The sequence below is a fragment of the Chionomys nivalis genome, chromosome 12 (assembly GCF_950005125.1).
Source record: "Chionomys nivalis chromosome 12, mChiNiv1.1, whole genome shotgun sequence".
In the NCBI taxonomy this organism is placed as follows: domain Eukaryota; kingdom Metazoa; phylum Chordata; class Mammalia; order Rodentia; family Cricetidae; genus Chionomys; species Chionomys nivalis.
This window is the reverse complement of record NC_080097.1, coordinates 15,700,658-15,844,836: the sequence shown is the minus strand read 5'-3', so window position 1 is coordinate 15,844,836 and position 144,179 is coordinate 15,700,658. Positions and strand designations below refer to the sequence as shown.

The following is a 144,179-nucleotide window of genomic DNA, read 5'->3' as shown; positions in this document are numbered from 1 at the left end:
GAGAGATACTATAAGACAGCCATCCTTGTTCCCATTTTGCAGATGTTGAACTTAAGGACTATGGAGGTAATAACTGCCCAAAGTAGCAATATTGTAAAGGATGGTGTCAAGAGGACTAAACTCCGGCCTAGTAGACTCTTAACCCCCTAAGTGTGTGCTGTCTGTGCAAACATCAGAGGTGAAACAAATAATTGCCTTCTACTTTTAAACTCTGTTGTTCAAATTTATATGCACTCCCAAGTACAGAGGATTCCCCCGCTCTTCTTCTTGAAATCTATCTTAATTTAAATTTGCTTATTTTGAGGAAGAGGTTTTGTTTTCTAAATGCTCTATTCACAAGGCTCCTACGAAACTCGCTGAAATGAGGAAATGACCCCATGACTGACTCATTGCCCTCCCCTCAAGAATCTTGACAGATCAAGAGAGAAGGTAAGGGCAGCTGTTGATCAAAATTGATGCTACCACAGATAGAACATCTCCCCTCATAAAACACCTAGTTAAGCACTTGCAAGGTTGTGACAAGGGGCGGCAGCATCTGGTAAAGGCATGCCTGTAGGATATGCTTCGTTTCTCCCGATGTTCTCAGTTCAAGCTCTCTAACTAGTAACCACATCACTGTCGGGGGAAAATCATTGTGGTGCCTATATAAAGTGCTCCTCTGTTCAAAGAAGTGTCACAGCTTCAAGGAGTCAATAGAGAGCTCAAGAGACACTCATCTTGGGTGCGATTTGGGGCGGGGGTGTACGTGTCGGTTCAGGACAAACCCTTTCTGCCAGGTCCATGTTCTATGTAGTCCTGGACAATATATCCAACTTCTTTGAGTTTTTATTTCTTCAACTGGAAAGAAAAGTCAAATGGATTCTTGTAGATAGATAGATAGATAGATAGATAGATAGATAGATAGATAGATAGATAGATAGATAGATGGGTAGTCATGAAGAATTAGCAAAACCGTGAGCATTCAGCACTAGTCACAAGGAATACGATCAGAAAGTATCAGTCTTCATGCTTGGAATTCCATGACCAAGAGATGTCTGTCTGAATATTACCTAGAAATTTACTACAAAGTTGGACAGTCCTTATAAGGAGGAAGCTAGTACCTAAGATTATGAATAAGGATATGACAAAAAGGGAAAAAAACAAAATGAATATCATTTCAGAAAACTTAATTTCCTAGCTGTTTGGCCCAGCCAATCCTGAAACTTCGAACTCATTCTAAACTGCAGTCCCTGGAGGACCCGGTGCCATGGTCACACGCCTACCTACCCTCGAGGATCCTCACATACCTAAAGAGCACATGTGTATCTTCATATTTCATCTTAAAGTCATTTAGTAACAGGAAAATATGTTGAAGCATTGTGGATAAGAGTCAGCAACGTAAATGACAGATTTTTATATGTGTATTCAAGAAAGAAAAACATGTCTCTTATGCAGGCCATAATTGTAGAACTATGCTAATGGAAATCACTCTAACACTTTATTTATAAGGGTCATTTATAAATGATATATGAATGTCCATAAATGTCTCTCTTATTTGCTATTGATAGTTAGCAATGCTATTATTTTTACATAAGCCCGTGTTCCTCCCTTTGAATGGAAGCAACAATAGGTATAATGTGCTGAAATGAGTCTACAGATAAAATAAGCGTATTTTTGCTTGGTTATTAACTACAATAAAGTATTTCCACTTGGGTTATTTAAGGTTGTATTTAGATTTCATCTTTAATTTGGAAAAACCTCAGGGTGCTGTTTTCAATGAAATGTATCAATCATAACTCTTGGAGCCCAATTATTACACTTCAGCTAAATTACTTACAGTGATCTCCCCATTTAAAGCTCACTTCAAAACCTCAAGTGAGTTGTCATGAAAACATTTTCTTTTCTGGGTGTTTAAAAAATATTCTAATAATATTTTCAATCAGATTTGTCTGAACAGAAGTTTCCATCACACACCAGCAAGGCCAGACACAGTGAGGGGAAGATAAAAACTCAGTCATTTGTCCTTTCTTTTGCCATTTCTAGCAGAAGGAAAGGGTCAGTTACCACCTTGCACTTCTTCCCAATAGGGGACACATGCTTCAAGAGTGGAGATATAAGTTCTGAATGATCTCTTGGGATTTGGAAAATCTTATTAAATGCTCACTTTATGAAACAGTTTCTAAATGTGGAAGAAAAGGTCATTTCCCTAAATATTATTCCATCCGCACTTTACATGGAAGAGTCATTCAGGATCATTCTGAGCAGTATTTAATCTTATTTCTCTCATCCAGTACTACTTCTATCCAAAAAGGTGGAAGTAGGCTTCGGAGAGCCAGAGACTGCAGAGACCACTTCTCGAAGTTGGTGGATAAGTTCCTAGAGGAGGGAATGGCCATCTAAATCCTAACATAAACTCTTTGTGCTACAACAGACAGAGCAGAGGAAAGAAAAAGGAGAAGATGCCTCCTTCCATTCTTCACTTTCCCCAGCTTTTTTTGACCTTTTATCCTTTCCTACTTTGCCAAACAAAAAATAAAACAAAACAAAAAAAACCAAAACAAACAAACAAACAAAAAAAACGGATGCTAGGAGCTAAAGAAGAGAGCAAATTAAATAGGAAAAATGCACACAATAAAACTATCCTGTATTGTTCAGTGTGCCATTATGCATTTATCCAAGCCCACTGTTGGGAGCAGTGAGACCCCAGATTCTGAATTTCTTGTAATCCCCTGATCTGAGTGCCTACAGCTGCTCTGAGCACGAGACCTTCAGGAGTTCCTGATGGTAGGAGAGTGGTTTCTGGTGGGTTTGGCTGGGGCGTGGCTATCTCTATATAATCTGCCCCTGAACACAATAAAGGGGACATTCTTGGGGAAATCAAGGATGACCCGTGTCGCTGTCTCTCTGTCTGTGTGTGTCTGTGTATTTTAACCTCCAGGCCCCTGGCCCGAAGCTCGCGAACTGGGTGCCAGCGCACAGAGCGCCGACCCGGGGGCGCCGGACGCGGCAGCCCACAGAAGTACAATGTGAAGAATGTACATTAATGCGAACTATGTCCCTCAAGTGTAGAATCATCTGTTGAAACAAGTGTGCCACTTTGGTGAGGAACACTGATAGGGAGACTATGAATATGGAGAAGGCTTCCTTGGAGATCTCTGTTCTTTCCTTTTAACTGCTGTGGTCCTAAAGTTGCTTTGAAAAAGTAGCGTTGTTTTCAATAAGAGCATGCTGCTGTGAAGAAAAGCACTTTTAGTCTCTTCTTGGTACCCCAAAGGATGCTGAGCAACATGCTGTGATAGCTGGGGAAGGGCAGAAAATAGGAGAAAAAACTCCAGGCTCCCCACCCAGTGGGTAGAAGACAATCTCAGTCAGATTCACATGTTCAGTCATGTCACATTACTTAAGTAAATACAAAAATGAATTTTGCTAAAATGAAGCTTCAGTAGGCTGAAGAGATGGCTCAGCTGTTAAAGGCTCACAACCAAAAATAGAAAGCCTCAGAGAGGTTAATTAACCTAAACTTCCACTGTATTTGGCAAGACCGTAATTTCAAAGAGACTATGTGTAGCTTGGGGTACAGTTGACAGTAAAGTACTGGGTTAATGTGTGCAGCAGCACCTTAAACTCCATGCCCATCACCCCAAAAACATTAAAAACAAAAGAGGGCACTGTGAGTCCAATCTCTAACCTTGATTTCTTGAAGCTAAGTCTGAAGGAGAAACAACGAGTTCATCAGCACAGTTTGCTCCCGTCTGCACACATAAGAGAACCAGCAGTGTTTCAAGCAAACAGCACATATCGTGTGTGTCCTCGGAGCAGCACAGAGCTCTGTAGTATTGCTTCCCTTTTTCATTACTTCAGTTGGTGCGTCACTGCATAGGAATTTAAGAATTTATGTTTTGCCTGAACAAATATCCCAAACGGACGTTTACTATATTTATGGTTTAATATATTTATATTACTATAAACATGTAATGTTTATGGACTTCACCGACCTACAATAATTTATTATATTAGCCACAACTGGGAAAGTTATGCAAGATGTTAGAGTTATACAAGCATATATCCTTTTTCAAAGGCAAAAGTTTCTACTTCTTCTCTAGTTTAAATAAGTTAACCGCCCCCTGATCGTTACAACTTATTGAGGCTGTACTGTACTCTTTTATGCATCCTTAGATGAGTCGCTGGTAACAAGTAGGAAAATATCCAGCTAATTACCAAGGAAGCTCAGCTATCTCTAAGGCCCTAGTTATTAAAATCTAGTGAGACACAAATCAATATCAAGACGGAGAGAAAGAGAGAGCAGAGAGGAAGATCCAGGGTGCCCAGAGAAGACAGCTTCTCTGAGAATGATGGACTACTCCTTCCTCCTTATTTTCTAGCTAATTGAGAGTAGAAAGATGTTAAGGAGATAGACCTGGCTGCTAGCCAGGCATATCACTTCCCAAAAGGGCTTAGCCATCAAGCTGAAATAATCAAGCCCTTCTTGAGGAGCCCAGGGAAGAATTCCTGGAAATACCATAGCATATTTGATTTCACATTATCCAACAGCATAAGATGATATATTAACATTCTCTTGAATTCAAAATGTTTATTGATTTTTTTTTTTTTTTTTTTTTTTTTTTTGGTTTTTCGAGACAGGGTTTCTCTGTGGTTTTGGAGCCTGTCCTGGAACTAGCTCTTGTAGACCAGGCTGGTCTCAAACTCACAGAGATCCGCCTGCCTCTGCCTCCCGAGTGCTGGGATTAAAGGCGTGCACCGCCACCGCCTGGCTGCTATAATCTTTTAAGTATCTCAATTCCTTTTATATCAGCACTTACGCCTTTTCATCCTCAGACCTTTGTAAGGTGCATTTACACACCTTAGCCACTTTCCTAGACCCTGAAGCATTCTTAGACCCTAACAGAAACTTCACACCTTAAAGCCCCATCTTTCTAATTGCCCAGGAGATGCAGGGGGCTGACCACTGCAGTTTTAGATATGAGCAGAAATAATTTTAAATGTTTATTTTGTACCACATAATGCAAATGTAACCTAGTTAAATTATCTAAAGTTTAAAAATAGATAGTCATTGAAACTATAGGATCGTGATTTTCTAGTGTTGGACGATCTTCTACATTCATTAGTTGCTATTTTTCCCTGGAAATTTTTCCTTTAGTTTGTTTTTACTCTTTCCTCATTGTGCAGTAATTTTGTGTTTCATTTCAGTCCTTATATTTCCTCCTTTTATATAAGCTCACTCTGTCTATAATGAAGACCCTAAAGCACAATATTAAGTAAGTGATGAGTACAGACATGGAATTCAGGATTCTTCAGCTACCCCCGGCCCTGTGAAGCGTCTGATCAGTCAGTTGTAAGTTAAAGGATTTTTCCTGAGGTCCTCAGCTCTAGTACCATGGCAAGGAGTACCCTGAGAAAAGGTCAAAGATGGCTATCCAAATGTTTTGGTATGCACTGTAGGTTGGAGCTACTGTAAATGAAAATGCTACCCTGGAGTTAGGAAGGTATCCCTCACCACACCCTTTATAGCTAAAAGTCAGACTGTTCTTAAAGGGAGAAACAGGAGATTCATTCATCCAGTTTCTGGACCAACACTTGAAAGCAGAGCATACATGATTTTCAGGTAATTCCCTCATTAAATTTTTCACTGTTTTGCTAGGGGACAGATGACTGAGTGTTTTCAGCACCAAGCTAATTTTGCCCTATTATATATAATTAAACCTACAACTGTTGAATATATTTTCTCCTGAGTAATTAGTACATTCTCCCTGTATCCATTTCTTTCTCCCTTTTCTCTACCTCTTGTTATCTCTTCATCTATAAAAGAGTTATTATTTAAGACATACAAGGTTAAATGAAATTGTGGTATTGTAGTCTCCAGATAGCATGCTGTCATTTTCTTCTTAACTCCAATTTCTTTTGCTCTGTCTCAGCCCACTTCTGTTGCTTTCTTCTAGAAGTAATGAAATGATTGACCATTTACAAAAGACAAAAATGACATAGATTTATTATTTTATTAAGAAACATGTAATATTGGGTTCATGATTATACAGATATAGAGCAGGATCTTAGAGACACAAAGTATCAGGGTTTGTCCTACATGATACCCATCATAATGCTGTAAATATAAACACAAAAATATACCTAGTAGGCTCGGGAGTTCAAACAAGAAATATCTTCTGCAAAGTGGAGAAAAATTGTCCTGGATACTCTGATGATAACATATCACAAGCTAAAGTCATCTGAGAGGAAGGAACCTCAACTGGAAAAAAAAAATGCCTCCACAAGATCAGGCTGTAATTAAGTCTATGATGCTGTTTTCTTAATTAATGATTGATGAGGCCTTCAGTCTATTGTCTGTGCAGACACTCCTGGACTGGTAGCCTGGGTTCTATAAGAAAACAGGGAAGGAAGCCAATAAGAAGCACCCCTCCATGGCCTCTGCTTCACCTCCTATCTCCAGGTTGCCTGGTGACCTTGCAACAAGAAGACAAAAAGGCTATTGTGCTCTGTTTATATGAACTAATAAGATCTAAAGAGATTAACTGTTCTCGTTGTCTGTCTGTGTGTGAGTGTGTACATATGAATGAAGTTTTGTTCATGTGTGTAGTCAAGAAATGAACGTGAGATGTCTTCCTCTTTCACCCTCCAGTTTACTTTTTCAAGGCAGAGACTCACTGAACCTTGAGCTCTCCAGTTCGCTAGAATGGCTAGCCAGAAAACTCTAGGTGTCCTGTTGTCTCTACCCTTTCTGCTCTGAGATACTGGTAAATCCTCCCTAGCTCATTTTTTTCACGTGGGTTCTTGGACTCTAAACTCAAGTTCTCGTGCTTCAGTTCAGTAAGCACTTTCCTGACATAACTATCTCTGCAGACCCCTAAATGGAGATTATAATAATCATGATCTAACCTCAAAGAATAAGCCTTGGGGTGGAGCTTCTATGGAGAGCTGGCCAAGAGTAGCCGCCAAGACCTTGGGACCCTGGAAATAACCTTTCCAAGAATAATTTGAAAGATTACAGATCAACAAAGACCAGAATTCTCCAAGCCAATAGTGGCCCATTTACCTAACATTTTTAGGAAATAGGAATATTTAGGTTTATATCAATACATACATAGAAAACTCCAGTTGAGCAACTCCCAGAACTCTGAGGCCAGCTGGATAAAGAAGATGGTTTTCAAGAGTTCAGTCAAAGCTCCTGAACCTGTCATTTTCTTCGCCCAGTCTCAGTTTCCTCATTTGTACACTGGGAATACGATGCAGACCTAGTTCCTGGGCCCATTAAAAGGAAGCTCACTGGAAATGATGAGTACTTCGAGATATGTGTGCTAAGGTTTCATTTTCACTGACAAAGCTATCTGGGTGATGCTCACTCTCTCCCTCCCTCGCAGGAGTGAGCAGAACCATTGCTGGCTTGAACACTCTGAACTAAGATCTCATCCCATTCACACTGTGGGCAAGGGCCCTCCAGGAACACTTTCGCACTGTCTGCAGTTGCCTCTTAACCAAACCAGAAAGCAGGAGCCCTGAGAAGGACATTTAAGCCCATGCTTAACAAAGCCTAAGGAAATCTCTAGAATAGGATCTTCCTCAGCTGTCTGAGAACCTTGTTTTCGCCCTGCTTGTGAACCCTTGGCTCAGAAAGTGTGCATTTAGCAAATTTTCCTGCAAATATTTGCTGTAAATTGAAAATGTTCACATGAGGATGAAATTCTTCTAGCTCAGAACCCTGAGGAAGTAGCACCATTATACTGAAGTGCAGGAACTCTTGTTACAGGATGGAACCACAGGCTCAAAGCCAGCCCAGACGTGTTACAGACACAGCTAACTCTGACCAGAGACCAGGTGACACCACAGTAGGGGCCCCACAAACACATGAGCATCTTTTAGTGAGTACCTGGCTTTGCCTGCTCTTTGATCGCTCAGAAAAATAAGCACTAAAGATGTTTTCACAGAAACAATGCTTCAGCACAGATGAAATTGTCAATTGGAATTTGGACTGGATTTTCACTAGGCATAATTTAGAATATTAAATATGCCCATTCTTGTAGTATTAAATACTCTTCGAGCTGAAACAAGAGGTGATTCTCTTATTATTATTTCAGAAAAGTAGGCCATAAGCCTAGGTAGGAATATGTGCCAGGAAAAACCCTAATGGAACTTGGGTTTTATTGTTTAATAGTACCCCATATAAAACATGGACACTTATGATGGTTGTGCTTTCTTTCACACTTGATTTGAATTCATCAAAGGGCACCTAAATATGCGTAGTAAGAGGGGCTAGTAAATTCAGTCAAAATCTTGTGTATATATATGTAAAAATGTCACGATGGAACCTACAATTGGTATGCACTAATTAACAAAAGTTAGTCCAATTTTTATTCGTGTTTACATTAGCATACAAAGTAATAGGTTTCATTATGGTATGTTTGTATATACTTAGTTTTTGTTGATTTCCTTCTCCAGTGTGCTCCCGCCCTCCACACACACCTTCTACCCATTAGTATCTCCTGCTTCTGCATTAATTGCAAGTGTATTCTACTATCCTCTTTTTATCCTCCTTTAAGACCTTATTTTCTCCTTTCTTGGTCCCTTTTCTAGTTTTATGACCCACACTTACAAACCTATACACATTAAATTAAAATATGGGGCCCGTATACACTGCAAAGTTTTTTAATCAATTTAACACAAGCTAGAGTTATCTGGGGAGAGGAACCACAGTGGAGAAAACGTCTCCATCAGATGGCCTGTAGGCAAGTCTGTGGGGGCTTCATGATGACTAATGGGAGAAGGCCAAGTCACCTGCTGCGGTGCCACCCCTGGGCAGGATGTCCTAAGTGGTGTAAGAAAGAGCAAGCCACAGGGAGTAATCCAGTAAACAGCACTCCTCCATGGCCTCTGCTTCAACTCCTGACTCAAGTTTTTGCACTGGTTTTCATTCATGGCGAACAGTAATAAGAACATGCAAGATAAGTAAACCCATTTCCTCCCCACGCTGGTTGTGGCCATGGTGTTCTATAAAAGCAACAGAAACTAACCAAGAAGGCCATGTATGAGAAAAAATGTGCTATTTGCCTTTCTGATTATATGTCACTCTGTTTAACATAATAATATCCAGTTCCATCCAATTACCTACAAATGCCATGATTTCATTTTTCTTTTTAAAAGGGGTTTGTAGATGTATGTTTATGATTGTAATTCTGCATACCATATTTATACAAGTACCGAAGGAGACTGTAGGGCATCAGATCGCCTGAAACAGAAGTTGCAGGTAATTGTGGGTCATCTGATGTGGTGACTGGAAACTGAACTCAGGTCCTCTGCCGAAAGCTAGAAGTCAGTGAGTGCTCTTTTCACTGCTGAGCCGTCTCTCCAACCCTATCTCATCTTTCTCTATAGTAGAATAAAATTCCATGGTATGTCTGTATGACATTTACCTTGCCCTTTGTCTGTTGACAAATATCTAGGCTGGTTCCAAATCTCAGCTACGGTAAAGAGAGGTGTAGTGATCACGACATGCCAGTATACTATAGTAAATCTACTTATCTGAGTCATTCAACATTTAAACAGCTATTATTAATAGAAAAAGTGGCACAACTGTACCTATTAACAATTTTCCAAGTAAGAGCTATAGATGGACAGGAATTGGACTATGTGTGAGTAAGTGGATCCAGGACTCAGGCATACCACACAATATCCCTCTATTTTCAGAGTCACTTTAATTAAATTCTTTGCTTGAATTTCTTCCTCTATGAATGAGAATAATACTATTTATCATTCCTGCTTTAAGGGTTACTTGGGGGGGGGGGGATAGAATGGCATGGAAGAAAACATCTTATAAAGTAAGTAATACTCTCTAAGCTTAAGGGATGATGGCAAAGATGAGGGTGTGGTGCCAGTGGTGGCTCTAAGATAAAATAACTCGGAAGAAGTGAATCTGGAGAAAACCCATTGAATGAATGCAGATATTAATACTGTGCTCTGGGAAGAAATAAATATGCATGACTTATCATAAGGGGGAAGAAAATGCAAAAATATTTTCTTGGATTCTATCTTCAATTAAAAAGATGTATCTGGCTTCTGCATGCTTTTCCACAGCTAGCACACTTACGGTCTCTGCAATTAACTTCTCAAATATTCATATTTCAATGGCATGCTATAAAAATAATGAATTCAGAAAATTACTACGAGTGACAAGACTAAAGAAAAGCAAAACGTTTTCCTTTATCTTGAGAATTTTCAAAAGGTTGAGAGTCATAGATAATAAATGTTATGTGCTCCCAGACATAATACTCTCAACTAATAAAATAATCATTTTATGGAGTCCTACTGAGTATATAAACCGCACTTACAGGGAAGCTCCATGCCCAGCAGTAGATGGCCAACACAAAATGAACTCAATGGTATTTTTGTAGATTCTTTTGTCTCATATTGCTTCGTTTGGACATTTTATCTTACTGGCTTTCTGCTTGTATATTATGATTTTAGATTTAATGTAGGTTTGTGTGTGTTTCTTGTGCTTTTTGATCTTTTTTAAAATACAATATTTTTGCTATTTTTATTAGCCTGATTATTTTCTAAAGAGAGAGAGAAGGAAGACAGAGTTTGATGATGGAGAAACAGGGAGGAAAAGCCATGATCAGAATCCATTGTATTAGTAAAATATTTCCATTAAAAACATGGGGAAAAGGTTATCATTTAAAGGATAATTGAACCTGTTGGTTAAACCAAGCCAAAACAAACAGCATGATGATCTTTATTGAGATTGGATACACAAAATATATAGTATCCAAAAGGACATGAAAGTGAAATGTAATGTTTATTTCCAAAAATCATGGGATAAGTATGTATGCTAACAAATACTTACAAATTATCAATATAAATAACTTAATATAAGTATATTAAGTAGCATGATGAAAAATCTATGGCAATTTTAATTTAGACTATCCTTTTAAAAATATTTTTCACATTTCTCTCAGTACTTTTGAAGCATATAATAGTACCATCTAACACTTATTAGAATACCACAATTTTTCTTTTATGAGCTTATATTCTTCTATTTTGTACACAGAATAGATATATGCTTTTTTCCAAATAGCCAGGTTTCATATACTTGTAAAACACATTTTTAGTGAAAACATTTTCTTCTCTCATACAATACATTCTGACCATATTTCCTCTCCCTCCGCTCCTCTCAGCCCACTTCTTTCCCTTTCCCCAGATTCACTCCCCATCCATTTCCCTTCAGAAAAAGAGCAGTTCTCCAAGAGACAACAACCAAACAGGACAAAAAGAAAATACAGTAAGACAAGGCAGAAGCCTTCACTCCAACGCTGGACAAGGCAACCCAAAAGGAGAAAAAGAGTCCCAGAGCAGGCAAGTGTCAAAGACACATCCACTCCCACTATTAGAGTTCCCACAAAAACACCAAGCTACCAACCACATATGCAGAGGACCTTTTGCCGTACCTGTGCTTTCTGCTTCTGTCTGGAAAATACACTTTAAAGAGAATACACACTGAACTCACTTCTCCACGGCTGCACTGCTGCAAGGGGCAGGGAAAATAAAAGGCTAGTCATTGATGTCGAGGGAGAAAAGATGGAGTCAGTTCCTCTGATCCACCTCTCCTCTCCTCTCTTCTCCCTCCTTTCTGTCATGAGAATCCTCACCAACCGTACTTCTAGCAGCAAAGACAGTTAGAAAAGCAGAACTCTATTTTACCAACATTTTGCCTGTTTATTTTTCTTTATATTTGAGTGTGTCCGTTATCTATTGCTGTAAAGAAGATCAGAACACAACTCAGTAAAGAGAACAATGGGATGATTTGCCATCCCATTGTTTCTGTGATTCAGGAGTTTGCTGTGTTTTTTTCTGACTCCCTCCACTCAAGGTCTTTCATGACATTGCCTTGAAGCTGTTGGCTACAGTCTTGACCACGTTAAGACAAATGGGGCCAAAGATTGGGGTTTTTCCATTTTTATGTTTTTGAGATTATATTTGATTACATCTCTCCCTTCCCTTTCCTCTCTCCCATATACCCAACTCTTCTCCCCTGCACATGCATGGCCTCTTTTATTTCTTTAAACTACTTGCTATTGTGTGTGTATGTGTATATATACATATATATATATTCATATATATATATATTCATATATATATATATAAAACTTGTTCCTATCCCACTCCAAGCCTTCCTCAGTGGCCTATAGTTTTGGAGGTAGAGTTTGAGGCCTTGTGGTCTTCTCTCTGTCACATGCTTGCTGATGTCCATCAGGCTTTCTGCTTTGATAGCATCATTGTTAAGATAATCATGGGCTATCAGACAAAAGAACTCAGTTTCTCACTGTGTCACAGAGGTTGTATAGAGCTTACAACACAACAACTTATTCTTCCTGGGCCACATAACATGCAAATGAATGTCGCTAAGGCAGTACCTGTTTTCTATAAGCTAGTCTTAGACATGACATGCCATAACTCGATGTATTCTATGCATTAGAAACAGGTCAGTAGGTCCAATGCCTCTTATCTTCTGGCAGGGCTTGAATACCCGTGTCAATCATTTGGGATCCTTTGCCTGCCATAGACAATATTTCATGTCAAACATAGCACTTGTGTAATGTAAAATACTTACCTATGGGCATAAAAACAAATAGATAGCAATGACCAGTGTGTTTATTTATGATTTAGAAAAAGGAAATATTCACATGACCAACATAAAATAACTTTTTCATAAAATAATATGAAAATAATTTTTCATAAAATAAATCCACTTCTCCCAAATAATCTAATTTAGTTATATTCCAACTCATCTTACATCAACTATATCTAAAGACTAGCAAGTTCCTACGATGTGCCTGGCACTGTTCTCAATGCTAAAGGCCCAGAAGCAAAGGAGCTGGAAGCAATTTCTAATGTTAAACTGGAAAAATTCTTTTTAATGGTTTATTTACTTGAGTATTTGGCTGAAATAAGGAAGATTTTCTAAGTGAAAGTGTACTCAAATGTGACCTTCCAAAGGTCAAAAAGCACTCCATCACAGATACCTTGCCTGCCTTAGACTTCATGAGTACAATGGGTTTGAAGAAAAGCGGACTAGCCTCTAAAATATTAGATTGCTGGGCTTTTAACACAAAGAAAGAGAATGGAATTTACTAATACATTTTGAGACTGGAATGATGGCTCAGTGGTTAAGAGCACTGGTTGTTCTTCCAAGCAACTTTAATCCACAGCACCCATGCGGTGCTCACAACCATATCTAACACCAGTCTCCAGGGATCTGATGCCCTCTTCTGGCCTCCTTGGACACTTCATGCACATGGTGTGTAGACGTACAGATAAAATACCCAAATGTATAAAATAAATAACTAAATAAAAGCTTAAATCTTCTCTAAGTGTCTGTCCAGTTTCCCACTCACTCCATGTTATCTCTGGACTCAAAACTCCAGTCCATGCAGAATAATCATCAGATTCACAAACCTGCTTCTGTATAAATCACAATAATGTTGTTATCTCTTTGTCCCTCGACCTCACTAAAATCACAAAAGACCTTGTATCCAGCCACTCTGGGTGTGACCTTAACACACCCTGCTTTTCACTGCTTTTGTCCTTGTCTTAAAGCAACCAAGTCACCAAATAGTCAGTCTACCCTTCCACTTCCTGCTTCACACAGACTGTGCTCTGCCACCCAGGCTGAGCCTACCTTCAAATGCCCCATCAGATGAGCCTTCACTCCCTGCAACTCCTGTACTCATTTCGACTTTGATTAAGTCTCCCTTAGTCGACCACATCCTACAGGGTTGTATTTCAATTATAAAGGACCATGACCTTCATTTCCACATGGCACTTGAAACAGTATCTGTTCCAATGGTTCACGTTAGAAATCCCAGCATCTCCACAGATTGTTTCTTTTCTAAAACCAGATACAGGGACATACTTTTGAAAAAAGGTGACTGTCACCGATATGAAATAGCTGGTTTTTAATCAGAGTTGGCTCTTAATCTAAAGCTATTTAAGAATGGTGATAATGTGATAGCTAAACAATCTTTTCTCATAAAGGTGAATTCTACTTTGTTTCTCATGGTCAGTATGTAAAAATGAAGATTATGGCAGATAGTTAGAGAATTCAATCTGTTCACACTGTTTTCAGTTCAGATTTCCATGGTCTATATAAAGTGCCATGCAAGGTGCATTGACACCTCACCTATCTGCCTGCGGCACTATTAGTTTAAATCATACAAATAAGCAGGCCCAATGAACAATAGGACTTACAGGGATCTGGACCTCTGAAAAAATCCAAAGAAAGAAAACAGAAAACATTTCTCTAAAAATTATAAAACAGACATAATGGAATTACACTGGATCCATCAGTAATGCCACAGGATTCGTGTAAATGTATAGAAGAACGAGCAGTCACAAGAGCATAAATTGCTGTCGCTGGCAATTAAAGCAACCTTGTACCCTGGGGAAACTAAATGTGCTCATGGCTTCTACTGTGGTTAGTACCATACAATAAAGAGCAACACTAGGCCTCCGGAGGGATTCTGCACAAGGTTGTAGACAGATGTTCTGAATCTTAGAGTCCAACTGGAATGTATTTAGGTCAAGGAAGAGGGCTGAACAGGAAGAAAAAAAAGCAGAACATAAATGTGTTATGTTGGTTCCAGTAGAAGTCTCAATCGCAATTCTTCTTGATGTGTGCTTTTTGGAAAGAAATGGGATTCACACAGAACTATGGCTATTTTAAATTAGAAACTGGGGTCTAATTGGAACTACTTGAAAATATAACATTAGAGAATTTCAATGGTTCATTTGAAAATTCGCTTTAAACACCAAGAGCACAAATAAGCAATGTGGGTGTTCTAAGTGAAAATTACTTTATATTCATCGTTCAGGTAAATTAAACTTTCTTAGAAAAGTGATTTTATTTAACTTTTTGAGAAACAGAGGAAGAGATGGGGGGGGTAACACAGAGCTCACATTTAGTATTTTCCCCAAGTGCTTCTCTGCCTTATTGCTTGAGGCAGAGTGTCTCTCCCCAAGCCCGGGCCTTGTCGTCTGCCTAGACTGGCGGGTGGGTGAGCCCCAGGGATTCTCCTGTCGTAGCCTCCTGAGTTCTGGATATACACACCTCACCATATTATGTGGGTGCTCAGGAACTGAACTCAGGCCCTCATGCATGGGCAACAAGCAATTTACTGACTAAGCCTTCCCTCACCTCCTACAAGTGATTTTAATTTTCCACATAGTCTTCCTCTCGCCAAGCTCTGTTTAAGCTGATGTTTTCAACCAAAGTGAACCATGTCACCTTACTTTTCCAAATGATATGTGACTCTTGAGTGAGAGCAGAGATGCAGGAGCAGACTCTTTGTCAACACATTTTATAACCCGGATATAATTTTAATACTTACACAGAAAGAAACAATGTAACATTACAATGTGCTCAGATAACAAAACTACTTAAGCAGTGATGCTAGTATCTATCCTAACAAACTTCCAGCCTTCCACCTTCCTCCGTCCTGTCATAGCTGATCGCTGCTTTGTCTCTATAACCTGCTCTGCCAGCCACAGCTTACACACATACACACTGTTCATTCCAGTCTAAATCACCATCTTGCATTACACACAACATCTCACAGTCCTTCAATAACTGGAATATGATTGTAATTCTAGTCCTCTTGACCTTCACTCTCTAAACCTCTCTACTCTTGCTACAAAGAGAATGAGAACGTGGCATCAGTTGTACCCACGTAAGAAGGATCTATAGAGCTTCTTAGCGATGTATAAGATACATAAAGGAGACAAATGAATACATTCATCCTTTTTGATTCCTTCGTTGGACTGGTTTTCCTGAATTATTTTTCCCTAGCGGAATATCACGGGACTACAAAGATGGCCAAAGTGGTCTGTTAGGAGACTAGTAAAGATGAGTGTGAATATAAACTTAGGAATATGATTAACATAATTTGATATGTGATATAGTAGAAGATGTGAACGTGCCTATATGACCTGCTCATATTCTGTTGTCTGAAGATCTCAACTTGGTTTCCCTTTGGAATTTTTTAAGTTAGTGGGCACAAAAGATACATCCTACATCCAGCAGGCTTAACATATAAGGTTTGAAATTACTGAGTTAAAGACTAGAAAGTTCTCAAATATTTTTTAAAAAATGAAAGCATAATTAAGAGGGAAAAAACCTACCAATCACCAAAGTTATGGGGATTTTCTATTTTTGTAATCCTCCCTTTATGCAGCCCACCTAGTTTACTAATCTCTTTTTCTGTGATAGAAAAACTAAGGCAAATAAGGAAAACTAGAGACCGTGCACACTGTACCAACCCTCTGGTGCCTGGCGTGTGGCTGTAGACAAAGACTCCCTGTCTCTGAAGGGAAGATTCAAGCAACTGCTCATTTTCCTGTTAATTTCTGTGTGACGGGAACGCTCGTCAAATTGAAGCTCTCCTAATGGGGTTCATGCTCTTGTTTTCTGTGGCCTGGCAAATTTCTCTAGCCACTTAAAACATATAAGAGATATTTTAATTGACACCATCAATCCTTGAGAAAATGTTTAAATGTCTCTTCATGGACAGTCGTCTCTCAACACTGCTGGAGATAAAGATAATAAGTATAGCCTCCACTTTCCAATATTTAGCAGACCACTGGAGGAAAACTACAAAATCATAAATTATGGCAAACCCCCAGTGTTTATTCTAGTCGGGCATTATGACCTAGAACTGCATTAAATGTTTTGACATTAATCTATTAAATTCTCACTCAGCCAATGACGTGGGATGCATTCTTGTCTCCACTTCACTGGTGGAGAATGCAAAACATGGAGAATTTATGTAATATTTCACTCCAGTTACAGAGCTAATAAAAGTAGAATCAGAATGAGAGCCCAGGCATTCTGAGTCCCTAATTAACAACAAGGTTTAATAGTAATGTTGAAAAATAGTTGAGTTGTATGAATTTATACTTATTAGGGCAGAAGAATGGGATTTGTAGTGAAAGATAAATGAAATTGGGACATGACTGTCCCCAGGCTGAGGACACCAAATCTGAAGAGGTTTTTTTTCTAGCTTTTTCTTTAATCCTTCCTTTATGTGACCACCTAGCTTACTAATTTCTTCCTTTTACTGTGATAGCCTGAACTAAGCCAAAAGATACAAACAAAAGAGAGTATACACTGTACCAACTCTCGGGTGCTCAGCACGTGGCTGTAGACAAAAGCTCTCCATCTCTGAAGGGAGACTCATGAAACTGCTGGTTTTCCTAGAGTTTATGTGGGGACAAGAATGTTTGTCGAACTGCAGTGCACCTACAGAGTGACTTCGGCCATGAAGAACACACAGGCAGAGAGCTGCACTCCTGTCATCCCAACACGTGGGAGGCACGGGAAGGAGCAAGAGGTCTAGACCAGCTTGCTCTTCACAGTGAAACTCATCTCAGAAAAAGAAAAAACAAAGACTGGGTTGAGGGGGTAGCTCATGAGGTAAGAGTATTTGGCCTGCAAGCCTGGGAACCTAAGTTCAAATTCCCAGTACTCATGTAGAAAGCCCAACATGGGTGTGAAGAGGAATAGAAACAGGCAGGTCCTGAGAGCTCACTAGCCAGGCATCCTAGCCCCAACACTGGGCTTTCTGGCACAGCGAGACTCCCGACCTCAAGGCAATTATGCAGTAAGTGATAGGTGAAGACTCCTAAAATACTGTTGGGACTTCCATATATAAACAAAGTCAGTGCACCCGTGTACATGCATGTGCATGATCTATACACGTACAGTATTCATGGTACACACAGGTGTATGCACACTAAAAGGGGGAAGGGGAGCAAGAGAAGGAAAATACCATGTGTCATGTCCACAACAGAGTGAAGAAGATGGGTATATGTAGAAATTAACTGGGCAATCAGAAAATCAGAAATACTGTGCTGAAAACTGAATTCCTAAGAGAGTGAATGTATAAAAGTGAATGTAAAAATGTGTTTTTCTACATTCCAAAAACACAAAGCTTCTCTCGAGTTTCAGGGATCATTAGATGACTTTTCACTGTTGGCAAAACAAGAGAAAATACTGCAGCAATCAATGCATGTTTATTTTTAGTGAATCCCAGAGAATGGCATCCAGCAGTCGCAGTTCCAGGGCCACTGTCATTCCACTTTGATGTCCCGTCTGCCTTTGTGATTTCTGTCCACAAGAAACAGACCAAATATGCACACTGTCTGAAAGGTGCTTTGAGGTGTATGGGCTACTGGAGAAAAAAATGGGCTGAGAGATTTCCCCAGTGTCAGCTTTTCTTTACAAATTCCTTACTAAAGAAAACTCGGCTATGAGACATAAGACATGTGTTTTAGGCACACACACACACACATACACACAAATAAAAGAAAGAAGAAAGGAAAATGAATGAGGACAAATAAATACACATCCAAGGTTATGTTTTTTTTAAAAAAACTTTATTATTTTATGTGTATGAATATTTTGCCTATGTGTATATCTGTACATCACATGTACGCAGTGCCAATAGAGTCCAGAAGAGGACACTGGATCTCCTGAGTAGGAGTAACGGACAATTGGGTGGTGAGAATTGAACATGGGTCCTCTGGAAGAGCAACATGGGTTCTGAACCACTGAATCATTCCTCCAACCCCCACTAGCACGTTTCTTTTTTTTTAATTAATTTATTTATTTCTTTATTAAAGTTTTCTGCCTCCTCCCCATTAAAAAAAGTTGTACCGAGTATGAACTGTTCAAAACTAATCATCCTGAGCTTCATAGGAAACTTAAGGAGGAAGATGAAGGCAGAAAGCTGAGGAGTATGGAACAGTCAGGATATCCGCTAAGCAAGAGCTTCTCAGTGCTTCCAACTCTTTACAGTGTTCCAGAAAAGAAGTGTTCTGGGAAGATTGATTTACTGAACAATTGTCTCTTTCCACCCCCAGTTCTCTGGAACCAGACACCAGAGAAGGCAGTGAATTATATTCGAATCTTCCAGAAGAGCATTCCCTCAAGGGTGCATGAGACTCAGGTCAGTCACGCGGTGGCATCGCCAACAGAGCAAGGCTCTGACTTCAGCTTTTCCCTCAGCACGACCCATCCACACAGGGCTCACTTCATATAAACCACGGTCTGCTCCAATGCTCCTTGCTCCTCGTGCATGGTTGCCGCCGTCCCCATAGACGGCCCAGTGTACCAGACCGTGTGCTCCCCATGCAAACTGAATCCCTTTCTGCACAGCCCGAACTCCTTCCTCCTCGAGCCATCTTCCTTTAGTTTCCTTATCCCACTCATGTTTGCAACACAAGGGAGATTTTCTGAGTTTTTCTTCCTAGGCTGGGTGTCTCCTCAGCCCAGAATCCTGAGTGGCCCTTTCTCTTGTCCTGTTTTCCTGTTTTGTTTGAGCAAGAGAGGAAAGATTTGAGGGGAAATTGGGCTTTTGGTTCAGTGGGTTTTTTTGTTTGTTTGTTTGTTTGTTTGTTTGTCTGTCATTTTTTTGTCATAAGTAGTGTTCAATGCCAGAAAGTCTATTTCAAATGAACACATTTGTTTTATATGTGAGAAGGTGATCTCAGCTTTCATTGGCTGTTGTGGCTAGCTAGCATCTCTGGCCCACAGGAGACTATGTGGTAGGTCAGACAACACAGGAAGGTATCTTTTTTATCTTAGCTTGATTTTATTGCTGTTAAGTGACACCATGACCATAGCAACTCTTATAAAGGAAACTATTTAATTTAGGCTTACGGGTTCAGAATTTAGTCCATCATTGACAATGCAGAAAGCATGGCAGCACTCAGGGAGACAAGGTGCTAGAGAAGTCGTTGGGAATTCTACATCTGTATGTTATCACCAGGCAATAGGAAGAGTGACACTGGACCTGGTTTGAGCATTTGAAACCTCAGAGCCCACCCCAGTGACACACTTCCTCCAACAAGTATACAGCTATTCCAACAAGAACACACCTAATAGCGCCAGTCCCTATGAGTCTACAATGCAGTGGTATATTATTCGTATTTTGATAAATAAGTCTTGCCTGAAGACCAGAGGCAAAGTGAAAGCCTCTAGAGGTCAGGCAATGGTGACACACACCTTTAATCCCAGGATTTGGGAGACAGAGTCAGATGGATCCCTGTGAGTCCAAGGCCACCCTGGGCTGTACAAGATCAATGCAGAAACAAATCCAGGAGGTGATGGCTCACACCTTTAGTCCCAGGGAGTCACACATCTTAAATCCTAGCACTAGAGGGAATATAAAATGGAAGGAGAGAGAGGCTTAGTCAATTTAGTCTATGATTGCTCACCCTTGGTAGAGGTAAGACTTCTCTAGTGGCTTGGCTGCCTTGCTTAATTCTGGTTTTCAGGTTGAACCCCAATTTCTGTCTCTGGGTTTTTATTATTCATGTTACACAATCGGGGACATTTTCATTCAAACTACCACACTTTGTGAAAAAATGTCAATAAATTACAGACCATCCCAACTACATCTTAGTTTCCTGCAACAGTAACTATGGACTAACATTTTGTGTCAATACAGGTACACTGTTTCTTTCAGAAGTCTTGTCCCTTGGCTGCTTTTGGTACCTGATTACTTTAGTATTTCCCACACTACAACAGTGGAAGAAAAACAGGTTTAAGGATGAATTTTTTCCCCTCATCTGTGACTTGGTAACACCTACCAAACTCACCTGATTTAAGTCTACAGACTGAACTCAAATTGTGTGCTTTATCTGTGATGTCAAAAGTGCCGCGCACCGCAGCCCCCGTCTGCGCTCTAAGCGCTAGAACCCAGTTGGTGAGCTTCGGGCAAGGGGCTGGAGGCTGAGAATACACACGCAGAGACAGACCGACACACAGACCTTCCAGCACTGGTACCAAAAGCCCCTCTTTATTAGCACCATGGAGGCTTAAATACACTGCAGTCAATGGCCAACAGGTGAAAATCCCACCCTCTGATCCTCTAAGCTAGGCACAGCTTCTGGTAACTTCAATTAGAAGGCTCTAGACAGGGAAGAGCAGCTGAAAGCCAGGACTCTATTAGTCCCAACAAAAAGAAATATGTCTTGGGGCTGGAGAGATGGTTCCACAGCTCAGAGCACAGGCTTGCTTTTTCCCAGCACTCACAAGGTGGCTAACAACCTTCTGTAACTCCATTCCAAGCAGATATAACACCCTCTTCCAGCCTCTGGTACCAGCACATGCTTGTGGTGCCCAGATATCCATGCAGGCAAACACCCATATGCAAAACCTTTTTTTAAAAAAAAAGAAAAGAAAACTTATTTCTTAATTTTTTAAACAACCAGGAAAGGTAAGAGTCTGTGAGACACCTAGAAATTAAAAGGATTTGAAGTGATGATTTAGGAAGTAAGGCGCTGTGCTTCTGCTGAATCAGTGAGAACTCAGAACTGCCCCAAAGTGACCTACCAAGCCAAATTCACACATCTTGATAGGGAATGGTGCTAAATATTTTTCTCCTTTAAATTATCCACAAAGCATTTTTAAAACAGTAAAAATACAGCCGGGCGATGGTGGCACACTCCTTTAATCCCAGCACTCGGGAGGCAGAGGTAGGCGGATCTCTGTGAGTTTGAGGCCAGCCTGGTCTACAAGAGCTAGTTCCAGGACAGGCTCCAAAGCTACAGAGAAACCCTGTCTCGAAAAAACAAAACAAAAAACAAAACAAAACAAAACAAAACAAAAGTAAAAATCATTACTAAAAGAATTACTAGAAATTAGTAAATGAATTTAGTAAGAATTTAGTAAATTTATTATATAAAATTTGTAACAATCAATGCATAAGTTTAAAAGTGTGCTGTGAGCTCTAAATATAGCAAAGATGCAGGGGCTTGTTGGAGCTATGATTTTCTTAGATCCTTGCAAGGTGGCAGAACAATTCCAAAATACCTCACGTAACCAGAACTTAAATTTCCGAAATCTAACTTCACGTAAGTAGATGACTAGCCCAGAAATGAGGTTAAGAGAAGACAAAATGTAAAAATCTGAGAGTAAAGAAGCAGTGAGATGTTTCTAGTCTATTGCTGCAGCAATGCAGTGCACACTGAAACACAAACACAACCAAGAAAGCCAGGATAAAATTAAGCAGTAATGATGATTTATACTAAGATACTCTGAGACATGACAGAAGTCTCAATACACCAGAAGGAAAATCTTGTTTGCTCAAATTATTTGTTTCTTCTGTCTAATGAACATAATTCTAATATACAAGCGATAACACTGGCATTTCTTTGAAATGTTGATTCAGTTTAATTATGAAAATCACCAAGGTATTTCCTAGCTGCTGCATCACTCCCTGTACTAAGATTAATCACATCAACATCATTCATTTAATCTTCAAAGAGGAAGCAGTTGTCCACAAAAGCCTTCAAATAGCTTCATTAGTGCAATTTTTCAGTCTCAAACACTTAGCTGGCAGCATATGATTGAGCGTAAGGTCATTATATTCTTCTATTTCCTAATCTAATTTTTTTAATGTTTCCACATTTAATGTAGAAATGCTCAAGCGTGGAGGTTTTGTCTTCTCTTTGTTTGGCAAACAGCTGGAAATAAGAAGAGAATATGGATTTTGATTAACAAGATGTTTGGTCACTACGGCTTGAAGTCATGAAATTTAATGTACATTCCCAAAACCAGTTCTTTTATCCTTTGGGGCTTTTTTGATGTTAAAAAAAAATTACAGAAAAAAAGTTTAGGTCTAAAATATTGCAGGTATTTTGGCTTTGTTATCTTTTGTTTTATATAAACAAAGAAAGACTTGGAGGGTAAGAGACATTTGTCCAATTCAGGCAGTAGAAGTACAAAGGTCATTTTAAATGAAACTTTTTTGGTGTTTTAAAATGAAAACTGAATTTTATATTTAAAAATAGAAATAACCTCATTTATGTTTCTGTGGCGTGACCCACTTAATAAGCATCATTTCTGGGTCTAAAAGCTTTAATAGCTCTTTCTCACATTGGAAACCAAGTTACAGTGTTTCACAAAGTAACACTGCTCTAGTTAATGCACTGATCTAGTTATAGCGTCAATCATAAAAGTTACTCTGTTACAATAAAAGGAGTTAGGATCTAGCACCTATCAAACTGTGGTGATAGTCTTCTGTAATCATAGTACCTACTCTAAAACATTTTAAGATATATCAGAAAATAAAATTCCCCGAGCCCCAGTACCAAGAATCAAAACTTGCTAAATGGCACTTTCAACTTTGCATCTGATAAAGGGATGATTCATTTGGCATTTGACTGGCCCACTTGCAGCAATCATTACAGTGCTATGTTCACTGGCTGCGCAAAGGGGAAAGTCAGGATAAATCATCCACAGACGCTCTCTAGTTAATATCTGGTGACCACATAATGCCAAATTTTTAACACAAGATCTGCCCATGACAGCATAAATAATGGAGTGTACTTGCAGTTCAGGTCAAGAGATTGGGGCTTTTGATCGTGGAAGCAGTCTATAACTAATTGAAATGACATGACATAATTGCACAGGAATTTATAACACAAATTATATAGAGAAATTATGACACTTAAAATATTAATTTATTTAAATTACTTCAAATAAAATGGTATGCATTTGTGAAACCAAATTCAAATCAATACAACCTAATTTTAAGATCAAAACCCAATAATGAAAAGAACGGGATTGCCTTTTGCCAGCCTTGATGAGAACACCAGTATAAACTGGCACTATTGGAAAGAGGAGCAAGAAACTGTGTCATTTATGTGTGTTCAATGTGATTATAAGGGAAAACTTTGTGTTCCTTAACTTGAACATGACTGATATTTTATAATCTGCTATATGTATAGTAACATATATACACATACATATACCTTTATTCATAAATATTTATATTGTAGAGCATAAAGTGTGTGTGTGTGTGTGTGTGTGTGTGTGTGTGCTGTGTAAGTCATTTGGGGAAATACAAAGATTAAAAAATATGCTTTTCTTTTAGAAGGCATTATTATGGCTGAAAAACCAGGGGCACAAACAGAGGCTACAGAAAGGAAGCAAATGCCTGAGATGTCACATGCACAAGACTAGGAATGCCCTAGTGGCCTGGCAACCTCTAAGCTGTTCAGGATAGGGACTGTGTTGAAATGAAAAGATTTTCATGGATAACATTAATTTTTACAGTTTAAAATGTTTTACTTTCTCTTCCCAAAACTTAATGCATTTGTGCCTTCTACAGAGAATAATTTAAATTTTTTTTGTGTTAGAAGTATTAAGTGAATTATCTTGTAAAAAATCCCATAAACTCAAGAAGACTCAGTATTTATTCCAGAGGACATTTTTAATAGTTCACAACAGATATTTAATACACACAATCTAAAGTAAGACAAATAAATAATAATATTGGACTTGAGTGAGTGTGTCTAACCATATGGAAAACATGTGACTACTTTTCAAACAACATATTGCTTAGTTTTGCTTATGTGGAGTCTGATAAAAATGATCACATTGAGCACAGCATGGTGGCACACAGCTTTATCCCAGCATGAGTTCAAGACCAACCTGCATACAGTATATATATCCTGCTCTATAGTTCCAGGACAGCCAACTCTGTCTTGCAAAACCAAATACATGCATATCATCATTTTAAGAAAATGCTTAAGTTAACTATACAGTTTTGTATGCTTTTTTATTATTTCTTTTTCTGTGTGCACATTTTTTAATATCTGTCTGGAGTCGGGAGTAGAAATCTGATGGCAGATAATGGTTAACATATCAAGACCTACAGAGTATGGATAATAAAATATTATTTTGCATAAGGAAGAAAATAAATAAATATGAATTTGTTGGATTTATATCATTCACAAATACTTGCAACATGCTCTTGATAATTTTAATAATCATCTTAAAAGTAAAGAGCCTATTTTGCAGTACCAGAAAATATTAAGAAACCGACACAGGAAATTAGGGTCAGGAGAGTACTGACTGTATACTCCTGCATGCTAGCACATAAAGGATAAATCCTTCATACTGAGAAATGCATGAAAAGTTAGGGAAACAAAAGCAATCTTATATAAATGAATCCCTGGTATGAGTCCCCTTCTGAACCTCTCAAATTCATCTAGCTAATTCCAGGATATGCAGCAGGTCTTTCAGCTTTCAGCTAATTCGGGGCATAGCCAAAATGCTTCATTCTCGAAACTCTAAGGAGCTGAGAATCACCTTTCTGACCATCTTTCCTGTCTTCTATATATCCTCATAAAATATTTACTCTTCTCCTGAATGATCACTCTGATTATCCTTAGACTCTTTCAGATTCCCTGATGATGTCATGGAAATGTTAAGCCCATTATGCTAAGTTAGGACCTCCATCCACAGTGACCTCTTGGCACAAGCTTCCAGGACAGCATGATATTTTTACATAAAAGTTAGTCTTCATTCAAATCCTTGAGGTCTGATCCTGAAAGAATACTGACAGCTCAATCAACCCTAATAAATACTTAACTAGGTCCATGGAAAAACGCAGAATACAGTTCCACCAAGACAATCCATTACACATTTACAATTGAGTCATAAAATATGTCTATAAAGTGTACAATTATTTTACCATATTTTTTATTGGAAAATAAGCATTTAGTGTAATTTACAGGTTAAACCCAAAGATAGAGAGTGTATGACATTCCTTTTCATTAAACGATTATGGGAGTCAGGAGTGCCAGCCCCCAACTCTAATTATCTTTAGTGTTTCAAATTGATCATGCATAATGCAATTACAAATCATAATTAAATTAATTCATATTGATTTAAGATTTTATATGTTTTTAATAACTACAGTGCCGAACATCTATTCCCACAAGCTAACATTGGTATCTCCAAGTTGGTGGTGGGGCACTCTGCTGTCATTAAAAACTTCAAGCTTGAAGCTACTTTATTGTAGGTGACTACTAACTTTTGACCCTTTAAGTGGGGGCTGGAGTCAGAGCTCAGGTGTTAGAACTGACTGGCAGAGGTCCTGGGTATTAACCTTGCCACCTAGAATTTTTTGAGCATTTAAATGTGGTTTTGTCCACAAAACATCTAATTTAGAATCACCAGAGCTTTAAAATCTATCCACATTGGAAACACACTGACGTCCTTTTTTTCAGGTGCCTTCACAGAGGAGCTCAGGCCTTGCACATGAAAATAACCTGAGCAACTTTCCAACCCTCCTCTGACGGAATCAGTGACTCAAACAGACCAAAACCCAAAGAACAGAAATGCAAGTGGAAAAATCCTTGCCCCAACTTTAATGATAAGCGGAAACCCAAGCTAACTCTGCCCCAGGCAGCAACCTGGCCCTCCCCCAGCCTTAGTCCATTACAGATATATCCCTACTTCCCCAACTTGTTTTCAAGGAGTAGCGTTCCTTCAGAAAGGCCCATATGTTAAGGCCCAGTCAAAGACACCCAGAATAGCTCCCCTGTTTTTCTCCATAACTTCCGGGAATCAGGGAGCATTGGGAAGTGGGAATGCCTCTGAAAGATTCACTTTTTTTTTTTTTTTTTTGTTTTTGTTTTTTGTGATAGAAACAGATATTGGAAAAGTTTTTCACTTCAGTCTGGTTTTGTCACTACTCAAGAATTACTCCTTGATGACAGGAGTGGTGTATATGTTCAGTCAGACCTCCGGAGGAACCTAGGCACACAACCTGCCTTTTCAGATCTCCGGAGCCTGGGAACTGTGAGCTGCATATGCTGATAAGTGGCCATGGGAAGTTTGGGTAAAGACCTGAGGATTTTTATTTTGTTTTGGTTTTTGATTTGGTGGTTTTCTCTGAATGTGTTAAGTGTCTTAAGGTCTAGGAGAGGAAAATGGAAATGAAGTTACTGGAGTCAGGAGGGCCAGCTTGGAAATGGAAGTGATATAAGAAATGACTCCTATAGGCAGAGCGTCCTAGATCTCAGTAGCCTCTCAGATGGCCAGCTTGCCACCAAGCACCTCCTAAGCTTTGCGGAGCAAGCTCCAAACAAGCTGAGGTAGGAATTCTACCTCCTGCCTGGGCGACTTCTGAGGACCCATTTGTTGCTCACTAGCGACCCCTCTAGGCAATGTGGGGCAGATGCAGAAGTTCTGGGGTTAGGACCCCTGCGACTTTGTGGGGAATACACCCATGGGAAAGACTTTATTCTGGAGTTTCACAGGTCTCGCATGGGAAAACTTTCCTCCTACAGTTCTGCCCAGCATCGAAACCGCATCAGAGCCCCTTCCTGGGGCCTCTAGGACCTCTGGGATTGAGCTCCTTATGACCAAGACTGTGAAAAGTGGGGGACGGTAACAGCAGAAAACCCCCATCCTCACCATTCTGGGAAGTCCGTGGTCTCAGAACTTGCAACGTAATGAACAAGGGAGAAAAGTCTCCAAACTCAGCAGGAGGTCACGAGAGCCAGAGAAGTGCAGACCGAGAGCGGACACAGGATGGAGGCGGTGGGAACTCGGGAGCCCCTTGTGGACCACTTCTGATCTAAAATCTATGTGAGTTTCAACCATTGCAGTGATTTCAGAGCCAAACAAGCTCATGTCGCTTTCTTTACATGTTCTTTAGTTATTAAACAGTAAATACAAGCAGGTGGCCACTAAACACACACCCAGGGCAAGAAAGCACAAGGGAGCCCCAAATTTCACCAGTATCAGTTTCGTCTACACCCCTTCCCCGACACAGGCCGGGATTGCAAACCTAAACCTAAGACGAGCCTTCAGGGTAACCACATCAGCTCCTTGTTCCAGTTTTAATGTCCACTGCTCTAAGTCACATACTAACTAGCAAAACTAGTCTTCTAGTCTGGTTCAGATTTTTATTTCTTTCTATTAAGGCTCTTTCCACCACAGAGAGATGGGATGTTCTCACTGAACAGGAAAACTCTGTGAAAGAACTTGACAACTTAGCCAAAGATTTTGGGAAGATACTTAAGTTGTAAAATAGTCTTTAAACTAAAATCTTCTACAGGGAAGGGGAGAGAGAGCTGGGTTTTCTCTAGCAATTTCTAAGCACATGGCTGGGAGAAAATGAAATTAGTTCAAGCAACTATAACACATTACTCCCATTAACTAATGTTAACAGATGGCAATATGAATTTTCTTAAACCTCAGTTATTTACCAGGAGGTTCAAGACTCTAACCCTAGGACTTGAAATGCCAGGCTGGTCCTGTGTGTCTTATCTCTGAGACTGAGATCATAAAGCTTCCCCTCTCCTGCATAAATTACAGTACTCTCTGCTCCACGGTGAAGTAGAGCCCATTGGGGAGTGTGGGGAAATAGTCAAAATGAACTAGTTAAGTCTTCCAATAATGGGTCAATTTTAGTACTTATTGAAAAAACGTGGGTGGGATGGTCTGACTTTTTTTTTTTTTTTTTTTTTGGCATCGGTATGTATGACTAGCAGTCTAGGTTGTTAAGTTTCCAAGCAGGAATGAGTTTAAAATGCATGGATTCTATTATGTGTACAATTTAATCACAAGGTATTTAAAATAGACATTTCCATCTAAAATCCAATCAGAAATCAACACAGTTCCTCGGGCGTTAGATGATCATCTCGATTTTGCATTTGTAAACTGGGAGAAATAAATGTGACTTGTGGATACCAAGAGGTCAAGTACGGCTGCTCAAATATTTTTCTTACAAAATGACGGATTTATTAGACAAATAAGTAGCCTGGCTGATGCAAAACCCCCAGTGATTGAATTTTGACGTTAAGTCAACAACAACTCGAACTACATCAGTGCTTCAAGATTTAGTTATGATGGTAGAGATTACTGAACAAATAAGAGCCAGAAATGAATACAGATTTCCGAGGAGCTGCCCCTAGCACCCTCTTCTTGACATTCTCCTCCATATGCTCCCCCTGTTCACACTGTATTATAATTAAAGGACTTGCCTATGTCTCACGATTGGAAAGGAACTTTAAAATAATTAGGCATATTTTTCTGTTTAAAAAAAGGAGACAGCCTCAGAGAGAGAAAGACAATTGAGTTTCTTAATAAATTATTTCCTGGTCTGAAAGTCACCAACAATTATATTGGAAGGAGAATGCATGAAATGTCTCTCTCTCTCTCTCTCTCTCTCTCTCTCTCTCTCTCTCTCTCTCTCTCTCTCTCTCTCTCTCTCTCTCTCTCTTTCTCTCTTTCTTTCTTTCCCTTCCTCTCTTTCTCTTCTTTTTTCATTATGTTTTGGCCACATACTCTCCCTTATGTCCCTAATATTATAAAACATAATTCTGTGTAGTTTGAGGACTTGGGACATGATAGCATTCCAGTTGAAGATCAGGACCCACTGGTAAATAACTAAATTACCTACACAGTTTAGGAGTATGGATTTCTCTTCTCCAATGTTAAAAGCAGCATGCCCATGGTTGCGCTGGCCGAGGTGCTGAAATTTTGTCTTGCATCTAAGGAAGCTCAGGCACTTTACAGGGAAGATTTGGGGGGAATTTATTATCTCTTTTCTTCTGAAAGAAACTTTAAACAATTGAGAGCAAATTTAAAAAACATAGTAGTTCGCTTCTGGTATGTTCATGGATAAGGAGACTAATCTGTTTCTGGTGTGAAAAAAGTCATTTATTTATTTTATATATGACGTGTTTATTTAGAGGGAGGGGGACTCAGCTTCCCTTTGTGTCCTGTTGCCCCCACCAAGTATACATTCTTTCTTCTTACTTCTTTTTCTGATGCCTCCTTCTCTTATAGCATGATTCTCACTGTCGCCTCTGGTTTATGGAGCTTCTTGTTGTATAGAGACAAAACTACATCTAATTTTAAGACTTTGTCTTATTAAAGACTTTGAGACAACACGTTCTTGAAATCAGAATTTTGCTTTATGGGTGACCAGCCTCAGACCATTAGAGGCCAAAAACTTGAGCCAGATATTTATTTAAATGCAATAATAATAATAATGCCAATATGGAAAACAAATCACTCATCCAGGCTTCTCTCCCAGTTTACTATATTCCCCTTTTATGCAAGCCTGGGTCCCTAAACTGCACACATTTTCACTATGCTGGCCTTTAAAAATCATCCATGCAAGGTGACCTCCCTGGACAGTACACCTGACAACTTAAAAATCAACCTGCAGCAGCAATAGAACCCACCACAAAGGAATACATGATAGGTTGTTGTGCCTTGCTGCTCCCAGGATTAACTAATAACTTGCAACAAATGAAACCTTTCTATTAGGAAAGAGAATTGCTCTTTCAAAAACAAGCAAACAAACAAAACACTGGATAGCATCATCTTCCCCAAAATACTTCTGTTTACAGTTGCTGGAATTTATTTCCAGATTTATATTTCAATATGCTCTTTAGGATGCAAAGTTCCTGTCAAATTAAAGAGTGCTCATGTCTTGCCCGCTTCCAGCAAATCACCGCAGTACCTAATAAATCCAGCTGGGGTTCCTTCCACGGCCTGATGCTGCTGAAATCATTATTGCCCTGCCTTGTTTCATGTCAGAGGCCTCTTTGCCTCATCTGTCATGAAACCAATTTCACTTTATTTACATCCATTTGCTAGTTTAATTACTGTGCTGATGAATAGCCTGAAGGAATTAAGTTACGAGTCTTTGGAAACCAAAAGCGACAGATATATGGGCTACCTTTTAACTACAGGGGAAGAAATAAAGGCTAGTGGCGTGCACCAAAATTTAAAGATAAAAAGTGTCTCTCGCTACCTAGCTACTCTTGCAATCAGGGTGATGCACCTTACATATTCATCATCTCCTGAATGAAAGTGTGCTTTAGAATTCTCCACATTTACAGAGAGACTTCAGTTTTGTACTCTAGAACTCCCCATTTTTAAATGGACCACCCCCTATCTTTCTTACTGAGTCACTTAGGATTTCCCAGTCAAACCAAACAACCTAAAGTAGCAGTCTTTATTAAAGCAGATGCCAATGTTAACCTTTCCCTGTATCTAAGATAGATCGATGCTTTCAGAGAACTGTAAAACTACCACAGAGATCTAACACACAGAACAAAGTACGACACCTGTATTTGGTAAGACTGTAATGACACTAAGATAATTTTTGTGTCTTATAATTAAACACAGTCTCACCCTTGAAATTACTGTATGTTTAAATCTTGAGTGAGAACATTCTTTTACCTTTCTTCTTCACACACCCAACGTAATAGGATGTTGCTAGTATATATGCTAATTATGATGTCTTCTGGTGTATATGAAAGGTCTGCTCTCAAGTATATGTAAGCAATCATTACACACAATAAGTACTCAATACACACTTAAATATAAGATCAGTAAACTCCATATATTAAAAATTAACCTCTGCAACATAAGCTTATTAATCATGACAATATTTTAAAAGTAGACATTTTTCAATGGCATTTATCCCAGGTTATATCACTTATTAAAGATTTTTAAATAGAAATTTGGTAATCTTTCTTGTCATTTATTCTCACTATCAATGAAAACAGCAAATACAAATTGACTTTTGATTTTATAATTACTCTAGCTTCAGGTAGGAGTGAATGTGAAAAAAAGTTAAGTTTTAAAGTTATCTGAATAATTTTTTTCTTCTATTGCTCTGTATCTGGTATAGTTTCTAACCTTTTTAAAATTAATATAATCATTTGATTTATTTAATAATTATGTTTTTAGCCATATGATAGATAAATTTATCACTTAGTCAATTTTTATTTTTTCTTATAGAGTTTAATATGCACAGCATTTATAGATTCTCCATTTTGAGTAGAATTATTTCTAATGTTGCACAAACTTCCTAAACTAAATATATGATTGAAACACACTTCAAACATTGAAAGGTAAGAGATATTCCAAAGCAGAAATGAAAGGGGTGAGGTTTCTTTTTCTTTTTAATGTTTTCTTATTTAATGCTTTTCCCACCTGGATATTTTGCAGTTTAATTTATTATAAAGTCAGCTTAGAGGAAGGGGCAAAAACGTAAAATGTAAATGTGTCAGAGGAACTAGGGGTGGTTCTAAAAAAAATTGCCCATGGAGATATATATTAATGTATTACATATTCATTATAAATCCCCAGACACGTCCCTCTATGCCTTTCTTGTGTCCCTATAATAAACATCCCCCACTCTTCCCACAGTTATAATAAATTTCATCTATAAACAACACACATCACAAAAAACTTTGTGTGTGTGTGTACATGTGTGTGTGTGTGTGTGTTCCTGACAGTCTTGTTTATAAAAGTTGTTAAATACAGGCACCCTAGACAGGACCCTTGAGGAAAAAATCCCTTCTATACACCACATCCAGACACAACACTAATTCCTTGGTAGACGTTTGTGAACAGTCTTCCACTGGATACAAAGGAAAGCTGCATTGATTTTTTAAAAATATTTTTTATTCCTTTTGTAAATAAAAGAAAAGTAACTGGAAGGGTTTTAAATGCTTTCTCTTTCCCTCTCCCCTCCCCTGTCCCTTTCCCCCTCCCCCATCCCCTTTCCAAGAGCTTCCCCTCCTTCTCCAGCTCCTTTTGATTAATAGATCCATGTGGCTAACGGCCTGACATATGGTGTGCGAAGCAGCTTGAGATAGTACCTTAGGCATCCCCTACGGCCATTAACATATTAGGGGCTTATGTGCAGTCAGACCTCATTGAGAGCCAGCATTTGCGGAAAGTCTGCACCCCAGAGCTGTTTGATAGAGAGTTTCAATAATGTACCAACCACTCTTCCACTTTAGGGGAGTAGCTGCTGGTGCTGAAACACTGAGACGGAATTGAGTGAAATTTAGAAATAAGATTCAGTTACATTCAGCAACAACTGAAGGGAAAAAAAACCGCTGTGGTTACATCTGTTTGTATATGGATGTGCACGTGGCGGCTCAGCTTCAAGCTCACAAACAGGCTCAGTTCCTGAGTACCACATCAGCAAACAGCCGACGTCAGCTGCCTGGATTTATTTTGTTTAAAGATTTATTTTGCCTAAAGTCTTCTTTATACGCAGAATACTAGCAGTAAAGTACCAGTACAGCCACTAATAGATATTCTTCAAAAGCAAACACAAAACCACGTAATTTTAAAGGGAGACTTTATTCTAAACCTTGTGGCTTGATTTTTTTCTAGTAGAGGAAATCAAATGCAGTTTTACAACTGTGGCCCTTAAATAGAAAAATAATGAAAATGTAACTTCAAAGGGTGTGCTCATATTTTAAATATATTGGTAATCAAATCCTTAGGGAGATAACCCATCTTCCTAAGAAAAATCTCAAAGTTTACTAAAAGTCTTGACAACAACTCAAGAACGTGGAGCAAACCCCGAGAGTATACATTCGATTATATAAATTTTGGGTTAGGGAGATAACATTAGAAATCAAAGGAATCGGCTCATCCCCAGTCTATTTGATTCACGTTAACCTCAGAACTGAGACTTGAAATTCGCTTTGCCCACGCTCCTGCCCTTCCAGCCTCCTGCTGAGAAGCCACTGCTTGGCTTTTGAACTACATTCTTGCTGTTTGCTTGGCAAATAAATACTGTTCCGCCCTATTAAACCTTTTAGGTAGTTTTCATCTCTGGGTTTCTCAAATATAGAGCTAATAAGGCAAGGCTTTGAAGCTGTTTCACTTTCAAACTATAGCCCCGAGGCGTTAAAATCCACAAAAGGTAACCGAGAAAGTAAATTGCCAGGAGCAAGGCGCACCCTCCCTTTCAAAATTGCTGGGACGGTAGCCTAAAACGGTCCGGTTTCAGTGAAGAACCTGCTTTCTCTTGGCAGCCCCCGGGGTTTTGTTCCGGTGCCACTCGACCAAGGGAGTCAAGAGAGAAGAGACATGTTTAAGTTTAAAAACCTGGGGATTTCTAGGAGGAAGGTGGAGATGGGTGGTAAAGGCCAAAACGCTTTCCCTAAGTTGATGTTGGCAAACAAGTGTCAGAAGATAAAGATCAGGAATTGGTACTGAGTTTAAAGAACTTCTAGGTGAGGTTTATCAGTGTGCGCTCCAGACTGCTAACCGCGCTTAAACTCACTTTAAACCTAGCCACTAAGACTACTCTCTGGAAAGACTCTAGCTTAGCGCACAGTTAGGTGTTCCCCGTTTTTCCCAGTCCCAAAAACTCCCCCACCCTCACATGCGATTCTTTATAGTTTAATATAGGCAAACAAAACAACTGAAACATAGGTTTTGTTTTAAACTGGGGTGAAGAGCGCTTGTCGCTCAAAGGCTTCACATTCTCAGTAGATTTGAGAAGAATCTCAAATTTAGATTTATCCTGGTCGAAACATTTCTGAACCCTGTCAAAGGTACCCTACCTGCCTTTTCGAATACCTACATTTCCGCTGCTAAAACAGAATGCAGGTTAAGATTCTGCGCAGCCCAGGACGCCAGCTCCCAAACCAGTGAGCCTCAGAGCCCTCTTTGCATTTAGCTTCTCTTTCCTTTTCCTTCTTTTATCACAACGATTTGGTAAAGTCGCATAGATGATCAAAATTAACATAAATCATTATTAGTTATTAGGATTTGCTCTAAATTACACTGTGAATACCGCACCAGCCCCATCTGCCGCCCCTGCTCTCTCAGCGATAGATTGCAGATAAAATAAATGTCCTTACCCCATTAGAAGGTTCCTGTCTCTGTAGCCAAAAGCCAAACAAAAGCAATAAATACCAGGCTTTTCCTCTCCACTATTCAGCTGTGACTCTTTTCATCAGCTCTTCCACTGGAAAAGCTCAATAGCTGCCTGAAAATATTGCATTTTATATCACCAAAGGGCGATTAATATTGCATTAACTGTATTTAACATTTTTTAAGCGCGAGTAATCTACAACGAGTTAGTTTCTGTTAGTAAGTACAGGGGCATCAGGACTCCTGCAGACCGCTTAAGATAGCCTTATGAACGGATTATTTATCTCACACGTTGTAATTTTTTTTTTTTTTAATAATGTAAGGCTGTGCCGCGCGATGTTTGAAGTAGAAGAAGCCATGCTAATGGTCTGCTTAAAGTATTCCGACACTGTCTGGAGACGGCCAGGTCTCTGCCTTCATTAAATGTTTATTGTCAACACTTGGCTGGGGCGGGAGGGGGAGAAGAGACCTGTGCAAGTGAGTTTCCGCGGCTGGAAATTGTCAACGTTTTGTTTTATTCTGATTCACGTCTACGGAAGTTTGTATACATTGTGCTGTGCTGAGGCTAGGCGTCGGAGTTATTAAACAAACTTTCGCTTGTAATTCGTTTTACTCAGTAAACGCGCAGTCTCTTTCTTCTCCATTCCACCTTTTGCCTGCTCTGCCAGTCCCTTCCGCTTCCCTTCACCCGATCCTCTAGTCCTCTCTTTCTCTAAATTTCCCGATGGCCACCTCCCACGGAGACAAGCCGGAGCGCACTTCCTCATTGCACCCGGGAATCGGAGGGAGAACGAAGGGGCTTTGGCGATTTCTCTTAAACCTTTTTAAAATCTTCCACTTTGATTTAAGATTTCACCGAATTCCGCGGGTCGAAAACCTTAACAGCCCAATCCTTTCGCCCAGGTATAAATCTTCCCTAGTCTAATAATTCGCCCTGGTAGCAGGGCATTGGTCAAGTTGCGTCTTGGCAACAAAACAAAAGCCTATGTCAGATCGTATTTATCCAATTCTTTAAAATAACAACAAAACAAACAAAAAACGTGCAAAACCAATTTTGAAACTTCTGCATCCTTTAGCTGACTTTTGACTTAGGCAACTTGGAATGTCGAGAGTATTTTTAACCAAAATAAGGTTTGAGTCTTCTCCGTTTTCACTCAGACCAAATCCTCAAAGACACTTTGGAGTGGGACTCGACCTCTGACAGCGCCTAATTTTGAAAACCGGAACCGCAGCTGACTCCCCCAAGGGCCGGGGCGCGTTCAGTGCGCATGTGCGGAGTCTGCTCCCTCCCCCCCCCGCACCCCCCGCCGCGCTCCACGCGCTCAGCCTCCGCCCGGACTCACCCCCGCCGCAGTCAGCACTCGGTGGCCACCTGTGCGCACGCGCGCGGCTTGCCTTGGCCTTGGGCTCTTAACCCACTCGCGTCCTGCGGTGCCTGGCTGAATGCTGACCCGGACCGAAGTGTTTGCTGTTGGGCGGGCCGCTAGAAACCTGGGGCTCGGGGTCTCTATCTAGGCTGGGAGGTGGAGGCCAGCACACAGTACACACTAAGGTCACTTGGCCATAGACGAAAAGCCGCGCACGTGGCGGCTCTGGGACCCCGGCTTCGGAGGGCTTTGCAAAGGGAAAGTAAGAAGTTCGCGTCGGTGGGGGAAAGGCGGGACCCCTACTAGGTGAAACGCTGGTCCTGTTACTAAGATTCGGAACTGCACCTCCCCGGCCAGGAGTGGAAAGTTAAGAGGGTGGGCTGCAAAAGGCAGCTGCCGAGGAGCAGACAGCCCGGCAAGCCACAAGGAGTTGGAGAAGCTCTGGACGGCCAGCGCCACCCTCCGCAACCCGCCGGTTTTTAAGGATGGAGTCACCCAAGGCTGTTTCCCATCAAGCTGACTTGACAACAATTAAGAAAGTTTTTAATTAGCTTCTTGTTATCCTTCATTTTATTAATTTCCAGAACTCTCAGGCCATGAATTATTCAGAAGGCAAGCCAACCTGAGTGGGGTGGCCGCGCGTCCGCGTCTCACGTGCCCGGCTGGACTGCGGCCGGCCGTGTTGCGCGCCTCAAGTCGCAGAGGCGCGAAGGTTTGATCAAATATTAAATAACGTAATTATTGCGACAAGGCTTATCTCGCAGGTGAAAGAGAGGCCCCCACGAGAACTTGATTTCAGCTGCTTAAAAAAAAATCAATTACGCTGGTGGCCCCCTTTGAAACAGCCTACGAGGTTTATGTGGCTCTTCCCGTGTGGCTAAGACTGGTGTCGCAATGATAGTGATGGTACAACATTAGCCAGTATAATTGTGGTCGTCACCTCCCCTCTGGCCATCAAGACCCTTAGAGTAAGATTGAAAAACCCGGTTTTTAGCCCGTCTAAAGCTCTTGTTTATACTTGAACACTAAATAGGAAAAGCCCACCTATTTGCAAGATGGAATAGGGGTGTTTGGGCAGGTGGCAGTCAAGTGGAGAGGCCAAGGCACAACAAAGGTGAATGGGAGCCTAAGACTGGGACTTAACCGTTAGAGTCTTGCTCTGGGTCCTCCCCCTGCGAGACCAAGTATAAGAACTGGACCCACGCAATCTTATCATCACAAGAAAGTAAAAACCGATACAACCACGGCAGTGGGTGCCTAAGGTTTATTTAACAGCTTATAATTGAAGTTGAGAGTAATTTCAGAACACGCATAAGACAAAAATCTATCCAGAAGTTAGCTGATGGATGCTGAGGCCATTCTTTGTTGGATCTACAGAAAAAGCAGAACCCCACGAAGAGTTCGGAAAGCAGTTTTAAGAGGAAGGTAGCATTACTGTGGCTTAATTTTCTCTTTCCCTTTGCTGCTGCGTGTGTTAAGAATCTAAACCAGAATCAGAGCCTAGTTCTCCTCACCCTCTGAAACTTGTGTTCTTTAGGATTTCAGAATCACACATTTTTATTTCTACCCGCTAGCAGATGCAGGAGAAAATCCCCTTAGGATAAATTCTGGACTTTTGGAACTTTGAAAACCAAAACAACCACAGATCAGCAAACCTTTGACATCTCTTCAGGAGTTTTGATTTAAAATTTTCCGTGGGCTGAGAGTTAAAAGAGACACATAAGAGTCGTATAATCCCTTCCTGCCATATATACATCCACTCGCCAGAAAGCAAAACTTTTTTGTTTTGCTTTGCACGGTTTCCTACTACATAAAATAGGAAACCCTGCAAAGCAATGCGTTTTCATGATGTTTTATTAACATAATACTCTTTTTTTTGTACTGGGCAAGGATTTACTTAATACAAAACAAATGCTTAAATTTTCAATACATACATTATCTATTATTATATAATACAAATGTGTATGCCTGCAACATTTCTGTTGGAGCAGATTATTAGCAAAACAACCTTTGTAAATCTTTTTATTTGTTCATTCCTGGATCTCCAACAATGAAATCTGGTCATACTTTTCTATAAAATAATGTGTTCTTTTACAAATGTATTTTATTAGAAACTCTCGATGATATTTCAAGGCAATAACAGAAACAAATCAATTTTGATGGAAGAGATCTATCTTTAAAAATACCTCTAGTGTTTTTTTAAAATATTAACAACTGTTTAAAATCACACCTTTTTAAAATGTACTATTCTTTTCTGAACATCACTTTTCTTTCACAGATATGCCGGTGAAATTAAAAAAATTTAGCTAAAATAGGATGACTTTAGAGGATATAGTCCCAGCTACTAAGAAAGTTTGTACATTTGGCATTTGATCTAGTCCCAGGTCACCAAAAATAGAGAATTTCTTCTCGTTCTGGAGCAATAAGTGATATGCAAAATGTTCTAAATGAAGAGAAGCATTTGACAAGTTATCTGGACAAATCAAAGGATAATTTTAAAATTTATTAACTGTCAACGAAAAGTCATTTAGTTACAACATCTTTTAGAAGTGTCTTTGAGTAGGACAGCACATTCAACCCCAGATGCCTGCGTCCCTGACCTTCAACCTAAATGTTTTTCAGGTGCCTGGTTACTCACAACTTCCCATCACCACTCCAAGCAGAGTGCTGTGGCTTAAGAGTTTCTGTAATTAAAATTTAAAAAGTTGATTTTAAAAATGGGCAAGTAATTCATTTTACTCAGAGCACCAGTTATCTGAAAGCTAATTCTGATGGAGGAAAAAAAAAAAAACCTATCTCATGATCCTTTCACTTATTATGATGTCCCTTTCTTCTCCCTTCTCATTTGTTTTTAATTTGTTTGGCTAAGGTTTTAGTTATTTGCTTTTTGGTTGGTTTGGTGTTTTTTGGTTGTTGTGTCTCATTTGTTGAACAGCTCTACCAGGACTTGGCTCCATGTAAACACAAAAATGCACCCGAATCATAGAACCGCTCTTCTTTCAGGTATGTTTTATTTGTAAGTGTACTGGGGCACATCTCCCTGTTGTATGTGGGCGTACAGAAATGGTTCTGATGGGGGGGGAGGGGAAGCAAAGCCACAACCAAGGAGAAAGCTCTGCAGACATAGCATGGACAGGAGGATCCGTGAGACATTGCAGGATTAACACTGGCAGTTTGTAACCACTGTGTGAGCCTGTGCACGAAAGGAAATATTTACAATAATGTTGTGTTCTCCGTGGAGACAGGCAGTAGACTGTGAAATCACACTATCCACAAAAAACGGTCTACCAGAAAGCTAGCCCACTTTAGTGCTCAGTTTCAAATGCATAGAATGTTTGTGCTGCAAACAATGATATACAACATAATTAAAACAGCGCCTAACCAGAGTGAGACCTAATCATATTTCTTTCTGCACCTTTCAAATCATGCATGATTTCAGTCTTGTTAATCAGTCATGTTTCCCCCCTCATTTGTTCTGTTCTCACCTTTACTTATGGTTAAATGATAGTAACAAACCACATGAGATCCAAATAATATCTTGTACACAAAGCAGGAGTTTCACCAAACCACCTTCAACTCTCTTTCTCATTTTTTTTTCTAAAATCCATCAGCAGTTTGGATTGTTAGTATGAAATACCATACATGATTTTCTATTTTGGAGACTCATAGTGCAAATTAAACTTTTTGCAACTCAACATTTATGCCCTGTAATAAATGATCCTTGAACAACAGCAACAACAACAAGAAGAAGCAGGAAACAAACACTCTGCTTTCCCCCAGGGAAGTGCAGACCTTTGAAACAAACAAGGCGAGGAGAGGGTCTTTAAATCTTTAAATGTCTTCCTCTCTTCTGGGATTTTAGGTGATCTGACAGCCAACTTCTGCCCCCAAATGAAAGCAGAAACTTCTGAGCTTTTCAACCACTTCATGATCTCCAAGAGGGGGAGAAAAGGGACCTAGAAAAAGTAAGATGACTCTTATTCCATGGAGAAAACTGGGAACGGGAGGAAGTTCCTCTCCTAAGGTTTGTCATCCTGTCATTCTGTTTAAATTAATAGCAACGAGTGTCAGCGGATAGCTTGAATCTGGACTGAAAAGCAAAGGGCCAGCTAAGGTAAGGTTCTATAAGTGGGCTGAGAGGGAAAAAAAAATATTTTCAGATAATCTGTTCATGGATACATGAACAAAAATGAAAAAAGATTATACTGTAGTCATTATTAATTATCTCGGAATAAAACATTTATTTCAGAGCGCTTAATTCTGTTTTTTAGACTCTCGTCGCCTAAAGAGTCTCACCTGACCAACACTAGGCCTCAGGACTTTGGCCATCGGGCTCCTGGAAAAAGAAGGTTCAGTGTAAGCAACCAGCCGGCCTCCCAAGCCCCTTTGAGCTAAGCTCCAGCGCCTTCCTGAGCTGAAGCAAAGCCTTGGAATCTCTTTGGAAAAAGAAATAAATCAAAGAGGGTATGGCTGGATGGGTGTGAGATTTTAGAAGGGCAAATTAAACACCGAACAGCTAGTTTCCTATCCAGACTTCCACGCTCCAGCTTGTTTGGTTTTCATTTATGACTCACTTGTGTGTGCGGAGTTGGGGCGATGGTAGAAACGCTATTGCTCTTTTCTCTTCCTTTGGGGCAAATGAAGCTGCAGAATGCTGCCCCCTCCCCCGGACTTCAGTTTCTAAAGCATCTTTCTTTGTCTCTCCCCACCCCTTCTTTATTTGTCTAGGGTTTTATGTTTTGTTCTGTTTTGTTGGTGGCGGTTGGTAGTTTTATCTTTGTACATAGTTCCTTGGTCCCCAGATGATTTTGACAAGTGTCTCTGGTCAAGAAAACGGTTCGTTCCCAGTTCTTTCCCCAACTTTCCCCCCACCCTAGTCCCCAGAACCATCCTGCTCCTCCAAACCCCCAGCTCTAGCCTTTGCTTTTCTTCCCTCCCACCATGCCCTGCTCACCCAAATGACCCCCAATTCTCTCCTGTCATCCCATACTTTCTCCACATCCAACACCCCTGGTCCTCTGGGCTGGGGGACGGCTGGGGCAGGGTGCAGAGTGGGGCTGAAGATATGGGGAGAAAAGGATCTCCCCAAATGCAGGCAGGATAATGGACACTCTAAATGAGGGAAGTAGGCCAGAGAAGAAACACACCCCTCAGCTCCCCAGTCTGCCCCACCCGGCACCTCACACCCTTCTCAATAAGTGGCAGAGAATTTCATCCGCTTCTGCTTCTGTCTCTGGTTGCAAAACCACACCCGCACCACGTTCTTTTTGAGGTCCAGTTTCTCGGCGATGGCGGCGATCTTCTCCGACGAGGGCCGGGGTTGTACGGCAAAGTAGGCCTCGAGGGAGCGCTTCTCCGGCGCGGCGATGGAAGTCCGCTTGCGCTTCTTCTCGCCGCCGTTGAAGAGCTCAGGCTTGTTCATTTTCTCACGCTGCGCGCCCTCGGCCTCCTCCAGCCACGCCTGCAGGATGGGCTTGAGCGCGATCATGTTGTTGTGTGAGAGCGTGAGTGACTCGAACCTGCAGATGGTGCTCTGGCTGAGCGAGCCCACGCCCGGGATCTTGAGGTTGGCCAGCGCCGAGCCCACGTCGGCCTGCGTCACACCCAGCTTGATGCGCCGCTGCTTGAAGCGCTCGGCGAACGCCTCGAGCTCGCGCGGGTCCGTGTCCGAGTCGCAGATGGACGCCAGGCCCGCCGCGCCCACCACCGCCGCCGCCGCCGACGCGGCTGCCACCTGCCCGGCCGCCGCCGCTGCCGCCGCCGCCGCCGCGCCGTGGTGAGCGGCCGCGGCCACCAGCCCGGGGTGCGGCAGCCCGGACGGCATGTTCATGGCGGCCGCGGCCGCCGGGTGCGACAGGTGGCCCAGGCCGTGCATGTGCGGGTGCGGATGCGCCGAGCCGCCCAAGAGCCCGCCGCCCGGGCCGCCGCCGCCACCCGGGCCACCGCCGCCGCCGCCACCCCCGGGGCCGCCGCCGCCAGGGCCACCGCCGCCCCCCGGGCCGCCTCCGCCCCCAGGGCCGTCGTGGGCGCCGCCGCCACCGCCCGCCGCGCCCGCGCCACCCGCGCCGGCCATGAGCGCGAGCGACGGCGACGAGATGTGGTCCAGCAGATCGCCGGGCTCGAGCGCCTGGTGGTGATGGTGGTGGTGGTGGTGGTGCGCCAGTGGCACGGTGGACGTGGACGTGCAGGGCACGCTATTCATCGTGTGGTACGTGGCATCCGGCTTGAAAGGGTGGCTCTTGCCCTGGGACACCGCGATGTCCACGGCCGCCAGCGCCTCGGCCCGCGCCAGCAGCGTCTCGTCCAGGCTGGCGAAGAGGTTGCTCTGCAGCTGCAGGCGACACAAACCAAACCAAAAAAGAAAAGAAAAGGGGGAAAAAAACACCAAAAAAAAAAAAAAAAAGCCACGCAAAACAAACACACAAACCGGAAAGCACAGGCAAAAGGCAAACACAATGAAACCAAAACAACAACAGGGGGTGGAAGTGCGGGATAAACGGAGGAGTGGGGGGAACGTGTTGAGAACGAGCCAGGGGAACACAAGGGAGGGACAGGGCAGCAGCGAAGGGCGGAGAAGGGTAGAAGGGGACACAGGGATACATTCCGGGAAAGGGAACGGGAGACGGAAAAAAGGACGAAAAGAAGAAAAAGAAGAAACGGAGATGTAACTCGAAGCTAAGGACCCGCGTTACACACCCGAGCGAGCATAGAGATCGCCTTGTCCAGGCGTGAAATTAACAGAGAAAGTGCAGCAAAGTCAAGAGTCATGGCCCCAGAGCTGCCCGCTGATGGCAGGCGCTGGACAGAGGCACGGGGCCGACGGAACAGAACTTAAGCGCCCCTGGCCACACGTACCTCACAGCGGGGTCCCTCTAAAAAAAAACTCCCGCCCGCCGAAGCGGGACCCGGGGCGGCCCACGGCAGCCCCCCGACATGCAGCACCTCGGAGCGGAGGTGGGGGCGTGCGCGCGGGCCAGGGCCGCGGGCGTGGGGGGCGCTTACCGGCGGCGTGGGCAGGCAGGCCCGCCGGATGGCCTCGGAGCTGGAGTGCAGCGACGGGTACTTGTGCTCAGGGAGGGTGGGATGCATGGCAAAGTGAGGCTGCTTGCTGTTCATGGACATCATCTTGACGCCTTGGCATGGAAATATCCACAAACACTCGCAAAGTCCGCCGCAAAGTGCGCACGCCGGCTCGCCCGGCCTCCCTTCCGAGGCTGCGGCCGCGGCGGCCCGGGGCGGCTCGCCCTGGCCTCGCCGCGGGGCTGCTGATGCTGCTGCTGCTGCTGCTGCTGCTGCTGCTGCTGACGCCGCTGGTGCTGATGCTGCCCCCGCCGGCTCGCAGCCTCCGAGCCGACCGCGCAGAGCGCCCGCGCGCAGGTCTCGCGATCCCGCTCCTCCAAGAGCTCTAGCCCCGCGCGCCGACGGGCTGCGCTCCTCTTACACCTGCGCCCCACTTCTCGCGGCCGGCCCGGGGAGCTCTCGCGAGAGCTCGCGGCCCCGCCGCGCGGCGGCTGACAGGCATCAGCTGTCTCCGTCCGTCTGGCGCGCGTTCTCCCCGGCCGCGGCGCCGTGCTTTGGGCGAGCGCGCGCGCGCTCCCTCGCTCGCTCGCTCGTCGAGCCGCGAGCGACCGACGGCGCGTGGGAGCCGCTCTTATAGTGACCACCAGCAAGGACGAGGCAGGTGATGCACCTGTAGCTGGCCAGGCATGCGCACTGCGCGCCTCACCTTGCCACCGCGGGTCTGCAAAGATCAGAAAGGCCAGCTATTGTCTAAGGGTAGGCATCTTTTGGAGGAAGACAGAGGATGTAGGCACTCTTCTGTGTGTGTTTTCCTCCCACCCTGTCGCCTGTCCAGAATATATGTGCATTATTAGGCACACCTCCACGACTGGGTGCCTAACAAGCTGTTATATAATGTATACAGAGAGGCATTTGTATGTTAAATTATGCCCGCGCATTCCTCTGTATATGGAGAAAAATAACACAGAGAGGCGATGTGGAAGATGCTGTCTTTATGCTGCAGGAACCTGTTTCTTTCATGGTTTATAAATAGGCTCTTGGAGAATAGCCGTGACAGACAGTTGTTTGAAGCAGTCAGACGCTATTGATTTCCACGTAATTTAATTTCTCTGCATACTTTGTTGTTGTGAATATAACTGTGTCAGGCACCACCAGTGACAGTCACTTAGGAGCCACTAGGAGCATGTGCTTTCTACTCAGGAAAGGCTGTTGAAATGGAATTGTGCGTTTCTCTTATTGTGTGTCTCCTTTAACCGTGTACAAACTCACTTTTCAAAGGAGCGATAGGTGATCTGAGGCTTCTAGTCATCAAAGGGGAAAAACAGTTAACAGGGTGTAGCCGGGGATCTTTTCCTCTCCGGCGACACACACACACACACACACACACACACACACACTTTTTTGCTGGAAACTCCAGCAAAAGAAAATCACTTCAGAGAAAAGAGAATAAGATGTTGAAAAGAGAACTTTCTTTAGCATCGTTTTGGCCCCTGGCATCATATCTGTGCTTGCTTATATTGTTTTTCTTCCCCCGAAACAGGGTGACGCTAACCTATAGGAAATTGTGACTCAAAATATTAATTCAAATCAGATTGAATAAACTGGTACCTGTCTGGTCCAGTTTTTAATAATAGTGATAATAAGCCTATGAAATCAGACCTAAGAAGAAATCAATTAACCAACCTGTTATATTACTCTCATGTAGCAGGAAGATCAAGGGCCTCTCAGGGGAGCCTCAGCTCGGGTGCCTAAGTCTCTATGGACACAGTTCTTGCCTAGGGTGATAATAACGGTCCAGATGTTATCACATCTGCTAGCAAGAGAGCCTGAGAGAGGCAAGAAACTGCTTATGGGAAGCAGAGATCAGATAAATTATCTTTCTGATCACTCACACACCAAGGAGGTCTGCATTTTCACCAAAGGACAGATCTCGCTTCTGAAAACCTAAACCTGCAGTCCAGTAGATTTTATTTTCCTTTGCTTTAAAACGTGTATGTCTTCAGGAAACCCACTCGGGTTATTCAGATTGCAAGACAAGCCCACAGGCTCACTAGCTTTTTCTTTCTTTTTTTTTCCTTTCTGTCCTCCCACCCCCTCCCTTTCTTCTAGCCTGAGAGGAAAGTGAGAAGGATGTTCATTTGCTGGTGCAAGGAGCCACTTCTTCATCCATTATGTGATTCCCCAGGGACCGCTAAATGCAACTTTATCTCAGCGGGAGTGGACCAAGAGCGGTTCGACGCTGGAGGGAAAGCGTGAGTTCTGTGGCCCCTGTCCCACTGGGTGTCCGGGCTTAACCTAATCCTTCCTGACACCCACTGCAGTGGGTCCTTGCGCTGGCTTGTGGGGTGTAAGACAGAATGTCCTGCCTTCTTAGTAGCAAGCTCCAGCAGTCTGAACTCCCAGGTCCTGGGGAAACGCTTGCCTCTAGGGACCTTAAATGGTGCAGGACAGACTGAAAGGCAAACAGAGTAGGTTTGTGGCCAGATGGATCCATTGGGAGGGGGCTGGAGGGCACGGTGTCCTTACCTACCCCAAACAAACCTCAGTTCACGCTTCTGACCCAGCTGGGAGGTGCAATGTTCTGAGGTCAGGGCTAACCATCCAGGATTACCTTCCTAAGGCACCTCTCTTTTGAAATTGGGATACTTTTCTTTCTCTGAGTAAAGCCAGACTTCTGCCCTGTTCGTTTTGCTGGGACTAGAAATATAGGGACTATGGGTCCAATCCAAAGGTCATCCGTGGCTCATTTGTTTTCCACCATGACACTTTTAGCACAGAGATTTATCAAATAATACTTTTTCTCCCTGAGAAAAAGTCAGGAAGTGTTCAACAAACCAAGGCTGATGGGGGATTGCAAGATCGGTGAAGGGATCTCCTTAAGAAGGCAGAGCCTGGAACAGGGTGTGCTTGCCCTAGGCAGATGCACTCTGCAGGTTCTTTTCATAGTCCCCTGACCAGCTCCTATCTTTCTTCCTTAGCTCATCCCTGATCTGGGACAGTACAAGACCCTGGAGATAAAAGGAGCTGTAATTTGCGAGTGCCTGATCTCTAGATGTTTACAGTCTGTGGGCATTGGGAAGCCACAGGAAGAGGGGATGTGTGCTATCTGCGTGGGATTTGTGATGAGAGACTGACACAGGGAAGGGCAAAATGATGCTTGGAGAGCCATCCTGCCCAAGGCTGCACAGCCTCAGTTCCACACTACCCTGGGACGCTTTCTTCTGAGGGCTCTGCCCTCCCATATGTCACCGCTTTGTATTCTTGGCTTGGCGACTGCTCTAAATAGTTGGCTTCTGCCTGTTCTAATGGTGCCTACATGGGGTCTGCACCTTGGCATGGATTCTGGGGCAATTCCCCCCACCTTCTTGTTCAATGACCAACACAAGTTACCCCTCCCTCCCCAGCTCATAGCTTTGCATTTTATCAAGATAGGGGTAATGAATGCCCAGCTATTGATTTCCAAGGAATTTCTGCCCCCAGGGACGGGGGGGGGGGGGGGAGTGGTCTATCATCTCAGTCAGAGACACATTTCTTTCCCTCATTGATTAATTTTCTCCTCCTCTCTTGGCAGCCCTGGCTTTATATTTTCGTTGGCAGCACCACATTACAGAACTAGAGAGCACACTGGTTAGTTGGAGGGAGGACACAAGGGGGAACCAGAGCTAGGGCCTGCTCAGTCTCGGGGAGAACTCTCTTCCGCTTGGCCCCACCCTTCACCCAGGAGGATGTGCACCACGGCCCCTGTTGTCCATCTGGATACTAGCTTTCTCCTTCCAAGAAATAGGACGCTGGAAACTAAGTTTCTGGTATAGCCTCTAAGTCGATGGCTGCTCTCCAGGGGGTGACAGTCTGTGAACAGTGGGACTCCACAGGAAGAGGGTACTGCAGTAACAAGTGTTGCAGATGTGGTGGGAACGACACAGGAAGTCGAGGTCTTGCAGGGAGTGCTACCCAGACTCTGGGAGTCATGAATCTACAGGCACTGTCTAGTTTAAAATGAGACACTTTTCCAGGCTCAGCGAGGGACCAGCGTTCATGGGCAGCTCAAAGGCCCAGAGCGCTAGCTTCAAAGTCCATTCAGCACAGTGTGAGAGTACAGAGAGGGGAGATGAGGGCCTAAGGTAGGGCTTTGGCGTCCTAGGGGAGGATGCACTTTGACAGCCCCATACCTCATCACTCCAACACTGCGCTGGGGAGGATTGGCAGGTCTCAGGACCGCCTCCCCAGGGAGCTACCTGACCTCTTAATAGCAGAGCTTTCTCCCTGAGCGGCTCAGCGTTGTACACCCTTTTCCAAGGCTCCTTGCCGGGCCTTCCCAGGGCCCAGGGCCTTCTCTGGTATTCTGGGAGTCTGGACACCCACCGGAGCACCATCCCCCGACTAGTGCTGGGGGGTAACCCCGTCATGCCTGGTCCAGGAAGTCTAGTGCCCGACCCCCCTCCCCCTTCGCGAACTCGCGCTAGGACTCCAGGAGCCTTTCTGGGAAGCCACTGTCCTTGCTCTCTCCATACACCCCCACACACACTAGACCGGCAGCTCCTTGCCTTTCCTCCCTTGGTCTGACAGGTCCAGGCCTGAGAGGCAGTTGGATCTTCCCTAGCCCTTTCCCAAGACTCCTCAATCTGCGTTCAGAAAGGACAGTTGCTAGGAACAGCCGAGCGGGGCGGGGGGGGGGGGGGGGGGCGGGGGGTGAGTTCTCAAGTAAAACAAAACAGTGGGAAAAGTCATGACTTCCTTTTCTCTATACTCTCCACCCTCCCCATTTAGCTTAAATGCAACTTCCTTTGGTGGCATCTTACTGAAGATGACCACCTCACCCAAAGATGACCTTGCGAGCAGGATTGGGCGTCCCAAGTAAGTTCATTACAGGTCACTCTGCGCTTAGCGTTGGTTATATACAGACTTGTGTCCATTTCTACCCTAATCTTTCACCAAACCAACCTACCTTAGGAAACCCTCCCGGAGAGACCGACCCAAGGAAACAACAACCCTCACCGGTGCTGGGCCTCCCTGCCTGTCAGTCGACACTGTTACTTTTGCAAGCCAAATGATCACTGTTCTCCGATTAACAAGGTCACCGGCCCCGGTGATTTAGGGCCCTGAAGAACAGAGGCTCCACGCTCCGTCTGCGCCCTGCGGGCTCAAGACTAGAGAGGGGCGCGCTGATCAGAGAAGGAGCGTCCAGGTCCCTGGGTTAAAATAACCACAAACAAACTCATCCACAGGTACGCTGGCCCCTCACCCTACGCGACACGATGCAAGTGCTGTCGCCTCCTGTGTCAGATACCCGCTGATCAGTCGCTAGGTCCCGGACACACACTCCCCCTGCTTTCGGGGCGCGCTACCGGCGAGGACCAGCAGTTTCACCCAAGAGACCTTCTGAGGATGGAGAAGGGCGCGCTCGCCGACCTCCGCAGGCTCCCTTCGGCCTCAAAGAGCTGGATCCCTCGAGGGTCTGGAAGCCGCGGAGAGAAGCGCGAGGCCGCCAGTCCAAGCTTGGGAGAGCAGAGCTGGGTCCTGCCGCCCGGCTCTACCGCTCGCCGCGCTGCCGCCAACCGCCCCTCCTTCCCGCACAAATCAAAGCCCCTTGCGAGGGACTGGGAAATAGTTGCCTTGTCATGTAACACATTGCCCTGATTTATTATAAAATTTTAACGAAATCATGCATATTTTAACAGCCTTTAATCACTGCATGAAAATTTAATTCATGGACTGTAGCGCGTTTAAATAAATGAAGTGTTAATTCATTAGGATTAATTAATTTGTTAAAGGATTGTGTGCAAGGTTAAGGTGGAAAGAAAACTCTTTGTTGGTTTCGCGTCTTAATCGCCAGGTTTCGAAAGTGATAATAAAATGAAAGGAAACCACAGACCGGGCTAGCGGAATGCGGCCTGGGAAGGACCAGCTAAGTAAGAGCGCCCTCAAGAGCGCGGGAAACTTGGACTGAAGGGACCTGAGGCGGGTGGGTCCTCCCTAGTGACTGGGAAGGGGAGGGCCTGGGCAGAAGGGGAAGCTGGCAGGAATCCCAAATGGCTGAGTTCCCGGGGAAGAGTGGTGGGAAAAAGGACTGAGCCGCTGCGGGTGGGCCAGACCCCACCTCCACACCCTAAACACGACGCTGACCTTCTCCAAACCCTCAGAGGGCCAAGCTTCGGCTTAATGGACGGCTCATAGCCCGCCCCGCCATCTCCAAAGCGCTCCAGCGCCTAGGGAGCCGCTGTCTCGTCACTAGGCCGCCGCTTCAGGCGGCTGGAGCGAGACCCAGAGTCTCTGGGGGATTCTGAAAGGAGGAGGAGCAAAGCTGTGGCTGGAGCAATACCGGAAGCCCTCTGCCTTTCGGAGCCTGGCCTCCAGTACCTCTTCCAAGAAAGCTGCTAAAAAACATTTCCCTTTCTGCCCTCTTTTGCAACGAACTCTATTTACCCTTCAAGATTCTAAGGGGAAAACACCTCTGTGAAGTTTCCAGACGTCCTCAGGATTCACCTGTGCCTTAAGAATCAAATGGGACCAAAATTCCATCTTCCCTCCTCGCACAAGTTTTGATAAATGCCTGAGGCAAATTTTTTGCCCTTTGGAGAATGGGTCTTTGTACCCTAACTATCACAAAAAGCCCTCAGGTCTACACAAAAGTTTAAGCCAAACCAACCTTCAGTAGAGACTTTAATAGAGAGCCTGCTCCTCTATGACATCACCGAAAACCTTATCTGAAAAAGAGGTACTGCGACTCAAGGTGTTCTAGACTGCCACAGTCACACCAAACTGGGCTCACCCTAGGTGAGCTCCAGATGGATTCTTAAATCTGCACCTTAATAGATGCTTCCTCGCTGTGAGCAGGGTTCCGAGAATTAGGCAATAAATGTTCACTCTGCACTCTGAGATCATTGCTTAAAAGGTTTTCTCTCTGCCAAGTATTATTAAGGGGATCGGGTTACACAGTCATAGGCCAGGGCTGCTTTGTAGGACTCCGGCAGACAGGATCCGAAGACCTCTGTGAGGCTGTGGGAAGCTTCTAGTTGAACAGGCTGCACACTACGAACCGTTCCTTTCAAACGGACACTCTCCACACACACCATCCACAGGTACAGAATGAGGGAGAAAATCTCCTGTATGTTACATTTTTAATAACTAGAAATCATCATGTCTGCAGAAACAATACGGCCCTGAAACATTACACAGCCCAAGACCAAGGTCTTCCCTTGTTCAATGGTGCCTTTGTTTCAGGCTAACCAACAGAAAGCAAAGAGAGGAAAGCAAAGCAGATTACAAACCAAGGGGCTGTGAAGCCTAGTCCTCAACTTTCAGTGTGGTGTGTGTATGTGTGTGTGTGCGTGCTAATTCAGTAAAACTTTTAGCCTTTAAATGGATGCAGATTTTTAAATACAAGGACTAGAATGTCATAAGAAGAAGCCTCTAACATCTTGTTTGGAGAGTTATGTAGACACAGCTTTTTAGAAAGATTAACAATAAAAATCAGTTCCTATAAAAACACAAACTGTCCGTGTCAAAGTGATCTGGACAAAGGTTATCTTTTCCCAACACAGAATGCTTAAGCCCATAGGGAAGGAAGGTCCAGCTCATACAAATGTCAGTTAATGTGAACCCTTGAAAGCACTGTGTGCTAAACCACTGTGCCCAGACATCCTAACTTCAACCTTCAAATTGAACAGTGGTGGACACATGCTGCATTCAGCAATACAGGCTGGAATGGAATGTTACTTAGAAACACAAATACTCCCAAGACACTTTAAAAAGAATCATTGTGAAATTCCAAACACACTCACCCTCCCCCCATTTTTATGCAAACATGGACAAGGAAGATAATCTCGGCAGCTGGACGTCCAGCTCCAAACTAAGGTTCCATACCATTCTATCGCTAAATCTGGTTTCCCACAAATTGGAAGTTTTGAAAGTGGTATATGAAATGGAGGCTAGAAAAATATTAATATTTGGCTTCAAGTATTTTAGGATTTTTCTTTTTCTTGAGTCTCCTGTATCATAGTCTTGCCTTTAACTTGATATGTAGTTGAGGATGACTTTGAACTAAAAAAAAAAAAATACTTTTATGTGTGTGGTTGCTTTGCCTGTGTTTGTGCACCACATGCAAACCTGGTGCTCAGAGGCCAGAAGAGGCTATCTGGTCCCCTGAGTTGTCTGGGCGCTGGGAAGGGAACCGAGATCTTCTGGAAGAGCAACTAGCATTGTGCATCACCAAGCCATCTCTCCTGCCTGCTGGTGAACTATGGTCTAGTTTTTACGTCCCAGCCGCTGGGATCAACAGTGTGCTCCACCACATAGGATTTTACACAGTGCTAGGAATGGAACACAGGTCAGGCTACAGGGCACGCCAGAAAAGAACTTCATCAACAAGTTACAACAACCTTTCAATGGTGTTTCGTTCGGAGGGGACATAGTACACACATCTGAAAATCTGTGAAGCTGCCTGTTATAAAATCAGATACTGAGAGTAAGGGAGATAAGAATGTGATTAAAGTCAAATCTTATATAATTATCTATCCCCTTTAGCTGAGGAAGAGAGTGGTTTTAATTATACATTAATGTAGTAAATATTGTTTTAGGGAGGATGGAAGGATGCTTTTGGTTTTTTGGTTTTTTCGAGACAGGGTTTCTCTGTGGTTTTGGAGCCTGTCCTGGAACTAGCTCTTGTAGACCAGGCTGGTCTCGAACTCACAGAGATCCGCCTGCCTCTGCCTCCCAAGTGCTGGGATTAAAGGCGTGCACCACCACCGCCCGGCTGAAGGATGCTTTTGAAGGTACACAGCTAACAAACATTCTGGTCCAAGAACGATGCAGTAACCCAGGCTAGTCAATGGCAAACTAGGCTACAAATTTCAACTTCCATGTCAGGAATAATGATGGGATGCAAATTGATAAAAAAAAAAAAATAGACACATTCTTGATTGTGGAATTTGTGAGGTTACTTTGTCTTGGCCCATTTGGGCTGATTATAGAAAAAGTGTAGTAATATGAGCGGCGGAGTAAGTTCCTAGCACCTGGCCGCCCGCATGGCTTATGCCCCGAAATAATTACACGGAAACTGTATTCTTTTAAACACTGCCTAGCCCATTAGTTCCAGCCTCTTATTGGCTAGCTCTTACATATTGATCTAACCCATTTCTAATATTCTGTGTAGCACCACGAGCTGGCTTACCAGGGAGGATCTTAATCTGCGTCTGTCTGGAGTGGGAGAATCATGGCGACTCACTGACTCGGCTTCTTTCTCCCAGCATTCTGTTCTGTTTACTCCACCCACCTAAGGGTTGGCCTATCAAATGGGCCTAGGCAGTTTCTTTATTAATTAACCAATGAAAGCAACAGATTAATACAAGACCCACCTCCATCAAAAAAGAAATAGAAATTTCTTGCAGTTTTGTAGGCTAGGAAGTTTAGAATTAAGGCATCAGAGTGTTTGACATGGGCCTGTTCTTTATTGCAAAAATGGTGGCTACTAGCTATGTCTAGAACAGGCAAGCAAGTACCCTCCACTTTGCTTGCAAAGCCATTAATACCACTCCTTTATGGCATAATCACTTCCCAATAATCCTAGTTCTTATCATTACCTTGGGGGTTAGATTTCAATATATATAATTTGGGGGACATTCAGGCTACAGCACTTTTACATTTAACCATGCAAAAATCCCCTTAATTTCCACATGAATTCTAAACGTAGAGCTAACTGTATCATCAAAGATATTAAACTGCCACTAGCTCTGAAAATATCCATTAGTTTTACCATGGCAAAGAAGTGAATTATTGGAAAATATGTATGATAAAACAAATACTACCCTGTTAGCTTTTCTCCCCCTTGGTTATTGTTCCTTCTGAGAGTGGAGAGCATGATTCTCTACATCATAAAAGTGATTTGTTGTGTTCCTTATGGTTTCATTGAATCCTCAGAGTCTATTATAACTAGGGTCAGCAAATTCTTAAGGAAAAGGGCAGACAGTCCATATTTTAGGCTTCTCGAGGCACAGTCGCTGCAAGTACTCCACTCCCTATCAGAAGCAGACACAGACACAGTGCAGCTGCGTTCTAATAAGCCTTTATTTATAAACACAATTGGAATTTCAGATCATTTTCTTGTCGTGTGGGCACTTTTTTTTTAATTAAAAATGTGGGAACATTACAAAACTCTTGTTTTTGTTTTGTTGCTGTTTTTCTTTTTTGTTCATAGACCTTTCAAAACCAGGTGCAGGTAAGGCTGCAGCTCAGAGCCGCACTGGTCTGACACCCACAATGTCCTAGGCTGCAGCTCAGAGCCGCACTGGTCTGACACCCACAATGTCCTAGGCTGCAGCTCAGAGTCGCACTGGTTTGGTACCCACAATGTCCTAGGCTGCAGCTCAGAGCCACACTGGTCTGACACCCACAATGTCCTAGGCTGCAGCTCAGAGCCGCACTGGTCTGGTACCCACAATGTCCCAGGCTCCAGCCTCTGCACTATAAACACAAACAAGCACAGACCACCTTAGGTCCATAGTTGGGTCAACTGCTATATTTTAAAATGAATTGAAAATAGTATTCTAGGTCTTTAGAGACTAACCCATTACCAGAGATGACATCAAAGACATATAGTGCATATGGCATCCTTTATTCAATTCACATAAAAAATCATGCAGTGTTAAGGTAAGACAATACATGTAAAATGTTCAGTGCACATCAGATATGTTATTAGCATACAGACTTAGTTTTACAGTCTATATGGGCATACCAAACATGTTTAAAATAATGTACTTTTAAAGCCTAAACTAAAGGTTGTGCTTAGCTCTTATATATTCCCACTCCCACTTGTTACTTTCCACAAAGAAAAACAATTGTCCTACATAATGGATAGTCTATTAGCCAATAGGAACTTCTTTTTTCTTCTGGATGGAGAACGGAGCAAGCACAAAGGCTCCCATGCTTACAGTTCCCACAGTGCACAGTAACATGCAAACAAGAACTTTATCACATAAAAGACTCCCCTGTGACACAACGGGTCAAAAACCTAACAGACTGCTTTTTACCTACACATCTGGAAAATGAAGCTAGGATGTTCAAATTCCTCCCAACCTTCCTTCCTTCCTTCCAATACATAATAACTTCTAACTTTACACACACACATAGATGCGCTCAAAGATGAGCAAATATAAACAACCTGAAAAGAATTTTCATACCAAAAATACGTTCTTTCATACTCCAGAGCATTTTTGTGCACGCACGCACACAATGCATACACGCATGCGCACAGACACACAACAAAATGGACAGAACACAATGAAACAGGTGGCAAACCGCTATGTAAAATCTGAAAAGGTCAGTGAATATCGGTGGAGTGCCATTTCTCCAGCATGGTCTTGCGAATAATTAGGCCACCACTAAACATAAATAAAAAAGGACATACAAACCATTTCACTCTAGGAATAGCTTTAAAGAATAGTACAGAAAATATTAAAACTTCTAAGAAACACAAGTTCTGAAGACAGTTAACAGGCCACCGTATCTAACGGTTAAATAAGTAATGAGAAAACAATATACAGCCAATCCAGATACATATAACATTCATTTAAAACAAAACAATGAACAATACAGGGACAAATGAAACCCTTGCCCCTAACCTCTCGGCTAAGACAGATCACCAACTAAAAGACCAAAGTTTCTTCAAGATGAAGCACCCTGTAAACAGGTAAACCCACCTCTCTGACTTGACACTTTACTGAAGATTATCAGTTCATGATTTATAGAACCTTCATGAAGTGACTACAGTAACTCTGAAAGCGACCACACCCCTTTCAGGACAAAGCCACCAGGGCATCTCGGGAGAGTCAGCTTTTCGTTGCTTTGGATGGGCTAGCGTTGGAAAGGCTGCTCTGTATCTTGCGCTTTGTTGACTGAGTCGCATTCTTGTTCCTCTTTTCAGGCACAAAGGAAGTAGACCACGGAGACTGAAGGTGGCTGTGAAGGCTCTGCATCTCCGAAGACATCTTGAATAAAGAGGACCCGAACCTCTGTTCTTCAAACAGTCCGTGGGAGCCGCTTAACAAGACACCCTGGGAGAACTCTGTCTGAAATAAGCAGCTCTGGGGTTTGACTTCACCAGCTCCTGAATTAGAAGTGGGGTGCAGAGAAAAATCTTCTCTCATCTCTTGGTCAGATGGAGAGAGGAGAAAGAAAGAAGAGGATTTCCACTCACGGCCATTTTCTAGCTCATCAGTACTGAGAGCGTTTTTGGAAAGATTCAGTTTAGGTCCTTCTTCCAACTTGTCAGGTTCCTCGAGAAACTCAGTGCCTCGCGGTGACTTTGAGGAGCCCTCCAGCTCCACTGATTTGAAGCCGTTACTACAAGGGCTCTTGCTGTTGTCAGACTCTGACATCATGGAATCCAGCTCGGAGATTTTGTCCAGATAAGCGGCATCCATGGACGCTTCGCTGGATGTTCTTGTCCGGTTCATTTCGAGAGAGCGAATACAATTTAGTCTCTTGGACACGCATGATCCTGACCTCTCACTCAATTTTGAAGGGATTTCCCCAACAGAATTTGCTATCGTGTTCCGCTCTGAGCTGTCAAACTCCAAGCTCTGGGCATAGCTTGTAGAGCAACAATCCCAAAATCCTGTCTTTGGGGAAACAAAACGGTCTGACTTCTTCTCAGATTCACTTTTACTTACATCGTCCTCGGAAGAGTTGTTATTGCAGGCATTTGGAGAGTCACAAAAATCATCAAATACCAGTTTTCTCAGATGATTTGCATGCTTTTTGGAACTCCCTGCCTTGATTACAGAGTTCTCTCTGTTTTCTGGAGTATTTAGCTGAAGGCAGCTAAGGGATAAAGGAGTGCAAGGAGCCTGGAGATCATAAAGCTCTTCCTCTTTGTAGGGTGCACAGTCACTTGGCTTACTGCCCCACTCTCCTTCCAAATAAGCATCCATCGGTGTCTCTCGCATAGCCAGCAGCATTTCCGTGGGCTTGGGGTATCTATCTTTGCTCTTGGGACAGTTTGGTTCAGTCTTGCTGGTGCTTTCCTGCCTGGCAGAACTGGTGTCAGTGAGTCTGCAGCTAGATGTTGTTAGGTGAGAAGCTGAGGTGGAGGTGGCTGCGCCAGCCTGCTTCCTGGCACTGTCACCCTGATTCTTTGATGCCACAAGCTCATCGCTGCCTTTGGGCCCCTTGCCATCTGCAGAGGGTGCCCTCTGACAAAGGGCATCCATATCTTCCTTGACCTCATCTGAATGTTTCAGTTGTGCTACTTGTGATTCTAGTTCCTCTATATATTTATCACTTCGTTCTAGAGCTTTCTTGAGGCGATTAGTTTCTCGTTCATACTGTTCTACTTTGGACTGAAGAGCAGCAACTGTAAACCTTCCAAACCTGAAAAGAGAAGGATGGTGTTAATGACATAGCTCGGATTGTTTTTAATGCAAAATTTAAATACAAACTGTCCCAGCCCACATAACAGTGGGGTTCCAGTCATGTAACAGTGTAGTCATCATGTATTCAGACTGAACAGGACAAAAGCAATGCCAGTGTAACACCTCCAAAAAGTGATTGCACTTACATAGTGCGCAGTATCAAGCACAGAACAGAACAAGTCTAATATGACATTTTAGTGGTAAAGTCAGACTAGCATTTGAGACAAAGGCAGAAACCCGCCGATGATTTCCTTTCCAAGAGCTAGCTATCAATCCAGCTCACATATGCATGAAGAGTTATCCCCTAAAACAATGGCAAAGATTTATGATAACATTTGAACAGTGGTCCACATCTTGAAATATTTACATTCAATCATTTTCCTATCGTACAGCAGTGTTTTACAATACATTTCTTATACAATGTCACCTTGTCAAACATAAAATGTCAATTTGAAATTCAGAAATCCTGGATGTCTCAGGAGGGGAGGTTTTAAATACTTATTTGGACCCTTTCAATTACAGTCACTGTTGATGTGAAGCTTTTTCCTGCCCTTTCTCAGCACGAGGCTTTAATTCATTTCAGCTCTCCTTAGTTTCGGCATTTTACAACTGTACAGGACATCAATCTCATTTCTTCCAACTTTGAAATACAAAGTCAGTACTTGTGGTTCCAATATACTACGCATAAAAACATTTTTTATACTTTTTGAAAGGGAATATTTGAGAATTACTAGAAAGAACATCAAACATTCACTCTTTACCCAGTTTTATCTATTTTCCATTATTCTGTCAAGGATGGGTACTGGGTTGAGTTGAGAAAACAATTTTAGCAGCTAGTACAGGTTGGGGTACATCTGGGGCTAGAGACACAGACTACTCCAGTTGAGAAACACATGAAATGCTGAGATTAATTCTATTTGATGATGGGGAGAACTCGCACATAAAACTACCTGCACATGAGACCATGAAAAATCCTTAACTTCTTTCAGCTTCTTCCTGACAACTTCCATATAACCCACCTGCAAGAATCTGAGAGCTGTTTGTAGGAAGGTATTTGAGAAGGTATCTTCTAAAAACTGCTATCTTTTTCTTCCCTTTCTTCTTAGTTAAAAACTAATTACAACAAAAGAAATGTATCTGCACTAAAACGTATGAAAAAGCACAAGGAACCAAGAGCGATTGTACCTTGTAGTCAGTCACCCGTTCTGCACAGCCACTCAGTGCCTGTCCCCTATCTCCTAAGCCCTGGCCCAACTTCTCTCCAGCACAGCACTGACATCTCTGTTCTCTCGCTACTGACAGAAAAAAGCAAGAGCAAAGGTAAATATAGAATCATCACATCTCAGGATAGAAAGAGCTTTAAAAGATGCGATTGCTGAATATTGATCTGCTCACTGCAATTAACTCAACTCCCAGAGCACATTGCCTTCAACTTCTAAAATGCAAGACAAAAACAAGAGACATAATAAAAACAGAAACTAAAGGAGCAGACCTCTTTGTCTTAAGACAAAGTTTGCTACTATGAGCATTTGGTTAAGCAACAACAGAAGATTTTCTTTGTTAAAAAAATATTTTGGCTTCTAAATATAGTGCAGGGCAGAGCTGGAGATAGGCAAGAGAACTTTAGAAAGACTATGGAGTACGTTCTGCAAACATGTTGTGAGTTCCTGATTAAAACTATTCTGGCATAACCAACCTGCATGGTTTTAAATGGAAAAACTGTGTAGCATGTTTATTTAATGCAAAGAGCTAAAGTGACAGCCTTACATTTACTCACAGAGATTGACTTTTAAGTACAGACTTTGTACACAGAGATCCTCACATAAAAATGACCAGATGATTTAAAATCAAATAATGCCACTAGAAAGCACATCAGATGCTACCAAAGGATGCCACTGGGAACTAGTAACAAGTAAGGAATGCTCCCAAATGGATAGGTGTGTGGTACAAACACGTATATGTACATGTGCCGAGTGCCCCCTCTCCCTTTCTGCCATACTGGCTGAGACTGGGCCTCTCACTGAACCCAGAACATGTTATATTCTCGCTAGACTGTCAACAAGCTCCAGTGGTCCTCTTGCCCCGGCTTCCAACAGCTGTATATGTGCACGCACAGCTTGTGATGTGTGCCGGGAATCCACACTCAGATGCCCATGCTTGTGCAGTGAGAGGCCATCTCCCTACCCCCACTTAGTTATATTTCTAAAAGAAGTATAAAGATTCTGAGATGAAGTCAGTGATACGCCTAGTCATATTTTTTGTATTGTATTTTGGAGAGGAAAAGCCGAAGTGCCCCATCTGAACGTATATTAAGGACAGGCACGTGAAAGTGGGAGAACTGGCTCACTGCTGCAAGGGATGAACTAGCTAGGGCAATGCTGGAGAGCTCACCATGGTGGTGGTGAAGACAGGGGAGAGCTGGCAGCTGACCAACCCTGCAACTGCCCAGGTCCAGTACCAGAGCTATGAGTTGACGTCCAGGAAGAGTACCAGGGAGGATCCAGTGTCTATGACATAGATGAGGGGTCTCAAACCATCAAGGCCTGCATGTAAAGATGTGTGGATACAGGGGTTTACTGTGTGACTTACTGCAGCTTCCATGATGAGATTTTCCCTTTCTTTTTCCCCCTCCCCTGATTTTTCTCTTAAATTTTATTTTATTAGGGAGGAGGTTGTAGGGGCAGAGGAGGGGGTTGTAGGGGCAGAGGATGGATGCAAGGAGACAGGAGATGGGTGGGACTGGGATGCATGATTTGAAAGACAAAAATAATAAAAAGTTTAAAAAAGACTCACAAGAAGCCCTCCCACTCCCCCCCCGCAAAAAAAAAAAAAAAAGAAAGAAAAGAAAAGAAGACAGGCAAAGCACAACTCATTGAAAAAGGCTGTTTTCTAAAAGGTCAAAGATTTCAGAACCCCAAAGTTCCATTTTAACAATTCACAAACATAATACTGAGTGATGGGAATTTCCTAACCATGCTAATGGGCAAACTAACAGAAATGTATAGTCAAAACCACGGGAACTGATTTGTCTCTTGGCTCCGATGTGCCGGGGGACAAGGGACCTCTTGGTCTACATTTACTGCTAGACTCTTAGAAGAATCCCTGGTAAACAGCAGTCCTTTGATAAACATCTCAAAAAATATCAGCTTCCTACTTTAAGCTACATTAGTTCATTAAGGCAGAGCTAACACCACAGGATGAATTAAGCTAAATCCTCTTGTCCTTTTATGTGTAAACATAATAGTCACCATATTACCACACTAAATATATTTCACACATGTGACTTTTTTTTTTATTGCAACACAGAAAGCAATGGAGTGGCATGTCGCCTTTTACTGTGGACTTTTTCAGCACAGCTTTTTAATTACAGGCTTAGCATTCTTACAGCTGCTAGAGAGAGTGTTCCTTTCACCTGAGTCAAACACGCAGACGAGATGAGTGTGACACAGGGGCCAAGAAAGTTTAGTGATTCCAGCACACTTTTATTGAATTTGGCCAAAGGTAAGCTATCACACAGAAAGAACACCGAAGCAGCACATATAATGGCATACTTCCACAAAATAAGACAATGGACATAAGGGCTTATTTATCTTTTGGTTTTAATACTCTTTTATTCCTACTAATTCCCGATATTTCCAGAGTACATAACATTAAATGAAGCAATGCCAAGACAAGAGGGATTTCTAAGTATCATTTAACATTACTTCCTTTTCCTGAGCAAATTTCAAATTGGTGCATTTTTATAAACATTCCATTAGAGACCAAAAAGCTTTGATTTTCAAAGTAGCAGTGATGGCCAAAGGCTTCATTATGCCAGAGAAACACTGCGAACAGTTTGGGAACTGACTCTGGAGACACATCTTTGCCAGACTCTAGAGATGCTTACAGGATTTTTCAGCCTGCCAATGCTAACTGAAGTATATGTCCTGGATGAGAGAAAAAGGATACAGAGACAAAAGCCTGTTCCTGACCCTACTAGAATACTGAGGAATGAAAGTCGCATTAATTTGACCTTTTTCTTTTGAACATTTATCTTTCCTTTAAAAAATATTTATTGAGAATTTCATATACAAGTATATGTCATTCTTCCTCTTCCCCCTCATATGCACCCCAATTTCTCAAATCCATGGCCTCTTATCTTTCAGTTATATGTGTGTAGATTTATAAATAAACCTTCTGAAGTCACTCAGTGTTCTCAAGTGGTTAGGGCTGACCTCTCTGGATCAGCTAATCTACAGGCTGGTTCCTGGAAAGGACCAATTCTCCCTCTCCACGTAGTCTTCAATTGCTTGTAGTTTTTATTCTTCTAGAAAAAAGTCCTGTGAGAACTAGTTCTTTTGTGTTGGCAATTACATTGGTGGTGTCCATTCATTAAGTCTTGTTCAGGCAACCATACTGCTGAGATCTTGGGGGTGCATCTTCCGTGTTCTACATAAAAGACACTATCTCACAGCAGACACAACTCCAGTAAGAACATCTGTAACAACAGAGTTCATAGGACTACTGTTTCTCCACAACGTCTCGTAAAGAAGGAACAAAATGTGTTTCAAAGGGGCCAGAAGAAAACAAACGAGGCAAAATCAATTATTAGAACCTAACGTCTAAAGAACTAACAAAGTTTCAGTATGTATACAATTAGCTAGTTGAGAAACTTTTGCCTTTCTCATTTATAACCCCAATTAAATAACTAAATACAATAAGCACAGGGGATTGGCAAGACTACCAACTCCAGAAAGGTTCTTCCTCAAAGACTTGATCATATTCTTATTTTGTGTGTGTGCGCCCACATGAGCGCATGTGTGCACATGTGCTTCCCCCACAGCATGAATATGGGAGTCAGAGGACAAAAGGCAGAGGCAGTTCTCTCCTCCACTCAGGCTGGAAGGCTTGGCAGCAGATGCCTTTACCTGCTGACCACCCTTGAGCATGGCATTCTGGAAAATCCATTTGCCTTCTCCTAACGTATGGGAATCAGTCATCAGGCTAGGCACACACCAGGCATCACCTTGCTTGCGGGAGGGAGCAGAATCTTTGACTTCCTGCTTTTTCCTTACGTACTAACTGAGGTAGCCAAAACAAAATGAAAGCACTTGGAGTCTGGACTGGTTTTTGTGCCCTAGCCTCTCTGACAAATTTCAGTGCTATTAAGTATTAAGTTACATATCAAAGTCTATTTCAAGACGCTTATTTTAAAATCCACATGACTCTGGAAAAGAGACAAAATAATAGCAGGCCCAGAGTCCCTGCTCAACTAACTGCAAACACCTCAAGAAGGGCGTGCAGGTTGTCCTGACAGTAGATGGCAGAATCTGATGATCCTCCCTTTCAAACGCTCTTTATAACTGACTATGGCATGCCCAGTTTTCTGCAGATGGCTCTACTGTGCTGTTAAATGTCATTGTAGAGCTCTGGAATACCTTCTCAACTCTGGCCAAACTGTTGTCTCGCCATCTAGTTGATAACAAGTGTAAGAGGAACCCTAAGTTTCTATGATCCAGAATCTTGGCATAACAAGGAACGCTTGTCTTTGGAGCTGAAGCTTATGCTGAAGCACTGAGGAGGCCAAACCACAAAAGTAACACGTGACAGTGTTTAGGGAATGGTGTCTTCAGGTTAAAGCTACATGAACGCTGATAACCTGTTCCCTAGTATGGCTCCTTATGGCTAGTTGCTAGGCAAAAATTTTAAAGACCTGGTGTGTTAAGTGCTTTGAACCTTCATTTTCTGGTTATCTGCTTAGAGATAAGTATTTCCCGGGCCGGCAGGAGGATTCAGCAGGTAAAGGTGCTTGTGCAATGCCTGATGGTGACCTGAGTTCAATCTTAGAAACACACATGGTGAAAGAGAGATAATTCTAGCAAGCTTTTCTAAAACATGCAGCACATGGGATGCAAGCATCAAACCCTCATAGCATACATACACACTCACACAAAATAAATAAGTAAATATGGCAAAAAGGAAAAGAAAAAAGACACCAAACTATCCTGGGCTAGAAGGGAAGCTAAGAAGCACCCTACATGCCTCTGTAGCCAGTTAGCTCTCTCTTTAGGGTTGTGACCATATGTTTACTGCCATCTTTAATCTTTTTTTTCTTTTGCTATTGTTTTTCCAATTTTAATATTTCCTTTACCATTCCAGTATGTACTGCATTGCTAGCAGTCTGTCATGGCTGTTTATCACTGGAAATCATTATGTTAATATTGAACCCTATTCTTAAGAAACATGTAAATTGTTGACGGGTTGTCCCATTATTCTAAGATTTCTATATTGCTAAGTGCTATCTTACTCCATAAGACAAATATATAATATTCTTACAATTTAATATTTTAAAATCCATGAGTATCTTAGGTTTTCTACTGTGTGAAGAGACACCATGACCATGGCAAATTTTACAAAGGGAAACATTTATGTGGGGGCAGGCTTACAGTTTCAGAGGTTTATTCCACTATCTTCGCTGGAGGAGTTGAGTTCTACAGCAGAAGCAACTGTGTTCCTTACAGGGCAGCTTGAGCATATGAGACGTCACAGACTGTTTCCACAGTAACACACTTCCTTCAACAAGGCCACACTTACTCCAACAAGAGCACACCTAACAGTGCCACTCCCTATGTGCCAAGCATCAAACATATCAGTCTATGGGGGCTGTACCTATCCAAACAATGAAAATGAGCCACAGAAGGGTGACATTAAATATTACACAAATCTTACACAAATTTCTACTAGTAGAAATGTATCCTAAACAAAACCAGGTATTAAAAAAGAGTTTTAGCTAGGTGGTGGTGATGCACACCTTTAATTCCAGCACTCGGGAGGCAGATGCAGGAGGATCTCTGTGAGTATGAGGCTAGCCTGCTCTACAGAGTGAGTTCCAGGACAGCCAGGACTGGTTTGCAGAGAAACTCTGTTTTGAAAAACCAATAAACAAACAAATAAATAATTTTAAAAGTTTTCAGTACTGATATCTTTGCTTAACATGATTCCAATAAGCACACATTACCCTAGCTCAGTTAAATAACACTAGTCTCCTAACATGGCTCAAATTGTAGTTATCACATTTTATTAACTGTAATTTCATTACATAAAGCCTCCAACTTCTAGCTCTCCAGTTCACACACACAAATACAAAAAATACACAATCAGTGCCCAGTCAGGCCACCTCTTTCAAGCCCCCAAGGATCGGGCAATGTGCACGAGCTATGCAGTGAGGACACAGGCAGCAAACTAGTTATGCTGCTCCCTCCCTCCCTCCCTCCCTCCCTCCCTCCCTCCCTCCCTCCCTCCCTCCCTCCCTCCTTCCCTCCTTCCTTCCCTCCCTCCCTCCCTCCCTCCCTCCCTCCCTCTCTCCCTCCCTCCCTCCCTCCCTTCCTCCCAGAGAAACACTTCACAAGGCACTTCAGAGAAGCAGACAAACAGAAGACAGAACCGCTCAACAAAAATGGAGACACACACAACACTGACCAGAATTAACACAAGAAAGTAAACTCTGACCCAAGCGGACTGTGAGAACGCCATCCTGCTCATCTGTCCAGGAGACACTACACACGCCAGCAGAGCTTAACGCAGGAAACTCATTATAGAGGTGAGGATGGTTACTGAGGCGAAGAGGGTGAGGATACCCAAAAGAAATGACAAGTAAGGAGGAAAAAACCTTTCATTTTAGAGCACGGGAATGTCACTACACTGAGGGCAGAGAGAATAAAATGGTGAAGTTTATGCAGACATAGGAGTATGATAACTTATCCTTGTATCAAAAGAGGTTAGCTCACTCTGCCAGTTCTCTTCCCATCCATGTAATAAACAACATGACCAAAACAACATGGGAAGGACTTATTTGGCTTATACTGTATAGTTATTCATAAAATGAGTAGGCAAGTTGTCTTAGTCATCACTGGAGAAAATTCACAATTGTTCCTATGGATTTTAACTTTTTTTGTCAAAACATTATATCTTACTATCAGCATAAAAAAATTAAAGCCCATAAGACAACAGTGACTTTTCCCCAGTGATTATTAAGGCAGCTTGCTTACTTATTTTGTAAACTACTATGCAGAATAAAGACTACCAAAATGAAAATAGTTGACCCATGACTTAAGATTTTGTATTTAAGAACAACCACAATTACTATAATAAAAAATGGCCTAGGCACTGAAAAGATGACTCGGAAGCTATGAGTACTTGCTTGCTCTCTCTTCTGGTTGCTGAGGACACTGCATGCAATGTGGTGCACTGACACACATGCAAGCAAAACATCCATACTTATAACTATTACTTATTATTTAATACCAGCACTTGGGAAGCAGAAGTAAGCAGATCTCTGTGAGTTCGAGGCCAACCTGGTCTACAGAGTGAGTTCTAGGACAACCAGTACTACAAAGAGAACAGAGAAACCCTATCTCAAAAACAAAAACAAAAAGGAAAAAAGGAAATGAAAAAAAGAAAAAAAAAATCTATCACAGAGTTGCCTTTGTATGTAAGTTTAAGTACAGAGTTTGTTTTCTTTTCTTTTAAGACAGGGGCTCCTTATATTGGTGAGGCTGGCCTTAAATTCAAGGTCCCTCCACCTCTTTCAATCTTTCATTATAGGCATGTTGGCAGAAGTATTTTCTTTGTTGTAATTTTCTTTCCTCTTCTTCATTATACTCTACTTCAGTATACTTAATCTACCAACTACGAAATTCCCTGACTTGGAAAAAAACTTTGATTAGGCATAACGTGATTGAGTAGCCTGCATAATGAACCTATCAAGACTCTGAGTCTGATGGGAATGGGACGCACAGGAAAGATTAGCTAGGGGTCCTGCCTTGTTTGTGAGCACAGAGGGTCCAAAGCGAGGCAGAGGGGGGAATTTCAGATAAAGAGGAAAGGGGAGAGCTGAGCTAAAGCAACTCCAAATTACATTTGGTGGGAAAGAAGACTCAAATGCTTCAGCCTTCTATGGCTTGTGCTGTACATCTTCCATGTCTATTTTATCACTGTATGTGTTTTGGCAGGATGCAGTAGAAATATTCAATCTACACACTACAAAGAAAATTGATTCTAAGCCCCACCCATTCTTGGATTTAGAAACTGAGCTTCTCAAATACAATAGGCAAATTCTATACCACTGAGCCATGCTCCCAGCTGGCCACATTACTGAGATATGTTTCTGAAAACGATTCCTCAGAATTTTCTCTTTGTAAAATTAAGCACTTAGTTCCATAAACTCCCAAAGAATTTCCAATCAAAAAGTACTGTCTATGACAATCTTAGTCACACAATACCTTTGTAAAAATGTCATCTATGGAGGTATATCGAAGGACAAAGAAAACACATCTTCTAAAAACCCGAGACAAACGATTTCTGTGCCTTGGCACACCATTCAAAGAATAAAATATAAAAAGGAAAGCACACTTTTATCTCTAACTTCCCAAGAGTAACTGGGAACACATATTTAGCGAACACAGCGACTACTGTCGGCACTGATGGTGACACCGGGAGCAGCAGCACAGTGCACTGGGTATCTGCTGGCAGAGGAGCGAGACAGAGATCACTGTAAATCCCTCTTCCTGGGTATCTGCTGGCAGAGGAACGAGACAGAGATCACTGTAAATCCCTCTTCCTTCCACTTTCCCAAAGTAATGTTTCAAACACCAGTTAGCAGCTGGGTGTAGTGGCAGTGCCTGTAACACCAACCAGACAGAAGCTAACACAGGATTCCAGGTTTGAGGCCATCTAGGAGGCACAGAGAGACCCTCTCTCAAAACAATAGCAAGATAGAATCTACTTGGCAAGCTTTCAAATAGAGAACAGGGTTGAAAACAACAGCAACACCATTTTAAACTAACCATGCACTTAGACTTAAAGGGTTACACTGCTGACATTCTCATGAGAAATTACCTATACGTTGGGCCACATCTGTGAAGAGAGACACGCTAATCCCTTTGAAGGCAAGTCTCTAGCAAAGCATGGGCCCACACAAGGTCACTTAGGGTCACAATGGCAACTACAGACTGTGTTTTTTGCTAGCTTTTTTCCTTTCTTTTACTACTGGTGAGAGACTTGGTCTCTGGTCCTTTGCTTAGAAACTCTAACTAGTGAATCACCTTTCCCACACCCTAGCACCCAGCAAGCACTATTCTCTCTATGCTATCAGCGATACAGATCCATTTTAATGTGAGATAAATCTCATTTTTTGGGAAAAAATTTAGGAAAGGATTGCCCTTGAAGTTTGCATGATAATAATCATTCATGGAAAAAACCATTTTATATCTTTTTATATTTACAGAATAAAAACAGGCATATTTTCAAAGCATAGTAATCATAACAAAATCTCAGTAGTAGAAAACACTACTGATGAGTACTAAGTCATTGAAAACTCCCCAGACAAGTAATGATATATGCATTTTTTTTCACTTTAGCTAAATCTGCTCATTCTTTTTCTGTTCCTTCTCTCTGTATAAGGAACAGTAAGAATAAAACAAAGAACTGTGATCTGGCTACTCTGTAATTATTCAGATGAGTTATTGAGGACTAGTGTATGCTCAGAGGGCTATAAGAAGGACTACAAGGTAAGTAGAAACCATCCTTCCTATTCTCAAAAGTTCATTATAATCTCTCTGACAACCACACTGCCAGCACCTAAAATATACTATCAACACAATAAAGACAAGGCTACAGAAAACTGCAGTAAGTGCCTATCACCAATTAGCTGTCTATCCTGAGAAGGGCCCCTCAGGCACCCAGCCCAAGGGCTTGAGCACTAGCTGCTGTCACAATCTGGCCCCAGGGTATCATCATGCTTCCCCTGACAGTCTACAAGTTCTCCTTCTGGGAAAACCAAAGGGCAGAACAGAATCAGTCACCAGATCAGGCTGGGGTCAAATACCAGGAATCATTGTGTTTGTCAGAGCAGAATCTGGAGGGGAAAAAAGATGCTGGAATGAGTAGGTCAAGGAGGAAGAGCAACTCTAGCCAGCCAGGTGAGCAGTGGCTAAAAAGGGAGTGGACTGGCATGTGGTCCTTGAGGAAAAGCAGACTCAGGAATTAGAACTGAGCCACAGCATAGAGCCAGAACAGAGCTAAATAATCCAGCTTACACAGAGACTCAGACAAGAAATCCAGGACTGGAGAATCTCTTACACACCTCCACCTCCTATGGTTTCCTCTCAAACTTCCAATTTCTGTCATACCTTAGAGAATCTTCCGGAAATCTCCGTTCACTTGAAGATCTCTTCATCTGGAGAAAATGCTAATCTCTGATGTCCTGCTATCTTAAAACTCTCACACATATTTGAGTACAGAAAAAACTTAAACATCTTCCCACCTGCTTAGTTTACTCTAAGTGGTGATGGAGCAGAGTGAATGGACAGCTTCCTTCTGTCAGTCCCAGAACAGAAAGCTACATATGCACACCAGATATATATTCATATTGTGTAAACATATGTACATGCATTTGCAAATACATCTAAGTGCCCTTGGGCTGGCAGAGTAAGTCGTCACTAAGTTCTAATGCTGATCCCGCAGCAGGACTGATAGCACTTTAATGAGTATCTGAATAATCAAAACAAAAGGGAGGCATGGCACAACTTGGCCTAGAGAAATTGTGGGTGTCCTCACAAATAGTAATACTGGGCTGGATTTTAAAGAATGGGTAGTCATTACCTAATAATAATAATAATAATAATAAAATAATAATAATAATACTGGACGAGGGAAGGCAAGGAAGAAGGTGTGAGCCAAGGTATGCAAGTACAGCAGGATAAAGGCAAATATGTGAGCCCAGGGAGAAATTTCACATGACTAGAACAGAAAGAAAACAAGCCAAGAAAAAATACAAGGAAGCTAAACAATGTGCTTAATGTTATCTACTGTTAACTTGTTTATTTAACCAATACTTACCAGGTGCTTAAGAGGTTTAAGAGTCCTGGACGTAAAAGATATAGGGTGCAACATTCTTAGTCTTTTGAATTAAGAGTTCAGAATTGAAGAACAATGAACTGAACACGGTAATTTAAGAAAATGAAAGACTAAATTGAGCATGCTGTCAGACTGACTGAGTATAACTATGTACTCTGCTATAAGTACATTCAAAACTTTAATTGCTTAACCTCGAGCATAACCTTTATGGTAGGTAAGTTTCATTGGCCCATTTCACAGTAGCTAGTGTTCAGTCCTAGAGAGTTCAAGCATCAACATATTTGAACGCTTCCCTATACGATTTTCTTCTGGTCTGACAAGAAATGGGTAAGGCAATGGAAAGCAATGAAGGCAGGGGCTGGTCTCAACAACATGGTCAGGAAATGTGACTGCTGATTGACAGCGGCAGCTAACAAAGATCAGGAAGCAGAGCATTCCAAGCAGAGGACGCCAGCCCTGCATGCTCTATAAACAGAAGGCCAGGAAAGCTGAAGGAGGGCAGCTGGGAACATGGAGAAGGAAGATGGCAGGACAGAGGAGCGTATGCAGAGTCTGGATTTCATTTTTGGAAAATACTGTACAGTTTCAATAGGAAATTTAAGCCAGCCACTTGATTTAGTCTGTACTATAGACAATTTCTGAGTGTAGCAGAAAATGAATTATGCAGAGAACACAGGGACAGAGTGGGAGCACAGAAAACTGGATTCAGGCAGTCTGTCTCTGGAACTAAGACCTTAACCACCATGCTTTGTGCTGACAGGAGTAGAAAATGTAAGTATGAGTCTGCAGTACAGGAAAGGAAGTGAGGCCAATGTTGTATCTTTGTTTCTAGACAGTCAGACACACTGGTAGCTGATTATTAAAGTCACAGCAGACAAAACGGTTCAAGAGACACAAATGTAGTAAGAAAGTAAGGAATGTCAGGCTATAATCCAAGAGTGTATCTCTTCCTTTCTAGTGCCCTTGTTTTCTACTAAAATGACGTGGTTCTTACTGTCAGAGAACTTTAACTTTCCCTAAAGGGAAGGTGGGCATGGTGATTATAATGTAATGATATAAAAACTACATAGTTGACTTTCCTGGTGATTTTGAGAAGGAAGCCACTATTTCTTGAGCACTAACATGATGTATGTCCACGACTGGAGAAGGGTTGGGTGTTGTAATGCTATTTGATGAAAGGGCCACTTGGAGGCCTTTAGTTCTTGAATGCCATTAGTACCAGCATAAAGAGTCCAAGGATGTTCTTGTCCTCTTTCCCACATGAAGACACAACAAAAAGACAGCTATTTATGAATAGAGAATGGACCAGCATCGAAGCCTGAGCTTGCCCGCACCTTGGTGTTGTACTTCCCAGGCTCCACAACTGTAAGAAATAAATGTTTATGATTTTTAAATCATACAGTATATAGGCATTTTGTTATAACTGCCCCAAAGTCCAAGATAAACATTTTCTTAAATAACCATGATACTTAGTAGTATCAGGGCTATGCGTTTTTCTTTCCATTTACTCAACCAACATGTATTAAAACCAGGACACAGTTAAAATTCTATAAATGTAGTAAATATAAAACTGTAGTTTTGTTCAAACAGAAGAAAGTCATGAAACAATTATACAAAATATAAATTTAGTTGTGCTATGAGTCAAGAAGGCAAAGTCAAGACTGTTGATAGATCAGCAGAAGCGCCTAGTCAATGGCAGGGATTGACAGAATATATATTCTCCATAGTTCAAAGCTGCTCCTCTAAAATTAAATAAAAAGAAAACATTAACTATTTCTTGTTCGGCTATAGTGTTGAGCTTGCTGGGATACCCAACTGGTGGGTTAAAGGCACCCACTGCCCACTACATAGCAAACAGCTGCTCTCCCAACAGAATGCACTCAGAAGGGAACTGCTAAGGAGGAAAAAAGACTCCTTTTCTGAACACCCACTTAGAAACAATGGATTTCTTACACGTCAGTGTGGGTGATTGAGCCCTGGGAGAATCCACGTGCTCAAGAGGACACTGATGTTCAAGTCAAGGATGGAAAAATGTCCAGTGCACTTCAAGATTAGATGTCATAGAGGATCAAGGACAGAACAGAAAGATAAGCAAGAAAAACAAATGATAACTCAGACTCTGATTTCACATGAAATGAACGTAAACACTCAAGTTCCCCTTGTTTTCCATATGGAGAGTCAGTCACAGACTATGTGAAGACCTCTGTCTCAGTATGCTTATATTTGGAAACAAGGTCTTCAAGAGGTAATAACATTAAATTGGGACACAAGGGTGAAGCCTAAGCCTATAGAATAGTGTTCTTAAAAGAGAAGAGAGATTAAACAAAACAAAACCCTTGCGTTGTCCCCTATTTACTATTTGAAGCAATGGTAAGAAGGTTGCTGTCAGTAAGTCAGAAAGAGCCACACGAGAAACGAACCTGCCAAACCTTGTTCTCAACCTTCAGCCCCTGTGAAACAATAAATCTATTATTTAAGTCAAACTGTGTATGCATTTTGTTCTGGAAGCCCGAGGTGACTAATACACCTTCCTAATTCTTTTCTACTCAGGTGTCTAAAGTGCATTCTTCTGGGTGACTTAGAGAATAGTCTGCTCAAACTGAGGGCTGTATCAGAGAATAATATCATGTTACTGTGTAAGAATTATTCCTTTACACTTGACTACTAGACAAGGCACTTCCTATGCAGAGAAGGAAATGAATGGGTGACTTTTGTATGTTTGTATTTACTTTTAAATTCTTGGAATTTCATATTCTTTTCTACATAAACATAAGTACTCTGTCATGAACCATATCTGGGCATTTTCAGCTGTGATCAGCCTGTCCCTGAATCCCTCCAGGGTTTACTGATGCAGAGTAAACAAGGCTATAAATCACATACAATGCATTTAATACCTCAATGCTTTGCAAATTGATCTGGAATAGGGGTCAGCTCAAATCAGTGTCCAAATGAAACTATTCCCTTCCCACGGAGAGAAGGCATGCACGTTAGAGACTGCAAATGCTACAGGAAGGCTAGATTCAGATGTGGGACTGCTTGTTTACAAGTGGATGGAGGCCAGTTTTCCTCAGGTGAGATTCTCCAGTTATTTATTTGGTAGAAGCCATGGATATTTAAAAGCATACATTTTTGTGGCTGGCATTAAACTTGAAATCTGGTGGGCAACTTTTCAAGAAATAAAAGCTACAAACAAAATAGCTTCCATTCAGCACGCTGTGGGAAACGACTAATGGATAAGCATTACTGTGACTGGCAGGGCGCGCTGCCAATAACAGGGATTCGAGCCCACATAAAAGCAAGACTTTCTCAGGTTATTTCACTAATTTGTCAGTAAGACATTATCTGACAAGAAGGAAGAGCAGGGCTTAGAGAGCACGAGAGAAGGGAACATCTAAGAGTAAAAGTTCTACCTTTGTCAGCACTGGTTGTGTAATCAGGATTTACTTCCACCATTTCCTAAACCATATTGCATCCAACAAGAGCTATTTCTTCTCTGGTAGGGTATACGTCCATCATTTACTTTTGTCTTCTTACAATAAGTAAATAAGTCTAGTGGTCAGAAGCAAAGAAATGGTGGCATCCTGACATACATCCTGCAAAGAGACTGCACACCTTGGCATCCATACTGCCTTCTCATTTGCCTGTTTCCTCCTGTGGATGGGTAGGTTGGGGAGTGAGGACTCCAAAAGTTCTCATCTCTTTTCCATCTTCCCCTTAACTCCTAGTTCTTCCTTACCGCTTTGAATAGACAAATCAAAACGCTAAGCAGGTCAAAACTTAGGACTTCTAACAGGGTGAAGTCTCCAGCATCATAAAAGAAGGAGTCAATTCACTTCATTACAGTTTCAAATTTGTAGTTCAGACACTCCACTTTATTTCCTGCAACTGCGAAGTGCTCAGATTCTGAGGTGGTACACCTGAGTTCAAATGCTACGGCTACCTCTCCCTACTGAGCAGATCAGATAACAAGGGAGTTACCCCTCTGCCGCCACCTCTCACTTATCACCTATGCCACAGCTTTTTGATTCAGGTAGAGAGTGCCTTACATGGACAATCAACCGTTATCAAGATTATATAGTCAGAAAACAGCTAAAGGGGACTGTTTTAAGATTAATATTCATTAGTACTACTAAATAGTTAGATGTAAAACCAAGTAAAGCTTCATTTGTCTTGGGGAATATAAAACAATATTCTTGTACATCTTATACATTCTTATACATCTTATACATTCATTTTAGAATGAAATCCTTTCCTCTCAATTAGCCTCAACTAAAGCTAAGACTTGAACTTGACACTCAGAAACATTCAACTTTTCTAAATGATGAGTCAAACAGAAAGGACAAGACATTACAGAGTCAGCTAAAAGCACTGGCAAGCAGAGACTTTGCTCTGTGAGATACCTACTTTTGGGGAGATCTGTTGTCAACTTCAGCCTTCAGTCGTAAATTCTCCCTCAGCAGGCCACCATTTTCCAACTTCAATTTTTTATTTGCCTGAAAGAAGAGTTAAAAATAATTAAACATAAGCTAACACAAAAGTACCTTGTAAAAATGATGACATGAGCCATCTGTATTCTTACAGCAATATCAGCAAACTGAATACTAGACACAGTCCTCAGAAACGTAAAATCACCAGTGGGAATAACTTGAAACTGCGAATACAACTAGGTATTTAAAATCTACATTCCCCTAGCACTTTCTAAATCCTATGCTCAGGGAAATGAAGTTGTGTTAGCTAGCTCAAAGCTACTAAGGGACCACACTAATAGTAAATATGTTTCTTTTTTCATTTTACCATAATTGAATATTCTAAACAAGACAAGATTACATCATACACAGGGATTTACAAACTAATGCTAAAGAGTTAATTCTTAAACCATGAGACTAGTTTCTTTGTTACTATTTAACACTTCTCTAGTGATAAATCTAACCCAAGTAATCTACTGACTTTCTTTCTTTAACAGATCTTTCTTATTCTGTCTTTCAACCCGATATCCTTAAAATTTGGGCAATATTTCCTAGTAAATTCCACCAATTGTATCTTGACATACATATGGAAGAAAAAAGTCCTTTAAGAATGACTTTTTTTTTTCTTTGTTTGTTTAATACCTAAAACTTACTAAAATCATGCAGTAGCTCATCTGGAATGCATAGGCTGACACAAAAGAAAAGAAGGAAGCCAGAAGTTCAGTATCACAAGAGCTTAAAAAAGATAAAATAAAATAAAATTCATGCTCTTATGTTGTAGAATATTATTTTAAAATGTGTTACATTTGTTTATGCTGTGGAACATTTGTTTAATGATGCAAAGATACAACGCATTCTTTCATGTTGCATTTGTTTAACTCTGTGAAGCTGTGATTCTTTGCCTGTCTAAGCCACCTGATGGTCTAATAAAGAGCTGAATGGCCAATAGTGAGGCAAGAGCAAGAATATGTGGGGATGCAGACAGAGAGAATAAATAGAAGGAGAAGAAGGAGGAATAGGACAGGGAGACACCAGGGGCCAGGCACCCAGCCACACAGCCAGCGACAGATGGGATAATTTAAGATAAGAAAAGCTGGCTAAAAACAAGCCAACGTAAGCCCTGCATTTAAAACTAAGAATAAGCCTCCATGTGTGATTTATTTGGGAGCTAGGTGGCGGGCTCCCGGAAAAGACCAAAGACCAAAAGAGTCAAATGAGTAAAACAAACAAACCACACTCTTAGACTTTAGAATTTTCTTAAAAGCCACTTTATTTAAATTTTTGTTACTGCATTTGTGTGCCACTGAGAAGATTAAATTCTATACGTTAGTCACCAAACTTACTAACCCAGCCAAGAAAATGCTATGGCTAGAACATTTATACTCATATTTAACAAACCATAGAATTACTGTCAGGGAAAAAGAAAGGGAAACCTAAGAATTTTGAAAACCTATAATAAAAACATTGGTCAGAGTTTCTGACTAACTTCCAGAACGTATTACTTACCTACTTTAATACAATTGTATCTCAACGATAACAAGTAAGGGAGGTGTAGAATACTCACTTGAAGCCTATACCCCTACTCAAACGTTACCAAGTTCATTTTAGGCTCTGAGCACTTGCTCACCTTCTTCAGGGATGCACACAAACCAGGATGCTGGAGGGTTAATTCTTTAAGTGACTGATAGACACCACCATTATTACCCCCTGAAGATACAGGAAAGCCATTTACTTCCTCATACACCAACAATGAATTAAGCTTTCAAGCACAGCACCGTAAAGGGAGGCACTTAGTGAATATTTTTTGATGATGACAAGAAGCTTAAATTAGAACTCACCTGACTTCCTTTCCTACCCCACCCCCTAATATTGGGATCATATTATGTTTCAAAATCCCTCACCAGCCCTGTGGCTTTTTAATACTTCTCGTTATAGGCTGGATAGCTCCTAACTATTAAAAGGACCTAAAGGTTATAAACAGTAGAGTTCTGCCTACTTACAGTACCTGGGGATATCAAAGACTTTGATTATTATGCACTCTCAACTCTGACTGCGAGTGACAAGGTCTCATGTTTCCAAATTCACGGATACAGGCAGCATCAGACATCCATTTGCTCAAACCAAGTCATACTCCATCGAATCATTTTTTTCAGCATCTGACTGAGATTATTATTTGTACTTCATATTTGCATTTTGTCTCTGTAGTCCACGTTTCTTACTCATTTGTAATTTATTACCTAATATTTTCACTGGGTACCCCAAACAGGTTTAGTGAATATCCCAAATAATTCTGATAACACAGTAATTCTGACAACATGTTCATTTACTAATTCTGATAACGTGTTACTAAAGTAACATGTTTATACACTAAGGCTGGCTGCAGTACACAGTACACACTTCCCTCATAAAGATGCAGGGAGGTATGGATGCAGCTCTTCTTTCTGAAAGCAGTCTCCATATTCCTTTCTCACTGGCCTTTTATGAATCGCACCGCATTCGTTTTGTATATGGAGACTAATCTGAAAATGTTTCTCTACTACCTCGCTGAAGATATGAGAGCTGACATGCAGTGGCTCTTCTATAAAATACCATAGGAGTCCATTAATGATTTCGTGGCTCGGGACGCAATAATTCAGAACAAGAACAGCATTTTAAAGGAATGCAGATAGGTTAAAAGGGCAGTTGTAGAAACGAGTGCTATAAAATCACACCATTTACCACTACTGTACTGCAGGGCAGATAATCCTGAAGTCAAGCTAAAGGCTGCTCTCTGTTCCAGAAAGCAACAGAATACCTGTCACTGTGCTAGTGTCAATGGCACACATCTTTACCTCCTTTCTAGACTTAAAAAATCCCTAGTTTGCTTCCCCACCCTCAACTAATGTCCTCTGTATCTTGTGGGATGGACAGACAGCCCATGTGCCCCATTACTCTCCTGCGGAAGTGGTCTAAAGCAGGTGCTCACGGCTTTCTCTGGAGCTAATCAGTAAACTAATTCCAGAATGTACTTACATTCAGCTTTCAACATCAGAGAATGGCAGTGCTAAGAAGGACCTGGTTAACATCTTTTGTTCAGCTGGGTGCAGGGAGACACACCAGCAATCCTAACACTAGGAGTCTGAAGCAGCAGGGCGGTTAATGTGAAGCCAGCCTGGGCTGCATAGCAAGTTCAGGCAATCTTTGACTAGTGAGCTCTTGCCTCAAAAAACAAGCCAATAAATGTTTCTTCGCTAAGCCAGGAGATGGGATATGCTTGTTTCAATGCCCACAAAGCAGTCACTGCTGTAAGCTTAAAAACTTAAGGCAAACCAAAGAGAGGGGGACAGAAACGCATCCTTTCAACTGAAGCACGCCCATAGACAAGCACTACAGGTCTCCAGTTACAGCCACACATGGAGCCACACCTCATTCAGGCTTTAGTCCTGCTCTCCCACATTAGCTATGGTGAGTCAAGGATATGGCTATGTATATTTGTGAAAGTACGTAAACTATTGTAGAACTTCAAAAACAACAAACACAGATGTTCGCATGACTACAACTTACCTCTTTTAACTTATCCACATCATCTTTCACTTTTTCGTAGATTTCATTGGCTGTTCTGAGTTTTTTCTTCCATTCCACTACTGTTTCTGGGTCAGTTTTACTTTGATTATCTGCTGCTGGATGTTTGTCTTCGTTTTGGCTGCCCTGCATCAAGGTTAAAGGGTCCAGAATAGTCTTGATCTGTGACTCCAAGCTCAGATTTTTACTTTTAAGTTCTTCTACTTCTTTCTGCAAACAATCTATTTCATCCTGAAAGAGTACGGAATTCAACGATCAGATATGAACTAATGCTTGTATATGCTAAGCCAGAGCCAATGTGTTCTTGAATATTATACTCAAATTTTCATACATACATGGACCCTTTATATATCAGAACAGTTTTATAAGGAAACAGTTTAAATTCTCAAAGTATTTTGTCTCTCATAAAAATTGATACCAGCTACTTACATTTGATCAAAGACAGCTCTGGTTTTATAAATGTCAACTCTTTGATTTTGTTTAAAATATCATCAAGAAATTAAGAAAAAACATGAATTTCAACAACAAAGTAGATTCCTATTCAGACGGAAAATTTGAGGCATCTTAATTGCTTTACAGAGAGAAATTTAAAAGCTATTGTTCAAAATAGCCAAAATTTTGTTTATATTTTTATTTCTATATCTAAAGTAGGAATGAAATCTTTCCACTTTGCATCCCAGATCAATCCCAGCAGTGGCTCTTCAACCGTTACTCAGAGCCATTCCAAATATCTGCTTCTCTGCTCTGGAACTACTGTTGTTCTTGAATGTGAGGGCAAACATTTGGGGGTAGATTCTTCTGTGTAGTGCTGGGAGGCTCTGCTGGTCAGAGGTTGCAGACTACCACAGCCTGGCAGCTTTCTCTAAGCATGGCAACAGAGAGGACTCCCTCCCTCAGCAAGCGTCCTGCCCTCTATTATTCTTACCTGAAGGACTTTTTTAGGCCCAGGATGTCTGACCTACCTTAATGGCGACCCCTGAGACAGTTCCTGCAAATGCTATTCCCCTGCTGTTCACAAGGCAATTAGGCAAATGCTCTAGTCATTTCCATAGGACCCTACTGCCACATAGGAAGTCTTATGATAGAAGCATGCCACCTAACGCAAACTAGGATCTGTCCCCAGGCTCCCGAGTCCTATATATTCCTTCTACCATGGACTAAAGTTGAGCTGACTCACCTAAGTCTGTCTCCTGGAGGGCTGTCCCTGTCCCTGGCATACCCATGGTCATCCCAACCCTGTTCTCCACTCGTCCTAGCCCTGTTCCCCATTTCTGCTCCCTCTACTCTCATGGACCAATGTAGCCACAGTGTAATACCATTTATTCTGCTATAATGGGCATAAAATCTTAATTACATGAGGCTGTTAAAAGCTCTAACAGAAAATAAACTCCAAATGTCAGTGCTTGTCTGAATGTCCCTCCCAATCTCCTGCAGAAATGCAGCTGCCATTGTGACAACATTACAAGGGGGAACATCGAGGGGTGATTAGGTCATCAGGCCCTCATGAATGGGTTAAGGCTGATATCTAGGTTATCAGTGAATGGGTTCCTGGACTTAAAAAGAGAAAGAGAGAGGAAAGGGGGGGGGGGAGAGAGAGAGAGAGAGAGAGAGAGAGAGAGAGAGCGCTCTGCTCGCCCTGGCACTCTTTCTTATTCTTTTTCTCCATCATCATGTATGCCTTAACTTTAGCTTGTAGAAACATAAGCCAGTTTAAAGAGTTCTGATTTTAAAGCAAGAGAAAATAGACTTAAGTCAATGACCTCTCTAATTAATATCTATGACATTTATTAATTATGGAAGAGTGCCTTTTAGATTTGTTCCAGTACTATTTACTAGTAAATCATACATTTAACAGTATTCTACAAGAAGTTGCATCCTTCCCCAGCCACTTTTTGTTAGTTTGTTTGGAGACAAGGTCTCTGTATCAAGGGTTCTGAGCCTGGGGCTGAGCAGCCCTTCACAGGTGTCAGGTACCAGACATCCTGCATGCAAGGTATCTACATGACAATTCCTAACAGCAGCAAACTGCAGTCATGCTGTAGCAATAAAATAATTTTATGGTTGGGGTCCCCACAACATGAGGAACTGTAAGAGAGGGCCACAGCATTAGGAAGGTTAAGAATCATCACTCTTTTAAGTCCTGGCTGTCCTGAACTCACTCTGCAGACTAGGCAGATCTCGATAGCGCAGAGATCTGCCTGCCTCTGTCTACCAAGAGCGGGAATTAAAGGGATGTGCCACCATACCCAGCATAAGAAACTGCAATCTTTAAGTAAATAATACAATGAGTAAACAAGCATTCATTGAAATACTCACAAATGGGGAAAATGTCGGAATGAACATTTATTCCATCACTTATGTTCCAGTGTATTAAAATGTTTGAGGCAGGTCAGATAGTTTCCATGTGCAGAGTCTAATTTAAAGATACCTTCCTATCATACTATATTTACACAGCAGTATAAATATTTGTCGCATACCAATCAGCCATTCTGTCTTTCTTCAAATTGACCAAGCCTAAATTAGGGGATAAAGACCCTTCAGAGTCTTAAAAAATACCCAGCCCTCGAGAAAGACTAAATTTTCAGCTTCACAAGCCCCCTCTGCTTGCAGAGGATTTTTCTTTGTGTATCTGCTGCACATGTCTTTCCTTACTCCCCACAAGAAGCCTTTCTCCAACTGCTAAGAAAAAAGGGGGGGATATGAAACTATGAAACTAGATCAAATATAATATATACATGCATATACATATATATGTATATTATAAAATCTCCATTCCTCTTTTAATGAAGATAAAATGACAACAGATCTTAATGTCTACTATCAAAAGTATATTGAATTCACTTGTAAAAATTCCACCTTGATGGTAAACCAGTCTGCTCATTTACCTTTAGATGAAGATTAGAAATAACACTTCACACTGATGCTAATATATCAGTTTACTTAAGCATAATGTTTACATGTGGACCAGAATTCAGCATGTTTATAATCGTCAGTGATTCTACAGACAGTAACAAATTAATTGAGTTCCCTAAGTGGGCTTCTTTAATCACTCACTTTTTTTTTAAAATGGAACAAATATAAAATAAACAGAAAAGGTACAAATTAGCAAACACACACACATACACACTTTTAAAAAAGAAGAGGCTGGAGAGAGACCTGACTCAGCAGCTAAGAGGACTGCTGCTCTTCTCCAGGACCTGGGCTTGATTCCCAGCACACACCTGGCAGAACCAGGTGATCCAACCCCTTCTCCTGGCCGCAGACACCCGGCACTCAAGTGGTGCATAGGAATACATGCAAACAAAACACATACATAAAATAAAAATCTCAAATTAAAAAATAATTTTAAAGAAGGAAAAGAAAAAAGGAAAATGTTTCCATTTCTTCCTATTCTATGAAATCTTAGTCATCCGTCCTTTACTTAAATAAAAGCATTTCTCTATTTAAAACAGAAAAGGAAGAACTTATCACATATGTTTAGACTGGCACTCAAGGTTTCAGACTAGGCACGGAGGTGAACGTGTGTCATCTCGAGGGTTACAAGACTCTCTGAAGACAAACACTCCCCCCACACCAAAAAAGACCCGAGGGAAAATACAAAGAGCAAGGCTTCATAGGATGCAGGTCTCAGACATGTGGGGCTATGATCGGTTTCCCTTAAGTCCACTGCTGGAGTCGCATTAAAGCAGTGTTAGATACCTCATACTCTTTGTGGAGGAGCTCAAGTCTCGTTCTCCGAAGGTGCTTCCTGACCATAGGGCTCAGCATAGGTTCACTTTCACCTGTTCCTCCTGGAAAGAAAAAACATCCTTATTTTTGTTTGGTTTCAGCAAAATGAAAATGAACCCTTTTTTTTTTTCATATTGCATTATATAATGTAGTGGTATTTCATTTGTATTTTTAATAAAGCTTGTTTGATGGTCAGCAAAGTTAAACAGACACACTGGCCAGCCTTACAGACCAGGCAGCAATGACACACACTTTTAATCCCAGTAGCCACACTAGCTTGCCACAGAAACCAGGCAGTAGTGGTGCATGCCCTTAATCCCAGAACTAGAGAGGAAAATAAGACTGGAGGAGACAGCCCTGAGTCTCAGTCTCATTCTGAGGTTTCCTGAAGGTAGGATCACCATTTTCGGACTGAGGTCGAGGTAAGAGACAGTGGCTGGTTGCTTTGTTTTTCTGGTCTTCAGATTGAACCCCAATATCTGTCTCTGAATTTTTATTAATCGCACTTCAACATAACTTTCCCGAAACAAAATTTGGATATGCAGATTGGAGACTCTGGTCCAGTCAAAGATAATGTGAAATTAATTAAGGTTAAAAAAAGAAAATTAGTGCCACATTAGGAGGGGCAAGAGGAGTGTCAAACAGGGGCTAGGAAAGTAACACATTCAGAGAGACTACTGGTGTTTTATTTTTACTCTAGGGGTAAATTGTTCCTCTTCTTTAGTAAACTGAAATGTGCTTCACATTATCCTCAACAGCACCAGAGTCTCCAATCTGACTAAATTTTGTCTCACCTCTATACAGGCTACATACCACAACTCAGCCAACATTCCTAAAGCACACTTTGAGGCTCAAAACCTAAAAATCACCTACCTCATCAAGAATTTCTCAGACTTACTCACCTTCTTTCCAACAGCCTCTAGCCTTTTATTTTCCCTTCTTAGCACCTGTGACTTTAAATATTAGTATTTCTATCCACATGCAGTCTTCTAATGTAAGCTGCATTTGGCTTGAGGGTCCTTTGTACTACATAAACTATATAAAATTGCCAATAAACCCAATATAATGTTGATCTGTAACAATGAAGACTTCATATCACTATTCCCCAAACAAACACTGTTTATAAATTATCTTAAATCTATCTTACGCACATAAAAAAATAAGCCCTCACCAATAATCTCTCTGCAAGGATTTTCTGGAGTGATAGGAACTCTGCAAGCCGGACACTGGCTGTTATTCTTCAACCACAAGTCAATGCAAATGGAACAAAACACATGGTTGTTGGTGCATACAACAGGTTGACGGACCTTTGAAAAAAAGAAACATTACTTTTAGTACAGAGCAAATTTTATAACTGGATTCCCAATGTGATATGTTTAGAGCAAACAAATTGTTCCTTTCAAGTACGCTGAGCAGGGGGATAGAGAGTACACAGGATGGTAAAACATGCTTCTTTTGACCACATGGTTTCTCATATGACAGACGCTAGCTGACAGCGCTGCTCATGGAGACCAAGCAACTTCACTCTGAGATGCTTATTATGTATCGAACATTCATGGTCAAAAGAGAAAAGGCTTTCTGTTCATTAACTCTGGGACCTTATTCCTCAGCCTATTTTCTATTAGAATCATAGGATAGCAGGACCATCAATCTGACACTTAAATTTTTCAGTGCATTCCACTACAACATCAAGTATCAACAACAACCTACTAAACATTACAAAAAGATCTGCTTTGATATCGATGTGGTTTGTCATGACTTCATTCCCCAATACAATCTCCTTTAAGAGAGGTGATTATGAGTTCGGGAGCAGCTGAGTTGTCTTGGTAACAGATCAGTTCCCACACAAGCTGGTCGATAAAAAGACCAACTCTGGCCCTCTCCCTAGTCCTGTTTCCTATCTTACCACATAACTCCCATTCTTTCTTTTTTCTTCTCTCCCCTCTTCACAGGATAGGAAATTCAGGTTATAGTAAGTTCATGAATGTTTTAATTTTATCCTTCTGTTTGTAAAAATTCTTAAGCACTCCAGATTTCCAAATACTAGAAGACAGCACCATATTCACCCTAGAGTCAGTTATTCCTTCCCTTAAAACTACCTGCCATCATTCTAAAAGTGCCTTATACCCAAGATTAGCAAGTCCAGTAAATGAAGGAAGCCACTTCCTTAGACCAGTAGCTAGTTTAGAACGGTCAATGTGGTTTAAATAAAAATGACTCCCATAGGTTCATATAATTTAATGCTTAGTTACCAGGGAGTGGAACTCTTTGAAAGGATTAGGAGGTGTGGCCTTATTGGAGCAGGTATGTTATTGGGCTTTGAGGTTTCAAAAACCCAAGACAGGCCCAGCTACCCCTCACACACACACACAGAGAACAGGACTCAATTACTTCTCCAGCACCCTGACTGCATACCTCTAAAATTTAAGGAAGAAAATATTGAAGACAGAACCATACACATTATATAAGGGGCATCAAGACACTCTACTTTGTAAGAAACTATGTAAAAGCAACCAGTGAAACAATTTTAAAGCAATCAGAATTTTTTATGTTTTTGGTCATACACTAAAGGTTAAAGAAAACAATCTCCCAATCTAGAAGACGGTTTTGATCAAATGCACTAGTTGGCATATTTTTTACTGAAGTGTCAATGACAGGAGGAACAGTTTTGTATGTACTGAAAGTGCAGGTCATATTTTGGTCATGTGAAGTTTCTTCCAGTAAACTCACTTTTAAATGGGTAAGCCTGGTATAAGAGGCTTTGACAGTCATAGGCATAAAAGATAACAGCATCTAAAACCACAGGACTGGTGTAGATTCCTTGTGCAGGCAAAATGGCTAGAGGAAAAGGGCAAGTACAACAGCAGCACCTACAAAAGGAAGCTGAGAATAGGACCTCTGGTGTCAAGAAGGAAAGCATGGTAGTAATCACAGAAACCAAAACAAAGACGGTTTTAATAGGAAGGCAGTCCCAAGTAAGTAAGTCGTTGACGAGGTAGAGATGACACGGTGGTATTTAACTGTATGAAATGGTTTGCTACTGAAGTTTCTCAGCAAATGATGGGGACAGAAACACAAGGAGGTTGACAGGCAATGAATGATAAAGATAGAAAATGCAGACAAGTTTCATATTTAAAGGAGAAGACATCTAAATTAGACCATTGTTAGCAACATCACAATGATGGAGAGAGTAGCTAGAGACAGCAAATTGCCAAGAAGCCAAAAGGAGAACGAGATTCAAGCACCAGGAAGATTTTGTCTTCCATAGGAGGAGGAGCCAGCGTTCACACGAGACAAACACAAGGGATGACCCCAGGATGGGAAGAAGAGGGTCCATGTTCCAGCTTTCTCAGTTGTCCCTTACACTTTAATAGAAAGTGAGGTTACCAGAAACCTGAAGGGGGAGAGTATGGAGATCCGAGACAAGGAAAGTAAGAGTTATTTTGAAAAACAAAAAGCAGTTTATTAGGAGTATTTAGCAGGACTACTTAATTTTAATTCCTATTCGAGGTCTGTGGTTTTGAATGCAATGTAAGATAGTTCCCACAGGTGTGCATTCTTCAGCGCTGAGCTGCTCAGACTTGTTTAACCTAGAGCTGGGGTTTGTGGTCACAACACGTCAGAAGGAAACGAGCACTGGCACGGTAATGGTGACAATGAGAGTGACCCGGCGACGACAGGCTTCAGGAAGGCGGAGAGTGACCCAGCGACGACAGGCTTCAGGAAGGCGGAGAGTGACCCGGCGACGACAGGCTTCAGGAAGGCGGAGAACGAGCACGGCACAAATGGAGCCAGAGAGGAAACATATCTGGACAAGCTACTAGGGGAGGCACAATGGCTTCTAACGTTTGTCTGGAGCCACATTATCTTATATGCCCAATTTTCTCTCTTACTCTCATGTGGTTAATATTTGTTCTATGCTTACAACTCCCAACTCTCCCTCTGACAGAATTTAGACTTCTAAGATAAACCTGGGGCCAACTCCTAATATCCCAAATTTTAACTTCAAGTAAACCTTTTGGTTACTGTAGACTTAGTTTTTATCTCTAAAAATTATGGGTAAACCTAGCATCCTTTCATTTACGTGTTACTTTAAGTTAAATAATATATGCTAGCAAATTCACATAACTTCCCCTGCACTCACATGGACACTGGCATGTGTGCATATGCGCGCGCACACACACACACACACATACACATACAAAACCCAGTACTGCATACCCAGAAAACTAAATGCATAAAAAGAAGTTAGAGATGTCATGGGAAGGAAAACATGTAGGGAAACTACAGACAGTGAGTGAAGCCAGCTCCAGCTACATGAGCGTGAGGACTGTCCCCAGCAGTCTACTAGAAAAGGGCTTCCCAATCCTAGTGTGTCCAGAATGCCAGGTGTGGAGTGCCAGGCTCCCTCTAATGTTTGTTTTGTCGGGTTAATTCTTGCCTTAATTCTTCTGTATTCCTATTCCTCCCTTTGGGAAAAGAAATGTTTACGGCACACCACTGCACTTTGGAATTAGGTAACTGGGGTTTCAGTTCTTTTCTTCAGTGTCTCACACCTATATGTTTGCCTGGAGTCTCAGGAGACTTAGAGCAATAACAAAATAGTTAAAACTCTGGGAACAGAGTACTTCTTAGTTTGAGATGGCCACGTGACTGTGGAGGCAGGGATTCAATGCTAGAGTTTGGACCTGTACATCCCCAAGGCCCATGTGCTGGAAGCTTCATCCTCAGCCTGTGGCCTATCGGGAGGTAGCAGAACCCTACGAAAGCCCTTTGTGGTGCACCCCTGAAGGATTCTGGGACCCGACCTTTTCTTTGCCTCCTAGCTTCCAAGAGCAGATTCTCTGACTATGAACTCCTCTTATGATGCTCTAGGTTTCCTGTAAAAATATATAAACTAAACTAAGTACTTCCTGCTTCTGATGAAATTCACAGTGTGGGAAGTTTTCTCACAAAAGAGTAATAGCACACTCTTTTGTTCCCCTCTAACGCTCTCTGTTCTGCTTTGTGCCCTTCTCAGAAAACTGCTTATATTCCACTTTCCAGATTACTCAGTCTCACTGGGGGACACGGTATTGTCCTGCTCTTTGTATCGACTTACAGCACTTGGCACATTGCTTTGAAGATGGTAGGATTAATAAAAGTAAATATTGATGCAGAAAATCCAAAAGTGAGATAATGTTGCACAAATTGTCTTCTGAAGCAAAAGATTTATGGTCAAGCAGTAAGGAAAAAGTTTTACCTCACCATTCAGTATACCAGATGGTAAGAAAAGAACAGCTACAGTCAGACTACTTTGCTCTGGCTGCTTGGGGCCATCAACAATTCCCCACAGCAGAATCATTTGTACTGTTGGATCCTTCTCTTATTGTCACTGTGCTGGGTTTCTACAAGTTGACTAATCCGTTTCTGGGCAGGCTACTTATAAGATAATTATTTCTAGATAGCAATATAACTTTACTTTAAGGTTTTCCAGCTAAGATGGGGGACTAGAAACTGCCTACTTGTGACACTAAGAAGGAAAAACAGTGCCAGAATAGACTCTATTCCAAAAAGAACAAAAGAGCTTCAGAAGTGCACAAAAGTGATGAAATAATGGCAGACTGTAAGAAACGAATGAGCAACGCACAGAAAAGAAGTAAGGCCAACTTAATACAGCTTCCTCCATGGGGATCTGCAGCAAGGGGAGAGGAAGCAGCAATCTTATCTAAAAGGTAAGCTAGAGACTGCCAGCTACCCTGTAAAGCTAAGTGTGGTTGGCAGATCCTCTTAGTTTCACAGCCCACCAGCTGGGCAGGTCCTCCCATTTCCTCAGATTATATGCCCTTCTCTGGGGTGGGCGATGTTCAGTCTGAGGGAAGTAAGGGAGCAACCATGACACTCTATTGGCAAAGGATTTGTACTTCCCAAGTCTCTAAGTACTGAACTTCCTGCTGGAAGGATGTGGATATCTGGAGTTTTGGGCTGGAACATCAAAGCTTTCTGAATCTACAGAAGTGAAAGGCAAACAGGTGGATCCAAGTTTGTAGGTATTAAACTTCAAAATTATTCTCAGTTGGAAGAAACTGCTATACAACAAAAGGTAATAACTGGTCAAGAAGAAGTAACCATTTTAAATATTTGTGCACTAAATTAAAGATACTTCAGAGTTAAACTATATCATCAATCAAATAGAATTAAATATCTAGAGAATATTCTATCTAATAGAAACGGTATACACATCGTCTCCACAGTTCGTGTAACCATCCCTAAAATAGATGACATTCTAGGTCACAGCACAAACCTTAAACATGAAAGAACAGAAATAATCTTGTAGATATCATCAGGCAACAGTAAGTTAAAATGAAGACAAGAGAAGCAACAGAAACTACACAAACTCTTGAAGATTGAACAATACATTCTTGATGACCAGGTGTCGTTGAAAAATCAAAAAACTATTAAAAAAATCCTAGAAGAAATGAAAGTTAAAAACATAATTTCCTAGAACTTTGTGATACAATTAAGCCACTCCTAGGACCATAGTTTACATCTGTGTAAATACTATATAGTATAGAGTAGAAAAACATACTATATATTAGAAAAGGGTATCTTACATAAATAACATACCGATGCACACTGAGGTTGTAAAATAAGAACAACACAAGGTAGCTAGAAATAATAAAGATTAGAGCAAAAACTTGATGAAATGGAAACTACAGAACAATACATGGAATCAAACAAAGAGGTGGCCCTTTGAGGAGGAGTTTGCAATTGACAAACTCCTGGCCAAAGTATCCAATTGAGAACGACCCAACTTAATAAAATCAGAGCTGAATAGAAAACATTTTAACAGATTCCAATGAAATCCAGAGGTTCATTGAGAACTACTTTGAAACTTTTATCTCCCAAACTTGCATAATCTGTATTATGTAAGAAACGTATAATGGCATTAATTTTATTGAATCAAGATGACATAAACAACTTAAGCAGAACCATATCAAGTAATGAGACTGAAGCAGTAATCAAAAGCTTTTCACTTTATGAAAGACCCAGAAGCAATGGATTCGCTGACAGTTCCGCCAAATGTTTGAGAAAGAGAAAACAAATAATATTCCTCAAACTGTACAGTGGCAATACTCTGCAAACTGTAAATCAACAATACTCCTTAAATTATAATACAGCAGCTCCTCAAATTACACAAGATAGGAAGGGAAGGATACTCGCCAAACTAATTCTGTAATGCTAGTATTTCTACGATACCCAAACCAGATAAATACACAGAAAAAAAAAAAGAAAAGAAAAGAAAAGGCTGTAGGACAATTTCACTGACAAACACAATAGAAAACTTTTCACCAAAATTTTTGTAAATCTTACTCAGGATATCCTACATATCAGATATTTACATTACAATTCATAAAAGTTGACGTGGGATGTACTTTTGTATATAAGTTGCTTTTATTGGTTAACAAATAAAGCTGTTTTGGTCTATTGCAGGGCAGAATAGTCAGGCTGGAAGAGACTGTATAGAGAGAGTAGGCAGAGTCAGAGAGACGCCATGTGACTACTGAAGGAGACAGACGCCAGATCCTTACCAGTAAGACACAACCCCGTGCAAACACACAGATTAATAAAAAAGGGTTAATTTAAGATGTAAGAGTTAGTTAATAAGAAGTCTGAGCTAATAGGCTAAACACTATTATAATAATATAGTTTCTGAGTGAGTATTCAGGTCTGAGAAGTTGTGAAACGAACGAGCAGTCTCAGCCTACAAAGTGACCCCAATGTGGGCCAACTACATCCACATAAAACCTGAGAGAGTTGGGAAGGAATTGTAGACACAAGAACAGAGTTAAGCATGACTTCTTGGTAGCCGTACTTTTTTTCAGATTTGTTCTGTTTGCTGGTGACAAGCAGAGGCATGGCTTCTTTAAGAGAGGGCTTCCTGACTCAGTGTTAGCAGCAAAAAAACTGCATGGCTTCATTAAAAAAAAAAAAAAAAAAAAAAAAAAAAAAACAGCTTCTTAGTGCGTGCTGGAGATGGTAGAATGGACTCTGGCTCTTTCCGGAGGTCCTGCACTTAAATGGGGTCTGTAAAGAGCATGTTACAAATTGCATAATGGTGATATAGACCCACTGTGTCCCTGGAGCTGGGGTGGTGTGCACGGGTCACAGAGGCAGTGAACATACCTCTGCCATGTTGGACTGGGCAGAGCAAACAGGCAGGGCCAAGGAGTTGGTCCTAGTCACATCTGCTTAACAACACACACACAAACACACAACACACACTCCTAGTCAGAAAAAGATTTCAGATATGCAATAGGACAGATTCAGACACAAAAGACCTCTAAATGAGACACACTGTGTTTAAAAAATGTACATAGGCTTGGGAGAGAGAGAAAAAGAGTATAGGCAGTTATAAAAAGAAATAGTTTTAAAAATAAAACAAAGTCTTTAATGAGACAGTAAAAGTAATATAAAAGAGCACAGTCAGTCATAGATTAGAGGAGTAAGGAAAAATAAGCCACGAAAAGATAAAAAATACACAGAGAGTCTGAATTATGTATATTATTGTGTTTTCTTTGAACTTTTGACTGCAGAGATATTTGATTCTGGGGGCTGCTAAGCTAAACCAGCATAAAGGTATCCTGACTTCAAAATTTGGGTCTAAGGATATGTTACTTTGGAAAAGAGGTTGTTTTTGTTTCTACAGAAGATGAGGACCTGTGGATTCTTTCTAGGCTAATGTGGTTTGATGGAACAAGAACTCCCCCTCTCCGAAAAAGGTCTCTGTGAACCCTAAAAATATGTTACCCAACAAACATCAGGATGCAGTTTGAAGAAAACAATGGTCAAATTCCCAAAATAATTGTTTATAAATGTTTGTTTTCATTTAAAGGGAGATATGATATAAAAATGAATAATACATTGGTATGGACTTTATTTATATAAATTTAAGATCAATTTTGTTATATTTCTATTCTTATTTAAAGTACTATGTTTATACAGCTCATTTAAAAATAATGTATAATTAAAATTTTCAGATTAATAAGTAGTCACTTATAATAGTCAAACTTGTAGTCATGATAGTTAGGTTTTCTAGATTTCAGATGGCTAGATATTCTTCAAATCTTTCAAGGACCTACGGGACATGACATTTAAAAGATTTTAAGAATTATACTTTTTGATAGTGAGACACATTTGCTTCTGGCAGTACCAATTACTTCAAGAGGAAGATGAGCATCGGAGAGGCTCCTTATGGAGTTTGCTAGCCATTTGGGCAACAAACTGTTCTTACCTGAACTGCTTGATGATATGCTTTATAAACTGGACATAAAGGACCCACAGAAAAATGACTTCTAACCTTGCCTAAAGAAGGTAAGACAGTTATTCAGGGTTTTTGCTTCATGAAAGAGTCTGCCAGACATTATGCAGGACACAGAAGCAACTGATGAACTTTACCACTACAAGGCAGAACAGATCATTGGATTTCCTGCTTCATGGAAAAGTCTGGCAGATACTATGGGCCTGTAGGCTTAAGATGGATTCCCCAACATTATAAAATAACTTTGGGTGACTGTCCAGGCAGCAAGAAGTCTCTGTCAATTCTAGAACTTTGGAAGTTGCTTACAATGTATTTCCTGTTTACTTAGATAACATTTATATCCTTCTGGGTCTTTGGCGTTGAAAACAAATAGCTATATAGTTTTCCTTAGTTATGATAAAAGATAAATTAGATATGAAACTTTAGACTCACAAAGATAAAATAGATGACTATATATTTTCTTTAATTTTTCCAGAAACAGACTAAATATTGTAACTGTAATTCTTGCTTGAACCGGATTTGCATATGTAATTTTACTATGCTAAAGTTAAAACCTTCCTTTTTAATTAGGTAGAAAGGGGGAGATGATGTGGGATGTCCTCCTATATATGTATTGCTTTTAATTTTATTGATTAATGAATAAAGCTGCTTTGGTCTATGGCAGGGCAGAATATAACCAGACTGGAAGAGAGAGAGAGAGAGAGAGAGAGAGAGAGAGAGAGAGAGAGAGAGAGAGAGAGAGAGTCAGAGAGAGAGAGAGAGAGAGAGAGAGAGAGGAGTCAGAGAGAGAGAGAGAGAGAGAGAGAGAGAGAGAGAGGAGTCAGAGAGAGAGAGAGAGAGAGAGAGAGAGGAGTCAGAGAGATGCTGTGTCACTGCCGAAGGAGACAGAAGGATCCTTACCAGTAAGCCACGGCCTCGTGCCAATACACAGATTAATAAAAATGGGTTAAGATGTAAGAGTTAGTTAATAAGAAGCCTAAGCTAGTAGATCAAACAGTATTGTAATTAATATAGCTTCTGTGTGATTATTCAGGTCTGGGCAGCTGGGAAACCAATAAGCAGTCTCCATTTACAACCAGTAAAAAAAAAAAGTGCTGTTATAAAGTAGCAAAAAAATAATTTTCTAGTTGGTGCACTCTATTAAAGGGCCTCAGCATTAGGAAGATTGAGAACCAATGCTATACATGACGGATCATTATAGCTGTCTGTAACTCCAATTCTAGGGAACCAGACCTCTGTAGGCACAAAGTACACACACAGTGAATGTACAAGCAAAGCATTCATACACAAAAAATTTAGAAAAAAATTTAAAGAACACATTAAAATCATATATCATGATCAAGTTGATTTTAGCCTAGCAAGGCAAAAATGGATCAATATATACAATAAATATAAGAAATCGAGTTAAGGACATAAATCGCATGAACATATCAACAGACAGGAAAAAAATTTGATAAAGTTCACAATCTCTTCACAATAAAAGTCACAAACAACCTAGGAATAAAAGGAACATATTTCAAGATCATAAGTACATACAACAAACTTATAGGCAACATGTATTACTCAAGAAAAAACTGAAAACATGTCTTCCAAAATCATGACTGAGACAGAAGTACCCACTCTTTCCACTCTTAATACACTACTTAGAAGTCTCAGCTAGAGCACCATGATGAGAAAGATATGAAAGGGGTTCCAACTAGGAAAAGAAAATGTGGTCCTATACTGAAAAGACCTTCCTTCTCCACTAGAAGACTCTTAGATAGGATAAACATTGTTATCCATGTAGAAGGACATGAAATCAACATATGCCAATCAGTAGCACTTCTATCTACCACTAATGAACTTTAGCAGGAAAGAAATCTGGAGAAAAAACTTGTATTTATAGTAGCCTCAAAACTAAAATACTAGGAGTAAATCTAACTATGCAGGTAAAAGATTACAATAAAGACACTGATGAAATAAATTTTAGATGACACTAGAAGATGGATAGTTCTCCTATGTTCATGGATAGACAAAACATTGAAAATGATAATTGCTGAAAAAAATTTAAAGAGTCAATGCAATCTCTATCAAAATATCAATATTCTTCACAGAACTAAAATTAACAACTGGGGCTACAGCAATGGTTCAACAGTTAAGCATAGTATTCTTGCAAAAGGTCAGAGTTCAGTTCCCAGCACCCATATCAAGTAGCTCGCAGCTGTTAACTCCAGCTCCAAGAAATTCAACATCTCTTCTGGACTCAGTGGGCATCGGCACTCACATTTGCACAATCCTGCACATATATCCACATCATTTTCTTAAATCCCTAAATTCACATGAAAGTACAAAAGACTTTAAGCACTTAAAGCAACTCTAAAAAGAAAGAACAAGGCTGAAGTATCACAATATCTGACTTCAATTACACCACAGAGCCATAGTAACACAAATTATATTGTATTGCCACAGAAACACACATGCAAGCCACTGGGATAGAATAGAGGATCCAGACAGGTATAGCCACCTAATTTTCTTTTTCTTTTTAATGTGTGAAATAACCTTATTCATAATTATTCTCTAGGATAACATATGCTCTTAAATCTTTGTCAACTTAGTTACTATCCTATTGCTGAGATGAAACACCACAACCAAGGCAGTTTTTAAAAGCAAGTATTTAAACGGAGACTTCTTCCGTTTCAAAGGGTCAGTTCAGAAACAACATGGCAGGAAGCATGACAGGGGCTTCTGAAAGCCCACCCTTGGTAACAAGACCACACCTCCTAGTCAGTCACCTAATTTCAACAACAGTGTGAAAAACATACACTGGTGCTGGGGGAACTGGGTACTAGAGCCATAATCTACTCTTGCATGCAGCAGCAATCCAAAGTGGATCAAAGACCTGAATATTTGAAAATGCTAGAGGAAAACATAATAAAATATATGCACAAAGGAAGACTCTGTATGCTGTGAATACCACTGGTTAATAAAGAACTGCTTTGAGCCTATGGCAGGGCAGAACAGAACTAGGTGGAGAAAGCTAGGCTAAATGCTGGGAGAAAGAGGGCGGAGTAAGGAGAAGCCATAGAGCCCCGCCAGAGACTGACTGGAACTTTACCCAGTAAGCCACAGCCTTGTGGCGATACACAGATTATTGAAGATTGGTTAATTTAAGGTAAGAGTTAGCCAGAAATACGCTTAAGTGATTGGTCAAACAGTACTGTAAATAACATGGTTTCTGTGTGATCATTTCGGTTCTGGGCAGCTGGAAACAAATAAGCGGCCTCCTACTACAATCTATAGCACAGGAAATAATCCAAAATCTTGACACATAGAGAACAGAAGCCTCTGAACAGCAAAGACAACAAAGTGAAGGGATAGTATAGAAGGGGAAAATACCTTTGCCAGCTATACATCAGATAGACATTAATATCCCACATACATAAAGAATTGGAAAAACAAAACGCCAAAAGCCAAATTATCCAATCAGTGAATGGATTAATGAACTGACATGACAGTTCTTAAATAAAAAAATAAAAACGGCCAATATATATTTGAAAGTGTTCCATGTTCTCAGCCAACAAGAAAATGAAAATCAAAATGGCCCTGAGAATCCATCACTATCAGAATGGCATTCACTAAGAGAACAAATGCAACAAATACTAGTGATAACCCGACACACTTACTTATACACTGCTGGTGCAAACATAAACTGAAAAAGACACTATAGAAGTACCTGTGTAGTTTCCTCAAAAAAACTAATATTAGAACTACTTGTGATACAGATATATCATTTCTGAGTACATATAAAAGGTTTTTAAATCAACACGCTACACAGATACTTGCACGTCCATATGTATTGCTGCAATAATCATGAGTTAAAATATGGAACCAGTTCAGACGTCCATCAACAGATGAATGGATAAATAGGATACATATACAAAAATGAAGTCAGGTCTTGTAAGAAAATGGATGGAACTGTCCAGTTCCATCTACGCTAGGAGAAAGAAGTAAACCTCAAACATCAAATGTGTTCATTCATGTGTGAGATCCAGATTTAAATTTATGTCTGTCTAGGTCATGAAAATAGAAAAGGGACCATGAAAAGAGGGAGAAAGATCTTAATAGGAAAGCGAGAGTATATAATACATATGGCACAAAAGCAGGAGGGGCTATTTGGGGAGAAAGGAGTCAACAGGAAAATGAAGAAATATAATTATACACACACACATGCACACACACGCGCATGCACATATAAAACTTGGGATGCCATGGTGGTCCGACAGAGAAATGTAACTTGACACCCGGTCCCTGGGCACTGGCACTGTGTTTAGGGAGGTTATGGGGCTTTGAAAGGGTAGAGGGAATCTATCTCTGGAGGCTGGTTCTATAGTCTTGCCCCACTTACAGTTCACTCTCTTTGCTCCCTGTTTGTTGTTGAGTGTGTGATCTCTCAGCATCCTAATCGGGCCACCTGCTTCCACTATGGACTCTCCCTCTGCAACTATTAAGTCCAAATAAACTTTCTTGCACAGGTCACTTTTGTTCATGGTGCATTAGCACAGCAGCAAAAAGTGATACAAAGTTGGTACCAGGAGACACAGGGTATTGCTGTGAAGAACCTGACTTTTTTATTTTTCAGAAAAATATAGAAGACTGGAACTTGGGCTTTTAAAACAGTAGAATGCTATAAGCAAAGATTCAAGGGCCTCCCTAATATGAGCCCAGAAGACATTAGTGATGAGAGTTACGTGAACTGAGGAGGGCTGGCTGAAAGAGATTTCAGAGAGCAAGCCCACTACTAGTAGCTGGGCTAAGAACATTTCTGTGATATTTTGGCAAAGCTATAGCTGTCTTCCTCCCACACCCTAAGAACCTGCCCAAGGCTAAATTAAAAAGGAATTCTCTTGACAGAGGAAATTTAAGATGGCATAACATTGAGTCTATGGTATGGTTATTACTAATAACTCATACAATTCTACAGTGAAAAGAAACAAGCTTTGTCCTCTTGTGGGACTCCTAACAGTGGCAGCAGGCGCTGTCTCTGACTCTTTTGCTGGGGATCCTATTCCTCATACTTGGGTTGCCTTGTTCAGCCTTAATACAAGGAGAGGTGCCTAGTCTCACTGCAACTTGTTATGCCATGCTCCGTTGGTGCCCAGGGAACGTCTGCCCTTTATTGAATAGGAATGGAGGAGTGGATAGAGCTAGAGACTGGGAAGAAAGGAGGGAAGGGAAACTGGTCAGGCAGGATTAAAAAAAAAAATAATAGTAATAAAAAATCTTTAAAAATAAGAAAAGGAACAAGTGGGGCAGAAAGAAATTCTTCAAATGTACAGTTTGGAGAGAAAAGGTTCCAGTCAAGGCTTGTGCTGAAAGTGAGGCTGCAACTGTTGAAGAGATCGCCACCAAAGGAGGAGCAGAAGGAGAGTGAGCACGAGCAAGGAACTCAGGACTGCGAGGGGTGCACCCACACACTGAGGCAATGGGGATGTTCTATCGGGAACTCACCAAGGCCAGCTGGCCGGGGTCTGAAAAAGCATGGGACAAAACCGGTCTCGCTGAACATAACGGACAATGAGGACTACTGAGAACTGAAGAACAATGGCAATGGGTTCTTGATCCTATTGCACGTAATGGCTTTGTGGGAGCCTAGGTAGTTTGGATGCTCACCTTACTAGACCTGGATGGAGGTGGGTGGTCCTTGGACCTCCCACAGGGCAGGGAAACCTGCTTGCTCTTTGGGCTGAGGAGGGAGGAAGACTTGATTGGGGGGGGGATGGGAGGTGGTGGTGGGGAAGAGGCAGAAATCTTTAATAATTAAATTAATTAATTAATAAAAAAATTACCCAAACAGGAAAAGGTTTAGGATTCTAAGTTATAAGATACCATTCATAATTCGCCAAGGGTAATTCGTCTTCACAATCAGTTTTCTCTCAAATGAGATCTCTAGCAATAAATCAGTGCCTTTAAAATCTAAAAGGCTGGATCACGATGGCAAAGGTTAAGTGGCACATGAAATCCTCAACTCTTCAGAGCATGCATGCTGCAGGAGGAAGCATGGTAAGATAATGTTGGTGAAGGACAGGAAGAGGAGAGAGTAAAGGGCAATACTGTGCTCTGGACACTGAGTGGACAGAAAGGGGCAGGCTTTGGTGCAAAGATTAACTCTACAATCCGTCTCCGTCCTTTCTGTGTTTTTTCTTTCTTTCTTTTTTTAAATACAGGGTTTCTCTGTGTAGCCCTGGCTGTCCTCGCACTGTAGACCAGCCTGGTATCCAGTTCAGGATTCACCTGTCTCTGCCTTCCCAGTTACAGTTTAAAAGCATGTGCCACTACACTCAGCTTGTGTTTCTACTGTTATCATTTCATCTCTTGTATGACTATATCCTTTTCCTTTTTGTTTGTTTTGGGTTTTTTTTTTGTTTTGTTTTGTTTTTTTTGAGAAAGAGTTTCTCTGTGTAGCTTTGGAACCTGTCCTGGAACTAGCTCTTGTAGCCCAGGCTGGCCTCAAATTCACAGAGATCTACCTGCCTCTGCTTCCAGAGTGTTGGGATTAAAGACGTGTGCCACCACAGCCCGGCCCCAAATCTTCTTAAAACAGCAGATGTACTGGGGAGGAGTCATGTTTAAAGTTCTCCATTAATAATAGCCCTACTATCTTGGGCTTACTGACTATTGGTTCAGGTAGGGGTTTCTCATTTGGGGCACCATCATCCTTTCTCTAAACTGAAGAATTTTTGTGTGGTATATCATAGGAAATTTAGCTAGCAGCAGCTCTTGAAACCACCAATCAGATGCCATTGGCTTACCCCGGGAGCAATCAAAAGAAATTACATATTCATAAATGTTCCTGGGGACCAAAATTCTATCTCCATCCACTGAGGACCACACAAATCCTTCCAACAAGTTAATGGGGTTGATAAAATTAAATACAATTTCAGCTACGGAAGCAGACGTAAGGAAACAACAGTATAGATTGTAACTGACAAAGCCTGAGTTGTATTCAATTCAAATATTAAAAAGCTCTTCCGCCCTGGAGCAAGGTTAATAAACAATAATCTAGAAGTACAAAAAGAAAAAAGAAAAAAAGATGTATGTTTGAAAGAAGCAAGAGCTAGCACTGATGGAATCTATGGGTATGAAGAAATATAGTTCAAATTTACCAGCTGGCCAGATCAAGCCATCCATCCTTCAGCTTGCCAAAGGGATCAAGCAAGCCATTCTTTCTCACAGTCCATGTGCTTTTTTACTGGCCGTTTTCTCTGACTCTTGTCTAGGGTCAAGAGTTGCTTTCAATCCTAACTTGCTTTCATTTATTGAATTGGCAAATCTACGCTGAACCTCCAACACCTAAAGGCAAGCCATCTTATTGGCTGGCACTCACTTCTTTTCTCCCTGTTAAGCCTGAGGCTGTAAACTGCAGCCCACATTCTCCGGCACACACTACCTACAAAAAAAAAAAAAAAAAAAAAAAAAGCAGTCCAGGGTGGAAAAGGAGGGTTCTTTGCCGTTCTTGAACCACGCGGTAAAGGAACGCTTAAAGAAAAAAAAAAAAAATAGAAGCGAATCGGAAGCACAAACGGAAACGAAAGGAAATACGAAGGCATGAAAGGCATGAGAACATTCAAAACTCCGTTTCTAAAACCAAACTACTTTCTCCTCGTACTTTCACGAGCCCAAGGGCATCCCTTGCCTCTTGTGACTGATCCCAATCTCGGCAGTTAGGACCACGCTTCTCATTCTCAACAGCACAGAAGGGAGTGGGGGCCAGGTGCCATCTGAGCACCTGGCAAAAGCCACCCTCCAGACGAGGATAGGAAAAGGGAAGGCCTTTAAAAATGGACCGTGGCTCCCAGAACAATCACACTGGGTGGCGGACGGGAGACCGGGAACTCCCTCGGGCGAGCCTGCTGTTGGGAGCGCTGCTCGCTGCACCGGCTGCAGAGGAGGATGGAGGCTGCGGCGCCGAGACTCCAACCCGCTCTTCGCAGGCCGACTGAGGCCGCCCAGGCCGCCCAGCCCCGGGCCCCGAGAGGCGCCAGTGGGGCCCAGCGATCCGCGTCCCCCCGCGTCCCCCAGGACCGGCCTCCCGCCACCGAGCAGCTCGCAGGTCAGCCTTCCCTCACGTCCCGGCGCCTCACGCCCCGTCCCCGTCCCCGCCCAGCACCGGGCCTCGCTCGCCTCCCGCGGCCATCAGGTCCTCAACCCGGTCTCCTTAGCCGTACTGATTACCTTCCCCAAGCAAATGTGGCACGTGATGGGCAGAGTGAGGGACAATGTAACGTTCTGCACGGTCTGAGCCATGGCAGCGTTCAGAATCCCGCCAACACGGAAGTCCCGCCGACAGCAGCTCTTCGCCACGCTGGGAACGCGCGAGGCCGGCTACGGCGGCCTGGCAGGGCCATAGCGAGCCGGGCGAGGGGACGGAAACGCGCTTCTGAGACGCGCAGTCGCCCCGTCTTTTTTTCCTTTCCTTACTGAATAATAACTATTATTAAGAACATATTAAAAATAGGTGCCTGGGTCAGGAGCTTTAAAAAAAGATGCTGGGAATGGAAAGGAAGACGGTTTACTAAAGGTTTCGAGGCTCTTGAAAATTTAAAGGAAAGTGTAATTAATTTGTGCAGGAAATAGAGAAAGCTATGGTGTTTCAGTCCCCACAACATCCCTCCAAGAGTCGAATAGGGGTGGGGAGTTAAGTTGCACGTCTTGATAAAACGGAGCCCTCAAAACATACCGAGAAAATATGTAACCTATTCATTTAATATTGTCAAAACAAGCGTTCTCTCTCAGTTCCGTCCTTATTCTTATGCATGCTTCCAGAAGGCCCAGATAATTGACTTAAAAGCAATGGTTATCTTTTTCGAGAACTACCCAGTAATACCTGATTAAATCAATCTCAGTTCTTGAAAACAAACTTTCACTAGCCCTTCTGTGCTATCTTGTCAGGAAGTTTACAGATTCTAGCCAGGGCTCTGATACACTCTAAGTGAGGAAACTTCAAACAGTCCAAGGCGGACATTCGCACAAGACATTTAACGACTTCATTTTAGTTTCGAGTAGCATATGAAAGGTACCGCTTGTGCTGTAGAACTCCACGAGATAATTTGCCAGGTTACAAATTAGCATTCCCAACAATGACAAAGAAAAGAAAATCTAAATGTTCCCAAGTGAATCTTACTTGTAAGCTTTGGGATTTAACTGCAACTTGGTGCAAAGGAGAAAGAGCTAATGTGGCAAATGATAGAAACATATGTTCTGTGTGAGACTGGAAATTTAGAAACAAGTGAAATGCCTTTTGCTGATCTTTTTGCAAAAGAAACTGAAGAAGACATCCCTGCCTTGGACAACTCCCTAGGTCATGGCCTCAGGCAGCCTGTTAAACATTGACACCTTAGTGCCCTTCTCTGAGTATGTTGTGGGAAATGAAGGTGGAGGCCAATCATCACGGCTCTGAAAATAACCAGGCAACCGTGCGGCTGGAAAAGTTGGCAAGTGACCTGGAGAAGCCCAAGTCCAATTCAAAACTTGCTTGCTCCTGGCACTGAGTATGTCCCAATCAGCTCAGTATCTTTGTTTCCTAAGAATTAGAGGCTATCGTCCGCTTGGAATTGGAGAACTGGGCAAATGAGCCATCCTGACTTCTTGCATAGTGGGCACTTCTTCAGAAACCCTAGCATGAGAATAATCTGCTTCTAAAACCTTGTGATTATTTGAAAGCAAAGTCATATTTATTCCAATTCTAGAATTCCCAAGCCTAGAAAAATGTAGTTTCTTGGCTGAAGCCCGAGATTAGAATGAGAAAGTCTCATGTTTCAGGGTCCTCCTTCTACAACCTCTGAGTGGGACAGAGGAGTGAGGATGACCTGCCAGTGACTTCTATCCCTGAGAATACTACAGCAGGGGACAGCTATGTAAAAGGCACTTCCATTCCAAAAGAGTTCCACTTCGTACCTGGCTAGTGCAGGCCTTATAGATCATTTTGATCAGTGGTTCTCAACCTTCCTAATGCTGTAACCCTTTAATACCTCATGTTATGGTGTCCCCCATCCATAAAGATTTGTTGCTACTTTATAACTGTAATTTTACTACTGTTATGAATTGTAATAAAAATATCTGTGTTTTCTGATGACCTTAGGTGACCCCTGTGAAGGGGTCATTTGAGCTCAAAGATCGACAAGTTAAAGACCGCTGATTTTCATGATTCCTGTCAATACCTAGTCTCAGAGATAAATTGTACAAATAAATGCTGTTTTAATTAGAATAACAAGATCTAACAATTTCCAACATCTCTTCCTATTTTGCTAATATTGTCACAGCTTTCTAATGTAATCTCCATATGCCTGTACTGGCTTAATCCTATTGTAGTAGATTAAATGTTTACTACCTTAACAAATTATGAGGTTTTGTTTGTTATCTTTTTCCTTTGTTTTGTTTGATTTAGAGTACATCTCACTATGTAACCTAAACTGACTTTCACTCAATACATTAACTGTACTTCACTCAGTACACTAGACTAGCCTGAAACTCCTAGAGATCCCCCTGCCTCCATTTCCTAAGTGCTAAGACCAAAGGCATGCACAACCATGTCCAGTCTCAAACAATGTTTCTTGAGTTTAACAACAGCATTTAATTCTTCAAGTGTATGGTACTGAATGATCATTCTACAATAATAATGTATCTTTTACCAATAAGCATCTTTTTTCTAAGTCCAAGCCATTTTATTTTAAACAATGTCTTTTGGGGTACTTGTAAAAAGAAAACTATACACACACACACACACACGAATATATATTCAGAATTATAAAAATACTAAGGTTCATTTTAAGAAAATTAAACAATTTAAAATGCACACTACAGTAAGTGAAAGTTCACCTACATTTTCAATGCACCTCTCTGTCACTCTTAACACTCTAGGTCATGCCCTCACAAGCATTTTAATGTGTATGTTACTGTATGAGTAAGTACAGATTACCTAATGCTGTCACAGACCTGCTTTGTTCACTTAATGCCTTGTACTGAGCATGTGTGTATATACACACACGTATGCACAAATCCACATCCCAGATAGTATCACTATGGATAGGGGTTGGCTAGGACTCTCTAGGTCCATAAGGGTTCCAGGCCATTCTTGGACCTTTCTTTAGATAAGGCAGCAGCTTCGGGGAAAGAACTCTCTTCTCTCTACTCCACAAAGAGCATTTCCCATTTTTAAAAAATTATGTTTTAAATAGGTTGGCACAGATTACTAAAAGATGCTGTTGTTACTCTCCAAAGACAAGATTCCATGGCTCAATGAATTTTCAATTTCACTTTCCTTCTTTATTTTTAATTAAGATAGGTTTTTTTGGTTCAATATATTCTTTTTTTTCCAGACAGAGGAATTTAATGCAGAACCAATTTCAGTGTTGCATAAAGAATAGAGAGGAGCAGTCTAAAGTTTTCAGACAACCAATCTTAATATATCCAATAATTTTACAGGAATTGCCAATGGAAAAGACTCTGTTATAGCTAACTGAACTGTGTGGTTCAATATATTCTTTAAAAAAAAATGTGTGTGTGAGGTCAGAGAGCAACTTTCAGAAGCCTTTTTCTCTCTTTCCTCTTCCACGTAGGTTCTGGGAATGGAATGGGCATCATGATGCCTGATGCCAAGCGGCTTTGCTGCTGAGACATCTCGCTGACATGCACAATATGGTCTTAGGACCATACAAGGGATCCTGTGACCTGAGCAGTCCAGCGACAAATGGTACTTGGAATAAATAAGTCCTTAGAATTAGAAGCCCGTAGAAGCCGAAAGGCTCTTAGAGGTTGTTATGAAGGCCTAGTCTCTCACAGATGAAGAAATTGAGGCTTGGCTATGGGAACACAACAGATAATGGGAGAATTAGAGCTAACTTTTAGAGAACTCTCTGAGGTTGTTGGCTCAATGCCTTTGTGCAAGTGCAAGATGTATTATTATTAATAAAGTAGTTCAGTAATAAAAAGTCAGTCATAATTGAATTTCTTTGCTATGAAAACCATCAAATAGCCCTGGAACACCTTTTACCCCTTGTTTAAATCAGACTCATTTTAATAATAAATAATTTAAAAGCAAGTTTAAAAAAATAAAATCTTAAGTGCTATTAAAAATTGATTAGAAATGCATTATTCTCTCATTGACCCAGTTTAGATTGTTTTTAAATTTTTTTTTGGTTAAACCTAATAAATTTGAGTAGATGTTTCAGATTGTTTGTAATCATTGAATCATCAGTCAATTAATCAGAACTTCATAAATATTGATTTCAGATTAAATTTAGTTTCCATTTCTGAAAAACCATTTTTGGTCTGTTTTAAATGTATACACCCCACCTGGATTGTGTTTAAAACTAAGAAAACTCATAAAAATTATATTAAAAATTAATCAGAGGTACTGGTCCAGTTGCATGGGCATTATCTAAGGTAACGTCCTCATGTAGGTATTATGAGCTAAAATATCCCAAATTGAAGGCAGAAAAAAAAATGTTTCTTACTGCAGCAGAGGAATTGGGTGTTCTTCTACAGTATATTTGTGTTTTACTTATGAGTACATTGATATATGTTGTCCACTTCCATTGCAAATCTTCATTCATGCCTTTGTTCATTTGGTGAATGTTTATTAGAAGTATGAAGGAAAGCTCATTCCAATAAAATTCATGGACATTACACTCGTTTGCAAAAATTATCTGCATTGGCTTGAAGCAATATAAATCCTGACTTCTTGGGTAACAATATAAAGTGTACATCAAGTTCAGATGTAGACACGGCAATAATGGTTGCAGAATAAATAAGTGAAAGTAGTTATTCATTTGTTCATTCCACCAATATTTAAATATTGTTATTGCTAGGCACTTGTCTGAGGACTGGGTGTAAAACTGTGAATCGAACAAACAAGATCCCTGGCTTCATTTAGTCACCGAACAAATATTTATTGGTTATCAATAACGTTCCAGTCACTGTACTAGAAATGAAGCATCTGTGAATCTGACAACTGAGTCCAGCATGTGGATTCCTTCCTAAAGTAGCTATAGCTTCAGTAGTTTCTCTTCTGGATACTCATATTGTGGTTTGCCCCTGGCCACTGTGACATCGCAGGCTATAATATTAAATATTTTAAAATGTTGCAAATTGGGTGATTGTTTTAAATTATGTCATTGTTAAGAGAATATTTTATTTCCACCTAAGGCTAAATGTTGCTTCACAAGTGTTTGCTGAATGGTAGGAGATAAATGAAGGAAATATCACATCTGGGAATATTGTAGCAAGAATCGCCAAGGTTGAGGAGGTTGCAGGATTTTCCAGAATATTATGAGGAACAGGAAACCACTGCTATCAACAATAAGTTAAACATGTGTGCATGCTTACTTCCTTCTTGCCTTCACTTTGTGTGTGAACAGAAGTTCCAAGGTGATGCTTCCCATAGGAACCCCAAAGCCAAGCTACTATAGGCAATGTTAATGTTTTTATGCGATTTCCCGAGGGTCCACAGATAATTAATTTGTCTTCTCTTTGAGAACAGTTCTCCCAAAGAAGTGTCATGCATTTGACCATGGGATCCTCAGCAGCTCGCTGGAGTCTCGTAAAGTTGATTTTCCTAGAACCGGAGTTCCATTTCCTAGAACCGTGTGCCCAGTCACCGATTCTTCAGCAAGCTAGAATTGTCTTCTAAGTAGGAACCCCTATCTCGGGTTCAGGATCCTCAACTGTTGATAGGCAGCCTTACATCCTCCCTTCCACCCCACATCAGTCCGTCTACTTGTGTAAACAGTTGGTGCATGTTAAACTGCAATGGAAAGCAGCGGGTGGAGAAGGCAGGACCTGCCTGTGCAAGATCTCCTGACCCCAGTTTTCCCATCTTTATTTTCTCATCTCTTAGTCCTCTCTTTCAGAAATCTAGGTTCTCAGTAGGTGGCTGTTTTGAGAGACTTAGGAGGCGTGGCCTTGCCCGAAGAAGAATGTCAGTGGGGATGCCCTTCTGAGGTTTTAAAAGACCCATACCATTTTAGGTTCTCCCTCTGCTTCCTGCTTCCAGTCAGAGATGCAAGGCCTTAGCTCTCGGCTTCCATGTCTGCCACCTGTACTGTACCCCCACCCATTAAAGAACTTAACCTTCTGAAATTATAAATGCAAGGTAAACTCTTCCTTCTCTAAGTTACCTTGGTTGTGGTGGTTTATTACAGCAGTACAAATCCCAAGATAACTCATGTCTTAGTTACTGTTCTATTGCCATAAGGAGACAACATTACCAAGCATTTTTTTAAAAAAATAAAACATTTAATTGCAGACTTGATTACAGTTTTAGGATGTTAGTCCATGACTATCATGGCTGGGATCATGGTAGTGGGCAGACTGGCATTGTGCTAGAGAAGTAGCCAGATGACATAGACTTTTTAAATCTCAAAGTTTACTGCCAGTGACATAGCTTTTCCAACAAGGTCACACCTACTTCAATAAGGATATATTCCTAAATCCTTCCAAATTGTTCTACTAACTACAGACCAACCATTCAAACACATGATCCTTTGGGGGCCATTCTCAACCAAACCACCACACCTAATTTGTGTTGTGTTGGCAAAAACCTTAGCAGCACAGCCACCAAATTTTAAAGCCATGGATGGATTAATCTATTGATTCAACCAGAGGCCTCATGATACAGCGCCTACCTAAAAGACCCCCCCACACAAGCATTGCATTGGAACTGAGTCTTTAACACATGAGCTTTTGAAGGGAAACTTTATATCCAAACTGTTATTCTTGAGTAACCATAAGCAAAAGAAAGTGAAGAGCACAGCTTTGGATAAACATTTGGGGAACAAAAGTGCTTGGTTTTGATGTTAACTCTTTTCTTAGAAATGTAACTCCTGCAGAGCTGCCAAGGTAACAATGAGTTCCAGAGTGTACAGTATGTGTTTCTTTCAGCAACTCTGAAGACTAACTGCCCAAGTCCCTATCTTATGTTCAGAAAACTGGGCTTCAGAGGAGTCCCAATATCAGAAAGACATTAAGTGCTCTTAGTGAGCTCTCTGATTGCTATTTATCCAATAGTCAGTTGTCAAGATGGCATAACATTTGTCTTCAACAATCTTGAATCAGTTGATGGAGGTCTGGAGATATGTACTCAATGGTAGAATATTTGACTGGCATTCATAAAACCTGAGTTCAATCCCCAGAAAAAATAAATAATAAACAACAAATTTATCAAATGAAGTATGATAATAAGGTAATATAGCCATGACAGCCAGCTCCTTAGGGAACACTCACTTTGGCTTATATAGTACTATAGGATCACGAGAATATCCCTCTCAGGCTAGGAATTGGGTAAATTTTCCCATCTCTAAGAAGGATTGTCAGAATCTACTGTAGCAAACAAGGAAAGGGCTCTCAGAACCAGCAGGAAGGACTGCATGGGTAGAAAAACTGACTTGCCAAGAGGGTGCTTTCTGATATTAAAATATATGTCAAGGGAAAGAGAATTGGGGTTACTCTAGGAATTTTAGTTTAAATAACAGGAGTGGGGCAAGAACATAGGCAATTACTAAATAAGTTCACTGAGTAGTCAGAATTGTGTTGTGTGATCTCACTTACATGGGACACCTAAATAAGTCAAACATGCCTAGTGGGTAAGTAACTGTAACACAATTAATAAGACCCAGAGACAGATAGGGACCGGGCGGGACAGAAGCTTCCATCTACAAGTAATTACAAGGAATAGAGGTGGGGAGAAATGAGGAACGATGCCAGCCAAAGGGTGCGAATTTTCAAGCACCTAAGAAGGATAACTCTGAGTTTTTGTTTTTTTTACTGATGAAGTCTTATATAGCATGATGACTATGATTAATAATAATGTCATATGTGTTTCAAAATTGCTAAGACTGAATTTAAAATGTTCATACAGCAAAAATATATTGTAGATTATACACATATCAATTCACCTTGGTTTAATCATTCTAGAATGTTTATATAAAAATACACCATTGTTCCCCACAGAAATACGATCAATTTTGGTCAATTCAGATAATAATCATGGTGAGGATGATAATGATGAAGCTTCAGTTTTCCTGTTTTAGTGTGGATCCTTATTTCCTGGCAAATGAACAATTCCCAGCCTGTTAGGTCAACAGTTGGTAGAACTGAATAAGTTAATGACTTCTTCTGCTTTACTCATTTATTTTGGGAAAACAAAATCCCTTGCAGTTTGTGTCACTGTAGAATGGCTAAATATAAAGTATAACATATGTATTGGGATAAATACAAAATTTTGAAAGTACAAAAGTGGAAGTCTCTAAGATTCAAAGCCTGAGCTGGAGAGATGACTCAGGAGTTAAGCACACTCTTGCAGAAGACCTGAGTTCAACTTCCAGCACCCATATGATGGCTCACAGTCATCTATAACTACAGTTCTGGGGATCTGATACCCTCTTCTGGACTCTGTGGACAGTGTATGCATGTATGTGATTGTGTGTGTGTACATATATATATACATATATCTGTAGGCAAAACACAGATTAAACACATTAAAAACAACTGTGTTAAATGGAAAACAATTAAAGTTTCAACTGCCTACAATCTTTTTAAAAAATATTGAAAGAATTTATGTTATGCTTTTTAGGGAAACAATGGAAGTCATGCTTTAGAAAAGCAAGAGAAGAGTGACATGTACATTCTGTATTCACACCACACACACGCTATATTTGTAGAAATGCACTTCCTAATTCCTGCCTTCATATATCTACATAACAAATACATGTGATCTGGAATTTGAGTAAGTGGAAAACTCAGATTGTCAGTGCTACAGTTAGAACGATCTAATTCTGTGCCTCTCAAGTATTTCCAGAAACTTTCTGGGATGCCTAAGCATGTATTAACTATGTTACGATCAGTATTATTGTTAATTATAGCATATTTATTTTTAAATATCAGTTATCCATGTGTACTATTCTTTGTTGTTTTCATTTGACCTAAACATTTAACTGTGTTTTAATTTGCTATGTGTGAACATTCTGAAAATGTACTTATCTAGCACATTTGATTCCTTACTTTTCTTTCTACTATGTATGTAAATATTGTATTTAGCAAAATACTTCTTCAAAATCGGAAGAACATTATCTAAATATTATTTAAATCACATTTTGCTTTATTAATATGTTTGACTCTACATTAAAATTTTCAGGCATCCTGTTAGAAAAATATTTCTTTGGTTTACAAGATAAATCTGCACAAGGTATTGATGTACGGCACCAGCACTGTTCTAAAATTCATCAATAATGCTTATTTTGTAGGGATGTATGTGGAAATTGATGCTTCCCAGGATGCTCTTTCCTCTTCTCTCTAAAGCTATAATCCATTGCAACCAAGAGAGCCCAACCTAGAGGCTTCTTTCTCTTCCTCCTAATTGGAAGGATTATTCCAGATTTGTTTTCAGGAGTAACAGTGACACTTTTACTGAATTCCATTTTCTGAATGTCAGTTTGTAGTGGCATTTCACCTGTATTTTAATAAATAAAGACTTCCTGAAGATCTGAGAATAAAACAGTCCCACTGGTCAACCTTACAGACCTGATTATGGTAACACACACCTTTAATCCCAGTGGTGCACACCTTTAATCCCAGCCCTAGAGAAGAATTTAAGATGTGGGGAGACAGCTCTCAGACACGCAGTCTCCTTCTGAGATTCCAGAAGTCAGGATCACCATTTTAGACTGAGATCGAGGTAAGAGCCAGTGGCTGGCTGTTTTGCTTTTGGATCTTCAAGTTGATCCCCAATTTCTGACCCTGAGTTTTTATTAATTGTGCTTCACCAGTCATTACAGAGAACTTGACTGAAAATAAAACATTAATTTCTGAAACATTAAGAGGCTTCATTTTCAATTTCTCGGGTCTTATATCTTATTGTTACCTACACAGCAACCTTTCTGTGATTAGTAGTTTAATACTGCATATGTTTGAAAGGGGGAACATATTTGTTCAACAAATGTATTTAAAATGTGTTTTGTGTCAACCATTGACACAGGTTTGTCACATGACAATCATCAAAACAGACACAAAACTGCCAATTTTCTAGATTGCATTTTGGTGAGAGCTCAGAGAGGTATGTTGCGGTGTTAAGACTGTGTGACCTGTGATGGGCAGACAGAGTGAGCTGGGAGCTAGCATGCTGCAGAAGTATTTCCTAAGTCAGACAAGCAAATCTAAATTCTCTGGAACCTTCAGTCAAAATGGCACAGAATCTGTTTCAGCAAATATGTATATGACATGAAAACATTATGGTTATAATGTCTCTCCTATGAATGGTTTAGTGGACAGGCCACCAGATTGAAGTCAGATGTTGTGACTGACAATAGTATCTGGGACAAGTTCACAAGCTCCCCTTGCTGTGCAGATACCGTGTGAGCACATTGAACTAGACTAACTCTATGATGGTTCTATGGACCAGAAAGTTTTAGCTATAATTGTTTAGTTGTGTAGAAACTGGGTGTATCTGCAGGTATGTGAGGGTCCTAATTGCTTTGTAGCGGACTGTAATTATCAAAGTACTTTCAACACATCGTCTGATTAGCCCACCATCATGGCCCTGTAAGCAGGCTGGAAAGATGGGGGAGTGCCCTTCTTCCAGTTTTACATCTAAGGAAAGCAAGGCTAAGAGGCTTGCCCTCGAATTCAGAACTAACAAACATTAGGGCAAAGACTCAAAATTTTCCCTTCATTCAAATTCTGGTCCAGCTATGTCTGTTTAGAAGAAACACTGACCTTGAAAGAACTTTATTAAGAACTGTATTCTAGACAGCTGAAGAAAGATACATTGAATATGGGCCCAATCTTACTCCTAAGATATTAATTGTATTGCAGGGGCAAGGAATGAGGAATGGTATACACAGCTAACTCCTGAAAAGAAATAGCGTTGGCTCAGAGTCTTCAGAGACATTAAAATATGTGGAATGGGAAGTGGGAAGGTTATTTTAAATGTGAATAAAATAAACTTCATGAAAAAAATATCATTTGAACTAGTCATATGTAAACATATACGGGAGGACACGCTCTTCTAGGTGGAGCCGATAGCTTATTCTGTTTTTTTTTTTTTTTTTTTTTTTTTTTTGAATTTTCGAGACAGGGTCTCTCTGTAGCTTTTTTGGTTCCTGTCCTGGAACTAGCTCTTGTAGACCAGAGTGGCCTCAAACTCACAGAGATCCGCCTGTCTCTCTCCGAGTGCTGGGATTAAAGGCATGTGCCATCACCACCCAGCCTGATAGCTTATTCTGAATTATGGAAATAGTAAAGTGTTAAGAAACACTCTATGGTTCACTTTAATTGGAGCGCACACTAGGTGAAGGTCAGAAGTAGAGAAGCTGAGGAGGTAGGCCAAGGCCAGCCATGAAGGTTTTTCACTCTGCACTTTGCATTACAAGCTTTATGGAGCCAATGAAAGTTTCCAAGTAAGCAAGTATCAGTATCCAAAGACGTACCTTGTGAAGACTCTGACATAAAGCCATGGATTGAGAAAGCAGATTGTTATGTATGGATGTAGTGAGCTCCCGGAACATAGTAAGAACTCAGTGTGGTGATGTGTGAGCATAAGAGAGGTAGATCTCCACAGGCAGGAGCAGTAGAAGATCTCCCGGCATAAGGATGACCTGGTCGAAGCTTAGATGAATAGTCAGAGTGAGATCTTAGTAAAGGGGAATAAGGTCGAAGATGAGTGGAGTCATGGCACTAATTCCCATGAGGTCCCTTTTCATTTACGACTAAACAGAGAGATGCTCTTTGGCTTGCAAACTGTATAAACAGGAGTGTCCTCTGTGTGAACTTCAAGCCTCAGGAATCTCTAAAAACAACCCAAGATGACAAGGTACCGGGCAAATATACCTCTTGGACTGTGTAACCTAATCTCAGGGCAAGTTGTGGACTTGAAGAGTACCACCACTGCGGGACCCGCAAAAACATGACTCAACTCTACAGAGAATACCAGGCTTTTAGCATCTTTCTGTAGCACTGAGGCTTGAGCAATCATCATTAGAGTAGCAGAGGATAAATAAAAGAAAACAGACTGTGTGGTTGGACGGACCACATAAACTCCGCCTGAAGCAATGCAGAGCCCTTGTAAACAGCTGGGCAACAGCTGCAGCGGGTAGCTCCAGCTGGCATGCTGCTGTAGTCACAGACATGCTCAGTATCTGGAAAGTGATATTCAGTGTTCCCGGCTAAGCACAGGGGTGTTGGACCTAGCACATTGGGCCTAAGAGAGACATAATTACACAAGCCTTTTTTCTCTGCTTGCAAACTAATTGTACATTTCTTTCCTGGCAAGGGCAAAATGGAAGCAGGTTCTCCTCAGTTCCTAAAGATGAGGAGGCCCGGATGTAGGGCTTAGGAGCCCCTACTGCTTCTACAGAGGTTCTGAGTTCGGTTCCCAGCATCTGTGTCAGGCATCTCTCAACAGCCAAGCACTCCAGCTCTGCTGAGTTCTTCCTGTGTCCCTCAGCACTTCATTATTATGGATACATACACAGACATGCTTACACATATATAATTAAAACTAAACGTAAATCTTAAAAGAAAAGACTAGTAGGCTCCATTGTCAGTTTCTTGGGTCTTAAATCTGACGGTAATGCAGCCAGCAGCTTTCCTACAGGTGGTGGCCTTTAGTTTATAAGTTGGAGTTTGAAGGAACTTCAGAAGTGGTGTCGCTTGGGAGCTGGGGATCTGAACTTAGTTCCTCTAAGGCTAGCTGAATTTTGAGAAATATGCCTGAAATATCCTTTAAGAATGATATTTTATGCTATTTTGAAAACTGTAGCTCTGACTTGGTTCCTATGTCAGAACCACCTACACAAGATAGATATTTCCCACAGCACACTTCCTGAATTTCTAGCTGTAGAACTCCATCTCATCCCTATGGAGATTCACATTTGAGAACCACAGGTAGAAATGTCTTTCTTGAATCCTTTTCCAGTTTAGTAATATGGATGCTGACTTATACTTTGGAGCTAAGGGGTCGCAGGAGGACAAAGTTTGTATTCAACCTCTCATGCGTTCATTATCAAGCGTATATGTTTGTATTAAAAATATCAGGGAGACATAAACGCCTACCGTTGGGAAAGAAGGGGTTAACTTGCGAGATGCTAACTAGCTGGGTTGGATTATTACCTGCTCTAGGCAGGAATGCACCTAAGCCTGAGGGCTGCAGGCAATGGGGTCCCTAAGGGGTGCAGGGCATCTGTGGTCAGAGGCATTGTTTACTGCCTGCTCTGTGTGACTGAGAAAAGTGAATGTCACTTTATTGAAGTTAGGAGTGAAAGCAGAGTGGCAGAAGTCATTTCCTAGAGGTTTGAAATGATTGCACAGCTACAAAACGTGACAAAGAATGGCTTTAATTTTTTTTTTTTTTTAAACAAGACGAAAACATTGCAATAATTGTTTCTGGTAACCAGAACGTAAGCACACAATTTAAAGAGAGACTACCATTACTCAGGAGGTAAGAAAAGACAGGCAAGGAAGACATCTTCACCTGCTACTTAAGCGTGAAACCATACAAAGCGAACAGAACTTTCCAGCCATGCCAGACATACATTGCTGTTCCCCACTTTCTTGCCTCTATCCTGATTCTCTCTCGAATACCAGGTGGTGCCTAGCTGCTACTCCTCTTCATTTTCCGTGGTGTTTTCTTTGGGAACTTACTGCTTTTTCCGTGGTTTGGGGGTGCAGCCTCACCTCACAAGGCCAGCATCATCTAACATTTGTCCCTGTTAGTCTCTGAATCTCGCACAGACTTTGCTACTATGTCATAGGCATTCAATAAATGTGATTTTTAACTGGGCAGCGGTTTTGTTCCTCAGCATTGAATTGGCAGTGCCTACAGACATTTTGGGGGATTATAAGGCAAAGGGGTAGGGGTTGCTACTGGCCTCTGGTGATTAGAGGTTGGAGATCTTACTACACTTCACAGGAGACACAGGACAGTCCCATTTAGAACCCTTTGTAATTTTACAATCCAAAATAGCCTAATCTTACAGCTGAGAAATCTCAGTTTAAGTTGTGATATGACAAAGCATTTGCTGACCTTGAACATTTTACAAGCCGTGCTTTTCTCTCTATATTGCGTCTCAGAGAAACGTTTATATATACATAAACATTGAGAATGAGCTTGTAGTAACGGTTGACTTTTGATGCGCAGGGAAAACGGTTCGGCTTCTAAGTGTAATCGATGTTGGGAATTAGAAGTTAAAAGCTTTTGTTCATGCAGAGTTCTTCCGCAGGTTCACTCCAAAGTCTCCTGTACAACTCTGTGAATTAGTTTCAGGTGAATTTTCGAAAGAGCAGACCTTCATATCGAAGATCAATCCCATGGGGATTTAGAATGACTTCTCCTGGTCATTTATAAACGGAGCCAGGGAACTTGGTGAATTTTATGTACTAAATGTAGCCATACTCCCACATAAAACTGCAGGGGGAACTGTACTTACGCAGGAGAGACGCTGCTATGCAACTGCACGGGAACACAGCTTTCCGGTGACTTCCACTCACCTACTTAGACGGAAGAGGTTGTCAGTTAATTTAACAAACTACCCTCGTTCCCTGATCTTTGGGCCATAAAAATTGTTCATCTGCTCAGTCACAGGCCATTTAATTTTGGATGCATCGTTGCCAGTTGGTTACAGTAATTAGCATTCCCTGTATTGAAGCGGCTTCCCTGAAGCTATGCTAAGTAGGGTTGCACTTTTGTGTGGAAACATAAGCTGGCTTGTGCAAATGAGCCTGGCCACCCATCTTAGGGACAGAAGCCCTAACTACCATCTTCTTGGCTCGGGGTGCCTTCCAGGCCCACCTGCAGATCTTATTTACTGATTATTAATGACGAACACTGTAGGCAGCTGTGAAAGGCACAGCACGGCAGCTCAAAGCTGTGACACGATGCTATCCTCGGTGGAACTGTAATTTTCTTGAATGACACCTGACTTCATTTTCATTTCTTTCTTTGCTCCAAATGCACTTGTGCTAGAGAAATGCAATAGAGAGTCAATGAGTTCCAGGTTTAATAGGCAGACTTGCAACATTTGTGGGTGCATCTGTTAGTTTCCTGGCAGAGGCGATGCGTTTGGAGAGGAAATATATGTTGTGTGCTTGTTCCAGAGCTGGCACACGGCGTGCAAGGCGATTATTCAGCAGAACCCCTGGAGAGATACCAGAGGACAAGGTTACCTGGTGGTTTGCTTTTTTACTAGTCTATGGAGATCACATATTATATAGATTTAAATATCTAATTTGATTAAATAAGAGCTAATCTTCCACCAGCACCAGTGTTTATGCTTGGGAGATCTAGATTTTTTTTTTCAGTTCAATTTAGAGGAACCCAGTATTCTGCATAAAAGTCTGAAAATGAATGGCTTCATTAGGAATGAAAACGGGATTTAGTTATTTGAAACACCCACATCTGTATTTTAGTTTGTACATCTGTAGTTTTGGTTTCCTGGGAAACCACCATGCAAGGCTTTGTAAGAAGGGTGCATCATATATTGCTTTATATCCGTGGAGATTTTATTTCCTTCTTTTTTTCTAACACACAGAACATAGTATTTCACCAGTGGAATTCATTTTGCATGGTTAATTTCCAGATTAATAGGATGGGCACCTTGAATGTAATTAAAAAGAAGTTAGGTTGCTTTCCCTGATCTGACTGATGCTCATGCAAAGACGGCTCTAGCTCCCATTTTCTGCCTCCTTGTCTTTTATTGCACGTCTCAATTGTTCAAGTGAATAAAAGCATCTTAAGTTGAAATTTTTCGAGGTGAGGAACTTATAAATTTTATGATGGATTAACTATTTTGCTGTCCCATTCAATCACTATATTCTCTAAGCACAGTGAACTCTGTTAATTAAAAAATGATCTACGTAGTCTAGGTAAAGTTAATCTTTATTTGCATATGCTTTGAAGTAAAATGAAGTAAACATTGCAAAGAAGGAGAAGAGCCACTTTCAGCCTTTGTCGGATGTGCATGCACCTGGTGATTGTGAGTGACACGAGGAAGAAGAGCAACGAGCTTATTATCATTGTTACCGGACTTTCTATTTCTTTGCAGGCATCCGCAAAGGCTCAGTTTTTATAAGAGTGGAGACAATACTAACAACCAAATAAGAACAATAAATGTCAGAGGACAAAAAGGAAAAGAAAAAGAACTGGATTCAATTCAAGTAATCTCTTGTGTCATTTGTTATTTAAAACAAACAAACAAACAGTAAACAGAAAGGAAGAAAATAAAAAAGAAAGAAATGGAAAAAGAATCCACAGAATCCACAACAGAATAGCCACAGCAGGAGAAGAAACGAGAAAAAAAAATCACTTCAGGACCCCATTTTCGAAACCGCTTTGAATTAAATCGCAGGAGCTAACGCAGGAAAGAAGTGAGACAACTTTTCATTGTCCTCGATATATTTTATTATGGTGTACTTTTCAAATCTTACCAGGATAGGGAGGCTGAGGTCTGCTTCCAATTGCCTGATACTACTATTCTTCTTCCTTTTTTTAAGTAACAAAACGCTCTTGCTTTTGATAGAGGGGGAAAGAATGTAAATACTTGTCTAAGAGTATTGTGGTGAATGGCCTTTGGAAAGCTTTATTGACAAGCTCTACCTCAATTATAAATGAAGGGGAAGGCAAAGTGTTTGTCACAGTGTCTTTTTATTGGGGTCTCCCAGCAGGTTACTCTGGTCAATGTCCAGAATGAATCAAGAAAGGGAGGAATTCTGGCTACTAAAATTCTACGCTCCAATTTATCATTCTCAATGGAGAAGAAAGCTGAGGGATAGGATCTATGGAGAAAGACGAAGGGAGGGAGGGAGAGAAAGGGAAGGGGAGAGAGAGAGAGAGAGAGAGAGAGAGAGAGAGAGAGAGAGAGAGAGAGAGAGAGAGAATCAGAGAGACCCGTGGAGAGAGAGAGACAGACACACACACAGAGATACAGACAGACAGATGTTGCACATGCACTATACATAGGGAGAGATTTCATAGCTGATGTCAAGAGACTTTTGTTTTGGCAGGGAAGTCAGTAAGATAGAAAAAAATAAAACTCTGCTTTTATGCACCAGAGGTTTCTTTATTGTATGGAATGAGTATATTCATTTTACCCAGCCTCATCTGTTATGACAATTCATACCTCTGAATGACATCATAACAATGTATTCTAAAAATCCTGAAGCCAAATGTTAAGGATCTAGGGGGAGACCCAAAGGTAGGAGGCAGCCCACAGGCATGTGAGGAAGGCTTTAGGGTGGGGAGGGGGTGACTCAGCAGCACTGCATACATGTATACAACTGTCAGAGAAGTGGACTGATAAAAGATGGGAGAACATTGGATGGAGAGACAGCATAATGGCTAAGTGCGCTGGCAGCATTTCCAGACAACTCAGGCTCAATTTCTAGCACCCACTTGAACGTTCTTCCCCTTCTGCAACTCCAGTTCCAGGGGATATGATGCCCTCTTCTGGTCTCTGTGGTATGGAGACACACATGCAGGCAAAGCACCCATACACATAAAATAATCCATTTATTTAAAATTTAAAAAGTGGGGAGCGGGTGAAATGATGGTAGCAGTAGTACCATCCACATAGTGTGTGATTGCAAAGGTTCTTCACTGTTGTCTAAGCATGGAGAATGAATTAATAAGAAGTTAGTTTTCTTTTTTTTCTCAAGAAAATACAGAATGGTGGCTGAACTGCTTATTCATTGTTTGTATAGTGATATGGAGCATGCTGTTAACAGCAAGGAAGTGGAGGGACGCTGTAAGGACACTTTCTCCTTACAAATTTCTTCCAGTCAATACCGTTCTACAGTTGGGGTGGGCAGGTGCAGGGCAACCTACCTCTGTGCAGTTCTTCAGGACAGTGAGAGTCTCTCCAGTTCTTCAGGACAGTGAGAATCAACTCCAGTTCTTCAGGACAGTGAATGTCAATTCCAGTTCTTCGGACAGTGAGAATCAACTCCAGTTCTTCAGGACAGTGAATGTCAATTCCAGTTCTTCAGGACAGTGAGAGTCTCTCCAGTTCTTCAGACAGTGAGAATCTCTCCAGTTCTTCAGGACAATGAGAGTCAACTCCAGAAGTTATCCTGGGAAGCCAATCAATTTTTCCACCATTCTGGCTATAACGGACCCCGCTTTATTCACCTTCTGCTTTCTGTAGTTTTATTTACCAGTTGTCAACCTCAATCTGAAAATATTAGTATTTAATCTCAACTCTAGAAATCACACTCACACAACTTTTTACTATATTATATTTTTAGTTATTTATTATTGTTTTTTAATTTCTTGCTGAGTCTAATTTGTAAGTTGGACTTTATCAGGGGTATGTTTAGTAAGCTTTTCTGGTGGACTCTCTTTGGACCTTCAGTCTGCAAATAACAACCTGAAGGCTTGATATTAACTATGGAAACTTAGCCTTAGCTTAGGCGTGTCTCAACTAGCTCTTATCACTTAAATGAACCCATTTATATTAATCTGTATAATAATTCTTCCTAGTTCCAGAAAGGCTGAACTGTGAAGGTTAAGATCTTGAAAGTGACTAGACATTGGTGCTTCATTCAGAAGTAGGACACTGGCTAGCAGATGAGTCCTTGTTCTACAAGTTTAGCCAAACATGATAATTATGACTATTCATTGATTCACTGCTCTTTGTCAGGCACTGTGTTCCACTTACTATACACAGCTTGACCGCTTCACAGTGCACACGCTGCCATCTTCATTGATGAAGGAATAAACAAAGGCTTGCAAAAACCTATGCACGTGACTGACTAGTTCACCAAAACCCAGCGGCAGCGGGATTTAAGTTCAGCCCTGACCACAAAGGCCAGCTGTGTTCTTTTAGATTGCTCACCTAGACTTTGGGGTTTCCCAAAGGAATATAAATAAAGAAATAAATGCAGCATAGATAAAGAGACTGACTCATGGTTGCTAGTCCTGCAAAGAATGATCATTTCAGGAAAAGACTGTATGTACATTCCCAACAGCAGAGAAGATATTTAAAAACAAAAAAACTAAGATATGTTAGAAAAAAACCCATCTTGTTTCCATGGAAATGTATATGGTTTTATGAAATCCATTACAGTGCCATTATGTTTTACCTTTTACTGCAGATGGCCTCTGATAAGAGTGGCTTTAGGTGTGGTCCTAGGCAGTACAGCATTACTGAATGGTGATGGAGGAAGGACCCTGATACCCAATAACCTAGGTTAGAATCTGCTATCAAGCTCTATGGAAGCCTCTTTCTCTGTGTTGTCAGATATGAGGTTTGAGGTGCAAATGAGAGATATACTACTATTTCTAAGAGATCATTTCAGATGGCAAAAAAAAACCCCAGTCTAAACAAGGATGGAATGGAAAGAGTTTGGGGAAATTATGAACAAAAAGAGATGGAGTTTCACTCCTGTTTGAGATAAAGACAACAAGAAAAATGATTTGTTCATAAGATAAAATTTAATAAAACCAATGAAGAAAAGAAGGTGAGGGATGATAGAATAAGGACACGGGAGAGAACACGGCTGGTAGCCAAATGTTCCCCATCCTCATTAAAGGCAAAAGGGGCCAGTGGCTAAAATAGCAGCAGGAAGGTGATCAATCAGACAAAAGAGCACACAGTGACAATGAGGCTTCTGAAATATTGGAGCTAAGAGTAAGAAGCCCCATTTTGACTCCTTACCTTCATTAATTCTTGGCTGTTGACCAATATGAATGATGGAATTCATTTTTCCAACTCTCTCATAGCTACTTAGAGCGGAAGTCAAGTGCTGGGTCAGGTCCCCTCTTCTGGTCACTTTGCATTTTTCACTCTGATAAGATACTTTTTAGAATTTCTTTTTCAAATCAATCTACAAGATTGAAATAGCTAACTTTCTTCTAAGTTTGAAATGACAAATGTAGTATATTGGAGGAGGGGTTGTCCTACCTAGTTCTCAAGCTGGCCTTCAGACAGGGTAGTAATACTACATCTATAGACGTACAGACTAATGCCCATCTACCTATGACTGTTACATATATCAAGGAGTGTTTAACCCAACAGTGCAGGAAATGACTCTAGGTTGGAGATGACTATGAACTTGTGAGAAGATCCCCCAAGTCAAACACAGAGTATGGTAGTCTAATATTTCACTTTTTTCTCAAGCTAGTTAAAGAAACGTTGGCTTTCTTACTATACATATGCAGCCTCCTCGATACACACTAGGGAATGATGCTGTTATATATGGCATATATATAAGGATTGTTGGAAAAACAAGACTACCATTAGCACATTTTGGAACATGATCTTATCAGGTACTTTATCCTGATCGCAGTCAGGGGAGGTGGAACGTTCTCAGGTTTATAGATGTGGGATCTGAGGATCAAGAGATTAACTCAAGAGATTGAATGACCTGCCTAAAATCACAGTGTTGGAAGAGGAGCCTGTAACCAACCCAGAGTCATCTAGTTCCAAGTCTTGTTCTGTTTTGCAGATGGACTTTTAAAAATTGAATGTGCGACGGAACCTGGGACCTTGTTAAACAACAGACACTGATTCCTTGACTCTAGGGTACAGTCTGCAGTTCTACACTTCCAAAATGTTTCCAGGTCTGCTGTGGTCCTTAGTTCCCGAGCCACAAGTACCCTTTCTCTTGTTGGCAAATACAGATCTTAAGTCGCTTTGCTCTTGAAATATGGGTCATCCACGTGTGCCTTTGAAAACTCCTTTTATCAGTTAGATATATCTTCATCTACTTATGACTCCATAACGATTTTTATCATAATCAAATGTTGGATTTTGTTAAGTATTTTTTCTTCATGAATTGATACAAATATGCCATTAATGTGGAATGCATTGGTTTTTCAGACATTGAATTAACCTTGAGTAATAGTCATTGAAGATATTAAAATATTACTGTTTTGTCTTACAATTTTAGATGTGATAAAATTGGACTTTTATAGAACATTCAGCAGATGAAAATGTAAAAAAATAACCAAGTTCTCATTGCTCAGTGATATTCTTAATATATTGATGAATATCTATTTAGCTTTCAAAAGGCTATTATAAAAATTATAAAGGGTTAAGATGGCAATAAGGCACATATATAACATGCATCTTTTTGTGTGGTTTTCTTCATGAGCATTTAAAGTTGCTAAATATTACAGGCACATGCACTTTATGTAGCGTTGCAGTTCCTCTGGTCTAGAATGTCGATTGACAAGCTTGGCTTTCCTTTCGGTGTTTGTTGTTTGTATTTAAAACAGTAGTGAGTTTCTTCAGGCATGCCTTGTAACTACATCGTAAACAAATTATTTTAGATCCATTATCAGAAATAATTAGTATATCAATGTTGTAATAAATGTATTTCTTCATTGTGTGTGTGTGTGTGTGTGTGTGTGTGTGTGTGTAGACCCACATGTTCTGGAGTGCTAAGAAGGTCAGCTGACAACTCTTAGAAGCTGGTTCTCTCCTGCCACCTTGTGGGATCCAGAGGTTGAACTCAGGTCATCAGACCTGTGTGCAAACTCCTCCACCCACTGGACCATCCTGCCAGCTGGCATTTTAAAATTCCTGGTGTCCAAGGACTTTTGAACAGCATCATATGTTCGTTTTTGTCAAGGTTTTAGTAAGGTTCTTTTAAATGTTTACTGTTTTGGTGTTGGGACACATGTGAGCCATGTGGTACATACAAAGGACGGAGGACAACTTCAGGGAATTAGCTCTCCTCGTCCATTATCCAGAGTGGGCTTTGAAGATCAAGTTCAAATGGTCAGGTTCACGTATGACAAGCATCTTTATCTTCTGAAAGCCTGAAAGGCCCCATTTCTGATGTATTTTAAATTGACATAATTTTTAGAGCATTCCTAGGTTTAGAGGACAATTGAGTGGAAAGTAGGGAAGTTTCCCATAACCCCACTGTCTTTGTAACCCTCTCCCCTATTGATATCCCACACCACAGGGGTATTTGCTCTATAAACTTGTATTGGTGAATCATTTATATTAGGGCTCATTCTTGTGTATTTTATGAATATTGACAAAACTTATCTTCTATAATATGTTTAAAAACACACTTATTTTATGTATAGCAATACATTTTGCATATTCATCCTATAATAGAATGATATAGTATAGTTTAAAACAGAAGAAAAGGGGGTATGTCTTACATTATAAAAACTTTTCCCAAAAATAATTTTTTTAAAAAAAATCTATTTTCTAACTGGGTAGGTGCAACAGTTTTGCTTAGTGACTAGTCAAGTCTGTCTCCTACTGCTCTAATAGTCAGTGGATTTCAGAAGAAAGCCTGACCTTCACAATTACTGCCACAAGGGAAGAACACATTCGGGTTATTTTGGATGAAAAACATTGTTCTTGCTGCCTCAGTACGAAGAATGTTAAATTCACATATCTACTATAGGGGGAAAAAACGACAGAGTTGAAACTAGAAAAAGAGACTTCACAGCCTCCCTCTCTCCCGCATCCTTTCGCTTGCGCTCCGTCCCTTGTGGTCCCCTTATATCACTCTCTGCTGGTCCCTTCTCCAGACTTCAGAGTTCACTCTCCCTCAACCTGCTTACATATGTATTATAGGTGAAGATCCCATAGGAAGGAAGACGTGTGTGTGGTTTATTTTATTCCTGAGTTTGGGTCACCTCACTTAATATTTTGTTTTCCAGGCCTGTCCATTTTTCTACAAACTTCACAGCTTCATTTTTCTTCGCAGCTGAGTAATATTTCATTTTGTATATGTACCACATTTTTATTATCCATTCGTCTCTTCATGGACACTTACCCTGGTTGTGTTTCCTTGCTATTGGGAATATGCAGCAATAGGAATGGATGTGCAAATGTATCTGAGCTGAGATGTGGAGTTCCTTAGGTATACGGTGAAGAATGTTATAGCTGGGTCACATAGTAGCTCAATTTTTAATTTTTTTGGGAACCCCTAACTAATATCCATAATGGCTGTATTGATTTTCACTTCTACTAGCATTGAATAAGTGTTCCTCTTTGCCCATGCCATCTCCAACATCTACTGTAAAATATTTTATGAACTCAGATGTCATATTTTAAACTTAATATTTTCATTTAATTTAGGAAATGACTCCTCCTGTTCCTCCTCCTCTGAGACAAGGTGTTGCTATGTAGTGTGGGGGTCCTCAACCTTGAACCTCCTATTGTCTCAGCATGTGGAGTACTGATTACGGGAAGGTGACATGATGCTCATCTAGAAAAGTTTTATGTCCTCCATTGTGGTGTATATATTTCTTTAAATTGTCCATGTTCCCAAGAATCTCCTCTTTAGGTATTTATGGTACTGAGGCGTTCCTTCTTTATGTAATCTTTTTGTTTGTAAATTTAATTGTGGAGCTGGTAGTATAATTCAGTGACATACTGCTTTACTGAAATGCTTTCATTGGTTCAATGGGTTTTCTACTGCCTTCAGAAGATTTTTCTGAATGATAGTTTCTGATTTCAGTGTCAATACTTCAGATTCTTTTCACAACACCAAAACTGCGTGGAATTTCAAGCCATTTACCTGCGTTTTCCAAGTATTGCTTAGGATTCTTTTGTGCAGGACACCTAGACCACAAAACCAATCCAAACCAGCTGTGGAGATCTCTAGGTTTTTGTTCCTGTATTCATCAGCAGCTCCAGAAAAAACTGCTTCTCCCCAAGATAGGTGTGTCTACTGTTTCAAGTTGCAGAAGTACAAATCTCTTCTAGGATTAGGAGTACCTCAGAACATACACACACACACACACGCACACACACAAACACACACACACACATTTCTTCTCTTGTGTCTCGGGGTCCTCACATCACCCCTTGTTCTCCTGAGATGCTGGTACCAATTGTTTTGTAAGTCTTCTGGCCACATACATCTTGCTGATTCCGTACCACTTGGAATTGAGGATGTCCAAAGGCCTGAGATGGAGAAGTGAATGAGGCAGTTTGGTTAGCTTAGAAAGCACTATTAGTGTCTACAGGGCGAGCACTGGAGATTCTGTAAAACACAGAACTGTTCTGCTGAGAGAGGCGCAGAGAGTGGAGGGGTGGACCACCAGGCCTTGCAACCTGTTTTCAAATGAAAAATCTCACACTTTCTTGAGAGGCATCACGACTAAGTGAGCCAATGCAAAGTTCTGGATCCTGAAAATAAGAGATTAAATCCTTGTTCCATCACTTTTTAATTCTTTGACCCAATGTAAATTATTTACCCTTTGGTATCACAGTTTTTCAGATTTAAATGGGGGAGTAGTCAAGAGGCCTTCCTAATAATTCAGTGCCTTAAGTAGGTAAGTAAATGTTACACATATATATATATATGTATGCCACATATTAATATGTATTATATCCATGTATATAATGTTCAAACAAGTTTATGGCATAGGACAAGTTATGATTATGGAGGCAGCCCTGTCTTCATTGTTTTTAATTGAGTTTCTTTGACCATTTGGTAGCAGAAAAATGTCCCCAGTTACCAGCATAAGTTCTCATTTTTGACTTTAGCACTTACATGGATTTTCCATTAAAATTCTTCATGTATTTTAATACACTTAAAACTATACACATACTTTGGGATTGGGATAGAAGTGGCTACCACAGCCTGAAAGGGAAATGCCAATGTAAAATCAGCTTCTAGTCATAATTTGGAGTAGATAAGTTCACCTGAGCTGGGCTAGATGGTACCTGCTAATAACCTCAGCCCTTGGGGGGCTGAGACAGGAGAATCTCAGGTGTGAGAGCATCATGAACTACAGGCAGGACCCAGTGAACGATATACTTACATAGAAGAAAGCCTACCAATGCAATTACTATATTGCAGAGTGTATTCTGTGTTGGCATTTCCCCTTACAGTGATGGCAGTCAAGAGGAGTTGACATAAAGTGTCTACTGGGGTAAACCCAGTTTGGTAATCAACCTGGAGCCTTCGGCTTAGCACCTGGAAGATGGTGCTACCTCCCGAAAGACTTCGGTAGTGTTGTTTTGAAAAAGATCTATGCTCTCAAAGTTCCCTAAGTTAATTTTGGTTTTGACTGCTGAAGAACTTCCCTCATTAGCATTGACTCTCAATGACCTACCTTCAGGCAAACCCCGACCTACAGTCAGAGGTGTGGACTGAAATAGAACTGGGTATTTGAATGAATAACAGTGTTCACCTATGGGGTTTTGTGGTACTTCATGCTGGCAGCACTGTAAGCGGTTTACCCGGATCAGCCAGTTTAGGAGGTAGAAGGGGTAGCGCCTATACGAACAGGACACCTGATCAGGCTGTGTAGATTTTCTGCTGATATACCTCCCATGGTCATTTCCTTAATGGAATGACGGCCCTTTCAGTCGGTCTTTTGTGTGTTCATGGTGATGTGGAGCATTAGAGTATGCCCTTTGCAGCAGGGCAGGCTGACGAGGTGCAAGGGGAATAGCAGGGGAATAGGAACTGGGAGGGATTCAGCGATTGTGGTAGGCTTGCAGCTTGGAAACAGACAAGAAAAGTGATAGAGAGAGTAGTGACAATATCACAGATAATCCTGTTAATTTGAGGGTTTTTGTTTGTCTGCTTTTGTTTTTGTTTTTCATATAAATGCCTTAGTACAGGGAATTCTTAATACAGAAAAACACCCTTCATGGTTTGTGGAATAAAAGGGAGCTTGAGTTTAGGAAAAACAACTATTTAACATGGACAGGGATTACTTTTCTTGCTGTATTTTATATGCAAATCTAGTTCATTTTGTAACGATATTGTTATGGCAGCCTCAATGATGATAGTTTGGGTGGTACTTTGAGTCTCCTCCTCTCCCACCACCTCCTCCTCCTCCTCCTCCTTCTTCTGTTGTGTGATATTTTGATCGTATTCTGACAATAAAGCTTACTTGGAGTCAGAGGGCAGAACTGGTCTCTAGCTGACCAAAATTAATCACAGAGGTTTTGGAGGACTAAAGAGAGGTAGGAGACAGGAAGTAGTAAGGCAGAGCTGAGAGAGAATCTCACCCTTTTGGATCGAGGACCAAAAGACACAGGAGATCACCGGTGGCTGCTCTGTTGCTTCTGTAATCTTTCAGGTTCTTAACCCTATATTTTACTCTCAGTTTTTTATAGTTAGAGAATAATTAGATAAATTATTCTTTTATCCAATTTTCCCCTTCTTCTTCCTGATGGTGTTTCATTTATGCAACCCTGGCTGACCTAGAACTGACTATGTAGACCAGGCTAGCCTTGAATTCACAGAGATCCTCCTGCCTCTGCTTTCTAACGCTGGGACTAAGCATGATCACTACACCTAGCTTGGCATTCTGTTTATTTGACGTTATGGGTAGATTAACGCAAGAGCATCATATAGTGGCAATAGACAAAGAGGCAATGACAGAATATTGATTTTCTTACACTTGTTTTAAAGCTGAAAAAAGTGTCATATTCCAAATGATGTGATTAGCCAAGTTATTAAAATCATAAGCAAATCATATAAGATTTGCTTTTTAAAAAATCCTTTAGATAAGCAAATAAATACTGAATCCCAATGTTGTACTAACACAATGTTTATGAATTTGCGTATTATTTAAGTTCAACATTTTGAGAAGGAGAGGTTTTAAGCTTACATTTGGCCAACTAAAAGATATTTTCTTCTAGACCTATTAAAGCTTATTTCAGCCTAAGTCATAAATATGTATTGTTTCTCTCCTTCATCTATCCTTTCTGTAGATCTATATCTATATTACAGAAATGTAGCTTACTCAGAAATAGTGATCAATACTTACATATTTCTTATCTTGTCAAGATATTTTGATGTAGTCCTCAGAACTGAGTATCCATTGTATGTGAATTCTTAGGTTGGGAGGTTCATAAAAGGGTAGAACTCCGGATCCCAAACCTGATGAGAAAGAGGAAACCACCATTTTTAGGATAGCCATACTTCAATAAGCTCTCGGCAACTTCCATGCTAACCCACATGAGGTAGACAAGAAGCCTCGAAGGAGATGTCACTGTCCTTGTTTACAAGTGGGAAAACTGAACTTCAGAAATGTCAGACATTCGATATCATACTGCTTATTAGAGGCCAATTCAGTGTTCCCTTCTGTGTTGTTCTTTCAATTAGAAACAAAGAAGTTACTTAGATGTCTTAGGTAATTCCAGTCTGGTATGGTTTGGGTATGAAGTTTTCCTTCCAAAGGTTCATATGGTGAAGACGTGGTTACTGAACGCAAGCAGTATTAGAAGTGGGGCTTTGTGGGAGGTGATTGGGTGATGAGGGCGCTACCTTAATCAATGAGCTAATCAACAGATAGGTAGAAAGTTTGAATAGACAGTGGAGATTTGGTAGAACTATGAAAGGTGTTGCCTACTTAGTGCAAATGGGCTGCTGGTTTTGTAGCCTAGAAGATGTACCTTTTCCTGGATCCTGGGATCTCTGGTGTTGTAGCCTAGAAGATTTACCTTGCCCTGGATCCCGTCCTGTCACTTTCTGTGTTTCCTGTTTATTGTACATGATTCTTGATAACTAATTCATGCACCCCCCCTCTTGTAGGAAGCAACAGACATGCTGGAACCTTGCCAGTAAGCCATAGCCATGTGGTGATACACAGATTAATAGAAATGGGTTAAATTAAGATGTAAGAGTCAGCCAATAAGCCGGGCGATGGTGGCACACGCCTTTAATCCCAGCACTCGGGAGGCAGAGGCAGGCGGATCTCTGTGAGTTCGAGACCAGCCTGGTCTACAGAGCTAGTTCCAGGACAGGCTTCAAAAGCCACAGAGAAACCCTGTCTCGAAAAACCAAAAAAAAAAAAAAAAAAAAAAAAAAAAGTCAGCCAATAAGAAGCTAGAGATAATGGGCTAATGGGCAAAGCAGTGATTTAATTAATACAGTTTCTGTGAGGTTATTTCAAGGCTGAGTGGCCAGGAACAAGCAAGCAGTCTCCTGCTATAACCTTCTTATGATACCAAATCTTGACTTGGGCCCAGAAGAAATGGAGCCAGCTACTATGCAACGAAACCTCCACATCTGTGCTCTAAAGACAGCCTTTCCTTCTTTTTTTTTTTTTTAGTTTTTTTTTTTTTTTTACTTATTTATTTATTTTTATTCTTTTTTAATTAAAATTTCCACCTGCTCCCCATTTCCCATTTCCCTCCCCTCCTCCCAAATATTGCCCTCCCCCCACTTCCCTCCCCCTATCCCCACTCCTCTTCTCCTCCCCCACTCCATTCCCCCTCCCTCTCGTTACTGAAGAGCAGTCCAAATTCCCTGCCCTGCGGGAAGACCAAGGTCCTTCTATCTACGTCTAGAAAGGTGAGCGTCCAAACAGGCTAAGCTCCCACAAAGCCAGTTCATGTATTAGGATCGAAACCTAGTGCCATTGTCCTTGGCTTCTCATCAGTCTTCATTGACCGCCATGCTCAGAGAGTCCGGAATCAACCCATGCTTATTCAGTCCCAGACCAGCTGGCCTTGTCAGCCTTTCCTTCTTAAAAGCTGCTTATGTCAGCTGTTTTGTCACAGTGGCAAGTATGACAACGGCCACACAGCTCTATAGACTGAGATATAAATATAGATCAGGTAGTAGGCAAATGAAGTTAGTGCTGACCTGGGAATACTTTTTGAAGAAGTAACTTTGAGAATATCTTGTGATGAATTTACTATTCTACTCCTACTGTCTTTTGCCTGGTAGAATCTTGTGGTGGCTTGAAGGAGAATGACTCCATAGGCTCCTACATTTGAGTTCTTGATGGAACCATTTGTGAAGGATTAGGAGGTGTAGCCTTGTTGGAGGATGTGATGGTTTGAATAGGAGTCGCTCTTATAGACTCATCTGTCGGAATGGTTGGCCCATGGGGAGGTGCACTAGCAGGAGATGTGATATTGTTGGAAGAAGTGTGTTCAGGCAGGTTTTGAGGTCTCATATATGTTCAAGCTACATCCAGTATGGCAAACAGTCACTTTCTGTTGCCTGCGGATCAATATGTAAAATCCTAATATGTAGAACTCCTTCTCCAGCACCATGTCTGTCTGCTCAGTGCCATGCTTCCCACCATGACAATATGAACCAAACTGCTGAAACTGTAAACCAACCCCAATTAGATGCTTCTCCTTAAAAGAGTTACTGCAGTCACGGTGTCTCTTCACAGTAATAGGAATCCTAAATAAGACAGAGGAAGTGTGTCACTGGGGGTGGGTTTTGAGTTTTATTTTCTTCCTCTTTAAAAATTAACCCTGCTATTTTATTTATGTTAGTGTTTTGCCTGTGTGTACATCTGTGCACCGCCAATATGCCTGGTATTTTCAGAAGCCAGCATTGGATCCCCTAGTATTGGCATTAGAGATGGTCATGAGTCACCATGTGGGTGCTGAGAATTGAACCTGGAACTTGGAAAGTACAAAAGTTCTCTTAACCACCGAGTCATCTCTCTGAGGTTTCAGGAGTCCATGGCATTCTCACTTACTTCTCTCTGCCTCATGGTTGTTACCTCACGTAAAATCTCAGCTGCTGCATTAGAGCTTTGCCTGCCTGCCTGCCGCCATGTTGTCTCCATTGTGGTTATGAACTCTAATGCTCTGAAACTGTAAGCAAGCAGCCTATAATCTCTCTATTCTGTAAGTTGTCTTCTTCGTAGCGTATCCTTACAGCAACAGAAAAGTAACTAAGACAGATCTTCATGCTAATTTACCAACAAAGTCCAAGCTCGGCATTCCCTGAAACTACAGAGTTCTGTGCAAAAGCAGCTGGTGTTTCCGGCAGTCCCCATGTAGCCCCATTTCCCATTGCTGTTACAGCTTAAAAATATGGATTATTAAGGCTGAAAATCATTAATAAGAAATAAATTATCCACTCTGAAGGGAAAAATGAGTTAGTGTTACACTACCAGATAGTTAACCCTATTGATAGCTTTGTATCACTATAGTTTGTCTCTTCCTGGATTACCTCAATCAGCAAATTTAATGGGTTTATATACTTTGTTGTTATTATGTGGATTTCTCAAAATTGTTCACACAAGCTAATATTTGGATAATACTTTTAAAATACAGACAACAAAAAAAGTAAGGCCCCTTAGTGAATGTTGAAGTTTACTTGGATAAGATCTCCTAGGCTGTTGGCTTCAAAATGATACCACTGCTGTATCAGGATGGTCCTGTTTACTATGGAGCAGGATTTCATTAGTGACATGAGTAACAATACCAACAGCATAGAAGATGCTTCATATTCATGTAATAGTTGTGTCCTGGTAAATTAAGTAATCCCATCTTTGGCTTATATGAAATATTGAGTTTATTAAGGCAAGCTTTCTGTCCCTATTTAGGGCATGGTCTCCTGCTGGGCAGGAATGAGTTGATTCTGAAGAAACTGACAGTTTGCTTCCTGTAGAATGATTTTGGGGTCTCTAAGCTCTTTGGCTGATTATCTACAACAAGTAATCCATAAATCAAAGCTTTATGGATTTTATTATGGTATGAGAATGGCCTTATTGCATTTTACATATTGTAAGCTAAGCTTCTGGTTTTTTTCTTTGGCATGGATTTATTCCTTTGAATTCATAGTATGGATCCTAAGTACACAAAATTCTATTAAAAATTCAAATAAAATGATCATCCTTGAGTAAAATGAGAAACAAACAACAAAGACTGGGTGTCTATTGCTTAGAAAGGCTGCTAGGTAAATGTGGTGCAATGTTCAGTATCTAGGCTGCTGTTAGTAAAAGCTGGCCAAGAAAGCATTTTAGAGATCTCTTAAATGAAAGTGTCTTTCTTATAGACAAGGTGTATTTCTTTGATCTGGAGCCAGACCACTTATCTGGGAACTGGAAAAATCCAGATTTCATTCATGAACCAGTTACTATGAATCATCAAAACTCATTGTTATGACTTCAAGGCACGGACCCACTATGGGAATGTTTACCAGATATGTAAGCCAAATAGTAAGAAATGACTGTTTTTAGAGATGTCCTGGCAGCGCTCATTTCCTGAAACTTTAATTAAAACAGATTTCATATCTACCCTTCACACAGGGATGATATTACCCTATAATTTTTATTGGCAGTTTTTGTTGTTGTTGTTAACTAATACTGCTACTTTTCCAACAGCTTTTGCCACACCGGGGATGTGTCATTTTTTAAGTGTGACTCACTGTTCGCAATACCATTCCTTTTTTGTCCCACAAAGAGCTTTATACATCAAATAAATTTCATTTTATGCTATTTAGAATATATTGGATATAAGACAGGAAATGAGAAATTTGGAGCACATTTGCTTCAGAAAGGATTTAAAAGAAAAGCAAATGAAAATGATAGCAGGAAACCAAGGGAAGGCAGGAAAGACAAGGAAACTGTCAAGGCTTCACCCGGCCTTTCCACAGCTGGGCTGGCGTTTTCAAAGTTCTTCTGCAGGTCAGGTGAAACAGGCAGCAAGTTAACTGAGGTTTTGTAACACTTCACAGGCTATTGTAAATGTTACAGTCAGCTGCAACTATTTAATTACTTGTGTCAAAGAGGCATGCACCTAGTGCTTACTTGGTTCTATTTCTATCCTTTTGACCCTGTTTTCTTCCTTTCTTGGTCTGGGAGGATGCTGTGGTCAGGACAGAAGAGACACCATGTGTGCTGGTTAGTTAGTAAACGGAAACTGTGCTTTCATTTCCATTTTTTTTTAGCCACCCAGGCCCGAAACTATATTAATTACAAGACTGTTTTGCCAATGGCTCAGACATATTCCTAGCTAGCTCTTACACCTTAAATTAAGCATTTCTATTCATCTATGTATTTCCACGAGGCTGTGGTTTACTGGTAATGTTCTGGCATCTTTTTCCTTCAACAGCTACATGGTATCTCTTTAACTGTAAATATCTCTGTTCAAATTTTCTGCCTGGCTTTACTTTGCTAATCCATTGGCCGAAACAGCTTTATTCATCAACCAGTAAAAGCAACACAAAAACAGAAGGACATCCCACATCAGGCAGGTGGTCCTGGGTTGTAAAGGAAAAATAAATGAGGAAGCCAAGAGTATCATGCCACAAAGTAGTATTCCTCCATGGTGTCCACTTCAGTTTCTGCCTTCAGGTTTCTGCTTTGCATTTTCTTCCATGGCCTCTCTCAATGACAGGCTGTGATCTAGAAATGTAAGCCAAATAAACCCTTTTCCTCCTGGTAGCTTTTCAGTCATACTGTTCATCACAGCAATAGAAAGCAAACTAGGACAGTATGTATGAGCTGCTTTCTTCTCTAGGTTTCATGAAGTTTGAATTATCAAGGAAGAGAACTATGAGCCTACAAAAGTGCTGGAAGCAGGAACTGAAGCAGAAGTCACAGAGGAACAATGCTTTCTGGCTTGCTTTTTTTTCCCTAACAACACAGGACATCTGCCCATTGGTGGCAGCACTCACAGTGGGAGGAGTTCTCCCACGTCATTAATCGACAATTGACCGATCTGCATGTGTACAGGCTAATGTTATGAAGACATTGTCACAATTTGAGGTTCCTTCCTCTGAGATGATCCTAGCTAGTGTCAAGTTGACCAAAAAACTAAACTGCCTAATGTATATACATGTTCTTGTAGTCTTCTGTTAATGAATATTTGGGCTTTATTTTTAGACTTGGTATATTATGAATGAAGCTACCATAAACATAAGCATCATCCTTACTCCCTAACCCCTGGGACTATTATTTTATTTTCATTTCTGTTTTATTCACTGTGGGAATGTTTTATAGATTGAACCAAAGTTTCCATAATTTGCTAGGATAATCCATTTTTTACTTACCGTGACTTTTAGGATATTTATCCAAGTTTTTTGTATGTATTGATCGTTTTACTTGTTGAGTAGTATTTTATGGTATGGGTGGGTGTTCTGTAATTTGTTCAGCCATTCAATAGTCATAAGACATCTGGGTTGATTCCAGCATAGGCCACAATAAATAAGGATTCTGTGAACAATTATGCATAAGTTTAGTGTGAGCACAGGTTTTCATTAATTGGGGTCAAATACTCTAGAGGAAAATTTCCATGTTATGTGGTAATTGCATTGCTCTTCAGTTTTGTAAGAAACCACCCAGCTGTCTCCCTGACTGGCTCTCCCATTTTCCATTCCCACTAACACTGTGTGAACAACACCAGACTGTCGACATCATCAGTATTTGTTGATGTCAGTTTATCTATTCCAGTACTTATAATCCCTCTGGATTTAATTAAAGGTTCATTGTTACTGAACATTTGTGTTTGTTTGTAAACCATGTAGTATTTTCCTTAAAATGTTTGTTTATATATTTTGTCTATATTTAACTGGGTTGCCTGCAGTTTTGCTGTTGAGTTATATGAGAGATGGCTCAGCAGTTACAAGCACTGGCTGCTCCTCTAGATGACCCAGGTTCAACTCCCAGCACCCACGTGGCGGCTCACAACTGTCTAATGCTAAGATCTGACACCTTCACACAGACATACATGCAGGCAAAATATCAATGCAAACGAAATAAAAGTAAATAAATTAAAAAAAAAGAGTTCCTCACATAGTCTAGGTACTAGTTTTTTGTTTTTGTTTTGTTTTGTTTTGTTTTTTGGTTTTTCGAGACAGGGTTTTCTCTGTAGCTTTGGTGCCTGTCCTGGAACTAGCTCTTGTAGACCAGGCTGGCCTCGAACTCCCAGAGATCCGCCTGCCTCTGCCTCCCGGAGTGCTGGGATTAAAGGAGTGCGCCACCACCGCCCGGCTAGGTACTAGTTTTTAAAAAGAGTTTGTATTTTGCAAAGATATCCTCATTATTAGCTACTTATCTTTTCATTATTTTTATGAATAAAAGTGTCTTTCACATTGCAAAGGTTTTAAGTTTTTGCTTTTCTTTCTTTCTTTTTCTTTTTTATTCTTTTTTAATTAAAATTTCCAACTGCTCCCCGTTTCCCATTTCCCTCCCCTCCTCACACACATTGCCCCCTCCCCCCACTCCCCTCCCCCATCCCCACTCCTCTTCTCCTCCCCCCAGTCCATTCCCCCTCCCTCTCAATACTGAAGAGCAGTCCAAATTCCCTGCCCTACAGGAAGACCAAGGTCCTCCCACTTCCATAGAGAGAACATGAACAAGGAAGTCAGGACCATGAGGGGTGCACCCAACCACTGAGACAGTGGGGCCGATCTATTGGGAGCTCACCAAGGTCAGCTGGACTGCTACTGAAAAAACATGGGATAAAACCGGACTCTCGGAATGTGGCGGACAATGAGAGCTGACGAGAGGCCAAGGAGAATGGCACAGGAACTTTCAACTGGCGATAGATCGAGAGAGAGACAGAGACCCTAATTGGAGCAACGGTCTGAGCTCTTAAGGTCCAAATGAGGAGCAGAAGGAGGGAGAACATGAGCAAGGAAATCAGGACCACGAGGCGTGCACCCACCCACTGTGACAGTGGAACTGATCTATTGGGAGCTCTTCAAGGCCAGCTGGACTGGGACTGAATAAGCATGGGTTGAAACTGGACTCTCTGAACATGGCGGACAATGAAGGCTGATGAGAAGCCAAGGACAATGGCACTAGGTTTCGATCCTAATACATGAACTTGCTTTGTGGGAGCTTAGCCTGTTTGGATGCTCACCTTTCTTTCTTTCTTTTTGTTTGTTTTATTTTGTTTTTTCGAGACAGGGTTCCTCTGTAGCTTTGGAGCTTGTCCTGGAACTAGCTCTTGTAGACTAGGCTGGCCTCGAACTCACAGAGATCCTCCTGCCTCTGCCTCCTGAGTGCTGGGATTAAAGGCATGTGCCACTACTACCGGGCCAATTTTTGCTTTTCTTATTGTTTATTTTTTGAAATGATCTCACTTTGTAGCCAAGGCTGGATTTAGGCTAATAGTAAACTTCTTTACTTGAGGTTAAGCTCCTCAAGTGCTGAAATTATTTGGAAGGGAGCCAGGGAGCCACCATGATTAGCTAGAAGTTTGAAGACTCTTCTTTCTTTGAAAATTGTATCTATGTGCACATGTACGTGTGTGCATGTCTGCGTGCCTGTCTGTTTGTGTGTGTACGCGTGCCCATGCATGCACATGCACTTACAGAGGTCAAAGAAAGTATCAGATCCATGGAACTGGAGTTACGGGTGATTGTTAGCTGCACAGTGTGGGTGCTGGTAACAGAACTCAGGTCCTCTGTCAGAAATGTGTGTATTCCTAACCACTGAGCCATATTTCCAACCGCAACCTTTTGGCTTATTTCTGCTAATAATTTCTAATAAAATTTGAAATATATTTCAACATATATTATGAAAGATTTATTCTTAATTTGTAGCTTGTTTGTTTTTCTCAGTGTAGAATTTGAATATTTTATTCCTTTCTCATTATTTGATGATGTTTGCCTTCAGATATGTCTTAAGTCAGTTTGGGCTGCTATAACCCGAGGTGTTCTGGCTCTAAAACCAGACTTCTTTTTCACTGTTCTAAAGCTGGAAGCCTGGAGTTCAGGTACCACCATGGGATGGAGAGGGGACCTCTTGTTGGTTGCAGACTACAGATTTCTCATTGTGTCCATACAGGGTGTACAGAAGGATCCCATTCGTGAGGACCTTTCTATTATCTTAGAGGTGGGCGATGTTTCAGCATGTAAATTTGGGGAGGACACAAATATTCAGTCTATAACATCACAACATAATTTTTATAGGCTTTATGTATTTTTCTTTAAGAAGTGGCTACATAATTTTATTAGTCCTTTTAACTTATATCTAAAAAAAGTATAACTCTAAAGAAGACAAATGTAACTGTCCTCTTGTCTTCTACTATGTAGTATGTTAATGATTACATTTAAATATTTGTATTGATAGAAAGTAGTTATAGTGATTTTTCTATACTACTGTGTACTGTGTTCTATTGATAGAACAACTGTCACAACATTTTCTGAAAGATCCATTTATTTATATGTCTTTTAAATGAACTTTAAAGTCATTTTATTAAGTTCTTATAAAAATTCATGGAGAAGCTTTTTGAATTGTGTGGATCATAAAATAGTTTGTAAAGCACTGATGTTTTTAACCAGAAAACATATTTTCTTTATATTTCTCAAAAGTCTTTCAGTTTTTTTATCCATAAATTTATCAAATATTTTGAGTTGGATTATATTATGGTACTTAATGATGATTTAAAAATTTTATTTTGTTCTCATGCATCAAAGCGATTATTTTTTTTTTTTTACTTATTTATTTATTTTTATTCTTTTTTAATTAAAATTTCCACCTGCTCCCCATTTCCCATTTCCCTCCCCTCCTCCCAAATATTGCCCTCCCCCCACTTCCCTCCCCCTATCCCCACTCCTCTTCTCCTCCCCCCACTCCATTCCCCCTCCCTCTCGATACTGAAGAGCAGTCCAAATTCCCTGCCCTGCGGGAAGACCAAGGTCCTTCTATCTACGTCCAGAAAGGTGAGCGTCCAAACAGGCTAAGCTCCCACAAAGCCAGTTCATGTATTAGGATCGAAACCTAGTGCCATTGTCCTTGGCTTCTCATCAGTCTTCATTGACCGCCATGCTCAGAGAGTCCGGAATCAACCCATGCTTATTCAGTCCCAGACCAGCTGGCCTTGGTGGGCTCCCAATAAATCAGTTCCACTGTCACAGTGGGTGGGTGCATCCCTCGTGGTCCTGATTTTTTGCTCATGTTCTCCCTCCTTCTGCTCCTCATTTGGACCTTAAGAGCTCAGACCGTTGCTCCAAATTGAGACTCTGTCTCTACCTCGATCCATCGCCAGATGAAGGTTCTAAGGTGATATGCAAGATATTCATCAGTATAGGATAGGGTCATTTCAGGTTCCCTCTCCTTAGTTGCCCAAGGTACCAGCTGGGGACATATTCCTGGACACCTGCGAACCCCTCAAGAGTCAAGTCTCTTGCCAACCCTAAGATGGCTCCCTTAGATAGGATATATACTTCGCTGCTCCCGTATCCATCCTTCCTATATCCCAACCATCCCAATCCTCCGAGCTCCTCCCATCCTCCCCTTCTCATATTTCTCATCCCATTTCCCCTTTGCCCCATGCCACCTCACCCGCAAGTTCCCAGTTTTTGCCCTGGAATCTTGTCTACTTCCCCCTCTCCATGCGGATGACTATATGATTTTCTTTGGGTTCACTTTCTTATTTAGCTTCTATAGGATCACACATTATATGCTTAATGTCTTTTATTTTATGGCTAGAAACCGATTATGAGTGAGTACATCCCATGTTCCTCTTTTTGAGTCTGGGATACCTCACTCAGGATAGTGTTTTCTATTTCCATCCATTTGCACGCAAAATTCGAGAAGTCATTGTTTTTTACTGCTGAGTAGTACTCTAATATGTATATATTCCACACTTTCTTCATCCATTCCTCCATTGAAGGGTATCTAGGTTGTTTCCAGGTTTTGGCTATTACAAACAATGCTGCTATGAACATAGTTGAACAGATACTTTTGTCATTTGATGTGGCATCTCTTGGGTATATTCCCAATAGTGGTATTACTGGATCTTGGGGTAGGTTGATCCCAAATTTCCTGAGAAATCGCCACACTGATTTCCAAAGTGGTTGCACAAGTTTGCATTCCCACCAGCAATGAATGAGTGTGCCTCTTTCTCCACAACCTCTCCAGCAAAGGCTATCATTGGTGTTCTTGATTTTAGCCATTCTGACAGGTGTAAGATGGTATCTCAAAGTTGTTTTAATTTGCATTTCCCTTATCGCTAAGGAGGTTGAGCATGACCTTAGGTGTCTTTTGGCCATATCAAAGCGATTATTGCTGATGCACTTTGTTCCTTTCACATTGTGTTTACGCTGGAGTGTTCAGACACTTTATCTAAGTTAAATGATAAGATAGAAATAGATGTCCACCTAATCATTTTCTTTATTATGCACACAATGTATGTGTAGATACAATTGTGTTTGAAAATGTGCATGTAAGTGTGCAGGGACATGTGTGGATGTGGAGGCCAGGCCTCAACATCAGATATCTTCCTTCTTTGTTATCCACCCTAATTAAGAACATTCTTTTTTTTTTTAAGATTCAAATATCATCTATCTTTCGAGAGAGGTTCTCTAGCTGAGCCCACAGCTCATTGATTAGCTAGAGCGGCTGGCCAGCAAGTGTTAGGGATCCTGTCTCTTCCCTGCCACCCCCAGTGGCAGGGCTCCAGCTATTCCTCACCACGATAGGGTCTTCACGTGGATGCCAGTGATCCTAACTGAGGTCCTCCTGCTTGGGTGAAGGTATTTTATAGACTAAGCCATCTCCCAGCCTACAGCCATATTTTTTTTTACTGAAAGAACACATTATCTTAATGATATATTGTAATATTTCCTTCTGTACCTCACCAAAGAATCTAAAATGCACTGATGGAAACCTTAATACAAAATCGGATGCTGTGAAAATATTATTTTTGCATTCAAGGCACATTTAAAACCAATAAAAAATAAACTCTAAGACACATGCAATTAATTAAAACACAATAAAAGATCCGCTCAATTATTTTGCAATAGTGGCTCCTTGCAGACCTCTGTGGAACGAATAACTGAATGCAAGATGAGCTACCCTGGATTTCCCATTTCCTGTTGTTGCCCACTCAGCCTCTTTTTTTGGCTGCTGCGCTTTTTACCACTCCCGCTTATTTTTATTCTGGCTTCTGGATGCCTGTGGCTGTGTATTCACCAATGTTAAATAAACAGTCTACGTCCTCCAGCTGGATGCCCTGCTTTTTGAAAAATGTCTGTGGTTTTATTGCAACAAGTCCTAATGAAAGTTGTTCCAATTACATAAACTTATTAAATATTATATGAATCACATTGCCACCACCACTGATGTATGTTGCGATTCTTCCCCAGTTTAATGGCAATAAATAGTCATTCCCCCAGACAGGCAAGCTTTTGCAGATGGCTACCTCTGCTCCTCAGCTGGCTGCTGCTCCCTCAGAAAGCTGACTTGGCTCCACAGCCCTGGAAACTACAGTCTAACCAGGATGCTGATGAAGAGCAAGCCCGACACAGTGCAGAAAAGGGACTCATTTATCACAGGGCAGAATTCTTCCCATCTGTAGGTGTAGGCAGGAAAGGCAGGATAATGGCACAAGAAGAGTTCAGATGGCGGCTTTACTTCCTGTAAAAATACATGTGCTTAGGCCACCAAGATTCCATTCTTGAACAGCAACAGCCATGCCTAGACTCTACACAATGTTATGATTTTTTTTAGATATTTTTATTGATTAAATTCATCCTTTGACAATATCATACACACGAGCACACGCACACACACATGCACACGCGCACGTACACACACACACACACACACAACGCACACATTCTTATCCCCCTCTCTTTTTTCTCCTTCCTCCTCCTCCTCCTCCTCTTCCTCCTCCTCCTCCTCCCTCCTCTCTACAGGTCCCCTCCCCACATTCACGTCTTGTTTTCTGATCCACTGAATTTAACCAGGGTTATCTGTGGAACTGCAGGCTAGAAACTCATGGCTGGAGTTTGGCAGGCTCACCAGTGTTTACACAACTGAAGAAAATGTCTGACCTTTCGCCAAAATCCATCGGTAGAATCCAACAGTTACCAATAATTCAGGGAGAGATAGGGCCCCATGAGTCCTTCCTCATCCATGGCTGACTGCTGAACCCTCTACAGGTAACTGCTGCTGCGCAGTAACTGTATCATGCCCTGAAGACAGCATTTCCCAGCCTGTATCCTCAACTTATTCTTTTCCCCTCCCTCCCTCCCTTCCTCCCTCCCTCCCTCCCTCCCTCCCTCCCTCCCTCCCTCCCTCCCTCCCTCCCTCCCTCCCTTCTTCCCTTTCTTGTCCTGGTCTTTCTCATTCTCCTCCCTCCTCCTCCTCTTCTCTTCCTCCTTTCTCTTCTTACTTTTCTTCTTTTCGTACTCCTCCTTCTCGTTAGTTTTGTGAGATGCGGTCTTGTCATGTAACAGGGTTGCCTCCAAATGATGATCCTCATACGTCAGCGCTCACTGCTTGTTCTGTGGTTATAGGCATGTGCACCATGCCCAGCTTGAAATTGATTTTTATTTGGATTTTGAAATGGCTTTCAGGACTGAGGTGTTAAACATAATGGAAGCCTCATTAGCTTATAATTCCTGACCTTGCTTTTCATAAGGTCAGAACTCATTTGTTGGAATATATTCTAGGTTGCCTAGTTAAATGTCAATCATATTATCTGAATTCCTCTTTCATGTCTTGTCAGAAAATTATGGGATTAACTAGAGCCTCACAATATCCCTTTGCTGCCAAATTCAGATTATCTCTCATTTAGTGTGTTCTTTAGCCAAGGGGCTTGATAAAACCTATTTATAACATGGGCTTACCCAGTTACTGATGGAAAAGACAAACTCTGTGCTGAGAATAAGTGATTAATTCCTGGACCAGCTGGCTGTGTGTGTGCACACATGCACCTGAGTGTGTTTCCCAAAAATCTCTGCAATTTTTCTCACTTTATTTTAGTTTGATAAAACCCAAATTTAAATTTAGTCTTGCAGCTGATCGTCTTATTCTGGAACTTCAAGAAGCAAATTTAGTATTATGTTAAAAAAGCTTTCTTTGCTTCTTAAGAGAAAAGGCAGTCTGTGTTCTTATATTGCAAAATTCAGTGATCCGTTGTAATAATGGGCAAAAAGAAGGAAGATGGGAGTGAATCAAAATGACTAAAGAATGAATTCTGGGAGAACCAGCAGGCACGTGGCTGCCCACGCAGAGTGAACGCTTGCTGTGTGCTATGCTTGGTCTGTGCACTTATCATCTCATTTAATTCTGGCAATTAGTGTCTTGTATTTTCTACTGCACTGTGTCAACATTCCATGAGAATCCACGGAGCAGTAAGCAGTATAACTTGACTTCCAACCACATCTAAGTGAAAATTCTTTTCTTTCTTTCTTTTAATGCTTTTCTTGACTTACTCACTGGCTATGGCTTTGTAGGAAGTGTTGGCTACTATATCCAAGGAATGAGAAGAGGGCTTTGCTTTCTTTACTTTCGCTCTTAGAGCTGCAGCATCAGAATGTAATTATAGATGTAGAAGTAACATGAGACATAATATTGTAATCAAAACTAACTTTGGGCCTCTCGAAAAGTCCATTTTTGAAAAAAGACAACATTGGCTAGTCACCTACTTTCGTGGAAAGAGTTTCCTTATTACAGAATGCTCAAGTGGGGGTTTCCTTACACAGACTGTAACACTTCGCTGCCCTTGTTCACACTGCCATTTTGGCTTTTCTGACATCAGCATTCACTGTATAATCTATCTCACTCTGAGGGCTTTCTTTCTCATCACAGAAAGCTAGAGTAGCATGCCTTACTCTTGGTCTGTGTGTTGCCAATTTTCAGAGACAGAAATGTTTGCCTTTCCTGGTGAGGTCACTATAAGAATGACTTTACACATAGGATTTTAAATACGGTCTTTGTACTCTGTTTTTCTCAGCTTTGCTGCATCACTGATTTCTTGTGAAAGAATATGTAGAACCTCGACTGCAGCAGGAAGTTTGCAGCTGCCTAACTGCAATGGCTGAGGTACTGACAGGACATGGAGGCTTGAAAAAAGAGTTTCTTGCAAGGCTCTTATCTCCTCTCTCTTTCTGAAACAGATTTGAAGCCAGCAAGAAGGGATCTTTATTTTATATTATCTCTCATGATACTATCATTTATTTGATTTCCTACTCTTGTGGAGAGAGCTTATTTGTGAGCATGGTAGTTTGTGTTTTGAGTTGCTTGTTTCAGTGTTAATCTCTTCAACTAGACTGCAAGCCTTCTCTGTCTTGTTCAAAATTGTACGCACAGCAAATAGCCACGCTCTTGACACTCATCATCTGTGTGTAGAGTGAATGAATGAATGTTAATTATGTGGTTGGCTTCAGTAACTTACGGATATTTTCACTCAATATTCAACCAGATCATTATGTTATAAAAGCAGGATATTATTACAATATAAAAGACAAATACTTCAAAATGTTTTGTGAAGACTTCGTGAGATTGAAAGACACGGAAAACCTGGAGCAAGGAAGGAGAGCACATACACGTAAGTACAGCCATGAGCTTCCCCTGTTAGGTTTCTCCTGCTTGTAGTGCTTGTATCTTTCCCCTGCCTTTCTTTTGTTTGGTAGAAAATGAAAGAGGGTAGAAAACATAGAAACATTGACATAGTATTTTGTTCTTGCTCAGAAGTAATATAAACTATCCATTTACAGTAAAAGACTAATATGAATGCATTAGCCCATTTCAGGTCAAGTTCATTCTTCAATCCATTATAATATGGGCCCAGCATTATGATATGGGTCCATTTAAATCAATCCAACACAAATTTATTGACCACTTTTATGGGCGATGAAATGTATGTGAATCACTATTAAATAAGATAAATATTGAAACAAAAAACTAAATGTGGGCTGTTTCCCCGCCATACACACATACCAAAGAACACAACAAAATTGCAGGTAACAAATCTTTAAAAATATCTAAGTAGATAACTGAGACTCTTTTTACGAGAATAATCATCTCTTCTCCTCTTCTTCATTCTCTTTCTTTTTCAGGCTTGTATCTATCTTTCCAAGTTGCTGGGCTGAGTTATGAAATGATAACCATGAAAGATCCCCAAAGTAACTCATTTATTAAAGTTTCAAATAAGAAGTCACTCCCTCGATGTCTTTGGATAAGTGATTATTCTTTTGTTGACAACTCTATTGGTGAACTTTTGCTTCTAGAAATACTAGGGGAAAGGATTCAGTTTTTTTTTTTTTTCTAACCAACTGAAAACAAACATAAAAATTCCTCGTGAATTAAGGCAGTAATTTCCCGAAGATTCCTTTGGAAAGTGGTCACAAGGAAAGCGACAACAAACAGCCTGTTTTCCCTACTTAAAAGACGAAACAAGCAAGCAAACAAAAACAACCCAAACGTTCATTGTTCAGAGGAAATGAAAGGAAGCTATACAGAGTAGAATTGCAGCTGCTGAGTGTTGCATGGAGTTTGTTATATCCATATTTGACACCTGAGAGCAGGAACATCGCTCAGTGGTTAGAGCACCTTCTGAGCAATCATATGGACCTGCATTTAGGGTTCCACACCCATGTACACAGCTGGATACGTTGGCACCGAACTGTAATCTCAGCTCTAGGAAGGCAGAAATGAGAGACACCTGGGGCTGGCTAGTCTGTCAGCTTAACCAAATGGATGGGCCCTCGGTTCAGCAAGAGACGATTTCAGAAAACGAGGTGGAGCACTTATGTAAGATGGGGTTCAGCAGTAAAGATCATCTGTTGCTCTCGCAGAGGACCCACATTCAATTCCCAGCACCCACATGGTGACTCACATCCATAACTCAAATAACACTGTCCAGGCCGGGCGGTGGTGGCGCACGCCTTTAATCCCAGCACTCGGGAGGCAGAGGCAGGCGGATCTCTGGAGTTCGAGGCCAGCCTGGTCTACAAGAGCTAGTTCCGGGACGGGCACCAAAGCTACAGAGAAACCCTGTCTCGAAAAACAAAACAAAACAAAACAAAACAAAACAAAACAAACAAACAAACAAAAAAAAACACTGTCCATAACTCCAGTTTCACCTATAACCTTAGCTCCAGGGAATCCAGCATGATGCATATACATACATGAAAACAAAATGGTCAAATATTCACACACATAAAAATAAATTAAGGAAAATAAAAAACGAAGGTGGAGAATTATAAAGACATTGGATGTTGATTTATTGGCTCTGCATATGCACACTCATATTGCACACCTGTATACACACATTGCAGGCTCATACAGACGTAAATATTGTGCAAGGCATGGCAGCTCATCCCTGTCATCCCAGCACTCAGAACCCCAAGGCATAGTAATTACTATGGGAACAAGTTTAACCTGAGCTACACAACAGGTACCAGGGTGAGTCAGGGAGAGTGAGAGCCTATCTCAGAACAAACAAAATGTGAGCATTCTGCCCATGTTTATTGTACCGTTATTCATTAAATAAAACAACTTGTCTGTCAATTCATAAATTGAGATAATAAATATAGTATGTAATTACATATAAATAGATTATATACAAAATTTATACAAACTATATTTGTATTTGTTGTGATATCTATGCAGAACCATGATATATGTGATATATATCAATGTGGTATATATATACCTGCATCCAACACATAGAGAATAGAAAGTTATTCAGCTTTAAAAAAAAAAAGAATATGGATGCATCTGGAGAGCATTACATTAAGTTTAGTAAGTTAGATAGAGAAGGGCAAATGCTTCATGTTCTCACTTGCGTGCAGAGTCTAAAACAGAGTTACAGAACTAGAGTGTGAAAAGTTGGGTTCAGAGGCTCAAGGCAGAGGAAATGGGTATTATATTTTAAAGAATACTAAGTGACATAGTATCCATCAATTCTAGGGATCCTATGTCTAACATTGTGATTGTGGCTATACACACATATACATACCACACACACACACACACACACACAGAGAGAGAGAGAGAGAGAGAGAGAGAGAGAGAGAGAGAGAGAGAGAAATGGTAACTTGTGACATGGCAGCTGTATAGATAACATGATTATAGTGATCATGTCATAATGTGTACACAGTGTATATCTCAAAATATTAATGTGTGCCATAAATACTTTTTTTTTTCTGAGACAGGGTCAACTGTATATCTCTGGTTATCCTGGAACTCACTAAACCAGGCTGGCCTCTAACTCAGAGATGTGCTTACATCTGTCTTCTGAGTGCTGATTTAAAGACACGCACCTCCATGCCAAGGTGTATGTATTAGTCTTTTTAATAAAGCTATTAAAATGTGAACATTGTAGTTTAGTAAATATCCAAGTTAATGCCCAATGTAGTTCATGATTTTGCTCCCAGCAAGAAATGCTTATTGAGTGCTTAGATTTGCCAGATGTTTTCCAAGATCCAAGAATTCAGTAGTGGAGCCCTTCATGCTTCACAGAGGTGGCGACAAGAAGGTCATGACCTTCAATAGAATAGGAGACCATGAGCACAGATAGTGAGCTGAGACTGAAGAATGCCTGCATCCAGCTAGAATGGAGAGACTTTTGAGATTGGGTTGTGTTGGTTGCATTTTCTTTGTCAGTTTTTTACTCTCGTGTGTGTATCACCATCATATACCCCCTTACCTTCTCCTAACCCTCCTCTCATGCCTATCGGCCCCTTCTTCTCAGCTCACCCCACTTCTGCTTCCATCTCTCCTTTTTCATTCTACAAGTAGGTGGTTCATATCATATTTTGAAGGCAGACATTGTTTCTTCCACTACCCCCTTGTGTTGCTATCTAATATGTTCCTCTTCAACTTCGGTCAATATTTGTGCCCCCCATTTTTATGCCAATGTCTCTTGCCTCAGACTAATAGAGCTATTTGTTTTTTGAAAAGCTCTGTTCCCTCATCCAGTGATCTATTTCCTGGTTCTGGAGAAAGGGCGATGCTCTTTAGCTCACTCAGCATACACTACAGTGCATGCGTGGCTTCTCCAGTCAACATTTACCTGACTGCCACCTGTTAGTCACAATGGAAGATGTTCAGTTGTGCAAGGCGCGACACGGACATAAAAGAGGACAAACTTCCTTCAAGGCTGTTTGCGTGGGAATCCTATTTCTGTTTTGTCAATAAACTTGTTCTTGAAGACTTTTGTACATGTACTTTCTTGTGCTTCTTTCTTATCTAAAAATGATCCTTGTAAATTTCCTTACAAGCAAGTGGAAGATTTTGGCTCATCCCCTGCTTGTAATCACATACACACTCACATACACACGCATGCACACACACACACACACACGCACACAAACACATGCATACACACACTGTCCTTTCTACCAGTCTGTCTTGATTTCTATTGGGATCTAATTTGAACATCTCTAGGAAGGGCAGCTGTGTTTAGAGCGCCTGGTATTATCAAGCCCAATACTTTCTGATGGCATGTGCTGAACCTCACCACACTTTTCCTTGGTCATGGAGAATGGGCTAGGTGATGTTTTTCAATCCGAGCTACTGGTTGCAGAGGTTCCCTCCTTGTACCTTTGTTCTAATATAAATCTGAGCCAATTCATCATAATAGGTGGAGCATCTGTGATGTATAAGGCACTGTGCTAAATGTCAGAGATTATATCTAGAAGTGGTGATTGTTTTAGCCAATCTTACAATTTCATAGAGATATAGTTATTGACATAAATGGGAACATGTTAAGAATCTTGAGTCTGCCTCATTATTGGACAGTTTCTGGGATATTGTTTAATTTTATTGTTTAATTTTATTTATTAGAAGACTAATTTATTTCCTAGTTTTATTACAGGAAGGTTTCTGTTGGCCACCCTTTCCAGAATTGAAGCCTCCCTTTCTCTACTAAACTTAAGTATTAATTATCTTTTAGTACAGTGTATGTTGTATTTATTTTTCTTATCTTACTTATTTTTCTTAGCGATTATCTATCTTATGTTCTATGAGGCTAAGCTTTAGTCTAGGCTCTTTCCCCAGGAACTTAGTAAATATAGAAAACAATGAATGAATGAATGATGGAGTATCCAAATAAACTCATCCTTTTTTAAATGAATGCTTAATCTACAGCTTAATAAAGTTGCTTGAATTCACAAGCAAAAAAATTTGAATAATCCTACCCTCATGTACTTTATATTTGGTGAGAGCTATTGATCATTAAATAGTCGTTAAGTATATGGCTACAAATAATATTTGTACATGTTGTCTCCAAAAGTCACCAATAACTACAGACTCATCACACTGAGAACTTTAAATTGCCCAGATCTGTTTTTCAATTGACACCGAGGAGATTTATCCTCACTAGATTTACGATTCATTAAGCGCGGACATTCCTTGTTATTGTTTAAAAATAAAAGGACATTATACTGCCCGCTTCTAGTCTGCTAGCATCTGAAAAATGGGATGGAAAAAGTTAATGTTCTAGGCTAACCATGCCATTGTCTTTGCTGTTTCTAACTTTTGTCTAGTGGAGCGCTATTCACTTGAGAGCT

General features: G+C 41.0%; 2 protein-coding genes across 2 annotated transcripts; both read right to left on the bottom strand.

Annotated features, from left to right (window-relative positions):
* Nucleotides 1–41,071: 41,071 nt before the first annotated feature.
* On the bottom strand, nucleotides 41,072–43,006 carry Pou4f1 (POU class 4 homeobox 1). The gene is made up of 2 exons (XM_057786638.1): nucleotides 42,883–43,006; nucleotides 41,072–42,211 (listed from the first exon to the last, which is right to left on the bottom strand). The coding sequence occupies exons 1-2, from the start codon at nucleotides 43,003–43,005 to the stop codon at nucleotides 41,072–41,074; spliced, it is 1,263 nt and encodes a 420-aa protein (XP_057642621.1). The 5' UTR covers nucleotide 43,006.
* Nucleotides 43,007–53,041: 10,035 nt separating this feature from the next.
* Obi1 (ORC ubiquitin ligase 1) lies at nucleotides 53,042–97,581 on the bottom strand. Its single transcript, XM_057786883.1, has 6 exons — nucleotides 97,470–97,581; nucleotides 81,129–81,264; nucleotides 79,928–80,019; nucleotides 76,211–76,459; nucleotides 72,606–72,694; nucleotides 53,042–56,265 (listed from the first exon to the last, which is right to left on the bottom strand). The coding sequence occupies exons 1-6, from the start codon at nucleotides 97,539–97,541 to the stop codon at nucleotides 54,723–54,725; spliced, it is 2,181 nt and encodes a 726-aa protein (XP_057642866.1). The 5' UTR covers nucleotides 97,542–97,581; the 3' UTR covers nucleotides 53,042–54,722.
* Nucleotides 97,582–144,179: the final 46,598 nt, after the last annotated feature.

What these genes read in the sequence shown, in the direction of transcription:
- Pou4f1 (XM_057786638.1), bottom strand. Translation starts at nt 43,005, where the DNA reads ATGATGTCCATGAACAGCAAGCAGCCTCACTTTGCCATGCATCCCACC. An exon ending in CCTGCCTGCCCACGCCGCCG is followed by an intron (nt 42,212 to 42,882) that starts GTAAGCGCCCCC and finishes TGTCGCCTGCAG; the next exon opens with CTGCAGAGCAACCTCTTCGC.
- Obi1 (XM_057786883.1), bottom strand. Translation starts at nt 97,541, where the DNA reads ATGGCTCAGACCGTGCAGAACGTTACATTGTCCCTCACTCTGCCCATC. An exon ending in TCCTTGCAGAGAGATTATTG is followed by an intron (nt 80,020 to 81,128) that starts GTGAGGGCTTAT and finishes TTTTCTTTCCAG; the next exon opens with GAGGAACAGGTGAAAGTGAA. An exon ending in GACAACAGATCTCCCCAAAA is followed by an intron (nt 56,266 to 72,605) that starts GTAGGTATCTCA and finishes TTCTCTTTTCAG; the next exon opens with GTTTGGAAGGTTTACAGTTG.